At 39.8% G+C, this 126,095-nt stretch overlaps 3 protein-coding genes across 7 annotated transcripts; all 3 read left to right on the top strand.

The window, feature by feature from the left end:
* The first annotated feature begins 23,425 nt into the window (after positions 1–23,425).
* Positions 23,426–75,717, top strand: ndrg2 (NDRG family member 2). The gene is made up of 16 exons (XM_086277799.1): positions 23,426–23,712; positions 55,185–55,270; positions 59,387–59,428; positions 63,917–64,022; positions 64,121–64,241; positions 64,839–64,901; positions 65,197–65,257; positions 70,305–70,391; positions 70,647–70,703; positions 70,805–70,908; positions 71,002–71,040; positions 71,132–71,183; positions 71,306–71,353; positions 71,444–71,479; positions 71,990–72,041; positions 72,747–75,717. Exons 2-16 carry the CDS (start codon positions 55,196–55,198, stop codon positions 72,908–72,910), a joined length of 1,107 nt encoding a protein of 368 aa, XP_086133925.1. The 5' UTR covers positions 23,426–23,712; positions 55,185–55,195; the 3' UTR covers positions 72,911–75,717.
* A 14,323-nt stretch (positions 75,718–90,040) lies between these two features.
* Positions 90,041–102,526, top strand: LOC147335300 (uncharacterized). The gene is made up of 30 exons (XM_086277787.1): positions 90,041–90,213; positions 90,382–90,453; positions 91,094–91,159; positions 91,686–91,727; positions 92,174–92,230; positions 92,336–93,481; positions 93,630–93,749; positions 93,848–93,937; positions 94,076–94,138; positions 94,671–94,730; positions 94,844–94,879; positions 94,978–95,034; positions 95,129–95,179; positions 95,260–95,328; positions 95,673–95,738; positions 95,820–95,927; positions 96,059–96,118; positions 96,221–96,286; positions 96,400–96,453; positions 96,572–96,625; positions 97,816–97,878; positions 98,079–98,189; positions 98,280–98,378; positions 98,480–98,539; positions 98,624–98,692; positions 99,448–99,516; positions 99,640–99,679; positions 99,781–99,835; positions 100,456–100,801; positions 100,974–102,526. Exons 1-30 carry the CDS (start codon positions 90,196–90,198, stop codon positions 101,376–101,378), a joined length of 3,672 nt encoding a protein of 1,223 aa, XP_086133913.1. The 5' UTR covers positions 90,041–90,195; the 3' UTR covers positions 101,379–102,526.
* A 6,490-nt stretch (positions 102,527–109,016) lies between these two features.
* On the top strand, positions 109,017–125,223 carry LOC147335299 (uncharacterized). 5 transcript variants are annotated; one of them, XM_086277753.1, is made up of 21 exons: positions 109,017–109,159; positions 109,664–109,709; positions 109,825–109,884; positions 111,364–111,420; positions 111,507–111,572; positions 113,228–113,287; positions 113,368–113,424; positions 113,737–113,796; positions 114,455–114,517; positions 114,627–114,677; positions 114,763–114,840; positions 115,156–115,215; positions 115,317–115,367; positions 115,521–115,595; positions 116,382–116,459; positions 116,752–116,793; positions 118,551–118,628; positions 118,729–118,768; positions 118,843–118,888; positions 122,053–122,467; positions 124,580–125,223. In XM_086277753.1, exons 2-21 carry the CDS (start codon positions 109,665–109,667, stop codon positions 125,057–125,059), a joined length of 1,962 nt encoding a protein of 653 aa, XP_086133879.1. In that variant the 5' UTR covers positions 109,017–109,159; position 109,664; the 3' UTR covers positions 125,060–125,223. The 5 variants fall into 5 exon arrangements, with proteins under 5 accessions (XP_086133879.1, XP_086133870.1, XP_086133895.1 ...); XM_086277744.1 differs by having other exon boundaries at positions 109,017–109,709; XM_086277769.1 differs by lacking the exon at positions 111,364–111,420 and having other exon boundaries at positions 109,017–109,709.
* The last annotated feature ends 872 nt before the right edge of the window (positions 125,224–126,095 follow it).

The following is a 126,095-nucleotide window of genomic DNA, read 5'->3' as shown; positions in this document are numbered from 1 at the left end:
AAAGTCAAAGTCAACTTTATTTGTCGATTCTGCCACATGTACAGGACATACGGAGAATAGAAATTGCGTTACTCTTCACTCCCTAGATAAATAGCAAATGAACATTTAAATATATTTAAATATAAAAGTGATTAAAAAATGCAAGTAAGATAATTAAAAAGTAAAAATTTAAATAAATACAATTTTACATATAACAAGAAAGCTATATAATATACAATATAATGGGTAAGTGACATTGAGTGTAAACCAGGCAGAGTAGTGCAAATAGGCAAATAGTGCAAATGGAGATTTGGTAATGTACGGTAAGAGAAAGTGTAACAACAAAGTCTTATGAGGTAATGGCAGTCCAATGCTCCACAAAGTGACTGGTAACTGGTGCAGGCCAGTGAGTGAGTCAGAGAGTGTGTGTGTTTGTGTGTGTGTGACAGAGTTCAGTGAGACCGTGGAGGAGAGAGGGGAGAGGGGGCAGAATCGGGAGGGAGTTAAGCTTCCTGACAGCCTGATGGATGAAGCTGTCCTTCAGCCTGCTGGTCCTGGCCTGGAGACTCCGCAGTCTCCTCCCCGACGGCAGCAGCTTGAAGAAGCTTTGCATTGGGTGTGTGGGATCAGCCGCTATGCAAAGGGCTTTTTTAGTGAGACGGGTGCTGTAAATGTCCTGGAGGGAGGGGAGAGAGACACCAATGATCCTCTCTGCAGCTCTCACTATGCGTTGGAGGGTTCTATGACAGGACGCATTGCAGGCTCCAAACCACACAGTGATGCAGCTCGACAGGATGCTCTCGATGGTGCCTCTGTAGAAAGTGTACATGATGGGGGCTGGTGCTCCTGCTCTTCTTAGTTTGCGGAGAAAGAAGAGACGCTGCTGTGATTTCTTGGCCAGTGCTGTGGTGTTGTACGTCCAGGAGAGATCCTCTGTGATGTGCACACCCAAGAACTTGGTGCTGCTCACTCTCTCCACAGACGCTCCGTCAATGGTCAGAGGAGCATGTTGGGTCATCCTCTGACGTACATACTCTGACGGGTAACATTACGTGCCAAACCATGCTACCTTTGAGAATGTGACCTACAAGCATACTTTAACGGGTAAAATGAAGTGGCAAACCGTCCTGGCTTTATGAATGTGGGCTACAAGCATACTCAGATGGGCAAAGTTAAGTGGCAAACCGTCATACCTACTTACATTTGTGCTGGAGTTACTCTGTGACAGCAGAAATGTGTCAGAACACCGGACCCAAGTCCACAAAGGGGGAGGGTCAGAATTGTGACATTGAAAAAAACAATAATTGCTAAAAAAAAAGAAAAAAAAAAAAAAAATATATATATATATATATATATATATATATATATATATATATATGTAGTTCTAAACATATTTTAAATGCTTTTGGGTGTTTTTTACTCACTTCATGTCTCTTCCACAATGTTATTTCTCTCTCCTACGTCTGTTACAATTACCTGCGCATGACCAATTATGCAAATTAGGCGATTACATCATTTAGCGAGTTCCAGCGACTTTTAGGACAGCCAATAGCATTTTTCTTACTGAGGAGTTGGCAACATTACAGCTATCACTTCCAACATAAATGAAGACAGAACTAAACAGCAGTGACATTTGGTTACTTAAGTTGGACTAGCTGGTATATCATGATGTGCTACGTGACCGCTAGTGACACAGCTATGTTAGCATAACAAACAGGTGAAGCTGGAGGATGAATGCTAACTTTTTTTCCACTCAATAAAAATTAACGTGACGGTTCCCGATGGTTAGGGACAAATGCAATCGCAGGTCAGGATGCTGTAAAAAGACCAAACTTCAGTCAGAAGAACAACTGAAATAATCAACTCGAGGTCATTAATATACTGCAACAACATGGGAATAGAGCAGCTGCGAGAGAATTCAACATTAATGAATGAATGGTACAGAAGTGGAGGAAGCAAAAATATTTATTCACTGGATATAAAAGGTGATCTCTTCGAAAAGGAAAGTCACAACGAGCTCTCCTTAGAACACACAGATGTTCTCAAGGTAGGTACGACTTTTTTAACTTTCATCACTGAGCACCCCGACCTAATGAAGCACACAGGAAAAAGCAACAGAAACCGAATCTCATGTCAGACACCAAAATCTGCAGGAAGCTATGGAGCCTGTTTGCCCAGAGCTTAATGAATACGCGTCGATGCTGCTTCCTTGTTAATATATGTCACGCAGCTTGGAGAACTTAAAGCTCTGTGATAAATGGAGGAACGTGAAGCCGGCAGGGATAAAGAGGAGGAACAACTAATCAATAAGCGGCGGGCCTTGGGGTGAAGGGTGAATAATGGGGGGGGGGGGGTATGGCAGACAAGCAGGGTGAGACTGATAATGATAGTATAGATGATGGATGGATGGATGCACAGGTCACAGAAGAGTGGAGACAGATGGAGGAGGCGCTAACAGATGGAGAGATGACAGGAAGAGCGGAAGGAGGGAAGGGGGCGGGAAAATGTGATAGTGGTCTAACAGTTAAACAGTTAAAGTGAGTGATTGCAGAGTGGTTTGAGCTCGGAAGGTCCTGAAACACTGTTGCACAGGATGGAAGATGGAAAACATTACTTTTTTATATCGGAGGCTTAAAGTTTTTCTGAAACTGTACTTCCGGGCCTCCGTTTAGATAATCGACTGAAGAGAATATCAAACAGTCCCATTACACAGCAGGTAACACTGTTGCCCTTGTGTTCCTTGCAACAAATGACAGCATTTTCAAGGAAGCTGCGTCACTCACCGTTGCAGCTGCGACAATGAGTTGATCATCAACACGTTTTTGAATGCCCACTCTCTGTTCGCATGCTTGCACCACACCGTGTCTTCAAATCAGTTAAAAATCGAGGTTAAAGCATGAACTCGCATGACTTGAGCACCGTTAACATGCTGTTATGTTATAGATGCCTTGAAAGCACTTCAAACTGGCGCAGTGAAGGTGAGTATGCCTAATAACACACGAGGTTCCCGACAATACTTGAAATTGTGTTAAATGAAGCAGTTCAGGTGACGATGTCCGTCTGCACGACCTCGCCCGCATACTGTCTGGGCACACGCCACACTGTATGACTGTAACTAAGTGAGCATGAATGAAATTAAAGTGGTGACATTGCAGTGGGTTGTTAACACTCTACAGAGGTGTGAGCTCTATTATCTGGGGAACATTTCCCAGCCCAGCAGACTTGGTGGGCCTGCAGCACAGAAGAGCTTCTTCACAAGCAGCCGCAGTTGTTCTCACTTTCTGGTTTTGTCATTTACGAACATACTCCGCAAAGACTTCACGTGTTTAGATCGTTGTCCTTCACACATTTGGGTGGCACTTTGTGAAAACACACTTACTTCACTTTGAGTTCCTAAAATCTTTCTGCAGTGCCGTTTATGACTGATTTTCTTACATCAGCTCATTTTTATGCGGTTCAAATACAGTGGAACCCCGACTTACGAATACCCCATTTAACGAAAAATTCAAGTTACGAAGGCACTTAACAGCAATATTTCTGCCCGTGTTACGGCAAAATGCCCGCGTAACGAAATCCGCTGGCTCTGATTGGCTGAGCCCACAATGCCCACAATGCCTTCCAAATCATGTGACAACCTCTTGGCATTTGTACTTCGCTGTTCCACTTGAACGACATATTGTTGTTGCAGTTAGCAATTAGCCTATAGCCTATCGTTCACTCAAAAGGCGCGATGGGTGCTTCAACTTACGAAAATTTTTGACTTATGAAAGACCCTTGGGAACAAATTAATTTCGTAAGTCGGGGTTCCACTGTATTTGAATGCGCACATGGTTAATGGTACAGTTGCAGGAAAAACTGGACACCATCACACAGCCATAATTACGGCGTCTGTGGGTGATGAACTTGAGATTCAAAGACAGATCTGCAACCGTTAACTTCAACTGCCGTCTTCAAAGCAACTCTGATGATGATAAAACAGCAGTAATATAAATTCAGCCTGCTATGGGTTTGCAGTGAATTGGATCAAGTTAGTTGCATGCAATCTGTTTGAGCAAATGCGTCAATTAGCCATGAAAAGTCAGCAAAATATTGCAGCTCAATCGCAGATTCAATTTTTTTCTTTTTCCAATATGTACTGCTTCTTGACCTTAGTAAACCATGTGCACTAGGTCGCAGGTTTGATTCCGGCCCATCCAGAAAGAAGTCTCAACACCAAAGCAACAGCTAAATGAGTAGCAGCCTTGTTCTCAATTTGACTCTACTGAAGCATTTAGTGCCTGATAGTTCATTAAAAATGTACCTCTGCTTTAAACCATTAAGTCACTCTATCCTGTGACTGTACTGAGAACAATACTGCAGACAAGTCACCAGAAAAACAGCCATAAATCATTGTTGTAGTGGTCACTGTGTCACGTACAACAGGAAAGGTGTAAACAGTGTTCATGAAAGGCTGTAGTGCTTTCAGGTGTGTCAGCTGAGCCCACCTAGAACAACCTGAACCAGCTTTCACAACTAAACTGTGGCCAATGGGAAAAGAGAATCTGCAACAATTCAAAAGGAAATAAAAGTGACACAGGCATGAAGAAGGAAAAGACTGACGGTGAGCGAGGGAAGGGAGATAAAACCAAAGAAATAATTTGAGCCACCGAGAGGTCGTGGGGAGAGATGGGAAGGATGAGAAGGTTGGGGAAAGAGAAGACAGAGGAGAGAGATGAACACGAGCGGCATTGCAGGACTGCACAGAGGTCGTGAGGCAAGGAGAGGTGGGGAGGGGAGGGGGAGGAAAGGAGGTACAGGGATGGAGCTGTAAGTCTCCAAGGAGATTTCTGTGTCACTGGGAGCTCTTTGTGTGAATGTGTGTGACTGTACGTGTGTGAGCATAAAAGTATCTGAGTCGGTGTGAGTCTCAGAAAATCACACCAGGCTGTTCATAATGTGTGAGCTTTTTTTTTTTTTTTTGAATGTGTGTGTGTGTGTGAGAGAGATAGATAGCGGGGAATAGATAATGTGTCAGGAAAACAGAATGAAATACAAGTTAAACATCAGGAGAGGAAAGTTCACTGCCTGTGGGTGTATTTCACTTTGGTTTCAAGCAAAACAGCTAGCTTTACGTGTGTGTGTGTGTCTGTGTGCGTAAAACAGGCACCGGTAGCACAGTGGAAACTGTTTTAATTGTCTGATTTACACGTATTTCCCCATCCATTAGATGCAGTAATAACTGATGCACTAATGGTCATCAAGGCTGAAAATATTCTCATTCTGCTTTCAGTTTGGGCTTTTCAAACTAAGAAAATGTGTCCATATTTGACCTGCTTCCCCTGAAAAAACACCAAATGTACCCCCCACCCCCGCACTCCGTCCTTCAGAGATACTTAAAGTAAATTAATCTTTTTTTTCTTCTCGTTTTGTTTAAATTCAAGTCAAGGTGTCCCTATTTTAAATACGCTGCTTCTAAAGGGCAGATTTCTCCACCTCCAAGGCTCAGTCTTGTGAGCATAGTGACTGAGCACATCTGGCATAGAAGATGTAGCTATATAAGGCCAGATACGCTGCCACATGTGCCTTAAAATTTATAGATAGTAATAGGTTGCGAAAAGCTCATCATCATTGTGAACAACCAGGATAAAAAGTTCTCATAAATTTATCGTAATGTCCCAGGTCTTTGGCAACAGCCTAAAGACCTGTCTAAAGAAACAGTCCCACCCATAGTGTAGCAGACAAGCTCTGGCCTTCAGTGGGATTAAGGAGAGAAACAACAATTTAACCAGTCCACATTTTGGATGTTCAGATTTCCCGCTGACTCAGTCTGACTTGCTTTGGCCCACATCTATGTGGGGTTAATTGGAATTGGTATGGATGTGAGTGTGACTGGTTGTCTGTTTCTCTGTGTTAGCCTATGATGGATTGGTGACCTGTCCAGGGTGCAGCCTGCCTTTCCGCAAACATTGGCTGGGGAAACCCACAGCCAGCAATCCTGTTTGGTTAATTAATTCATAAAAAAAAACCCTGATAGATGGATGCAATAAATTACATTGAGCTACCTTCCTTGTTTCTGCTTTTGCTCCGGATGGAGAAATAGTAATTCCTGCCTTAGTAAGATGGATTGAAAGTAAATGTATTGTGCTGCGCAAATGTTTAATCTCTTTATATCTTGGTAGGATAATTAGGAAATAGGTGCATTGGCTTATTGAAACATGCATACAAATATTTGGAAATGCAGTGTATAGCCTCCTGAGAACCAGCCTATTCATTTGTGTCCTCTGTGATGGACATTTGTTTTTCGTCTATACCTTTGACTTATTTGAGCTATTCTTATAAGTCATTATGTACTAAATAGAGAACATTATGGGCTTTCCATTGTTATCCCATGTTTGGGTGGCCTCTTTTAACTCCAAAAAAGTTCAGTGGAAAGATAGATTTTTCCTTGGTTCTCATAAGGTTAAGGCAAAAACTGTTTTTATCATTCTAATGAGCTTGAAAGTCGCTATTGGTATGTCCACCTTTATTCTTTAGCACAAGGTTTCTCTTTGACAAGGTTTCTTGTAATTTCTTTAAGTAGTCTTAAGGAATAGTACTCCAGGCTTCTTGAAAGACATGCAAAGCTTCTCTTTGGATGTTGGCTCCCTTTAGATGATCCCGCACTGCCTCAACAGTGTTGAGGTCTGGGCTCTGGGGAGGCCAATCCACGACTGATGGTGTTTCACTGTGTGTTTTTCTATCCAGGTATGATTTTGGGATCATTGTCATGCTGAAAAATGAAACTGCTGCCAATCAGATACTTTACCAATGATATTTTATGGTGGATCAAATCTGATGGTACTTTTCTGTGTTCAGAATACAATCAGTTTTGACAAGATACCAAGTTTTACCATTGGCTGCCGCTGATTTTCAGTTCAGGTCTTGTGATTTTCAGTTCAGGTCTTGTGTTTTTCCCGTTATTCTGGCTTCTTCACCGCCAACCGAGACCATTTCTGACGAGGCCTCGGTGAACAGTAGATGGATCAACTATTGGTCCACATACATTTCTTGGGTTCTGTCTCAGATCTTTGCTGGATTTCTTAAGAGATGGACAGTTTTGTTGTTGTTGTTGTTGTTGTTTTAGGCCTGTCACTACTACTTTTGTGTCATTTGTTGGCAGAGGCAACACATTCTGTCCATTTTTCCTTGAGAAAATGATAGTTTCTCACTACTACCTTCTGGGATAGTTTATATTAGGAAACAGAGCTTTGAGCAGGCAGGTGAGTGCCACATTCAGGCTGATTGAAACTGATTGCTGGCAGTGAAATGTGTTCAAGACTAAATGTGAGTCGGCTCTAGCCTCGTGGTTCTGGAGCCTGCTATGATTTAATCACACCAGAGAAGTGGCACCACCTGAGCCTGCACTATTTATGACTGAGAGGTTTTTTTCTCCAAAGCGACATTATGAAGCCGCACGACCTTGAAATGACATCTCCCGAAGACAGAGAGATTTATTAAAAAATAACTGAAACAAAGATATTGATTCTTACTATTACTGACATTTTGCAAACTTAAATAATTAATCTGTTGTTATTTTCTAATATTTTGAACCAAAAAAAGAAGAATACTACTTTGAGTTTGTTTTTGTTTTTTTCCTTCAGTCTGTTGTGGCTGCACTTGGTTGCCCTAAATTTAGCTTTACAAAGAAGATTCCAACCGTGTATTTGTGCGTATTCATGTGAGTTTGTGTGTGTTTGGAAAAGTAGTATTGTGTGGTGATTGCCCCCTGTGACTAGCCCCCTAGCTCCTGTGAATATAAATGAGAGAGAAAAGGGAGGTTCCCATTGGAGACAAATCGGAGGGAGAGAAGAGGAAGAGGAGGAACTGTTGCTTTGAGCTTATTGGACTCCATTTTAGCAGGAAAACTTGGATTGTTTTCCTCCTCCCATTTCTTTTCTTTCCCAGAGTGTCCCTCTTTGTGTTTTCCTGATGTGTGCAAGCTTCTCTAATTACTACTATCCCCCTGTCTTTATGCTCTTGCCCTACATCTCTCCCTAATCCTTACCCTTTTTATTTCCACCACACTTCATCGCTTTCCTTCCATCCTTCTGTCCAATCTGTAAATCATTAAAGACTCTCCCTCTCTTTTCCCTCTATCCTTCCTTCCCTCTCACCCTCTCACTGTTGACTGATCTGACTGTAGCCTCAGATTAGATACGACCCTGCAGGCATAATCAGCCGCCAGCTTTCCTGCTCCTCGCAGATAATCTGCTTGTGTTCAGGAACACAAAAATCTGCCGATAAATCTGTTTCCCACTGTAATACATTTATACATGTACACCACACTGATGCTTCTGCTAGCGGCAGAGAGCACCGAGTGGAAAATACACCATCCTACTTTGCTGAGGTAAAACTAGCAGCATCGCAGTATTGAAACACTGTAACACACATTCTCCATTTTCAACCTCAGTGAAGGGAATAATTCAGCTTGTTGCGAAACATGCTTCTTTGCTTTCTTGCGGAGTTAAATGAGATAACCGACACCACTCTGATGTCTGGAGCTATGGGATATTTCTTGACTGGGCAAGAAACTTCCTGCAGTAAAACATCAAACATTATTTTACAGCTTCCTATTATTACATTTGAACATAGACAACATACCTGTCCTCTTCTGGTTTTGGGATAGCAGAGTGCTGAAGTGCAAAACACGTAAACGTCTACAACACTGCTGACTAAAAACTTCAAAGCTCCAACCTCCTTTGACATTTACATCAGCAAAGAAAACAAAACAAAAAAACTGCACCCATGGGATCGGTTTCAGTGGCCAAGCAGCTCATGTAGGTGTAATGTGTAAGGACTTCAATATCTTTGTCTCTATACTGTATTCTCTTTACAGGCCTACACGCAGAAGCTGTAACTAATTTGTTTCACTGCTTTTAACATGATGAAGGATTCCTGGTTTAAATTAGGCTAAAGTTGACTGAAAAAGTATCCTTTTTACTTTTAAGAAGCTTTTAAGCAGATTCATTGTTATTTAACTTAGATATTCATATACACAGTAAACAACCTCTAACCTTAAAACCAATAGTATATCGAAGACAACTTTTGAATGCAAGTACCTGCAGCTACTTAGTAGCTTCTTATGTCTGTTTGTTCCAGCAAAAATTGTATGAATAACACACAGAGTTCTTGGAGTAAATTATGTTTACTGTCTGTCATTATATACACACACATATGTGTGTGTGTGTGAGTGTGTGTGTGTTTGATTCTAGAATACTTTGGTATAAAGAGGAGTTCATGGTCAATTCAGTGCCTGCAAGGTGCCCAGGTCCTTAATTGTTTAGTCTTTTTCTAATTATGCTGTCATGAACTTTAAGTTTTCTATGTCCTTAACAATCACGATGAGTCTCTCTCACGTTTTTTGCAGTTTCTGAGAATTGCATGGTCTGACTTTGCTAGGACATCCATCCCCGTGGGAGTCCTGTGAAAACGTTATGATCCTATTGTGTAAAATATAATGGGGTCATAAATGAGCCCATCCTGTCATTCAAACCTGGTCACTTATAGGGTGAGATTAATAGTCTCTCATACTGTGACAGTAATTAACTGTACAGTAGTGAAAACCTTTTGACCTAACCTGGGCTGCTTTTGCCACTTCCAGCCTCGCTTAAGGAACCGGCAACCATGTCATCCAGATGTCAACCAACTGCTAAGACACATCTGACATGCTAAATGTGGCCCATTGGAGAAATGCAGATGTGCAGATGCAACGTTTAGGGCAAACATGCAGTGCATTCTGGTCCCTGGAATATAACTATATATAAATAAATATAAATATTTTGTAAATCTATTGCTTTTACTGTGCTGGATTAGAATATTCAACCTCACTAAAATCGTTGCGCAAGCACAGCATCCCCCCCCCTCCCACGGTTATATAAAACCATCACTCCAAAACAGGGTTTTGAGGTCCCACAGTGCCTTTCCGTCCATATGGTGGAATCTTGCCGCCTCGTTTTGTCACGTCATCGGGGCCAACGCTGCTTTCCAACACATTAAAATTCATCAGTATAGCTTTAATCTCCAGATATTGGGTTATTGGCAACACAGGACTACTCTCATCTCTCCTCTGTGTCTCATTTTGCTGATGAACTCTTCTCCCGTGTGTTTGCCTCTGCATAATTACAGAAAGGCTGGGAAAAAAGTAATAAATAAGGACCAGAAAGATGTGAATGAAGGAGCCAAGATAGTAAGAGGCTGAGAGAAAGGGGTTGTATAACAGACGGGGTATAGGGGACAATGGATAAAAAAAGAGACAGACTGAAAGAGACAGCTGTGACGTCATGGCCACTTTAAGTAGGTCAGGCACGGAGTTGTGATGTCACTCACGCTGGAATCAACCCACTGGGCCAATGGCGTGCGGGGACACACCCCCTTTTTCCACCACCGCTGCCACCAGGATAATAAAATGCACCCCCCTCCTCTTCGCCCCTTCTTTTCTGCAGCTGTCTCAAATCACACATATGCACACACCCAGTAACACACACGCATACATTCCTGCAGCTATAAACACCACTGCTGACTGTAACAGTACACTACTGTAATTCTCAAGATGCAGCAGCTTCTATTTGTCTCATCTTTTCTTAGTCTTTTTTCTTTCTTTTTGCATTTGCCCCCTTTCCAAAAATGAAAAGCCTTTTCACTCAGTCAGACGAGACTGAAGGAGGCATCTGTGCTGCATGTAACAGTGGAGCCGCTTCTGATGTTCTTTTGACTTTTAGCATCAAACAAATCCACTTCCCCTTCATCAAGACTTGATAGCAGATTCTCACATTCTGTTGTATAAGTGTGTGTGTGTGTGTGTGTGTGTGTGTGTTAGATTCATACCAACCCCGAGGCTGAGGCACATTATTTATGAAAGAAGATAAAAACTTGCCAGTGTAAAGGCCTAATTTGACAATAGCTTTATATTCCCCAAGAAATCCATACAACATTTGACAGAACGAAAAAGATTACAAAAAAATAAATAAAATAAATAAAAACAGATAATAACTTGGGAAGGATTCTGGTGTAAGCTCCATTAGCGGAGGTCAGACAGGCAGGAAAGCAGTGTGCGGTATTCTCAAACAACATAATGAGACAGTGACACTAACATGATCCTAATTATCACTAAAAATGCACGGCTGAGCTGATTTGTTTATAAATGTTCTCATTTTCACCTCCTGCGCTCAAGAAAAGGAATCACAAAAAAGTTGCTTGATTGATTGCTTGTGTTTCTTGCTCTTTAAAATTAAAATGTTGTTTACAAGGCCTACCGTCAGAAAGATTTTTCTTTTGTCATTCTAGTGAGGAAGCTACACTTGGCTGAACTGTAAATCAATCGGGAATAATGGAGAATAGAGTAAGCAGAAAGATTCAGATGTCGACGGTACTTAAATGTAGGGCTGGGCCATATCATACCGTTCACGGTAATACCGGTATAATGTTGGGCAATGATAAGAAAATGAAATATCGCAATAGAATATGGGTAAAACGCACAATCGCAGTGCCTTTGCATGACAGAGAATGAGAATGGTGAAAGTGGATTGTTGAATGAATCGGATGAACCAGAACTGGTTTGTAAAAATGCTGCAACTTCGCTGGTGTGGAACTGGTTTAGCTTTTGTCCGTCAGATACACAACAAAGCACTATTTTTGGTAGCGCATGCTAGCGGGCCGTCGTTATTACCGTGGTTTTTTTGGAAAATACGTCACACTTAAAATCAATCCTTGACCTCGAAATGATTTAATGTGGTACACGGCGGTTGAAAATCTGTCAAATGTTTTAGTACGGCTTTACTAAGCTACGAACCCAGACTGCTTGATGGATTGTCGGAGCATTACGGCTATTGTAGTCAGGAGCCTCGCGGAGTGATACGTACTGTGCTTCAACATAATATTATATTGTGTGTGTATAACCTCTTTGTAAGTTTTGTGGATATTATACATGGTTATGCTGAGGATATGTCGGCCAATTTCCTCTGGAAATGCCTTTTGGTTCAACTGTCAGCAAGGAATTTGCACTGATACATTTTTATATAACTTTAATGCACATAAAAAAACAGCTGCTTGTTTAAGTGAAAATACATTGACGTTTGTTTTTGTTTTTTGCACAAATAAAGTTGTAGAGTTGTAAAGTATTTTGTCTAGTGTCATATCGTCAGTTATATCATTATTGCAAATTTTCAAATGTATATCGTGATAAATATTTTTGGTCATATTGCCCTGCTCTACTTAAATGTCTTCGTTAGTACTTCATACTTTATCATTACTGTTCTTTTCTGATTCTGGTGTTGATTTAAAAAAAGAACAAAAAAGAAGAAATTTAACAAACTATGGAAGTTTGTTAGCGCCACTGAAAAGCCCATCCGTAATCATGATTTACTGAAAAGTTTGAGTTAGTATTTTGAAATCTTGAGGTAATAACTCAACATTTCAACTTAGCTCTGCTTGACATGTTTTTACCCAGTCACAGAAACAAGCTTCTATAATAACCTAAAAAAAGAAGTCAACTTTAAACTGCCTTGATTAAAGATCGAAAACCCTGCTAAAGTAGAAACAATTATGTTGAAATGCTAACTGTTTTCTGTGCTTTAACATCCGCAATTTGAGTCGCAACTGGGCATCTCAACAGTGTTTGGGTGTTGTCCCATTTTTAAGCTTTTTAATGCAATTATCTGACAATTGACATTCTTTGCTGTGTGGTTAAGCATACTCACTTTTCTTTTTCTTTTTTTAATTTTAGCACGAAAGCACCTTGCTAACCTAAGCGAGATCAAATGTGTGCTACAACATGGCCCGAACCACTGGACTGGACATATGATATGAAATGTGCAGACACACAGCACTGCGTGGGCGCATATTTCTGTAAGTGAAAACAAGGTGAGCATTTCACAAACAGAAAAACTCAGTTATATTATTAAGGTCACATGAGTAATTCACACAGTTATATAAGGATGCAGTTTCTGCATCTGTGGACATTCGCCTTAACGGCAGGGATCTATTTTTTTTGTTTACAATCCTTATAAAACATTCCAGTTTGTTTTTGCCCTGATAGATTAAAATTTTCTCCCTTTGCACTGTTTTATATCCTTTATCCTGCACTATTTGGAGAAGAAAATCCTCCACCTGAGTTTCAAGCATTCATGCAGACCAGATGGTGTCCTTAACTTTGTAGGGTTATATCACATAGGGAGAAGTGTGTAGCCCTGACCAGTGTACTCAGTGTCCCTGTCTTATTACAGACAGGTCACATGACTCAGTCAGGGAACAGGACAAGGTTTCCATCAGAGGAGTAGTATGTTCCAATTGTCCTTGAGGAAGAAACTGAGTATCTGCATTGTCAGGTCTGGTGTCTGCAACTATTTGCATTTTATTTACAAGGCGAGCACAGTGTAATGCAAAAACAGTGTACTGTACGTTTTTGCAATCACTTTCACAGTGGCTAAGAACGTAATCTTACCAACATGACAAGAGTATGATGTGACAATGGGCGAGGCACACAGGAATGTGTGTTTGTAAAAGAGGGCAATATAAATCATTCTGGATACGTATGCAAGAAAATCAAATGTTATTTTGGAGAAAAGACTCTATTGTGGGTGTTGATGGGAAGAGATGGGATTTAAAATTGTAGTTTAATAAAATTGTTTAACATTTTATTCATTAATGCATCTTTTGTATCTGTCAAGAACCGCACTTGCGGGATCCAAAAGCAGCAATACGCTTAATGCGAGCAAGTACAGATTTTATTGCTTTAACAAAAGGTGACCCGGAACAACCAAGAAAGCAAAATCGCGGAACTGAAAGAACTGGGAAGACAAATTACACGGGGAAGCCGTAATCAGCATCGTGGGAGGCTGCAACAGAAAGGGGAGAAAATTACTAGTGAGCAGGAAAATTGAGGGACACAACTAAACAGGGCTATAGTAATTTGGCTTACAATCTGAGCCGGACCGTGGGGCTCGGAAGGGGGGAAGCGTGTCCGTAGGAAGCGAATCCGAGGAGGCAGGGATGAGGACAGATGGTGCAGTTAGAGATCCGAGCAGGCCATCAGGGTGTACAACCTCACCCCTGGCGTTGTTGCCCAGCTCTCAATTTTAAATAAATGTAGACATTGAGGGCTATCAGGAGGGGCTATGCGCTTACCTGCTGCTCTCTGGCAGGTAGCTCCATGTCCTCCTGGGTTTTAAAAGCATGAGGGTGGGAATGGATGTTTGTATCTGTGTGTGCCTGCATGTCTGTGTCTATATGTCAGGTTGGGTATCAGACGTCACCTCTCTGGGGACATCTCAGGCCCTCCAAGGTCTTCTGCTTGTTTTCTCTTTTTTCTTTCTCAACAGGTGATCCAGGTGATTGATATATGTATCTTTTGTCTGCTTATTTTGTTGGTTTTTGGTTTTTTTGCCCTTTATCCCCGTCCCTCTTCCCCGATGTTTGTCTTTCCCTCTTTCTTTCTCCCCTTTCTTTTCCCCAGTCGAGTCTGTCCTGTATTTAGCAAGTGAAAATAGACCATTATGGCAAGGCTGGGAGTAAATCCGTTGGGCATCTTTCTTCACCTTCAGACAATAATTCTGATGGCAAAAGAGCCAAACGGGACAGGCAAAAAAAAAAAAAAAAAAAAAAAGATCAGAGCAGGCAGGAGGACAGGCAGGTGGCAGACACAGAAACACCGGATAGTAATCTGGGCACACGGAGGCAGAATTAACACAGTTGATGTAACACTTACATATATACAAAGCTTTGCGGGAAGCCTAGTTACCACTGAGGGGTGATTAACGGACTGGTGCGGAGCGTTCGTCAGCGCCGGGTTAAACAGTCCTCCTGGCAATTGCCTGGAATGGGATGCAGGTGTGATGGTGATGGCCCAGCCCGGGGGTGTGGCCACCAGGGCATCCCACAGACTCCTCAGATACAGAGCCATGGACCATGACAGTATCACTTTTTTGATTATGTACACAATAGATGGATGCCTCTTTGGGGTCGGAGAGTGAACCTACTGTGAAGGTGTGTTAAACCTGCATTCTTTCTAATGGCCAGCAGTGGGCGACTCCACTGGTTGTGAAACAAGTCAGTATGAATGGAAATCTATGAGAAAATGACCCTACTTCTGACATGTCTGCCCAATGTGATGTTTGTGTAAAGTTGGTCAGAAGGTTCCTTTGTGAGTGTGCATGCGCCATTAGCGTGCTGCCTGCTGTAACCCCTAATTTCCCTCGGGATGAATAAAGTATTCTGATTCTGATTCTGATTCTGATACTTCTCACTTGTAATATATATATACGTAAGTGAGGACTTTCCTTTAGCAATTGTGGTCTCAGCTGCTAGCATAATGCAGCCCCATTTCCAGCATAATAGAAAATAGAGCAACTTCTGGTCATAACACAACTTCAGATCCTAATGGGAAATGTTGCATTAGCTGTGTCCATCTTACATGTACCGTCTATAACTGGGCAACAAATAACAGGAACAAGTGTTAAGACTAAGTGCAAAAACATGAAAACTAAAAAGAATTTTTAAAAAACTGCTCTCTGTCTAATGCAAAAGTGTTTTTTCTGTGGAAAACGTTGCATTGTTCAAGGCATGTGCAAGGCATAATAAAAAAAAGCCTGGCTGTTCCAGGGTCATTAATAATGACAATTTTTTGTCCATTGTTATTTTCTTCTCCTTCCATCAGCATTAACCAGGGAGACTACAGTCAGCAGGAGGCTGACCTTGGAGGGTAAAATAGGGGAGGATGTATTTATGAGGCTATATGGGAGAATGTGTGTGAGTGTGCAGAGGGAGAAGACAGGGTCACAAGGTCAATTGCAGTGATTAAAAGGAGCCGATGAGGACCACCAACTGAAGCTGCAGCACATTTTGTAGTTGTACTTGAAATCTCAGAGTGGAAGAGACAACTGATCAAAGTAACTTTATTCACAAAGAATCATTTTTTCCCCACAAAACAAGGGTAGAGGAAGAACAAAAGGAAAACGAAGCTGCTGTAGAGTATTTGAAATGGAGGAGATGAAAGTTTAAATCTCCAATTCTGGGTTAGCATCCCCCACAGGAGAGCCAAAAGGCCCATAGCCAGTTAAAATGTGGGACTAACAAGGAACGATGCAGATGTTTGATCAGCTGTTTTTTTGTAAGTCAATTCAAAGGGATCAAAGGCCTCAATATTGCTGATACATTTTTAAAAAGTAAATGCAATGAGACCAATCTGTCAGTTAATCTTCTTTGAGTTTGTAATTGTTAACCTGGAAGGACACGGAGCAGTGGACGAGAGTATGCAGAAAAAGTGATGATGGTAATGAAGGCGAGCGTCAGGCTGATCGTGGCGCAGAACATGAGCTCATTCATTTTAAACTGGCAGCGATTATGTGAAGAAATGTTACATTTCAGGAATAATGACACATACCTTGATGTGAATACAGCAGTAATTTCAACACGAGCCACTACATTAACGAAGAGTATTCTTATTCAAATACACATCAAGTAGTACAGCGCCATATTTGAAAATGCTTCAGTGCCTGGTATATTTTCTCTTCGATGATCACTTGGAAGCACCTACAGCACATCCATCTATAATTTAACATCCATCTCAGGAGGAGAAGAGAAACATTGCAATCATAATTATCATCATTGCAACAGCTGTAGTTCAAAGAAGGCAGTATACCCACACATGCATATACCCACATATCTTTATTAGTCACTGTGAAAAAAAGGCTCTGAAAGCAGGGATGCCACAGTCAATAGATTAGATGTTAGAGGGGAAAAAAAGAATCCGATAAAATTCCATAATTCTGTTTCTGGAGGAGGCTAAACTCCAGCTAAAAGGACAATGGATGTTGGAATTGATTAGGTGAGAGGCCACATCAGCTTCCTGGAGGTTGCTGGCTCTGCTAACTACTAGCCCAACTGTAGTAAAACTTCAAAAAGTCTTGACAGTGCAGCAGCCAGCATTTTTCAAAAGGCACAGTTTTAGCTTTGAAGACAAAAATAGTCCATAATTTTAATTCAAACACTTATCCTAACAATTGCATGTAGGTTTTTGCCAACCAGTTGGAGTTATAAATGTTTTCCTTAGCAACAGGTGGTTGCCAGGGGTCTCTAAACCTGTGAGGCTGGGGCTATTGTAACGAATTTCCCAACAACCTCCAGCAACCATGGTCAGAGAATACTTTATTCTCCGCTCATCACCAGTGCTTAAAATATGGTTGCAGACTGGTCTCTAGGTCTGTGTCTCTAGGATCTTATTCACCTGATCATATATTGTCACCATTATTGTCACGCATCCAAACAGTAGGCATGTTGATGTCATATAGTTATTGGTCACATCTGCAAAACCTAAACAGGGTTCTCCTTCTGCTTTAGCAGACAGCTTTAGCAGACATGTCTCTGCAAGCTGCTTTGCAACCCTACACCTCATTTCATGGTATTTCTGACTTCATCACATCTGTCTTCCCTGAAGTCTTTATTATTCTGTGCAGGAGTGCATGCAAGGACAGTGACGTCTGATTTCTAGACCTTTTGTATTCTTTGTATGTGCCCTTGATGGTTTGCTGTACCCAGAACTGCCAAATATAAATTACTGCAGATGGAAACATCAATCTTCTTTTGACTATAATGGTCCTGATTGAATTAAAGTTGCTGTGGCACTCTATTTACTATACACTACACCAGGCTGTTATGCAGTTCACATGCCTTTGTATGTACATCAGGAATTAAAATGCATTCTCAGTATCTTAAATTTCATCTGGCTTTAATTTGGAAAGTAGTTCGCCCCATGACTTTTAAAAAACAGGCCCAACTGCACTGACGCAGCTACACGGGCTGTGTTTTTTTCCACTGGTAAGCTAATAGTACTTGGCCTTGTGCTTCAGTTAACACCAATAGTCACTGACCTTTCTTGAATTCCAGGACTTTTTTTTTTTCTCTTCAGTGTTTGGTCACACTGGACAGATTACATTTACACCTGGCTGTAAACTCCAAGTGTAGTCTGGCTGGTGTGACATGAACCAGAATACTTCTAAAAACAGAATTTGGGAACACGACTGAACCGACTGAGTGGCAAACGAGTTGCTAGAAGTGTACAGCTTGAAGTCTTGTACAGCTGCTGTTATTGTGTATATATTTATTTATATTTAGATTTCTTCATACATTCTTATATAGTTCTATATTGTGTATTTTCTTGTACAGTTATTTTATTTTCAAACTTTAATTTATATATTTTATCTTATTCTTTCCCAGTTAAATTTACCCTTCATTCTAATTTGTGTTGTACAGTTATTTCATTTTTAACCTTAATTTATATTTTATTCCTTCCTAGTTAAATTTACCCTTTTTAATTTTTCATATTTATTTCCTATCTTATTCATAGCCTTTTCCTTTTTTTGTTTTCTTTAGGTCACGAGCAGTTGTCCAAGCATTTCACTACATATCGTACTGTGTATGACTGTGTACGTGACAAATAAAAAATTTGAATTTGAATTTGAAGTGTAAAAAATCTCGGACCCAACCAAAGCTAGATTTGTGTTGATGCTCAAACATGTGACAAATACTTTCCTCCCCATGACCGGCTACCCAGACCTACTGTGGCTGCAGTTCAATCATGATAAAGCTCAAATCTCATTATTTTAAAAGCACTAGAGTGAATAAGACCACACAGGCAAATATTTAATTGGAGCTGTGGGTGAACATGATTTTAATGGAAGCCTGTGCCTTCTGCTTCATCAACAGTCCAAATGAGAAATAACCTATTTTTCAAATTGCCTGAAATCCACTCACAATTCAGAATTAATTGTTAAATTAAATGATCCTTAATTTTAAATGTTTTTGAATGCAATACTGCATGCAGTGGCAGATTGTGCTCAACATGTAGCTGCTGGCGTGTCCTTGTAGCTCAGCAGTCAGTGTTTTATCAGAAAACAAACAAAACTAGTTCCAGGCTGATTGTTCTCTCTGTGTCGTGTAACACGCTGTGCGTCAAACTTTTTTTAATGTAGAGAGTTGCTGTACACTGGAATAATTCAGTCCTCTCACTAGCCTTTTTACTGGCAGTAGTACAAAAACAAAGTTCCCCGCAATGACATGTTTACACCAGAAGGTATCTGTTTGTTACAGTGTTGACTGGCTCTAAGGGTGCCAGAAATCCCCACAGACCACACACATACACACACACGTATTTTATCCTCAGGACCGGTAAATGTAATAGATGCCAAGAAGGAGAAAATTTTTCATGGGCCAATCAACCTGCCATGACCTCAGTGACTCACTATTGTTTGGTGGAGCGACGCTGCTCAATCACTGGCTCCTGCTGTGCTTTAGTGATTGCAGACACAGTAGATTTGGCCTGATTTAAAGTTCGAGTTCATTTCAGGTCACACAGAGGTCGGGACAAGATGGAGAGAACGTCTCACATGCTGTTTCAGCCCGTGGTGCAAATAAGCTGACCTGGGACAGCTTTGAAAAACACATCTGGAAATGACTGCTGACTCCTATACATTTAGTTGGAAGACAGAAAACATGCACCAGTTTAATACTGGCTGTCCAATTAACTCCAACACCAGCCGAGTAGTTGGCTGAGATAGGCAAACAAATTCAATATCCATCCAGCCAGCCAGCCAAGTTTTACATAGCTATGCACATGTATGATGTAATCTGAATCTGCATGCAGGTATAAATCATCCATCTGCCTCCCACTCAAACTAATCTGCTTCTCTAATCTATAGACCTGGAACTATTACTATTAGTTTTCAGTGGAATGTGCTGTATGTAAGCATAGTGACATGATAAGAGTACCATAAATACTGTAGTAAGTTTAGAATAAATCAAAAAATTTGTTCTTTTATCATTTGTTGCATGACGATCTGAACTTGTCGGACTCTTACAAATAAATCTTTTCTGTCAGCATAATAAGTTCAGGAATTCTGTTATATCTATACAAGGTTAATTAACACCTTGTGATAAGCTGTGAACTCCAACGCATGAGCTCATGAGTTTGAGCCACTGGAGCGTTTATTATTCTTCTACTGAGAAACTTTTTTAATTGGAAAAAAATTCTAGAAATGTAGAATAGAGTTGTTAAAGAAACACTTTTTTTTGTTAAAAGTCTAACATGAACATCCATTAATTTAAATTCATTAATTTAAGTTCACTTTTAGTTGTTGTCATCTTTTGTACCAGATTGTAACAATAGTCGGCCTCCTCAATAGTTGCCTCAAGGCCTCAATAATCACTTTCAGCAGCAAAGACCTGCAAGCACTTGGCAACAAGAGAAAGACAGAACTCTATTTAACATAAAGAGTACAGCAGCAGAATCAGGCAGAGCAAGGGGCAGCCCTCTACTCTGAAAGTTTGGAAGGGGCACAAAAAAGACACACACGCAGACAATAACGATTTACGCTGCATAGACTCTTAGTTTACTGTTTGTATGCAGAGAAAATCATTTTATCCAAAACTGAGGACATTGATTCGTGTTATGTTTGCAGCAACAAATATTATCAGACGTCATTGGGCCTCTAGTGAGTCCACCACAGGGTGTGTTATGTCACCTGAAAGCCCTTTAATCCAGCCTGTCTGCACAGCTGGTGGGTCAAGATAAGCAGTGGCCACGGATATATAAGTGAGGCAATTGTAGCAGTTGCGACAGTGCGTGTCTTGAGTTCTTTCCATCTGTGTCAGCTCACTAGAGTGAGCCTATCTGTCTTCTGTAACGGAGAGTTTGAACATATGATAGAATGAGTCAGATTTTCTTTACACAGTGAAGTATGAGGGCATTCGTATTGTATTTGCCGACTTGGACTGAATTCACAGCGACACTGTAACTTATTTAAATGGGCGTCAGTGTGTTCTGGTGGAACAAATATCTGGCAGTCATTCACTTTGACTGTCGCTGTGAGGAAACACATGAGGAAATAATGTAATTGAGTGGCAATATAAGTCTTTATATGTGTCCCACTTGGGGAAACTCTAACCTGACTTACACAACCACAGAGCCGATGAGCGACGCTCTGGTTCTCAGTAGTTGGGTGTAGCTTACAGTACAGTTTTAGCTGGAACTGCATGTGTCATATTTATTTTTCCTTCCGTGAGTGAAAGAGCCCACTATGAGTTCTAGCGCAGAACATAGAACTATGCAACTGGACTAAATTGTAGCTAAATGCCATTAAAATATGTGTATATATACAGAAACATTTACATATCAACAAGACACCGCTATACAACTTTAGTTTGCCGAAAGGATATAAAGACTGCATCACATAGCTACATAACCAAATCAGTTAATCTGCCTTTAAGTTAACAAACAGGGTCTAAGTACAAAGTTAACGTTCAGTGCAGTCATGCAAAATTTATTTAAGCTTTTGCCAAAGTGGGACTGCTAACTGCTTTGATAACCTATGCTAACCTTTTCAACCTATCCACACCTCAGTTGCAATTTGTTGGACGTATATAGGCTAGATGTCGATTATCAAAGACATGAGATCCAACAGGATAGAAGGTAGGAGGAGAGGCCCGGACTACCTCAATGTCAGGAGGGCTCTTCCACATTAAACAAATATTAAAATGTGTTATGGTAAAGTGGGCCGACGGTATGAGTTCCACTAATATGTTTACGTCATAATTCTACCTTGTGAAACCAGAGCCTAACTTTTTATTTATAAAGCATACGTTATACAATTTCCTCAAGAACTGAATTCCAGCTATGCAAATATTTACTCTGTCATTTTACACTCCACGGATCATAATCGGCACCTTTTCTGAAAATCTTTGATGGTGCAGAAGCAAGTTGTACTTCCTGACCATGCTCTCTCTCATTTGTGGATGATGACCAAAACGCAATTGAAACTGATTCTGTTCATCTGGACGTCGCGTTTCCAGTGGGAGAAATGTTTCATCACTTGTCCAGTCTCGGCTAACTGATGGAGATGTTTCTCACACTGACAACGCAACATCCACAGGAACAGAATCAGCTTTCTAGGATTTATTTTTTTACCTGGAAAATCGAGCAAGCATCAATTAGTTTTTCACAAAGTGTTTTATAGATTAGTTCATGGGCACAGTGGCATGTGTTTAAAAGTCTCAAGTGCTTAAAAATGGATGAAGAGAAGAGAGTATTGTGAGTATATTGCCAGGAGTTTGGATTTGAGCAGTGCTGTCAATGACTTTGCTGAGTGCAAGATGAAGTTCTGATATGCCCGTAGTTTGTGTTTGTTGAAAATATGCATTCATACCGAACAGTGTGCGCGTGATATATGTACCTGGTCCACTGGAGATGATTGTTGAATGAGGATTTGTAGAAATAAGTGGTTTGTTTGTGAGGATCTGTGGTTAATAAGCTTGTCTCATTTGTTCTGTGCTTTTAGACATTACAGCTTTCTTCGTTACTTCAGCATGACAATTAAATCTGTTTTGGGTTTGTGGTAATATGTCTGAAGATGTTCACATGAATTCATACACCTATATAAATTTGTACATTCGCCAACCTCTCACTGTGGTTGTTGTTCATGGAGCTGATAAAAAGACGGAATTATGCTTGATATTATTGGATTATTTAGATATGCAGAATAAAAAAAGAAAAAGAAAATGTGCCCAGGGGCCTGTCACAGAGTTGTTTTTACTCTACGCTTCACTCTCTTACTATCACTACTGGGATGTTGTTGGCAAATAAATGGAGCAAGGTATCTAATTTTTCTACTTGAATTTTTTAAATTATTAATAAATTTTATTATTGTTATTATTATGAATCAGTACAGAATTCACAAAAATTACTGTCAATAATTTGTGCAAAGTGGGTGATTTAAAGATCTTACACTTTGGTAATTTCTCATCCATGCACTGGCACTTACATGTAAAATCTGCATTTTTAAAATTACTGTAAGTAATTTGTTATTACTGAGCTGTTTTTGGTGGTTAGTTTTGTTTTGACCAAAGGAAACTCGTGAAAAGTCAAAGCCCTGCTTCGTGGATGTTTTTAAATGGCCCAGTCTTTGAGGGTGGCATACTCCGGGGCACAAATACACAGAGTGACCAGAACCTCCTTCCCTGACCCCATCCCTAAATGCCACCAGACCGTCTTTGGTTGGGGAGTGGGGCTCATTATTGGTCTTCGTTAAGTTTATCTTTCTTTTCTCTGCGTGGGCAGGTGTGTTTATTTACCTGCTGGCTCGAGCCCAGGCGGGAATGCTCGGCTCCATTCCACAAGCCCGGTGAGGGTGGGCCGTACCACTGTGGCGTCAAAGCAGAGGGGTGAGCCAGAAAATAGAAGCCCGCTGTTTTTTCTCTCGGCGTCTCGTCAGGTTTTATCACATCCACACCGTAGCTGTCACCATCTTTCTATACATTACCCTTTGTCTGAATGAAAACAACCCACTTCACCGAGACCCGCTGTTGACTTACCGGCATATGACTTTAAAAACACCCCTAAAACCTCAATGGCTCCATCTTGCCTTTTGAGTGACCGCTGAGTATTTTTTCTCTCCCCGTGTGCTGAATGTTCCTCCTGCTGGAGAAAAGGAGAAAAAAAAACCCAACGCCGGTGGACACACAGAGAAGGAAGGCGCAGCGGAAAAATAAAGGAGGTGGAGGAAAAGTGAAGTAACAGGAGATTAGCGGGAAGCTTGGAGGGACAGGCTGGGAAGAGAGCGAGGAGAAAATAACGGAGAACGAGACTTGTCGTACAGACACAAATATATTTTCTACAAGTCCCACAATTTTTCTCGAAGATTTTTTTTGTATTCCCCACTTGCTGAATAAACGGTGAGTTTATTTATATGCATTATTTTCTTCTATATTAATAAATGAGTTATTGCCGCAATTAATTATTTAAAAAAAATCTCTTTGTGTCGTCCTGGAGAAAGTCTGGGAGTAGCCTTTGTGGTTAGTCAGTGTTCATTAAACAGCAGTGCAACAACAACAACAAAAACAATCAAAAAAAAAAAACGAAGAAAAAGAAGAAGAGAAAAAGGGTGGTGGGATTCAGAGGGTATTGTTTTGTGTTGGTGGACTCGGTGCCAAAAATGCACAGAGATGCAAGGATGTAGTCCGCACCGTTCAACAACAATACGGCAACCGAACAAAAACTCAACAAACGTTACGCCTCTGGGCCAGGTATGTGCTCACTTAATAAGACGAGTGCTAATAAACGCCAACAGTATGCCTTAAGTTGTAGTTTGGTGAGAGTGAGCCCGTGACAGAGGGAGTGCAGTGCGCGTTATTGACACGCACATGTGGCATAGCCAGCGGGTCTTTGTTGCCCCCTCCCTCTCCCAGCCTCCTCTGTCGGTCATGACTGAACCAGACATGACTGCTCAGTGGCACGGCTCAAATCTCCCGTACACAGAATTAAGGCCACTATTGACATGTTCATATACAAACCCCCACCCCGCCCCCCACCTTATTATTTTTGTCTACGCCTTTCAGTAGAGAGAAGCATCAACGCTCTTTCTTTGTGGTGTTTTCCAGTTAGGTGTCCTTACTGGGCAGCAGCAGTGGGAATTTCGGGGCTCATACTTTTTTTTCTTAGATGGAAAGCTTTGGGCTTGTCTGTGTGAACAGGGGGACTTGGGCTTTGGTGGAGTAGTAATCTGCTGATAAGAGGGGCGCGAGGAGGGTGTTGTGGTTCTTTGGAGAGGGTGTGTAATATGTGTCAATGTCAAATGGAGGTGTGTCTTTTGTGAGTGTGTGTGTTCACGGGCCGTGTTATTGCGCGAGTAAAACATCAGGAAAAAAGGAGTAAAATTGAGAAATTGAGTGAAAATGTGCGTTTCGCATTCCTTTTACGGAATATCTTCGAGCGCGAGTGGAAATGTTTTGCTTTAGTGTGTCGTGCCCAAACCAAGGACACACACACACACACACTGTTCTGTCTACACACTGCTCCAGAGACAGTTCTTTTCTGTCTTTACTCTGCCGCGAGCTACACGAACGCACGCACGCCCAAACAGGCTCGCGCGCAGATTCTGTGAGTCATACCGCATTTGGAGACTCGCGGCCTCGCTTCTCTTTGAGTGAAGTGGAGCCCCCTGCTGATAACGCGCGCGCGCACAGACAGCCTCATCTTCTGGGGGAAGAAAAAGTGAACGTTCGTTCCAGAACTGTTCAGGCTCTGAGACGTGGACATGCTGCGTTACGCAAGCGCACCCCGACTCTGCACGTACGGGGTGCGCGGAGATGCACATAGCCCAGAAACACGGCAGGAGTGTATTGTTTCTCTTTTGCTGGTGGGTGTGGTGTTACCAGGAGCCAAGTCCAAATTTGTGTCGGTGTATTCAAATAAAACTAAAAGAGAAATGATGGTAATGATGGCAATAACGATAATCAGCGTTGCAAAAAAGTTACTTCCTCCTTTTTTCTGTTTTAGAGTATTTTAAACGGTTAGTTCACCCAAATGTCAGAGTTTTGGTCTTATCTGCTGATGCTTTGTGTTTGTGTATATATATGTGTGTGTGTATATGCCTCTTGGGGGTTGGGTGGTATATGTGTGTTTGTCTTTTTAAAAACGAGGCCTTTAATGCATTTCATCTGTTATTTTTTGTGGGTCTTTTATTATTTTGTGGAAGAGTTTTATCATTATTAATGAAAAGCGTTATGACGCCACATGTCAGCACTCTGAGTGGCCTCATCCACAACAACAGCACTCCACACCAGTTGTGCTGGTGTGGAGGAGGGCAGACACAAAATGATATATCAGAAGTGTAGCAGATGAAAGCTGAACAGTGTGCGTGCCCAGATAACACTCTGCCTCAGCAGCTCCAAACTGTACTTTGATGGAATTTCATACTGTTTGCATTTCCCATATTGACCATTCACCTACAGTCAGAACTGACACATTTGTGAGAGCAGCAGAAAACAAAATTCTGACGCGTCCTTTCAGGGCTTTGAGCATGAAATAGTTGTATTTGAAGGAGGAGAGTTCAAAACACAGAACAATTGTGATATCTAAACATCTGTAACATGCTAAAAAAGCAAGTCAGTGTTTGTATTTTGATAATATTCTAGAAGTTCAGTGTGCTAAGAATAAAACAAGCATTTCCTGCATTTTTACTGCACTAAAGATAGCAGCTGTGCACTTGTCATTCATGTTTAGGCTTAAAATTTAAATTGCAAATCATACACTGTAAGCTCATGAAACAGGCGCGGGTCCAAGCTGCATGTGAATATACATATATACACACACACACACACACACACACACACACACACACACACACACATATATATATATATTTAGAGAGAGAGAGATAGGGAGAGAGAGAGTGGTGAGCTGACTGGAGCATTAAACATTGACCTACCCGGTAATAAATCAACACTAAAACATCACTAATGAAGTGCTGTTTTGATTCTGCAGCTTACTTACTTCAAATGATTTCATTATGTTTCTTTATGTGTCTGACGTTGAATAGACTTATAGATCCGTGCTGGTGTGTCTGAGAGCAGAGTGCTGTGTTGGAAGACTTGCTTATTGACTTCAAAGTGTTTCTGGTGCTCTAATCTGTTCAGCGTCAGAACATTATAAAACACTGGTTATTTATAGAGGACATGAGAACAAATTGTTCCGCTGTACATCTTTTTATATTGATATAGGTTCCACAGCTGATGAGCTGCAGACACTGTGACTGTGAGACACCAGTAACATCTATTCTCATTATATATTCTATATATATTTGGTAACATTTCTCGCAGACTATGTTAAATGCCTCGTGATCAGCTCAGTTAAGCAGCAGGATGGTGTTACTATGAATGAGCGGGGCTGTTGACTTTTCACAGCGGACATTTAGTATTTTTTTTTTTTTTGGAAGCTGTGTCAAACACATCTGTCAGGGCCAAAAATAAACCCTTCAGCTGGAACGGCTGCCCTTTGATCTGATGGTACAAGAGTATTTGTGTTCTGGACACACAAGTAATCCAAGGAGATAAACTTGTTGACATCATTAAACTGTGGTGAACAGTGACAGTCTGTGTTGCACACACTTTATTTTGCTCAGTGTTGCTCTTCTGTAGCTTGCAAGATGCTCGCCACTGTAAAAACTACACATGGTGACTATTGTTCCTGCACCAGCAAACCTGTTGGCTACTGAACAACTTGACATCATTATAGATTAGTTATTCTGTGGGGTTTACATGGATTGTCAATAACAATTTGACTTTTTGCCCTTCTGGGAAGTCAGCTTAAACATGCTCAATGTTTTATTAGTTTACTGTTTTTAGTTTATTATTATTTAAGTTTATTGTAGATGGAAGGCATTAGACAGGGATCAGCAGTTGGACAAATAGAGTTTTTGAGGGTGAGTTTTTTCTGAATTTTGTGTATTTTGAAATTTTAGCAGTGTTGTGCAGTAGGGCTGGGCCATATCATACCGTTCAAGGTAATACCGGTATAATGTAGTTCAACAATAAGAAAATGAAATATCGCTATAGAACATGAGTAAAACGCGCATGCGCAGTGCCTTTGTTTTCATACGCACATGGCGGAAAAAGCATGGAGAATGAGAAGGGCGGAAGCAGATCGTTGAATGAAATAGATGAACCAGAATTGGTTTGTAAGAATGCTGCAACTTCAGTGGTGTGGAACTGGTTTGGTTTTCGTCCATCAGATACACAACAAAGCACAATTTTTGGTAGAACATTTAAACGGGCCGAATAACCTGCACGGCGTCAATGCGTTAGTGCCGTCCAGCCCCACATCTCTGTTAACTCGCTAACGGAGATTTGCCGCGTTACCGCCATGACCGCGTTAACGTCATTTTAACGAAGTTAACGCTGTCAGCACTAGTTTTAATAGGACTTTGGGAAGCTATGAACCCAGACTGCTTGATGGATTGTCGGAGCATTACGGCTATCGTAGGCAGGAGCCTCGCGGAGTGATACGTACTGTGCTTCAACATAATATTATATTGTGTGTGTATAACCTCTTTTTAACTTTTGTGGATATTGTACATGGTTATGCTGAGGATATGTCGGCCAATTTCCTCTAGAAATGCCTTTTTAGTTAAACTGTCAGCAAGGAATTTGCATTTGCACTGTTAAATATTTATATAGCTTTAATGCACATAAAAACAGCTGCTTCTTCAAGTGAAAATACATTGATGTGTTTTTTGCACTAATAAAGTTGTGGAGTTGTAAAGTGTTTTGTCTTGTGTCAATTATATCATCAGTTAAATTGTTATTGCAAATTTTCAAACATATATTGTGATAAATATTTTTGGCCATATTGCCCTGCCCTGTTGCACAGTGACTTTTACAAAATGACAAACACAAACGGTGACCACCCCTTTTAGAAAAGGAAAATAAATCTGACACACGTCAACAATACAAACTGCCAGTTGACAGCATGCCATTTTATGATTTTGTTCTGCCTTTCATTATTTTATGATTGTTTTTCATGATTTCATCTTTGTGCCTCTTGCTGTACTGTTCGTGGGCATCTCTCTCTGCAGTACTTCCTAGCCGAAGAATTGTAAAATATTATTACATTTATCATTAGTATCAATACAGCATTATAAAATACATACTTACACATAAAACTTTGAATTATTCTCAAATTGTATATAAAGTATTAAAAATAAAAGTAATTACTCTGCTAAGAAAATGTTTCCCATCACTATTAAATGAATCAATAATACTGCTGCACATGTTGAGCTCAAATGATTGGCATTCTGCTTAATCTACAGTAATGCATCATACTGTATAAAGTCAAAAGGACAAGTACAAGAAATATTTTAAAAGAACAATGTATAACAATATAAGCCAAACTAACTAGTATGTGAGATATATTTGACAGTTTAACTGCCAAAATCTAGCAGTAAAAAAAAAGAAAAGACAAATTAAGGTGGTGTATTAGCAAAAAAAAAGTTTAGTTCATATTCTTAACTAGGGCTGCCACGATTTGTCGACTAGTCACGATTACGTCGACTATCAAAATCGTCGACGACTGATTTAATAGTCGACGCGTCGTTTGAAGCTTTGTAAGATCCCAAAAGACGCAGGAATAAGTAGTAGGATTTAAGAGTGTAATAACGGACTGAAACAGAAGATGGCAGCACTGCATGTACAAGGATGCCAGCTGCCGTTAAACCCCGAAGAAGAAGAAGAAGAAGCAGCTGTGTCCCAGAATTCATAGCGCGGCCCAGCTTAGTTTCCAACAATGGCGGCAGCTAGTTAGTTTTAATATTACTCTTATTATTCTTTCTGGGTCACAAAATAAACGTTTAACATATTTTCAGGTGAGAATGTAGCTGTGTAAACCTCAAATATCGGCTCAGTTTATCAGGACACCACATATTTTCAAAAGCGCTCCGACGTTTTCGGAGACGTCTGTTACCCACTAGCTCGATAGCTAGCCGGGGGCTAGGTCACTAGCGCGGTGAGAACACCGGACTCCCGGCAAATTGTTTTCAAACCCACCGCCGTCTTTCGCTACTCAGGTTAAATATATATGAGTCACTTAGATAAATTAAAAATGTTGTTGTTTGGCTTTTTTTTTTTTTTTTAGTATTTTATTTGTTCCTGAGTAAATCAGTTTGTCTGAGATTAAAGTTATAGTTTTTACACAGCTGAATAAACGTCAAGCAGACAGCTGATTATCAGAAGTGTGAGATGCTGGAGAATATACTCCGTTGTCCTGTTATATTTTAGATAGCAAGGAGTTTATTAAACTTTACCGAAACAATCTGCAAATTTCATTAAAATTGAATAAACTATCACCTTGTCTTTATTTTTAGTTAGCACCTTAAAAGCTTAAAGCTGTAAGCTAATGATAGTTATATAAGAGCAGATGCTGCTGGTGCAATAAGCTGTAGTTTTACATCCAGTGGATGATGATCTGATTAGTCGACTAATCGCATAAATAATCGGTGACTAGTCGACTATCAAAATAATCGTTTGTGGCAGCCCTATTCTTAACCAACTGATCTATTTTACATGCTAATGGGAAAATGCTGGTGCATCTTGCACCTGTTTACCTTTTCTGTTTTATTAAACCAGACACGGCAGGAGTCGTGTCTACCATCAAAGCTTCCTTACTAACGTGCCAAAGGAGTTTTTAAAAAGTTATTCACACTACAGTGAAAGCACACAGAGCATGTTTTTATTGGATACAGACACACCCTTGAAAATGACAGAAACTACAGATCCCAGTGGCTCCTAATCAAGCAGCGAAAATCCTGCTTTTAGAGACAATACCCAACTGATAGCAGTAATTTACTGGATAAAAGCAAAGGAGATGGAAGGAGAACCTTCGGTACATGTTAACAACAATGGAATTCTGTTTTTAGATTTCACAGGGCAAGCACTGCTTGATACCTGCCTGCCCTGAAGGAATAGCACTGCAATTTAGTAGTTTGCCTCCACTCAGGAGGTATCACCAGGTGCTGGAGTGATGGTAACCAGTTAGAACGTTTTACCCAACATTTTGAAATTCAACACTAGTGTTGTGCAAATTTTTATTATTAATAGCTACAAGAAGAAATGCGAAGTTGTAGATAATAGAACTAGAAATAGAACACTCGAAGTTTTGTAATACACAACATTGAATATTGCATAAATTAAATTTGCTTTATAACAAATAGTCTTCCTGAGCTATCGGTGAAAACTCGGTCAAGCATATTTAGACTGTCACCTTACCTGTTTACTCTACCAATATTAACATTTACTCTTGCGGTGTTTGAGAGTCTATCAGTGCTGACCGCTGGGAATGATGATATGCCTGAACTGTCAGAGTTGGAAGAGAGACCATTGTTTATTTCTTACCTTGAATACTGGAGAAAATTGATTCATATCTGGAAATTTCAGAGCTTATTTTCAAACTTGACACCACTTCATTAAAACAAATATAAAATGATTTGTTTTTCATCAATTTGATTTAAAAAGAAAGGTATTGAAGATACTCGAAGTCATGTTATGATTTAAACTGAGGGACACTGAAATCGTCACCAAATACCCTACATGTTTCATCATCTTAAATTGTCCCTGAGGACTCATGCGTGTTTCCAAATAACTAGCACTGATAATGCTGGAAGGGAGATGAATGTGTGTATGTGCAGCAATGTGGGGCAGTAAACAGCTGTAATTGGACTCTGAGTATTGCTTCAGAGGTGCATTCATGTCCCAGAATATCAGGAAAGTAAATGCTCTTGTCATCTCCACTGCTCAGAAATAGCCTTTATCCTTATGTTGAGTCGTTGACAACACTGAAATGATCTCCGCTAAAGTACATGCCAGCTGTTGGGTGAATACAGTCTTTCTGTAAGAGTGTAGCTGTGTTACTAATGCTTAAAATTTAGGTGTCATTGCAGCAATGGACTGTGTTCTTGTGTTTGATGATGTTTCAATGCTGATATGGAGCTGATGTTTACATCTGTGGGTGTAACTGCCTGTTAAGTCTAAGAGTTTTATTTTACTGTGGAGTTTGTGAATCACTCTTTGTTTATAGCAGAGTTGCCAAAAAGTGTTGGATGGCTTATAGCGAGTTTAATCTCTTTGCCACTCGAACAAAAACATAAACATTGTAGGTCATTTTTAAATAAGTGAGAAGGAAATCAATATCCATAACAGAAAAGCCACAAAGGCAGTTCTCACTTTACACTGCAAATGTCAAAAGTTCTACAATTGCTAAGAAGGAAAAAGCTGCTCAGCTTTTAAGAAAATGCTAACAATTGTATTGGCTAGTCGGTGAATATATTGTAGATATTTCATCCACGAGTGGAGATAAGGAGTAAATTATAAAAGCAGTCTAAATATAGGACTGGCACATGGGTTAGCAGATAGCTGGCAAATACCAGTATTTTGAGCAATGTGTGATGTGTTTCTCAAGCGTTTCGAGTTGTTTTTAAAGGGAAAATTGGCAATCTGATGAACAACACAGTGCAGCATCTGCATGGGAAAAAATCTGGGGATAACATACTGAATTAAATTATACAGGTGCACTTTCAGTGTGTAGGGAGCTAGTGAACGGTTAGCAGAACTGGGATAGCTTGTTAGAGAATTAAATTTTACAACTGCCATCCATTCGCTACCGCTTATCCTTTTCAGGGTCGCGGGGGGCGCTGGAGTCTATCCCAGCTGTCATAGGGCGAGAGGCGGGGTACACCCTAAACAGGTCGCCAGTCTGTCGCAGGGCCAACACATAAGGACAGACAACCATTCACTCGCACATTCACACCTATGGGCAATTTGGATTATCCAATTAACCTATCCCCACAAGCTGCATGTCTTTGGACGGTGGGAGGAAGCCGGAGTACCTGGAGGGAACCCACGGGGAGAACATGCAAACTCCACACAGAAAGACCTGATGGTGGAATTGAACTCAAGACCTTCTTGCCGTGCGACAACAGTGCTAACCACCGTGCCACTGTGCTGCCCCAAATGGTATAATTAATGTAAAATCTTCAATCACAAAATAATTCTTAATGACCGCATTAACATGAAGCAATATTTTGAGTCAAATTCAACCGAAGTAGCTTCAAATAGATTCAAAGGATTATTCATGAAAATTATTAAGGAAAATACAAATGAACTAAATTTCATTTCATGAGATTCCATTAAAGGTAATGTTTTACATTGTACTTATATAAGAAATTTACATGAAAAATGTAATGTAAGTAATGTAATCAAATTACATAAAGTAATAAAGTAGAATTTAATGTCAAAAATTGTTGTGTTTTTAGCTTGGGATGCATCCATGTGATCAAAAATATCATGAAGAGAAGTCTTAGTGGAACTACTGTATGTTGATCACTTAGTAAAATACTTAATAGATACGACATCACACCTTTAGAGACCAGTTGTATAATTACAGAAAAGATTGGATTGTTATTTAACAACAATGATTACTTTCAGATTGAGATTTGAGATTATGTTGAACATAGTGAAGAAAATACAGTTTGTAATAACAAGACAGAGCTACTTTTTTAAAAGGGAGAAATTAATGTGTTACAAGAAGAAAACCCTTCCTAGCCTTTATATACAGAGTATGGCCCAGCTGAGTGCAGCTTCTGCCTTTTGGCACCAGCAGAAACATTGATTCTTCTGTGTTGACAGATTCATCTGTGTGTTAAAACCCAGCTAGCCTTACATGAAAGACAAAAATACAAAATAAATATTGAAGTTTTTGCTCACAGGCTGCTAAAAAAGTTTTTTTATTTTTTTAATTAATCAATTTATTTATTTTGGATGGTAACCAAAGTGCGCTGAGCGCAGCTGAAATGATTTCCTTACTCAGACCTGTATTTTTGGCTGCGTACTGGGATTATTTTTATTTTTATGATAATTATCTGTTTATAGCTCTTAAAGAAGAAGGAAGACCAACAGCAGAGCATTTCATAGTTTCCTGAACAGCATAATGACAGCCAAAAGCACATAAAAAAGAACAGAGATTTTTTTTATTGAATCTTTTTAAATGTGTTTTTACAGAAAGCCGAAATCTTCATCTACCACCATTTCAGATTAATTTCTACAAACTGTGAGATTCATTGTCTGCTTAAATTTTAAAATCACACGGGGCTATCAAAGCAGTTCTGTTTTTAACATCGCCTGTGCAACTGCAGATGGGCCAGTTACTGCGATATGACACCTGCTATAGCTGTTTGGCAGTAGTGCACACTAGTACAGGCATTAGTAATATGAGCTTAGTTGTATTTTTACCGAACTGCCTGAAACGACACAAAGCGACGCTTAACTTCTGGGAATTTAACATCAGGCAAGTGAGATTAAATTGGGACAATGCGAGTGGCACTGTGTTTATAATATCAATTGTTATTGGCCGATGTTGGCGTCTAGGGCAGATGAGTATGTGTAGAAATATGGATTTGTATTTTTTATATCCTGTGTAGGTGTAAACGAACGTAACAGTCTCGGCATCTGGGTCAGCGTGTATGGATTTTATATGTGTAGGTGGGTGAGATTACAGCAGCCTGCATATAGAAGCATCTAGGCCAGAGTATGTGTGTTTGTTTGTATCAGGGCAGCTCAGTCCTTAGCCTGATGGTTAGAGTCCTGATACAGATAGGCCAGGCAGCACAATGCCCTGTCTGTTCCCACAAGTCCAAACAGGCCTTCACAACACCCTATTTATAGACAAGCGCCCTGCCTGAGCTCATTCATATTTCTTCAGTTGGATGTTGGGAGTAGAGCGTGCTCAGATGTATGTTTTTTTTCCCCCTCAGCTGAACTCTGTGGTGAAAATTTTAAGCCTCAACCTAAATATGTCAAAAAGTGCGCCCAGTCTGGTGCTGTCAGAGGCGTGTTACATAATCTGGGATGTTTGTCAATAGCTCCTCAGGCAGAGGAAGAGCTGAGCTGGGCAGAAAATGAACGGCACAAACAGGCATCAGGGGTAACGCTCTACCCTCTTGGTATGCACAGTTTCCATGTGAGGGAACGAGCACTACAACATAAATCGTATTTAGAAGGGAATCATTTAGCATGGTAGCAGCATTTACTGATTTGTACTTATTCCAGTGTAACCGTTTACAGGAGATGCTAATCAATGAAAATTTGACACCTGCTGTAATAATAGCTCCAAATCAGTCATTCCTCATCATGTCAATTTTCTCCAATATGCTCTGTGATAAACAGACACGGTAACGGGGATGAGAAGCTTTTTGGCATACATTTGGCTTCTCAGGCGCACATCCAATCTATTATTAACTTAGTCATATTTCATTTAACTTCATAGTCAACCACAAACATGGTAATGCCCTCATTAAATGTTCATATCTGAGATGATAATGCTGACTGGCTGATGTCATTTCATAATCTTTCTGTGCAGCCATTACGGTTCAATAATCTCGATTATTTGACGCTATTTATTTAACAATAACAATGTATTGAATAATGACTTTAAAGATTGTCAAAAATAATATAAAATAGTGTGCAAATACTGATAACAGTGCAAATGTTTGCAATATAAAAAATAAATGAGAAATGTAAACATCTAAGTTTAGTGAACTTTGCAGTGTTGCTCTGTGGTGCAGCTACGACACCGTAGCAAAGTTTACACACTGTGTCTACTTGATCCACGTCTGACTCCGCGAACCCATAATGTTTCCACACCACTGAAGTTTTTTTTACCTCTTTTCAACCAACGGCAGTCACTCCCCTCTCCAAATAACTTCTGCTTAGCTTTCCGAGCTTCCCTCGGGTCCTCTTAATTGTTGTGACGCGTGTTCGAAACGCAGAGAGGTGCGCTCGATTTGTTACACGGAGCAGCGTGAGAGTAAAGCACGAGGGAGGTGCTAATAATCGGCTCAGTCATTTTTAATGATTGTTGAAAGCCCAGATCGTAATTTAGATCAAAATTCGATTAATTGAGCAGCCCTAGTTCTACTCTTGGTTAAAGGTTGTGTAGTCCATATCTGAGATGATAAGGATGATAAGACGACAGGATTTTAATGAATAAATCCAAAAACGTTCAGAGTCTTTGAGCGAAATTATGTTGAATGTACTGGAGTAGTGTTTTAATGACATTTTTGGCTGTTCATTGTTTTGAACAAAGCCGACTGATGTAAGTCACGTTTGATGTCCACATTCCTTTTTTAAAAATTATATATTAGAGACTGGTGATCTGACATGCTTCCATAGTAGGCAGATTGTCAGATTTTCAAATGAATAATACAGATTACCTTTTACTTTGAAGGCTCAGCTGCTGCTAATCAACAAACTCTGTCCCATCATGTTTTCTTACCTGCAGGCTAGCTGTGCCACTGTTGTTGTGCTCTATGATGTCATTCAGATCTAGTCATTGTCACATCCTGTAGATGGGTTTCATTGTCTTGGACGGCAGTTGGCGATGGTAGTCCCTGTTCTGCTATCCAAGCTCTGTGGGCGTAGCAACACATGAAGAAGTCCTCCACTTGGTGGTGGTTGTAGCTGGAGTGGCCCACCATTTTGCCAGATATCTCTCAGAGAGGATTAACCCAGGGGATAAGTGATTTACTGGAGAGGTAGCTGAATGATTCCAAGGACATAATACAAGATGGCTACGAGTTTGCTTTTCAGCAGCTTTTAAATGAATACAACATCTCATAAACAAGTATCGAGGCTGTTCAAACCTTGGCTGCAAAATGATTTGTAAACAGAAGAAAGAAATTAAAGATTCGTATCAGTTTAAAGCATGATTAGAGATGTGTGCTCGACATTTATTCTTGAGATAAGGTGATGCATTCTTTTTTAAATTGAGGCAAATGTGGTTTAAATTTTGCAGGGAGAACTGTAGTTAGATGATTATTCTACCAAAAGAAAAACAATTGTGATGTGATCGTTTGGTAAGATTATCTTCCCCTGTTTAAAAAAAGAAGCATGAATCCAGAGTTTAAAAAGTGTGTAGAGTAAATATCCTTCAGTCAGCGTTTGAGCAAGGCACTGAATGGCTCCTTGAACAGACGTCAGAGGCCACTTTAGGGGTCTGAGCTTACGAAACGCTCCTCTGTGTGTATCTGCTACAGAAATCAGCTAACCATCACCAGGCTATGTATCTCCATCAGCTCTCAGCCAATTGGTCCAACATATCAATTTACCCTAGCTTGAAGGTCAATTATTTTGAGTGTGTGCCTGATTGCATGGTTCTCTGTGTGTCACGGGCTTGTCTGCTTCCTGGATCAAAACAATTGATTCTGCCCAGTCTTTTTTTTTTTTAATGCTGCTGAAATACACTCACAGACCGGACCTTCAGAAGATGAAATGCTGTCTGTTCTATAGTCACATCATTATTCAAGCTAATTACTGGTTTGCTTCATTTTTCACTTTCATACTTTCTCACAACTTTTGAGTGAGCAAACTAAAAGCCTTTCAGTGGACTTCGAGTGCTCTCTGAGGGGTGAACAAAAAGATAAGCAATTCTGAATTTCACAGAAGAGAAAGAAAAGATGAAATGCGTAGTCTCCACTCACATCAATAAAGCCATTATTGCTTATGTTCAGTGCATTAGACGCCTTTGAAGTTGTTCTTCATTTTGGCCATAAATTAGCCAAAAACATTTTTGCAGTTGCTGATAAATGGTATTGACAATATTACTGATATTTGAAAGGTGACATTTTCAAATTTTAGCCACTGTACATAAATGAACACCTTTTTTATTTTCAGCCCAAATAGCAGTGCTGATGTGATGGACCATTTAGAGTTGCGTGACTGGGTTTGCAGGAGTCAGTTTTTGAGGGCCTCTAGAGTAATACAGTGATTTGTCTTGGTTGATAACTACATGCACCGTTTGACCAGCCAGGGACCAGAATCAGATGACTTACAGTGTTCTTGGCCTTGACCGGTGACCCACCAGTCAGCCTCCCATATGACCAGTTATTAGCTGGTCCAAACAGTGGAGCAGGCACACACAGTTAACATGGAAGTCAGTGAAACACAAGGTTTGCTAGAGTAAACTGCAGAGGAACCGAAACGTTTGTAGCAATAAAACTAGTCAGATGTTTAAACGTGAACATTTTAAAGAAACTAACAAAGGAAAAGTGGCTAAAGCTAAAGCTGTCCACAGCTACAAGCCAGTGGGAGCCTCGGTATGAGCAAAGGAACAAAACAGTTCTGAATTATCTAATCAAAAGACAAAGCTTTTATAAAGTTATAAACATATTGGAAAATGCTATAATCACCTGACATTTATTATGTTGCACCTGCTTTTGTTTGTTAAGGTGAAATATTTTAGGTAAAGGTGGGAATAAAATTGGCAGAGCACTTTGTTTACAGACATTTAACTTACTGCAGTTTATGGGAAAAGTTCTTTATTATAAAAATAATATTTTTCTTTCAAGTAAAGTTTATTTTTCTTTGTATATGCTGTTAGTTATAGTTGCAGTTTGTAGAAAGACATCAGAATCCACATAAACAGTGTGAGCAGATCACACTTAAGAGAAAAATGAAAAACTGGAATGAGGCAAGCTCTCTATTAGAGCTGAACAACAGTTTAGAAGGAATGTCAGAGGTCAGGGAAAAGTATTAAACAGTTATAAATGTTAGCTGTTTAATTGTTAGCAATTACCTGAAAGCTACATTAGCTACCTGTAGGGCTGAACGATATATCGCATTTGCGATAATATCGCGACATGATCAAGTGCAATTTTCTAACCGCAAAGGCTGCGATTATACTCTGGACATGTCCAAATTCATGGGCTGCATCCTCCTGAGGCCGCATTTGTAGACCGATTACGTCACAGCGACGCGCCGAAGGCTGTCCAAATTACTACCATATCCCAGAATTCATAGCGCGGCCCAGCCAAACTCCAGTTTCCAACAATGGCGGCCGCTACTAAGTTTTAAAATTACTCATACTAATCTTTCTGGGTCACAAAATAAACTTTTAACATATTTTCAGGCGAGAAAGTAGTTGTGTAAACATCAAATATCTGCTCGGTTTATCAAGATATCCCATATTTGCAAAAGTGCTTCGACGTTTTCAGAGGCGTCTGCTACCCACCAGCTCGACAGCTAGCCGGGAGCTCGAGGGTTACTGATGCGGCCGAGAACGGCACAACTCCCGGCACATCATTTTCAGATCACCGCGGAGTTTCGCTGCTCGGGTTAAACGTAATATATAAGTCACTTAGACAACCTAAAAATGTTATTGTTGGGCTTTTTTCAGTGTTTTGTTTGTTCGTGAGTAAATCGGTTTGGCTGAGATTAAAGTTATTAGATTAGATAAAATAAAACTTTATTAATCCCCCGGGTGGGTTCCTCCTTGGTTTTCACACAGCTGACTAAACGTCAAACAGAAAACTTATTAAACAGAAGTATGAGACAGTCGAGAATTTACACCAGTGTCTGGTTATATTTTAGATAGCAAGAAGCAGACGGCCGAGTTTATTAAACTCCACCGAGACAGCGGTGACGCTAATCAGAACTAGACCGTCCAATTTCACGCCTTTAAATTTTAAAGGCGTGTTTGTGTGTGTGTTTATACAATTGCTATTATGTTTGCACTTTATGTGTAATGTTACTGACTGCAGAGATCAGTAAGATGTGTGTATTTTTTATTTATTAGTTTTATTTATTTAATATTATTTTTTAATTGAATGACTGTCTAGTAGTTCACAGATGTCGAAAAACTGAGTGTGGTAAAGCCACTGATTTTTTTTATGTATATTTCTGCAATCTGCACATTGTACTGACTTTCATTTTAATGTTTACACCAGGGTTCCTTGTCAGCACTTTATGCTCAGATGTTTGTAAGCTAAAAATAAACTATTGTGTATGTTCAAATATACTGTTGTGATTGAAGAAGTTAAATAAAAATGTCAGTCATCAATTCATGCATCACCTCATGTCATCATAACAGAGGTCTGTCTTCCAGGAAAGAACAGTTTAAAATTAATGTAATATAGTATTGGCCATACTATATGATGTATTGCTTGTCTTTGTTTAATAATACAGAAGACAAAGACCTTAAAAAATAATCGCATATCGCATCGCAATCGCAATATTGGGGCAAAAAATCGCAATTAGATTATTTTCCATAATCGTTCAGCCCTAGATACCTGTTATCATTAACCTAGCAAATACAGGATTGCCGTTGGATAAAAGATTATTGCAGGCTGCATGCGTACATAAGGAGGCTTAGGTAACTGCTGCAGTGGCTGTCTGGCCTAGATTTTGTCCCAAAACATTTTCTTCCTATGAATTTGATAACAATACAACAAATCAGTGATTATTTGTTATGTTTTCTATTCATCCAGTTATTAATAATAATGACCGAAATTCAAAGAAACATATACGACTTTAACAATGATCTCTCTGAGGATGTGATCTGTGGTGAATATCCTTTTGTCAGAGCGTTTAATTACCTCCCAGGACAGATATACAGAGACTGGATGTCTGCGTGGAGGTGAGATCATGATGAAGCGAATAATAGGTGTCCTGAAAATGAAAAGAAGAAACTGAGCTGAGCTGCTGAGTGATGGACGAACGAGAATTTGAAGAGACAAGGGCCCAAAGTGGTCTGCTGAGAGACAGCGAGAGAAAACAGGCTTTTCACATGGGATGAGAACGAGCAAAGGCTTGGCTCAGCAAGGAGACGAGGGGAGCTTTGGCTCCTCTCCGAGTCTCCATGGTGGCTGCTGTTGGGCTTCCTTTCTCAGCAGACAGTCGTCGCTCATTTTTTCCTCTTTTTTTCTGCTGTTGAACTGCTTCTGGTCCAGCAGACTTAGCAACAGACCCCCTACAAAACATCTAAATAGTTTAACTGACTGCATGAAAGTGGCCCTGCTTTAAATGAGCAGAAGTCACAGAATGTCTACAATCTAATTCTCCCTCATTGATAAAGTGAACTTTGATTCTTGTGGTTTCAAAGCACAAATTGAATTATTTCCCAATCAGTTACTCAGACCTCTCTTAGAAGCCCCTCAGGTTCACATATAACATCATGCTGAAATGTCTGCAGTGTGTAGTAAAAGGATGATCTAATGGATCCTCATGCATTTTTTCCATGTAGGTATTAGGTTAATGCAGCTTTAAAACTAACTGAATAAGAAATTGTTCTTTTTTTGTACTTGCATGCATGTTTGAGGATAGAAAGAAAGTTTCAGAGTGAAAAAAAAGTCCCTAAAATAGCCCTCGCCTCCCATCATTTCCACACGTCAGGTTTTCTAGGCTATCACTAAGAAAACAAAACTCGATCTCCGGATCTAAGTGTCATTATAAATCAGGAACTTCACCTCCCTGGAGCACGTTTCTGTTTTTCATTTCTGCGTCATTTCAAAATTCTTAAATCGACTGATTAAAAACGACAGTTTAAGATTACTTCAACTCATTTGTTATTTTGTGTTGCATAATAAAGACAATAAAGCCAAGAAAAGTAAAAACTTTCCAAAGCAAACCTTCCCAGTTATGTCAGCGTTAGCTAAAATTCTTTGCTGTAAGGCTGTCAGATTTGGGGCATTGACATGTGTATTCATGTTATAAGCAAAAATTTACATAAAAATATTTCATAGTGGCTCCCAAAACTTGATCTTTATATTTTAAATGGAGGGTAAAAAAACTGCTAAAGCGGGTCCCTCCATGTGTTTACCTTTGATAGACGAGTGTGCAGAATTACATAAGAAAAAAGGGATCCAGGCACACCCGAGGTAGAGCAGTGTGTCACTCTGCATACATAAAACTGGAAAAGTGGTACCCAGGTGTGACAGCAGTGAAGTACTGCACACTAACGTGATTTGTTTCAGGACAGAGGACAGATTTGGTCCTGAGAGTGTTTATGTCCTCGGCACCTGGGTCTCTTCGCTGTGCAGATTTGTGTTAGCAGGGTGATAAATGTGTGGGATTGCATTTTTTGTGCATGTCACATGAAAACTGCAAATCTCCAGTGACTTTAGTTTGGAATTGCAAAAAAAATGGGGCAAAATGTGCTTTACTGCATTCAACTTTTTATCTCTTGTGAGATAGTTTACTTTTACTCCCTTTGACTTTTTTCTGTGTAAGGAAGAGTCTGCCATTGTACATGTTTTATATCGAAAATGCATCACAGACTGTATATAAAAGATTGATGTAGCTTTTTGACCTGAAAAATTAAACCAAGGATGAGTTCCCTTCTTCCCAGGAGACCTACTGCTTACTGCCTGAGTCGGTTACTTCAGGGAACCGACTGAGTTGACTGTGGAAGGTTTTTGAGTACAGTGAACTCATTGCTATGTTCAAGAAACCATTTTGAGACAATCTGAGCTTTGTGACATGGCTTGTATCCTGTAGCCATCAGATGATGGGTACACTGTGGTCTTAAAGAGAGATACATGGATGGGTGATATAGCTTTATTTAGCCTTGCAACTTGCAGGCAGCATCACTTATTAGTGCAAGTAAATGAAGGGCATTTTCATCCTTCTTTTCCAATGAGCTGTTCTTATTAGTGACACACTTGTTAATTTGAAGAGAGACTATTGAAAAGAGGCTTCAGCAGCAGCAGTATTACAGCGCGACAGCCGTGACTAAGGCTGCCACAAACTAGTCACCAATTATTTATGCGATTAGTCGACTAATCGAATCATGCATCTATTTGAGGTAAAACGTACAGCTTATTGCACCAGCATGCATCTGCTCTTATATAACTATCATTACCTTACAGCAGGGGTCCCAATCCCAGTCCACGAGGGCCGGTGTCCCTGAAGGTTTTAGATCTCACCCTGGGTCAACACACCTGAATCACATGATTAGTTCATTACTAGGCCTCTGGTGAACTTCAAGACACATTGAGAAGGTAATTTATCCATTTAAATCAGCTGTGATGGATCAAGGACACATCTAAAACCTGCAGGGACACCGGCCCTTGTGGACTGGGATTGGGGACCCCTGCCTTACAGCTTTAAGTGTTTCAAGTATGTGCTAACTAAAAATAAAGACAAGATGATAGTTTTTTAAACTTTTAATGAAATTTGCAGATTGTCTCAGTAAAGTCTAATAAACTCGTCCATCTGTTCCTTGCTATCTAGAATATAACAGGATATTGGCGTAAATTCTCGACCATCTCACACTTCTGTTTAATCAGTTTTCTGTGTGGCGTTTATTAGCTGTTTGAAAACTATAACTCAGCCAAATTGATTTACTCAGGAACAAATAAAACTAATTTAAAAAAAAATAAGAGTAATATTAAAACTAAGTAGCTGTCACCATTGTTGGAATCTGGAATTGACTTGGCCGCGCTATGAATTCTGGGATAGGTTGGGCCACGAAGGATACACCCGACCCGTCCTTCAAATCAGGGGAAATGAAGAACGCATTTGTCGGCTGCAGTCTTCAAATTTGGACAATCTTCGTCGCATCGCTATAACGTAATCGGCCTACAAACGCGGCCTCCGGAGGATGAGGCCCCTGAATTTGAACACAGCTACGATACCAGAGACTGCTTCTTCTTCTTCTGTGGTGTTTAATGGCAGCTGGCATCCTTGTACATGCAGTGCTGCCACCTTCTGTTTCAGCCCGTTATTACACCCTTAAATCCTACTACTTATTCCTGTGTCTTTTGGGATCTCACAAAGCTTCAAACGTGCGTCGACTATTAAATTAGTCGTTGCACTTCCTGTTGTATGAAGTACAACCAGTGACTGACAGAGTGGTTTGATTATATTTGTGTTGCAAACCGCCAGCTTCCTTTTTACTATAGGTGCTAAAACGTCACCCGTAGCTCAGCGGTCTCCAACTTTTTTTGCGCCACGGACCGGTTTATGCCCGACAATATTTTCATGGACCGGCCTTTAAGGTGTCGCGAAAAAATACAACAAAATAAAACTAGTACCGCTACTGAAAAATAGAAGATTTATTCATAACACACGTGAAAAGACCCAGGAAAACCGAGTTAACAATAAAAACGATAACAAAATAACGCTGAAAACCGATAAAAACCCTGAAAACCACACATTTCACACCTGAGCCTCAACCCTCGCGGCCCGGTACCAAACGACTCACGGACCGGTACTGGTCCGAGGCCCGGGGGTTGGGGACCGCTGCCGTAGCTGACATACAGCTCTCGCTATATGCCCAGGCTTATCTTGTTGTTGTATGCATCAGGGAACATTAATGCATGGTGTTGCTATACCAACAATAGAAAGAGATGATAATTTTGTGTCATATAAAAATTGATTATTGTGGAAGATGTGATATGGCATAGCAGTGTCTGGGTTTTTACTCAAGGAAAGCAATGTATTACACCTTATGTGTGTGGTTTTTTTTTTTTAAATAAAGCAGTATGTTACTTGATTACTCACCGGAGAAAGTAATCTGTTACAAAACTTGTTACATTACTTACTCGTTTCTCTGTGAAATGACCTGAAATGCATGGTCACGTGATTACCATTGAACAATATAAACCTGAGGCTACATCCCCACACACCAACACAACCCCTTGCTTCTGTCACTATCACTGCTCCTCAAGATCCATATCGCTCTACCAATTTCCTTCTGCTGCACACAAACTGAAATCAGCTGGTTGTAGTTGAAGTGCGTAGGAAGATATTGAATTTTTTTCTTTCTATCTGCATTTGGTAACACAAGTAACAACATTTTGTATCTTTTATGTAATTACTGAGTTTAGTCTCCAAAAGTTGATTCTGTTCATCTGGATGTAGCGTTTTTTGGGAGAAACGTTTTGTCACTCATCCAAGTGACTTCTTCAGTCTCAGCTGACTGCAGGTTTCCCCAACCTTATAAACAGTACATTTGCATAATGACTGAAACCAGCCCACTGAAGGAACAATGGGCTGGGAGGTCAGTTCCTTAATCTTAATTATGCAAATTCTCATGACCAATGATCAACAACCACTGATCAATGGCCATAAGTACCATTCACAGAGAGTTGGGGAATGGCCAAACGCTACGTTCAGATGAACAGAATCAACTTTTGGAATTTCAATCATCCATATTTACCTGGATGATTGGGCATCAAGATACTGAGTTAAGTACAGTAAAAAACTTACTGAACAGGTCTAATGTGATTACAGTAACGAGTTACTTTGTAACTTTGCAACACATTACACCCAATACTGCTGGTCAGAAACAACACTCAAGTCAGCTGTGACATTTAATCACTGCTCATTTGGTACTAAGGGGCCAAGGAAATAATCCCCATGTACCATTACACCACCACAAACCTACACTGTTATAGCAAAGCAGGGTGGATCTATGCTTTCATGTCATTCCACATACTGACCCTACAGTAAAACAGGGTAAAACAAACTCCCAGTGACTGAATTATAATTTTATTTGAGTTATTCATTTGACTGGTAGATTATTTTTGCCAGTTAAAAAAAATGGTTTTAAAATCCTACATGAGTTTGAGCACATGAAGAATGCTGTTCCTGAGTCATATTTCCCCAAACAGCTGTCTTTTTAAAAAATGTCACGAACTGTGAAGAGACAAATATTAATCCCTCAACCTCCTGCCACTCATCACCCTCTCATGTTTTCATCTCCTCGATAGCGACGTCTTCACACGTTGAAGCGGCCGCGCCAGATGCCACTGGTTTAACCTTTCAGAATTTCAACCTTCAGCCTACATTCCTGATATAGGCCACTTTAATGCTCAGCGCCCTACTTTCAGTGTTTATGTGTCTGGGTGCGTGTGCGAATTTGAGTGTCTGGTCGCCCCTTTTTGTTCAGAACTGCAAACACTGGTGGAGAGTGAGAGCAAATGAAAGAAAAGAGTGTGCCAGTGGAAACGTTTGCCTTTTTTTAAAACTTTCCCACTTGCTGTTGGGCGGTGAAAGAGACAGAAAGAGGATGGGAGAAATGAGACAAAGACCTGCAGTGACACAGAACGGGGAGCGATGATTGGCAGGAATCGAGAGGAAGGTGAATGTCAGCAACGTGGACAAAGATGGATGGAGAGTGATGGAGAAGAGTATAGAGCTGTGAGAAAGAGAGAAAGAGAGTTTAAATTAAGAGAAGAAAGAAAGAGGGCAGCTGGAGCGAGGGAAACTTTCCCTGTTGGTCAGCAACTTGGTTTGCCAGCTCAGCAAACAAAATTTGACGGCTGATGATTGATCAAAGCAAAAAAAATCTGCTTTTTTATTTGTCTTTTTTCATGTGGATGCTTTTACTCTATAGGATTCTCTTTTGTGTTTATGATATAAGAAAAATCCACCAAATTGCTTGTTCTGATGGCATGAGTACAAGCTTCTGTGTCTCTAACTTTGCTGGCAGCTGAGTCTGTTGGCAAAAGCTTTTTACTCTTGCAGTGCCGCAAACTCCATTTATAAATATGCATCGCTGTTGGCTGACCTTGTTCACATGATATTTTAATGTTTTCTTTAAGTCAAAACATTGAGAAGACGTGATTTACTTCTAACTAGCTGTGTGTAAAGGTGTCAGTATAACCCAGACTACACCTTGTAGTCTTCTAAAGGAAATAAGAAAAGCAGTAGGGATTGAAAATGATTCTGACAGAAAACAGTTCAGTGGATATATAGACAGTGTACTGTAAACTTAGCAGTATTTCTTGAACATCATTGTCAGAAGGGGTGTTTTTATTTGCCTCGCTATCAGCAGGCTTGGGAGGTTTTATGTATTGTGGAGGTGTTTCACAAGTTTTTTGCAGGCCAGCCTTTGTAGACACTAAAGTGTGCATACAAGCTAGTAGCACATGCAGCTGCACTGGAGTAGGAATATGATGAAGTTTCATAGTGCCTAACAATGTCAGCATCAGGTGCATACAGCTAGAGGACGCTTGAAGTACTCTGGTTTGTACTTTGCATGATTATGTTGTTTTTTGTTCAAGTGCTGGCAGTTTGTTTGGTACTAATGCAAAAGTTGAGTAGGTGGAAAAAGATGAGGACGGGCTGTAGATATTAGAGTTGGTGCATGCCAAACTTAAAAAATGTAAGTTTGCCAGCATTTTCTCTGATAATGTTTGTTCCAGAAAACTTTTACCATGCCAGGATATTTATCACCATTATCTCCGGGGAAGAAGGTTATTGTTATTCCTTTAGCCCACATTCAAGTCCATTTAAAGCTTTTATTTGGCTGCTGGCTCCCTTTAGATGATCCCACTTTGCTTTAGTGATGTTGAGGTCCGAGCTCTGGGAAGGCCAATCCATGACTGATTGTGTTCCATTGGATGTGTTTCTAACCAGGTATGCTTTCTAGTACTGTGGCAAGGTGTTTGGGATCATTGTCATGTTGAAGCCAATCAGATGCTTTGCAAATGGTATTCCATTAAAATCTGATGGTACTTTTCTGTGTTCATAATTCCATCCAGTTTGACGAGATCTCAACACCATTGACTGAAATGCAGCCCGGAGCAATGACAAAGCCTCCACCGTGTTTTACAGAAGGCTGTAGACATTTGCTGTTGTACCTCTCTCCAATTTAGAAACCAGTACTGATCCATTACAAACCCACTGATCTCTGATCTCTGCTTGCAAAATTCAGAAACTCAAATTTTTTACTTCAGGTCTCTTTTTTTGGTCGTTTATGTAACCTTCTTCCAAAGTGGTCACAAAGGCTTTTCAGTAAAACCTCACCGGTATTATGTAGCTGCAATAAACCTTTGCTGGCAGCCTCAATCTGAAGTCACCGCGTGGTGACATTGCATTGTGCTGAAGGACGAAGAGATGGAGTCGGTGTGACAGAGCAGGATGAGGAAAAGAAGGGGGGAAGGGAGCAGGAATGACAGCAAGGATTGACAGAAACCCAACGTGACACACTGGACTGAGTGGGCCCGCTAACGGTAAACAAGTGAGCTGCCATCGCGCTGCATGATTAGGAATGTGTATAAAACAAGGTTGGATTCATTTAGTTGAAGCAATTATGTGACACAACCTGATTAGACAATGAACCTGTTCGGAGCAACAACCAAACAGCTGTTCTCTGATAGCTGCTGGGTGGAAGCAGAGTAGAGGCAAATGAAAGGCAAGCTTACCACCTTCCCTCACTTCTTACTCTTCATGCAAATCTGTCTGTTTCTCTCCATCTTTCTCTTTCTATGGTGACAGATGCTGCCTCCTGTGCAGTTTAGCAGTTATCACACGCTCTAAAACACAATGAACACACTGACTCGGAGAGGCACAGATAAAGAAAGATGGATGATAGTAGAGCGTCGGGAAGCTGTATATAAAAAGTGTGTGCGTGTAAGTGAGATCAGATTAAATGTAAAAGTGAGTTACATGAGACGTAATGTCCATTTTTACTGATGCACAAGGTCGTCATGTGACTGCTGTTTTTGGCAGCTTGTATTCCTGAAGATCATTTAGATTCGTTTACTACTGGCTGCTGAGCACTATGTGATGTTTCAGCAGTATTCAGCCACAGCGGTCTTTATGCCTACAGTGATAAATATATTAACTTTAATTGCTCCCACAGTGCGTAATTAAAGGCTCCAAATACCAGGTTTTTGATCATTTTGGACAAATATAGTAGCAGACAACTACTTGCTGATATAGAGCAGAGCAGCGGCGTGCTTAATGGAGAATGAAGGGCTCTCTAAGTGTGTTGTAATCAGAGTGTCTCTGTTATATGCTGTGGTAGCTGTTGTTGCTGCGTGAACAGTCAGGCCTTTGCATATTTATAAAATGACAGCTTGCACTCCAAAGTGTTAAGATGAGATTTTGCTCCAGTGAAGAAGAAAAAAACTCAGTCTTTGATTACAAAGACCTCCAACTAAGTGAACAGCCATTGGTTTGGGAATCTTCCCCAAAAATAAAAAAAAATAAAAAACCCAAAGCAAAACAAAAAACAGTACTTACCTGCTTTTGAATTTACTCTTTTGTCATAGCAAGCATGGAAGACCTGTCACCACACTGATGTCCTAAATGTGTTCTGTGCTTATTTGATTCATTATTCAACTGATTAACGTTTGACATTGAGCTTGATGACTCTTTTACAGCTGTACTAATCTACATATTTGCATCAACAATGGAAAAACGACTGCATGAAATATGAAAGACATTTCCAGAAATGACAAGCCAACAGAGAATTAATTATCAGCCCAATGCAGTGAGCAGTGGAGAGCAAAAGAAAAAAGAGCCAAAGGCTTCCACATATAAAGAAATCTGAGACACATTTTTTAGCTAATCAACATTTCAGACTTGTATTAATAGACAGCAATATTCTTTGCCATGTCTTTGCATGACGCTGCTGTAAATCACAGACTTACATGGGGTCATTTTCTGTGTGTGTGCAGATCATTAATCGGGTGTTTTAGTGCTGGGAACTCTGTGTTAGAGCTCGTCTGATTTATCATGCCAGTATCAGTTGATATTAGCCATTTTCTGATCGATCAATATCAAGATTTATAACAAAGGCAAATATAAAAGGTAAAAAAGAAATTTCGGAAACACCCTTCAGCCAAGTCTGGAAAAAAATATATCAGTATCTATATCGGAATATGGAATTTAAAAGTACCAAGTGTTGTATCGGTCTAATCCGATAATGCCCTATAGTATAATATAGGGCTCTAATCAATCAGTCAGCAGAACTATCAGTGGGAAAAATGACTTGGTCTTATACAGTTTTTGAGAACTGGGCCAGGTTCATTTCAGGCAAAATAAAAAGCTATGATTATAATCAGAATTTTAATTTTTTTGATGCACTGAGAAATGTATTTGCTGTCATGCAGACACACTTTTTCCAACAATTGTGCATTTCATGAAAAGCTTTTTGGGCCAGTGAAAATCATATGAACGTGGTGGTTAACAAACCCGACTCTACTGTCGATATTATAAGTTTTACATTCTTGACGTACATCAAGGCTTTAACGTCATTCCTATTTTTCAGTTATGGATTATTGGTTTAACAAAACAGCTAAAGCAGCTTGATTCACTAAATGATTATTGATCCAGGAGGGCAATAAAAGTAAAGCAATCGTTGCATACAGAAGTCATCTTTGTGCTAAATATGGTATCTGTCTTTGTGTCATGGAAAATAACGACTCTGCATAGCTACTAGTCATCTCTTTTATGGAGAAACTCAATACTTTCCCTTAAAAATACAAGAGACCTATTAACACAATTAAAGACTCACAAAAACAAATATACTTTGCAGGCATATCCGGACATGTCAGACCAATGATAATAACATGGGACAAGCTGTGGCACAGTAATCTACATATCAAGCAGGACAGGATTAAGGCTAAGGTCATAATGTACAAAATTACAAAACAGAGACTTTGGGCTTGTGTGTATGTGTTTATATTGTCATTTTAAATTCCTAAATCTGCCCTTTTTTAGGTAACACACTTCACTAACTTGAGTCCTATCGTGTAGTTGCATTTGGGATCAGGTTGTTTCTACATAGAATATTCCAGTTCTGTTTATAAGCCTCTCAAAATAGCCTCATGGTGCCTCTTTTATAAATACCATAGTACGCTTAAGACTCACAAACACCATTTCCTCTGTCATTTCAGTCAGTGTGGATTTGATAGCAGTGAAGTGAAAATACCCCAGATGAAGTAGCATCTAGTCCAAGTGCTCACATCCTGTATTTGCATCAGTGCATGTGTTATTGTGCCAGATGCTAAAGGCATTAAATCCCCAGTGAAGCAGTCAAAGTCTTTGGCAAAGCCACAGTCCAGAAACAGGCTTGATATACCCGCTGGACATCTAAGAGATGGGGGTGGGTTGGGGAGCTTAGTCTTTACTACTTCTCTATTATTTTTTGCTTTTGTAAGATAGCAGCAAAATTAGCATTCTTCTGATGTTCATAAAAATTCCTGGACCTGCATTAAAGTTGACTAAAGTGTGTTCACATCGATCTATGAAGACCTAATCATTTTCACGATTCACGCAAAAATACATTCTTTTTAAAAATGTGAACATCACCTGTGTGTTGGTTGTCTTTTTCTCCCTTATTGTCTGTATTTTTTACAATACTTTTGGAACTATCTGCAGCATCCTGAACTTCTGGTCGAGCAGAGCCAGCAGTGTCTCACTGTTTTCTTGTTTTTAAATACGTTGCTAGAAACTTAATGATCAACGATCCCGTTATTTTCTTTCTAAAATTACTCCTCACATGCTGAATGTGTATATTAAAGATATTTTCCTATATATTGATAACAAGAATAATCGACCTTACTGATTAATGCCAGTGTTATTATTTCCCGATCAATTGGAATCTGTATTTTTAACAGCTGATAAATTCAAAATAAAGACCTTTCAGATTTTCAAATGAACAATTATCGGCACCGATATTGGTCTTAAAATTCTGTATTGATCAAACTCCAGTACTTACCGGGAAATTATCCCAGTATCAGTTGAGCTCTAATTAAAACTAACCCACTTTCTTTGTCTCAAAGTGTAATTCACTGAACATATGTGGCTGATTAATCCACTCACTGCAGTCTGTTGGTGTTCTTGTCTTTAAATGTTTTAATTGCTCTGTCTTAATAATCTGCCTGCTGAATTGTATGTTTGCTTCAGTACTGCCTTAATTGTAAATTGATCGATTCTTCTGTGATAAATTATGTTCTTATTGATTAATCAGCCATTTGTGTTCTTCATTAACTGACACTTATCTTGTCAGACAAAATTTCCATGTTAATAAAAGGAAAGCAGCAGATAATTAGGAAGCTGGAGCCATAAAATTCTGGGCATCTGTCTTAGTTGTTAATAATTTTTCAGTCAATAAATGATGATTTAATGAATTAGTTGAGAAAAAACAAATTTATTTATTTAGGTAATTGTGGGCTAGTTTGGTGCCAAAATGACCAAATATTAAAAGACTCCAGCTTTTATGAGCAGTTTATGCAGTTGTCTGCTAAGCATAGGAAGTATGTAAGACATTGTACATTGCATGATTTTACAGAATTGCATTTCAGGAGCAGCGAAGAATGGCTTGGTTTTTTTATCTACAGACTGATTGAGTGCCAAATACAAGCTGCCTGTATAGTGTCACATATAGCACGAGGACACACATGGCAGGACGGTATATGGAGCAACGAGGCGAAGCAGACATGTGTGCCTGCCCAAACCACAGACAGCCTCCGTTCAGTGAATAATTGATAATGACAACAACACTGTAGGTAGTTACGGCACCAAAATGGATTTGTATACAATTTTGTAGACTGACATCTGTTGGCTCACAGATCAGTTGACTCTAATCTGTCTACAGGATTTTCTCGCCATTAGATGATTAACATTTTTTGTTCATTTTTTTTTTCCTTTTCCTCTTCAGCCAAAACTACACTGAACAAAAATATAAACGCAACACCTTTGTTACTGCTCCCATTCCCCATGGGATGGACGTAGAGACCTAAAATTCATTCCAGATACACAATATAACCATCCCTCCCAAACAGTGGTCACAAATCAGTCCAAATGTGTGGTAGTGGGCACATCTGCTATATTGAGATAATCCATCCCACCTCAGAGGTGTGCCACATCAGGATGCTGATCTGACATCATGAGTAGTGCACAGGTGTACCTCAGACTGCCCACAACAAAAGGCCACCCTGGAATGTGCAGTTTTGTCTCACAGCAAAATGCCACAGATGCCACAAGCAATGAGGGAGCGTGCAATTGGCATGCTGACAGCAGGAATGTCAACCAGATCTGTCGCCCGTGCATTGAATGTTCATTTCTCAACCATAAGCCGTCTCCACAGGCGTTTCAGAGAATATGGCAGCACATCCAACCGGCCTCACAACCGCAGACCTCGTGTAACCACACCAGCCCAGGACCTCCACATCCAGCAGGTTCACCTCCAAGATCGTCTGAGACCAGCCACCCAGACAGCTGCTGGAACAATTGGTTTGCACAACCAAACAATTTCTGCACAAACTGTCAGAAACCGTCTCAGGGACGCTCAACTGCATGCCCGTCGTCCTCATCGGGGTCTTGACCTGACTCCAGCTCGTCGCCGTAACAGACTTGTGTGGGCAAATGCTCACATTCGATGGCGTCTGGCACGTTGGAGAGGTGTGCGCTTCACGGATGAATCATGGTTCACATTGTTCAGGGCAGATGGCAGCTGAGAATGTCCCAGTTCTTGCATGGCCAGCATACTCACCGGACATGTCACCCATTGAGCATGTTCGGGATGTGCTTGACCGGCGTATACGACAGCGTGTACCAGTTCCCACGAATATCCAACAACCTCACACAGCCATTGAAGTGGAGTGGACCAACATTCCACAGGCCACAATTGACAATCTGATAGACTCCATGCGACGATGTGTTGCACTGCATGAGGCAAATGGTGGTCACACCAGATACTGACCGGTTCTGGGTCCCCAGACCCCTAATAGCGCAAAAAACTGCACATTCCAGGGTGGCCTTTTGTTGTGGGCAGTCTGAGGTACACCTGTGCACTACTCATGATGTCAGATCAGCATCCTGATGTGGCACACCTGTGAGGTGGGATGGATTATCTCAATATAGCAGATGTGCCCACTACCACACATTTGGACTGATTTGTGACCACTGTTTGGGAGGGATGGTTATATTGTGTATCTGGAATGAATTTTAGGTCTCTACGTCCATCCCATGGGGAATGGGAGCAAAAACAAAAGTGTTGCGTTTATATTTTTGTTCAGTGTATTATATCCCAGTCCAGCATCCAGGAGGCTGGTAAACAGATGCTGCTTTCTCCGAAACACAAATGCTGAGGAGGACAAATCTGAGTGCTTCCAGAGGCTGAAGTGATGCAATAAAATCATAAAATAAATGAGTGGATGCCTCCACTGAGTGGCTGTCATTGCGAAACTGATACTGAGTGAAGGAAAGGCAGAGAGAGACACAGGCACAGTGGCAGGGGTGATAAAAAATAAGATGCTGATAAATGCAATAAACTGATACACAGATGAATGTAAAGGGAGTGGAGGAGAGATGGATGGTCAACAATGGAGGAACTGAGGGTTTGTGTGTGTGTGTGTGTGTGTGTGTGTGTGTTGGGGCTCTTTGGTGACTAATCATTTCCGTGCGCGACACAGAGAGAGACACACAGCTCCCTCGGGGCCAGCAGTTCATTTTCTGATGAGTGCACACATGCGAGCGAACACGCACACAAGGACACACACATGAACTTGCAATCTCCCCCACCCCCACCCACCCGCTTCCTTTAATAATCTGCAGACAGAATACAGTCATCGGTTTATGGGAGCATGAATTGCGCACGGGCACGCTCACTCGCACAAAAAGTGATGTCACAAGGTCCCCTATTCCACGTTTAAATGTCAGATTGAGCACAATGCTTTCAGATAGGCACAATAACAACCTGAGCGCGCTCACTTCCTTTCAGCCTCGGTAAATGCTGCAAGCCAAACCACAAAAAAATCGCTGCTCTGTGGCACTTGAGATTCTCAGTGTGGGTAATTTTCCAAAATAACAGAAAATAGTGTAAGATGACAGCATGGATGGTAGTAATACAAAGCAGTTCTTGCTGACAGACCTGCTGTCCACTCTGAAAAATGTCCCGCTGTGTGTATGTGCAGCTGTCATCTCCACATGATCCAACATCAAATGTCTTAACTTGGTTTCTGAGCGACAGTTTGTCAGTTTACTTTGTCCCAGTGAGGAAGAAAACCCCAAACAGTTCAAGGCTGCAGACCTTCAGTGTGTATTCCAGCTGCTGCTGGTTTTGTGCCATAAATCAGGGCAAGCTGTGATTAAAAAGTCAGATTCTCACAATAATGTAAGGAAGTAAAATAGAACATGGCTGCAAGCGGCAAGTCAATGTGTGGAATTTCTCCCACTGCACCGATCTGAGCGTCGTTTGATGTTATTTGCATGTCAAAGGTCCCTATGTATGTGCTGCTGCAAAATGCAGTCTATTAACAGGTCTTGCAGATAACTAAAGTGTATGAGAATAAATGCAAAAGCCCTTCAGTTGCTCCAGATCAATCTCAGGTGACATACTAACATCTGAATGAATGAATCGTGCAGGTGAACCGTTATTTTGCCATTTCTTTAACCATGAAAGTAGCACCTTAAAAATCCTGTGGCAGTGGGATGTCTGGAGTCGTGACTGGGAGGGCCTCTGATTGAATTCCCAGACCAGTGCAAAGATCAATGCGGGGAAATTAAATAAGCTTAGCTTCTCCTTCCACCTTTGCGATGCCCGCGGGAGCAGCTTTTAGCTCCTAGTTGCTGCGGTGGAGCTACAGTAACGTGCAGTAACAAACACTGTCGCTGTAAAGGTGTGAAGGTGCCTGAAATTAAGCGACACGCTTGACCAAGTTTCATTTTCCCCTTTGAAAACATTGTTATCAGCCGCTGGTTTGTTGGCTGTCGTTTCTCACAATCGCACAATGGTGCATTAACTTATGTAAAGTGCTTAGGAAGAAATGTTGATGCACTTTCTCATTTTATTGTTACTTTATACAAATATCAACACAACAAAGTGTTTTAATATAATAATATAATTTTGATATAATGGATATAATATATATCATCAGTGGTACGCATTAACACTGGTAAAAAAACCAAAACTTGGCTGATATATCTTATTGTTTTTGTTGTTTTCTGTACTAATAAACAAATGAATAAAGAATATTTACAAAATATCCTGAACACTTGTGTTTTTTTTAAGTGTACCTCGACTTATCCATCTGTCCTTTTGTCTTTTAGCTCCTTCTCCCTCTGTCCCACAATCCATTTCTGCTCTACTGGGACTAATTACTAATTAACTTTCAGTCCCACAGCGCAAACAGAGTCGCAGAGGGCAACAGCGACATACAGTATTTAATCACTTGTTGTGCGTGTGCATAAATGCCTGCATCGGCCCTTTTATGTGTGCTCCATGCCCCTATAACAGTATCCAGTATTTCTGGAGGATTGACTTTAAAAATAAGAAGTACTCATTGTGCCTTTTTTTCTCCGTGCAGGAGGCAACACCATGACAACAGAAATGCAGGAGATCGCCATCACGGAGGATAAGCCTTTACTCACGGGTCAGGCTGACACCACCAAGGTCTGAGATGGAGCTCTTACAGATACATGCATGTTATACAAGACTAAATCTCCAATATACTATGATTTAATGTAATCTGATCAATAAAGAACATCCGCACACACACACACACACACACACACACACACACACACACACACAGTGAGCATGACATGAAAGCACAAGCAAACCAAGAGAAAGAAAAAGAGGGCTGGTGTATGTGCAAGTGTGTCACTATGTGTCCTTGCTGTGCATGTGTGCATGAATGAAAGTGTTTTTGAGTCTGAACAAAGCCTACATGTGACAACATGTGTTCCAAGCACATTTGTGCATGACTTTGTGCGTCAGTGTGTACTTATATAGATGTGTGTGTGCGCACAGCTGCAGCACTGGCTCATATCTGCCAGGTTGACGTCAAAGCCCCAAAGGATCGGGAGCAGATCCTCTGCTCTGCTGGGCTGATGTTGCTGTGCAGATGCAGCGCTGCAGAGCAGAGCCCCCTTGTGGACAAAGAGCAAAACACAGTAGTGAAACAAAAACAACAGAGATTTTTCTGCAGTGGTTCTCCTGGTGTGAACCCCAGCTTTGGCCTTTCTCAGTCGAGTTTACACGTTCTCTAGTTGACAATGTGGGCACTCCACAGTGTGGCTTCCTCCCATGGTCCAAAGACGTGCATGTTAAGATAACTGGTAATTAACTCTAAACTAGCCATTAATGTGAGGGACTCTGCAGTTTCTAACTCGATCCAGTGATTTTTTTAATCTATTTTCCAAGCTGTGACTAGCATTGATCTCTTTTAGTAACTAATTTCCTGATTTTTAATTGTTTTTAATAATTAATTAATACTTCTTCTATCTTGATATATGCTTCAGGTAAAATGGTAAACAGCAGTTTTATCGGAACATGACCAAAAACACAAGAAATTCACAGAGAATTAGAAGTGAACAGACAAACCAGTAATGGACAAGCAAGATCCGGGACTTTATATACACCACACATGGTGACCTATGACCAGCCGTCATAGGGAGAGAGGCGGGGCATACCCTGGAGAGGTTGCCAGGCTGTCACAGGGCTAAAAGATGACAAATCAGTCTCACCGATTAATCGTGGGAGTGTGGAAGGAAGCTGGATTAACCCGGGAGAGAACCCAGGCAAGCACAAAGAGGACATGACTTCACACAGTATTCAGACCCAGGACCTTCCTGCTGTGAGGCAACAGTGCTAAACTCTTTATATACACACAAGGAGCTCGTGGGGAACAGTTAGAAACAATCAAGAAGTCAGGGTTTACAGGAGGATAGTACAAAAAGCTCCTGTGTCTTCTACATACAAGTCTTTGACCTCAGTGGGAAAATAAATGAGGTCAAAGAATTAAATCAAAATTTGTAAAAGAGGACAAAATCAGCCCAGAGAGTGTGACCGCACTTATGAAACAGTAGCTGTTGTTGACGTGGTTCTGCTGTGGACTACCGGACACACTTGGCCCTGTCGGTTCTTCATGCACCCACAGCGTCCTACCAGTCACAAAGTTAAATGAAGTGCTCACCCTCAACTTATGTTTTCTCTTCCCGCTGAGATGATTTAACTCTTAGGCAAGACCCACAGCATCCGCGACTGAAGCCAGATTAATTAATGATAATCATAAAGTCTGGCAGTACAGCCTTCATACTTACTAAAGCTGGGCTGCCAGACAGACGGAATGGGTCTTTAACCAATGCAAAGAGAACTACACCATCATGACTTTGATCATTTTAATATAGCAGTCTGTTTGTGCATAGAGTATTTGACTTTCACAGGGCAACAACTTCAAAACATCTTGATAACAAGTAGCTTTTACTGCCGTAGTCTGCCTGTGGGCTTATTGCTTATTCTTTATAACTCTAAATATATGACATATGAGAACTGGAGTGCTTCTCAGCTTGATGATCTGCATCATGGTGTTCATTTGTGCTTGTGATTGGTCTAATTTGAGTTTCCTCTTTCCTTTTGGATTTCAGCAGCAAAAAAATGTATTGTCCATGTAACTCAGAGACCTCTGAGCAAAAATGACAGAATAAAGAGGGGTGATGCAGACAGAAGCTCTAAAGATATGGAACATATAAACTAAACTGGAAATAAAAAGCAGCAACCTGTAACAGCCTGTAATAATGTGTTTTTCACCCTACAACAACAACAACAACAACAATCTTTATTTATAGAGCACATTTAAAAGCCTTGGGCATACCAAAGTGCTTTACATAAAACAATAAAAAATAAAACAGTTCTCACACCCTTACCCTACAGGGTAAGGGTGTGAGATGTGGATCAACTTTTTTGTGGAAAAGGTCACATAATGGTTCAATTTGTTGACCATTATGTATCACTCACTGGTATCTACTCCACCCAGGTCACAACCTCCACAGTAATTGATCGACAGTCAAGGTTTTCAATAATCAGGCCCCATCTCATCCTAACGACCTCATAGTACCGTATCACCCCATTAGAGCACTTTGCTCTCAGACTGCAGGCCTACTTGTTGTTCCTACAGAATTTAAAAGGAGAATGGGAGGGAGAGCCTTCAGATCTCAGGTCTCTCTTCTGTGGAATCAGATCACAATTTAGATTCAGGAGACAGACACTGTTTCTACTTTTAAGATTAGGCTTAAAACTCTCCTTTTTGCTAAAGCATATAGCTGTGGCTGGATCAGGTGACCCTGAATCCTCCCTTACTTATGCTGCTGGGGACTTCCCATGATGCAATTCTTCACTCTCTGTGTGTTTATACACCTCTCTGCATGTAATCATTAGATTAAAATTTTCTCCGGCTCTCTTCCACATCATGTCTTTGTCCTGTTTTCCTCCCCTCACCCCCAAACAGTTGCGGCAGATGGATATAATTATTATAGTTTCGTATTTTCCAATTCATTTGTATTTTTATATCATTTTAACTTTGTTTTTAATTCAGTTTACTTTCAGTTAGTTTCTAGAGTGGATTTTCTAATTTCAGTTTAGTTTTAAATGTATGAAAATGTTTAGTTTTAAGATTTAAGAAAAATCAGTTTTGAAAGTAAGATCACTCACAATATCCTTTTAGACACCAGTCACAATAAACATGTCTCTCGTTTTTACTAAACTAACAGGTACTAAAACTAATGACATTTCTACCTATTTGACTTATTTTATTATCAAAGTTCAGTTATTTCGGTTTGTTTTATTTATTTCAAGTCATTTATTTCAGTTAACTATAAAGTGTTTTTTTCAAATCTAGTATTAGTATTTAGTTTCATTTTGTAAAGTATAATAACCCCGCTCCCTGAGCCTGGTTCTGCCAGACCTTTATTCCTGTTAAAAGGGAGCTTTTCCTTCCCACCGACACCAAGTGTTACAGAGAGGATTGTCCTGATCATTGGGTTTTTCTCTTTATTATTTTAGGTCTTTACCTTACAATATAGAGTGCCTTGAGTTGACTGTTGTTGTTATTTGATGCTATCTAAATAAAACTGAATTGAATTAATCGAGCCAGCAGCCTCACCAACCCTCTAGGACTTCCTCTTTTCTCCTCAGCGATGACTTCCATCTGTGCCCACGCCCATCTCCACTTCAACTTCCCACACTGTTAATTTTCTAAGAGCTTGTGATGCTAGTAATTCATTAGTGGGGGTATACGGATCCAAAGCTGCAAGTGAGCCACCCGTTTGAAACCCGCTGTCAGCACTTCCTCTGTTTAATGCCAGGCATGTCACAACCACCTGCTCCTCTGAAGGGGCTCTCTGCTGGGGTATCAGCCGCGTAATGCTATCCATCCTGCCTTTGTGGGTGTCAATTAGGAAGCAAAGCCTCTCTAGACATGAAAGAACAAAGAAATGAAAGAACAGCAGGCTGAGATGTCACTCCTTTGGACTCAATTTTCAGTAATGCACACTAAAAAGATAAATTTAAGGAGTCCTAATTAAGATTTTTTTAAGAAGCAAAGTGAGAATTTATTCTGATTTGTTCAGCTGGTGGGTAATGAGTCCTTCTTAGTTTTTAGCTTGATTTACTTTTAAATAAATCTTGTCCCCGTAGTACCCAAACAGGCAGGACATCACTTACTTCCAAATGTAAAAAGAAATCTTTGTGCACATTTTGCTAATGAGACTGTCGCTCTTTTTCTAACAGGATGCTGAACTGGCTGCTAGGATACTCCTGGACCAAGGACAGGTGAGACTGTCTGTGAAATGCATGCTAATGTGTTTGAATAAGCATTGCATTATTACTATTATTGAGTTATAAATGAAATACACAGTTATTTTATTCAACTTTATTCAAGTATATTTAGTAACTCTGCAGAGGCTTCTTTTCCAGTCAGTAGTCGATAGGAAAAATATAGAAGCGGAATGAAAATCGCTGCACAGAAGAGTTGTTAGTAGGGTTTGGAAACTATTAATAATGGATTTAGCTGTATTTTACAGATTTTTGCAACAAGACAGGTTTCTGTGAGTGTTTTATTTCTTCATTGTGCCCCTTTCCCATGAATATGGTGCCCATCCTGTTGTGTCCCACTGACGTTTGAAAATCAGCCCATTTTTTTGAGCAGTTGAGAACTAACTTTGCATCGTACAGTCATGTAACAAGAACATTTTCACTGCACTCTCTGCAATTATGTAAAAAAATTAAGTGCACTCTTACTGCTTCCATAGGAATTACGAGGTGCACTTGATTAACTCATCATCAGCAAGCGTGAGCAGAAGGTTTGGGGATTTGCTGCTCTGGAGCATTCATACGTGTGTTAACACACAATGCCACTGTCTTTCTAGGAGTGGACATTGGAGCAAATTCCCCCCAGTTTCTGTATGTGCAACACTCAGAGCTACCCTAAAAAATACAAGAGCTACATCTCAGACTCTAAATGTTAGGATATTAAATGTTAAAGTTCATGACAGCACAATTAGAAAAAGACTGAACAAGCTTGGCTAGCTTGGACGGACTGCCAGGAGAAAGCCCCTTGTCTCTACAAAGAACATGCCAGCATGGTTTAAGTTTGCAAAGTTGCATCTGAACAAACCGCAAGACTTAGACAGATGACACCAAAGTGGAGAGACCACGGCTGGAGAAAACCAAACAAAGCATAACAGCACGAACAGCTCATACCAACTGACAGGTGGTGGAGGGGTGACGGTTTGGGCTTGTTTTGCAGCCACAGCAGTTGGGCACCTTGCAGTCACGGAGTTGAACCCCTCTGTAGACCAAAGTATTCTAGAGTCACATGTGAGGCTGTCTGTCTGACACCTAAAGCTTGGCCTTAACAGGGACGCCAAACACACCAGCAAGTCTACAATCAAGTGGCCCAGTTAGAGTCCAGACTGATTGAAATGCTGTGACCTTCAGAGAGCTGTGCATAAATGAATGCCTGCAGACCTCAATAAAGTGAAGCAATGCTGTGAAGAAAATTGAGCTAAAATGTGTCCACAATGATGCGACAGACTGATAAAGTCGCACACAAAAAAAGTGATTGAGTTATTGCTGCTAAAGATGGTTCTACAAGCTGCTGAATCAGGTAGTATGCTTAGGTTGTCAGAGGACGGTAGTTGAAATGAAATTGCGTTGAATTCCCATGGACAGAAAGTCATGAATAAATCTATGAGCTGCATCTTGTGAATCATCACAGATCACAGTGTCCCAAAACTCAGGGCTATTTGTTCCCTTTTCTTTTTTTATGGATTTATTTCTGCTACATTAAACCTTAGTACAGTGATGGTTGAAAATGTGAAAACGCATCTGTATCCACTTTGTATATAATTTGCAAAGGCTGTCAAGCACTCAAGCTCCAGTCTTTATGATGCTCTTTAAAACTTAAAGGCAGGGTTGAAGAAAAACAGTCGTTTTAACATTAGCATGTTAGGGTCAAACCAACTTTCTGGACAGAAATAGAAAAAAGGCAACACAAGCTCAGGTTGGCAATGATTTTAGAAGAATACTCCAGTAATCGAGATGGGTCGATAGAAATGAAGCACAAGGCTGTGGAGTCTGCTGGTAAACCAGAGTGAGGCTGCAGAAAGACTGAAAGCTGGCATCCATGTGAATGGACTGAAAACAAGCTGTTGAGTGAAAGCACAGGAGAAATCAGATCCAAACACAGGAGAGGGGAATGAGTGGTGAGCTGCAGTAAACAGACCCTGCAGGGGGAGGAGCTGAGGAGCCACAGGTGTGGCTGATCTCACAAACTTATGAATACAAAAAGAAACACAAGAGATATTGGCTGTATCCCAATTCAGGGTCTGCAGCCTTAAAGTACGCAGCCTCAACAGTGCTCAAGGGCCGCGTACTCAAAGACCGCTAAGGCCGGAAGTGCGAGGCTTGTGAAATGGGACGGTCTAGCCTCCGTCGCGCTGCCCAGGTTGTCTAGCAACCATGATACTAACAGCTGGAAACGTTTCATGCAGCTTTGTTTGACAGAAATGAAGTAGAATATATTTTGTTCATTTGTTTCTACGTGAGCTTTGTGTGATTTAAAAAGTATCTGAGGCTGAGACCACAGGACTGTAAAACATGATAGTTGGGCTTCATTTCTGTACTGAACAGTCATTTCAAGATTAGCTAGTAAATAACAATTAGCTAATGTTGTTCATGTGGTAATGTAAATATAATATGGCCAATATTATATTAATCATTATTAGTTATTACAGCAGTGAACATGAACTCTGTGTCAAATACTGAGCCTCAGTAAAGATTCAAGTTGCATTTATTTATATGTCCTATCACCTTAAATCTTCACTCAAAGACAAGTATCTGTGACAGTGCATATATAGATGTATTATAAATAAGAGACAAATATTGTTCATTTAATATGTTGGCATTACTAAATTTGGCTCATTGCTTACATATATTTATAAAAAGAAAATGTACGAGCTGTGATAACTGTTTCTGATAAAATGAAGAGTAGACTGATATATGAAATATTCCTTTATTGGGTGAGAAAATCAGACCATGTCATAACTGCTTTAAGTCATACAGAATAGATATCAGAGCCTTAAACAGGCTGACTTCTGCTAAATGGGTCAAACTGGGCAGAAAGTATACAAACACATAACATCCTTATAGAATATGATGTAACACTATAGATCAACTTAGCTCAGAATATATAAAGCATATAAACAATTACAGCAATATGATGCAACAAACACAGCAGTGCTACTGATCCAAAATACTCAAAGCTTCATAGAACTGAAACAAACATTTATTTTTAGCTCCATTCTGCTGCTGATACATACTTCAGGTTTCTGAACATTAAACTTGTTGCTGCCTTTCATAGTGTGTAACTTGAAGGCCCTGAGTACTTTCTCCCACACTGAAAACACTGGAATGATCAAATTATTTGAACATTACCTAATAAGACTGACTCAGGACAGACAATTAGTTATTTTAAACTTTTCTAGCAGTCCTTCACAAACAGGGAACAGTCTGTCTATTCTCTCCATCTGTCAGCTGCTGCTGGCTCTTCCTCCTCCTCTTCCTCACACACTGTTGAGTTTGTCCTGGTGGATCATCAGGGGTGCAAAGCCTCACAGATGATGTGCAGCAGTGGGTCCCTCAGTCTGTCCTCACTCTGGACACTTGCAGTTGTCACACATGGAAATCAAATGTGTGATAAGCTGCAGGATTCAAACACAAGTGTAACTTATAAACACATGTTCATACTTTTATTCCACAATCAGAGAGAAAGAAAAAGAGAGAGAGTGCAGGACAGACAGACAGGTGACAGTCTCAGGTGTATACACTGCTACAAACAGGAGGATTTAGTGTTTGTGTTATTACGAGTGCTAAACAAGAAGAGTTCCCAGATGGTACAGTGAACACATGTGTGACTCCTGCGATTAAAGCATCTTTCTTTCAGCTTAACGAGTGAACTGTCAGCTCGTTCAAACACACGTTAAAGTCCGTTTGGCTCGACACCACCGAACAGAGGCAGCAATATAACATAGCTAACATTAACAGTGCAGTGGATCCTGCTTGTGCCGTGATATTCAGGACTGCAAACCGAGCAGCATCACTGACTTTCAGCTTGTTGTGTTTGTGGATATATGACTGACTTTAATTATCCACAAAATCATCACATTCTGCCGTCTCAGTGTGGACGGGAGGCCAAAACGGAGAGAAAACGATGTTTTTGTACGAAAACGCATTAGTGTGGACGTAGCCATAGATAGAATAGGGGGATAGAAACATCCCCCTGTGACACTCTTATCTGTCAGCCTGTCTCAAGTATCGCAGTCTAGAAAAATTGGATGACCTGAAGTGGAGGAATGGATATAGAACTTGCAATTTATTAACTTGAGTGTATACAAGGTCCACATTCATACAGAATTTGCAAAGAGCTAGAGAGGAATACTCAGTTTTTGGAGACAAAATAAGAGGCAAGACATGGTTTGGACATGTGCAGTGTAGCAGTGGTGGATGTCTTTGACAAAGGTTGTTGAATATGAAGAGAAAGAGAAAGAACTTGTTGAAGATGAGTTGGTGCAGGGTTGGTGAGACAGGGGAGGATGCTAGGGACAGGGCGAGAGGGAGGCAGACGATTGGCTGTGGCAAGCAGCCAAAAATAAAAGAAAGTTCATGCACCGAAAAGGTTATTATTTTTGTTTTCCATGCCAGATGTTACCATCAGGTTGACGTTGTTAAGTCTGTGTTTGTTCGTGTTGCTTTCTCTAGGAGCACAGTGTTGAGACTCCGCATGGCGTCCTGCACGTGACCCTCCACGGCACGCGAACCACCCGTAGGCCCGCCATCCTCACCTTCCACGATGTGGGTCTGGACAGTGAGTAGCTCTCTCTCCAAGTCAAACAGTCTCTTGCTTGTTACCGATTGCGTTTTTTCCTCATTATCTTTGTTTACTCTGTTTTTGTTACCTGGCAGGTAAGAGCTGCTTCTCGCCTCTGTTCAAATTCGAAGAGATGCAGGAGATTGTCAAGAATTTCACCCTGATTCACATCGACGCCCCAGGACAAGAGGAGGGGGCCGCCGCCTACCCTGCAGGGTGAGACAGTCATCGTGTTTGATAAGGTGTCCTGCAGTAACCTTGCAATTTTTTTTTTAAAGTAAACTTCTGAGAAATGGAAACAATCTTCCGTACAGGCCTGAACCTAATCTCTTCTAAAAATCCTTACCATTCTCCTCTCTCACATCTCCCCCTGCACCATCTCTGTTCTCTAATGCGCTCTTGTCAGAGGTTTAAACAAAATCCCTTCTTTTCTCTCCCCGTACTTCTTATTCCTTCCCCCACGAGTACTTCTCTATCACTCCCTTTCCTTGTGAGATTATTTTAGTGGCTCAGCAGGATTTTGTTTCATGTATTGTGACAGATTCTCAGCTCTGACCCTTCGCTTCTGCCGCTGCTTCTCGAAATTGAAGCTCATTCTCTTTGTGGTCTTAAATCCTTGTGGATAGAGGTGTTAGCCGTCGTATTTACTTATGAAATTTATCTAATGGATCAGCGCTGCCCAGCTACCATGAATAGGTTGAGGAGATCTTAGATAAGAATGAGTATTTCCTGGGTAACATAACATTCTTCACATATTTGTTTTCATATTAAGCCGCTTAATTGCATTAAGCTCATTTGTGTGTGCTGTTGTAGTTACCAGTATCCCTCCATGGAGACCATATCAGAGATGATCCCAGCTGTCCTGCAGTTTTTCAAGTGAGTTAACCGTATTTATTGTGATGTGACCGCAAGCAATTTTTTTGGATTTGTGTAACAGAGCTAAGTGGCCTTGAGACACACAGCGCTACCTGCTGTGGTGACCTTGTTGAAACTGTTTTGCCTCATATCTTTGCAACTATTTCCATTTTCTTGTCAAAATATAAAGAAAAGGGTGGTTCAAGAATTTTGCACAATGCTGTAGATATATAAATAACCAGAGTGTTCAGCAACAATTAACACTGTGTGCACATGTGTATGCTGTAGGTGTTAATAACCTTTATCGTTCTGTCAGCTTCCGTACTGTAATCGGAGTGGGTGTGGGAGCAGGAGCATACATCCTGGCCAGGTTCGCGGTAAGCATCTTTTTCTTTTGTAGAGCTGTCCTGATGAGTCATTTCAGATCCTGCTTTAGCACTCGACAGAGGTCTTATTTTGCATTAACACAGGATGGTGTCAGTTCTTGTTTACAGTTTTGCGTGGGGCTGACTGTAAGAGAGAAGAGTTAAGCAGGAACACTTTGTAAAATAAATGTTAAACTGTGATGCTTGTGGATATTTATGTGCAAACCTCTTAAAATAAGAAAAAGCTGAATGCTCATTAGCTTTGGTTTAAATGTGAAAATCAACATCATCTCCAGACAAAATGCGTCCACAAAATTAGTTTTCTTCTGGGTCACTTCCTGATGTCGAATAAAGAGTTCCCAAATAATTGAAATGGTTTTTAATTGATGTTAAAACTTCAACTTCAAAGGGCTTTTTATTAACGAACATTAAGTGCAGAGAAGATGTCACGGTCTGGCTGGCAGACCGTGGGGAGATGGGGAAATAGGACCCAAACGCCGGACTCTTCAGTGCAACAGTGTTTATTTACAAGGTGGTGAAGTAAACAACAATAAATCCCCAGTTTCCCAGACCCCCGTGGAGTGTCTTCTTCCCAAAAGTCCCCGTGTAGTGCTCTCTGCCCCAGTGTCCCTGCACTCCCCGTGCTCACTGCTCCATCTCGTCCCACACTCCTCCTGAGGGGAAAACAATAGAGGCAGCCGTTAACACTTATCCCAGCAGGCATACATTCACACTTGACTTGTTTGAAGACTGACGTGTAGTCAAACGCAATAATCCCGCGTCGGTGGAAGCTCCATCGCTCATCTAAATAGCTCCCCCGACGAGCCCAGATGAGGAGCAGGTGTGCGGCCAGGACTTCGGGTGTGGCCAGCCCTCAAGTTAGACCACGCCCCCAGGGCTGAAGGTGCCTGTAACTTGGCCACAGCAGAAAGGCAAAACACACACATACCTGCCTACATACAGATGTGCATAGGGGCAGTGCAGACAACACACCAAATAATAATAATAATAATAATAATAATAATAACAATAACAGTCACAGTCCCCACTGCCCACGGACCCCGAGTCCCCAGAGCCGGGTCCGTGACAGAAGAGGTCACTCGACTTTCTTATAGAGAGTTCTACGGTGGCCCTGAGAGGCCAACCAGACTGCAACTTAAGAAAACACCAGCAATAAGAAAAATGCTGCAAAAGCACACAAAACACAATGGAAATAGGAAAAACAGATTTCCAAAAGCACAATGTTTCTGGGGAGACAATAACCCGACGGACCAGTTGCAGGAACCCAAAACATGGTAGATGTGTTTTATCATGATTCATATAATACTGATGACGGATTTTTAGGCTAATAGTTAGGCTAACACACTTACCTCTAGAGCTGGGCGATAGAACGATAACGATATGTATCGCGATATAACTTTTACTCGATAGAGAAATTAAGCTATCGCGATAGACCTCGCCGCTCTTGTCCTCTTAAAAAAAAAAAAAAAAAAAAAGGTCAGCCAATCCAAATTAAGCAGCGCAGAGCCGAACCAATCACAGCCGCAGCGTCACGTCGCGTGACTTGTTACGTACAGCACAAGTGCCAAGCCGCACGTGTGTTTGTTTGGGAAGCAGCCAGCGGGTAATGGAGCCAGCGCGTAATGGAGGAAATGAGTGTGCCGACTAGAAAAATCAACCGAGCGTGACCGAAGAGAAAACAGATGATGGTTCCAATGCCGGAGAGATTGTCGAACGGAAGAGCCAAAGAAGGTCCGTAGTGTGAAGGTATTTCGGCTATTTCAAGTCTGACAAAAACAGAGTAGCGTGCACTGTAAATGTGCCGAAAGCAAGTCTGGAAATACAATGAACTGGTGCATGCGTCACACTGTGTGCCACGTTATTGTTTCGGTGAAATGAATTTCTACAATACTGTTACTGTTAATTCTACTCTCTGCAGTGTTTAAATGCTTACACACACAGTTACTGTCCCTCCACACATACGACTCGGTTCTGCTTCTATGCCCCAGCTTTGTTTACTTTTTCCCACCGAGGCTTCTAGACTTCTGATTGGCCAACATTTCTGCACGGTTAGGAATCTAGCGCCACCTGCTGCTTTGGCATGTTCATAGCAGCGTTTTCCTTCATTTCTGCCTTTATGTGTGGACGGGATTATTTTTTAAAACGAAAACGGAAAATCTCCGTTTTCAAAAATACCCGTGTACGTGTGGACGTAGCCTCAGTCTCTGACTGGAAGCGCTAATTCGTCATTCGGCTTTTGTCAGACTAAAGTAACTGTTAAAACTGTTTGAAAAGCTAAGCTATACAACAAGGAGAGATTGAGAATTTCCTTTTAGTTCTCAGTTTATTTGATATTGACAAAAGTTAGTCAGTTTTGTCTGTTCTTCTGTAAAACAAACTAAGATTTATTTTTAGAATTAATATTTTGTTTCTAAGTGGAATTGACAATTTAGTCTGTTTCGTTTGTTCTATTTTGAAACTTAAACGCTTTAGCGGCTGCCTTTTGTGTAGTTTGCAATATTTGCCTTTATTTATCTGAAAAAGTCTCATGTTCCTTAAGTACATCTACCCTGTTGAACTTATTATGGGAAATAAATATTTAAATAAAAACAAGCTGCTGATTATTTCACATTTTACTTGTGAGCAACGGCACATTTAAATCTTACAAATATAGTTATTTGGCTTATATCGTGATAGATATCGTTATCGCCTGAAATGAAAAAAACATATCGTGATATGAAAAAATCTCATATCGCCCAGCTCTACTTACCTCTCATCTTTTCTTTCCTCACAAAACCGATAGATACTCCACTTCTTTTAAGTGTCTCCAGCACAATTCTTAGCATATTTTGGTTCCTGCAACTGGTCCGTCAGGTTATTGTCTGCCCAGAAACACTTCCCTTGTGCTTTTGGAAATCTGTTTTATTTCTGTTTTAGTTTTTCCTATTTCCGTTGTGTTTTTGCAGCATTCTTCTTATTGCTGGTGTTTTCTTAAGTTGCAGTCCGTTTGGCTTCTCAGGGCCACTGTAGAGTTCTGTGCCGTTCTCCAGAAAACAGCAGATCTGGCAGAGCTGCCACCGGTGAGGAGCTTCTTACTGAGCATGTGTGACAGATATAAAAGAGTCTGGACATCATGCTGCCTGAAACTGCCTGGTTTATTATACCCTGTTGTTCTTGCCCTAGCTAATGTAGTGATCGAAAACTGCTTCCAGTTTCGACTTTTCCTCCTGTACCAACCCTGATGTGGAGGTTTTGTGTGAATTGTAGCACCTATCGCTCAGGAGAACACTATTTGTGTCTTCAGCGGTGGTATAACCAGTACAGAGCTGTGGCCACGTCACTGTTTGCTTGCAGCTCGACTGATGTGACTAGTTAAACTGGCTCATGACAGGTCTGGCAGTGGGTCAGTGATGATCTGAGGAAGCAAATCCTTTGAGGGTCACACAGGCCTCCACCTGTTAACTAACAGCACTCCTGTTGGGTACCAGGGTGAAATCTTTAGACCTTAACCTTATCTTTGTGCAGTGGATCCTGATGTAAGACATTGTCTGGCCTCGTAGTCACTGTACGTAGGCAGTTCCTAGAAAACAACAGCAATCATGTCACTGACTAGCCCGTGATCTGAATCCGACTGAGAACTTCTGGGAGTATCAGATTCAGTCAAATAAAGCCACTTACGGTCCAGGAGATCACTGAATCCCTGAACTTGGACGAGATCCCAGAGGACACCATCCTGCTTCTCATCAGGATCATGCACACACATTAGAGAGTGCATACATCCACATGGGAAGCACACATTCATATTACCGAACCACATTATGCCTCTGATTTTAATTTTTAACTGACTTTTGGTGGGATTTTTGAATCCAGCCTTCAAAGAGTTGATGGCTTTGGTTTCTGCAAATTAAATAATGTCAGCAAAGATCTTCATCCTGAATATTTCACTCATTAAGATCCGATATGCGGTAGAGCTGGGCGATATATCGAGTTTTTAAAAAATATCGATATATTTTTATACGAGATATAAGATGTGACAATATCCTTTATATCGATATAGTCTATGTTACGTTATAATTATACCTGTGGAGCCGCAAGTTTGCCTCTCTTTCGTCCACTTTTGTCTCTACGCAACGTTACTCCGCCTCGCCTCTCCTTCACTGAACACAACTCCCCCTCCTCCCCCATCGCTTCACCTGCAGGAAGCAACAAGATGGACACGGCAAATCTCCGCTAACGAGCTAACCACGCTAACGCCATGCAGCCCAGAGGTGCTGCACGGACTAAAATCCTTTCATTTTCTCAAAAGTTGACAGCGCGCCTTATGTATGAATTCTGGTTGTGCTTGATGACTGCGAACCGATTTTATGTGGAACACGGCGCTCAGCAATCTGTCAAAAAATGTTTTAGTACGACTTTGGTAAGCTACGGTGCTGCACCGCTTGATGGATTGTCGGAGCATTACGGCTGAGCCTCGCGGAGTGATACGTACAGTGCTTCAACGTAATATTACCCTACTGTGTATAAGGTCCATAAATGGCAGCTGTTAAGAGACGTGGTTGCGAAGCGGACTTCAAACTCCAGGCTGTCAGTCACGCAGTACAAGTTGGGAACAGAGCAGCTGTGAAATCTGTCTTTGTTATTGTGCTCAGCGTCTTTTAGTTTACATTTTGACTGCACAATTGTGAGCTTTTTGTTATGCACAAAAACAACATTGTTTTCTTTTATTTATGGAGCATTATTATTTAATAAATGCTCATCATTTATTTTTGAGTAAATTTCATGTACATCTGCTCTATGTTAATAAAAGTGCCTGTGTGACATCTGGGACACAGCTTTGACTAAGAACTCTCTTTTTGTTCTTACTTTATGGCTTTAAAAAAATATCAAGATATATATCTCATATCGCCATCCAGCTAAAAAATATCGAGATATGAATTTTGTGTCATATCGCCCAGCCCTAATGTGCGGTTTGTTTTCCCTTCACCACGTGAGCCGTAAATATAGATGTATGTGAGATAGTGTCACACTGTCAGTGAACACTTCTGCTTTCTCTCCTCAGCTCACAAACCCAGATGCAGTGGAAGGTCTGGTTCTGATCAACATCGACACTAACGCCCGAGGATGGATAGACTGGGCTGCTCAAAAGGTTTCTTTCTCTCTCTCTTCCTTCCTTCCACGTCAGGGCTGCAGTGGCCGTGTACACAGAAACATCATTTAATCTTTTTAGTCCTAATGGGAGTTACTCATCAATGTAAAAATAGCTCTGGATATGAAATTACGTGACTTCACGCACGGTCTGTGTGTTCTGTGCTATTGATCATGTAATTGTTTATCGTATATTTCATCGCGCTTGATTAAAATAAATAAACTGCCTGAATGATCCCCCCTCTTTCCTCTACAGCTCAGCTCCGTGACGTCCTCCCTCACAGAGCAGATTCTGTGCCACCTTTTCAGTCAGGTACATTATTAGATCCATAAGTGTTTAAATGACAGATTTTTTTTTTGTGAGTTAAATAAAAAATTGAGAAAAAAGGATCAAATGTTAAACCGTTTTTCTAGGAGGAGCTGTCGTCAAGCACAGATCTAGTGCAGTCTTACAGAGAGCGCATCTCCAAAGCTCCCAACCTGTCCAACATGGAGCTCCTGTGGAAATCTTACAACAGGTAAACATAACATGCTGTCGTGCATCATGACTTAAATACAAATAATCGACCTTACATCAAACTACCACTGACACCATTTCTTTCTCCTTGCAGTCGTAGAGACCTGATCTTTGACCGCAACAGCGCTTTCAAGTAAATACCCACTCTCTGATTTTTTTTACTAAACGTTAATCTCTCAAATCTTCAAACTTCTAATCAGCACCTGTTTCTGTTTGACCCTCAGATGTCCTGTGATGCTGGTGGTGGGCGATCATGCTCCCTATGAGGATGCTGCTGTAAGTTTCTTTTATTATTTGACACTTACCTGAACGGCTGTTTGCACCGATTGTACGTTTCTGTGCAAAAAAAGGATCTGATGGGTTGTAACAAAGACTGTGTTTCTTTCTGTAACCACCAGGTGGAGTGCAACAGCAAAATGGACCCGACAACAACCTCGTTCTTAAAGGTGGTTTTCATACGTGTGTCCTCAGTGTCTGCATCGTCTGTCTGTCTTTGTTTTTTTTCACCTTTACTTACATCTTCTGTTCTTCTGCAGATGGCTGATGCTGGTGGTCTGCCTCAGCTGACTCAGGTAAAAACACCTTAGGATCTCTATAATAACACACATGTGACATAGGTGTGGATGTTAAATCCACCCTGGGCAATACTTCAGTGTGAAAAGAACATCTTGATACTTTTCCATTGTGTCACACTCACAGGTGCCTAATTAAAAAACTTAGAACAAGCCAAATTTTGGCTTCTGTTCCCACTTAGCTGTCATGAAAGGAAGATTTAACTACAGAGATCAAGATCCATTTAAAACAAAGCAGTAAATATATTGATGTCTTGTTGGTTTGTGGGGATTGACTCGTGTTAGGAGTCTGCTACAGGTAGCCACAAGGCGAATTGTAGTTTTTCACACATACGCGGTAGCTTCATTGTCTTTTAGCCCCAGAGGTTGGCAAATGTTTTTAGGTGTCAAAACTAAAACGGATACCCTTGGCTTCCACATGGGGTCCTCAGTGAGCACCATTATTCAGTGCAGCAAACGAGTTAAACATGTTTTTGGCCTGATATGTAATGTCCTGTGTTTTTTTTGCAGCCTGCTAAACTTACTGAGGCTTTCAAGTATTTCATCCAGGGCATGGGCTACAGTAAGTTCACTTTATCAAGCAGTTATCTTCCTTATTTCTACAGAGACATGGCTTTAGTATTGTTTCCTATTTGCTTCATACTTTTATTTCGATACTCTGTTTAGTTACATACCCTCATCGTGAGCATGAATGTTGTGGTCATTTGGGCTTTTAATGATTTCTTTGAACTGTTCTTTTTTCCACGGTGTAATGATTGTACAGCATACATCTGACTTTAAAAGCTTTGACTTCTGGAGTGGACTTTGGGAAGGCCATTCCAGAAGCTTAATGTTAGCCAGTTTTATACATTCCAAAACCAGGTTTGATGTGTGTTCGGGATCCTGTTGGAACACCCAGCCGTGTTTCAACTGTCCAGCTATTGATCTAAGAGGAAGTTGAAGAATTTGGAGGTAGTCTAGTGAGATGTTAATAGGTCTTGGCCTCATCTGACCCTGTGCAGATTAGAGAAAATTCAAAATGAATTGAAAATTGCCCCCCTAATCCTTGTTTTTTTAACGCTATTAAAGATGTATGCTGTATAGTCTTTCCATGCTGGAAAAATAACAATTCAAGTAAATGATTAAAGGCCACAAATTGTCAATCATGTCCATTATGAGTGTGGATGACCACAACTATGTGTTGTCAGCAACATTTCCTTACCTTTTGATACCTGACTGTTTCCATGACTTGTACTCTTACTGACCGTTTCTCTGTGTTTCTCCACAGTGGCTTCATCTTGCATGACTCGCCTGTCCCGCTCTCGTACCACCTCCCTCTCCTCCTCCTACTCCATGGATGGCTCCCGCTCTCGCTCCCGCACCCTGTCCCAGGGCTCGCAGGGCGGCCAGATGCCGCCCAGCCCCTCCCAAACGATGGAGGTGTCTTGCTGAAGAAAAACAAAACGATAGAAAGAAAGAGCGAGAGTGGGATGAGAGGAGGGTGGAAGCAAAAGGAAGGGAAAGATGAAGCATGACAATAATGCAGAGACAAGATGAATGGGTTACTTATTTGCCACTAAACAACTCCTTTCATTCCCCACAAAGAGCATAGGAATATGGATGGTTAGAGAGAGGGAGGGAAGGAGGAAGAGGAATAGAGTGACTTGAGTGGAAAATAGAAACCCTTCTCTTTACAACCTCAGCCCAAAGCAAAGTACAACCGGCTGTTCTGCCATAAACATGAGTCTTTAAAAGGCATGAAGAGATTATTAAAGCAAAGGAGGGGGTGACGAACAGCAACTAGTCCTCTCTCCCTCTATTGTCAGCCAATAGAGCCCTTTAATTTAGATTTACAGTGCAGCGTACAAAACCAATAGTAATAATCCTGAAAACGGTATTGTGGATGTTGATGCTGATGATTCTGATGTTCTCGATGATGATGATGATATTGAAGCTAATGACAGAAAAAAAACAGTAACTTTTCTCTTTATTACATAATGACTTAAAAACGACATAGACAAAAAAAAACGTACTATAGCAGAGATACTTATAACAATGTGTGTCTACTACTTTTAAAGCTAGTTTTTATTGTGTTCTTTTTTTTTTAAATCATTTCTTTTATGGGATTTTTTTTCTTCTTATATGTAACCTGTCTCAGCAAGGGGCTGAAGATACTGATTGGCTGACCCCATCATATGGAGACAGCCAATGAGATCCATTGTAGTGACTACTTCCTCCTTGATGTTGCCAGATTTTTTATGTCTTCCATTTGGCCCACGTCTATAAGTGACTGTAATCTTTCCCCCCCTCCATTGGATTTTGATGTGATGGACAAGAAGCTTTTATTTTATTTTATTTTTTCTTCTGGACTGTTTGGAAGTTGCATGCCTGCTATCAACTCATGTTAATATTGAATGGATAATTTTGTTTTGTTTTTTTTCTTTTATATTCTGCTAAGTTGTGTGAATCTGTGTTCGTGTGTGTGCTGTTTCGAGTTATGGCCTGGAGGTAAACATAGGTGAGACTGAGGGTGTTTTGCGCGCTTTAATTATCACCCTATTGATAGTAGTCGCCGCACATTCAGAAGTGCTTCCAATACTGCTGGCAGTCTTGCACTGCGTGTCTTAATATCCACACTTGTGTTCTACCACTCACCAGGGAGCATCCCATCATCGGTAGCATGCTCGTATGGATATTGCATTTCAGTGCTCGGTGTGGCCAGAAAGGGATCACTGTGTTCATCATCTATCTGGGTTGTAATCTCTTAGCCTTGCCCATGCACGGATACCTCCAAACAAACCCAGCTAGCATACTTGACTTCATGTGTGCTGCGGTGGTGGGGGGGTGCGGGTAAAACCAATGCGTACTCCTCTCCACCCACTTTATTCACCAACGGGGACAACAGAGTCATGTTTGCATATGTTTATACTGATATGTGTGAGTGTGAGAGGGAGTGTGTGGGGAGAGAGAGAGAGCAAATGTCAGTGCTCGTGTCTTGTAAGCACAGTTAACCAATGAAGATGGAGAAAGGCCCAGGTTACCTACAAAAGTTTTAAGACCAATAAAACCCCTTGTGACTTATCAGTGACAATGAACCAGCCCCTTCACTGCCACCATGCTCAGATAATATATAAGAATAGAAAACAAGAGTTTCTTCAGCCACTCTCTGAACTCTGAGCCAACCGGTTGGAGCCAATAAGCTTAAGCGTCCTGCCAAAACTAAAAGCCCCTCAAGAATCGAGGTGTTTATTGACCAAATTCTGCCATCAGAAGTGCTCTGAGCTAAACGTGCACCTTTAAGCATCAGTTATCATAAATAAATTCATCCAGATTCTCACTGAATTGCTAATACTTAATAATTGCAAATAAAGTCAAAGCTTACCACTGCCCTGTGCCAAGTAGCCATTACACGGACTGTGCTTTTAAAGGACCATGTTTAAGCCCAGTCCATTGCATGCGTTTATATTCTAATGCATGAAAGCACGACCACTGAGTTGGAAGATGCCTGTTTCATTTAAATGCTATTTAATTCTCCTTTTTCCAAACCTGACTCATGAAGCGGACATGGTTGTGATGCGATGGAAGGCCTTAGATGTGAGCTTGGAATTATAATTGATGGTCGGAATGATGACGGCAACCTGTTTTTGAGTCACTCCCCTCCGATCCATAATAGGCTGCTTATGCAGTGCATAAACGGCCTATTGTACCATCAACATCTTTTGCAGAAGATGTGGAAAACACAAATACTGATGATATCATGCCGCATGCTTGTGCATGATAGATTGTGGCATTAAAGCATGTGGGTTGCAGACCATTGTGCTGGAGTGTACAATGTAATTGCTGGGCTCATTTCAGGATTAAAGCCTAGAAATTTTAAAAAGGCCAAATAAGGAAATCAGAGTGGTTGAACAGGGCTGTGTGATTGTAAATGCTTGTCCATTTTGTCTTTTTTTTTGTCTCTTAGTTTTTACAATTCAATTACATTTTTCTTTCCCCTTTGATTTGTTTTAATGATCTTTCTTTGTTTTATGTATGTGAAGTGTTAGTTTACTGTCCCGATGTGCTCACAAGTTAGTTAACCGTGTGATAGTTCTGGAGTAACTTTTTTAGCATTAGCGCTTATAAGGGAGAATAATATAATTAACAATTAAAAAAAAAATTAAAGAGAATCAAACTTGTGTGGCTAATTGCTCTGTGTAACACAATGAACATCCTAAAAAAAAAGCAAAGAAAATAAAATTAATAGAAGCTTAAGAGAACTGTCTTGTCTCCTGACTTCTTTTTTCTGTGTTGTGTTCAGCATTGTACAATGTATAGGCTAGCTTGTACCCATTAGTGACACCGATGAGCTCAGTGCTGCTGAGCAGCAGTCCAGTGAGGGCACAAGAAATTTAAAAAAAAAAAACTTTTTTTTAAAGATGTTTCGTATTTGTTCTGTGCTAACCAAAGATTTTTTTATGTTTTTATTTTTGTATTATTCTGGAATGTTAGGGATGCAATGATACCAATTTTTTCAAACCGATACGATACCGATACTTGGATCTGAGTACTTGCCGATACAGAGTACGAAAACCGATACTTCTACCACACACACACACACACAAATGCAATGAATTGGAAGACAGGTTTTATTTTATTCTCTGCCGATAATAAATAATATCTTAATAAAAATTACCACAAAAAAATTTCAAGTGAAAAATAAGCACTTCTGTTAAATTATTGCAGAGTCTCCACATTGTAATTTAACAAAATATCACTGAACTATTGGCACTGTCTCGAGCTTTTGGAATAATAAATAAACACTTCTGTTTGGAATAAAATAAATACAAATTAGGTTTGAGAATAAAATAAACGTTTAAATTGTTGCAGAGTGTCCATATTGTAAACAAACAAACAAAGTAACTAAAGTATTTGGCATTGACGAACGAACTCCCCATCTGCCCGTGGATCATCAGTCCACTGTGCCGTTAAACCAAGGACTGACATCGCGCACACACTGCTTGTCTTTACCTCTTTAGAAAGTTTTGGCACCATTATCTCCCTGATGTGTGAGCGGCTGGGAATTTCATATCGCAGCTCGAGTATGCTGAGAAGAATCCTGTTTTCCACGACTGGCATTGGCTGGTCATCCAGAGCGATAAAATGAGTCAGAGCCTCTGTTATTTTAACATCCCGTGGATTTTCTCTTGACATTTTTCATCCCTTTTTCAAAACCTGAGTTAAAGTTGGCTGTTCCGGTCCACACTGCTGACATTTTGTTTAGCCTAGCTACAGCAGCCTCCAGTTTCTCTTTTTTTATCTGGAGCTGCCAGTCTCACTCGTCTAACCCTGTGCCTGTTTAGCACGGGATGTCCCCCTAGTGGCCAATCTAAAAAACTACAACAAAAATGACAAGCCACCCTCTGATTAATTAAATAAGTTAGTATCGGTTCATGGTATCGGTTAACTTTTACGAGTATGAGTACACACACATTTTACAGTATCGGCCCCGATACCAGTATTGGTATCGGTGCATCCCTATGGAACGTCAATAGTTGTTCACCTGGAACTGGTGGGTTCACATGGTAAGCAGAGTAGTGCCATCAAAGGACCAACTTGCTAGCATATAGTAGTAGTCTATAGTACATTTTAAGCTAGCTGTCTTTTCACTTTTCTTATTGTTACTGCCTACTAACAATTGGAAAGATAATTGAATATTAGGTTTTGTTCCACACAATTTCTCTACAAACACATTGCAATTTTCACATAAATGGATAAATAGGCTGGTACATGCTAAAATTTATTTTGAGCTCAAAGCTTTAGCATAATAGAATATTAGCATTTAAACATGTACATTTTAATAGATCTCATTTCTGAGGTTTATTTTCCCTTCATGAAAAGTTTTGAAGTAGATTGTACATTCTTTTACTTTTGAGTCCAAAAACTACACATTAGAATTTTTAACCAGTATCAGCTCTTTTACTTACCTGCAAATAAAAATCTATGATACTGCTTTACTGACTCAGTAAAGCAGTATCAGTGCAGGTAAGCTTCACTACTACATTTCACCAGACAGTGGCAGCAATGAAGTGTCTCGTGCTTCTGGATGTAGCGCTGCAATTAAAATCTGATTAACAGATAAAACTACTAAGCTCTAAACAGCCACAGATAAAAGAAGAAATATAAAATCTTTGCTGTTGAACAATTTCATAGTGTTGTTTCTAAACGGATGTGAATACAGTGGAATTTTAAGTATATCAGATAAGTAGTCATTGACTATCATGTGGGCTGATATTTGTTTTGTTACACTAAATCAAAGTATCTCTAAGTAATAAATAAAAAGAGTGCATGTCTTTACAGTGCCTCAAAAATGTGTCCAAAAATTACTTCTGCAATCCTGCAATTTACATTTCCATTGTTTCCTACATTTAGAAGCGTTTTACACCTGTTCTTACAAAAAAGCATAAAGATGTTGAAAGTACCCAAACACCTGCATAGATGAGAGGGGAAGGTAAAGAATTTCACATTTTGTAGCTGATAATTCTAATTAATACTAGCTTTTTTCTCATCTGTCAATAACACTAATTTCTAAACTAATACACTCTGAAATCTTTAAATGATAAATGGCCTGTATTTGTATAGCGCTTTACTTAGTCCCTAAGGGCCCCAAAGCACTTTACACGTTCAGTCATTCACACACCGGTGATGGCAAGCTACATTGTAGCCACAGCCATCCTGGGGGCGCACTGACAGAGGCGAGGCTGCCGGACACTGGCGCCACCGGGCCCTCTGACCACCAGTAGGCAAACATGGGGTTAGTATCTTGCCCAAGGATATTTGGCATGTAGACTGGAGGAGCCTGGGATCGAACCACCAACCTTCCGGTGAGTAGGTGACCCGCTCTACCACCTGAGCCATAGCCACCCCCAAATAGATATAAAATATATATATTTTTTAAAATGATCATAACATTGCTTGATTATAATGTCCAGTGTCTGCAAGCTTCAGTATGACTCAAATCAAATCAAATCACTTTTATTGTCACATCACATGTGCAGGTACATTGGTACAGCACATGTGAGTGAAATTCTTGTGTGCGAGCTTCACAAGCAACAGAGTTGTGCAAAATACAATAATGTAAACAAGCAAAATACAAGAATGGCTACATCTGAAACTAATAAATATATGTACAATATATAATAGTATATGCATTTCTGGATGTGTATACTAAATATTTTTCTACGTGTGTGTGTGTGTGTGTGTGTGTACACATATTTTACAAATTAAATAGAGTAAACAATAAGTAGAATATTTAAAATAAATAAAATAAAATATACAGAGTGAGACATGTGCATGACGTTACACCAGAAAGTAGCAGCAATGAAATGATTATCAATGTCATGATTATCCCTGTTCATCCTTTATGCTTTTGCCTCTAATGCTGAAATGATCTCCTGAACAGGGAGATCATTACTCTGGCTCTAAACAGGAGGACACAAAAGAAAAAGTGTAAGTATACACTACCAGGACAAGAGAATTGTGATGCAAAATTTTATAGTAATATTTCTAGAAAGTTGTGAATACAGTGTACTGTTAGATAATTTGAAGTATAGTAAATAGTCACTGAGCACCACACTCTGCGTGGTTATATAAGTGTTTTGTTGAACAAATTCAGATTGTAATAGTAAGTAAGTAATAGAGAAAAAGTGCATTATTTTATAGTGCTTCAAACTTGTGCATAAATTACTACTTGTAAGATAAAAACACATTTAAAAGTGTTATACATTCAAAAAACAAAAGACACATACATTTGAATGCCTTGGTGCCTTGGATGAAGCTAAATGCATGAAAATAATAAATGCAACTCCACAAACTGTCTCACTTACTGCTGAACTTTATTTACATATTTCTATGGTTATAATTGAATTCATCAGGTAGGATCTCAACACTTAAAGGAACTAAATGTGTTAATGTCACTATGATCTCTTTAAACTTGGTCAAAACATATGTCTCAGCAGTCAACAAATGCTGGTAACTGGATGCCAAATAACTCAATTTAACAACAGCATAAAGTATTAAGTAACATAACCTTATGGTCCATAAAGCAAAAAACCCCCGAAACAAAACCAAATCTTAGAACGTTATAAACCATATGACATCTTTTCTTTAGTAATAAAAAAAAGGTTAAATTAAGATAAACATTTCATCCATCCATCCAGTTTCTTTCTATTTCCTTGAGTTCAAGTCATGGGAGTAAGCCGCCTAAGCAAAGAAGCAAAGACCTCCCTGTTTCCAGCCACCTTTTTCAGCTTCCTTGAGATATAAGGGGAGTGTTTGGGTAGCAGTCAAGGACAAAGGTCCTAGAGGACTAATAACTAGCTATCAAAGATAAATGTTTCAATTATACAAATTTACAGTCATTATATTTTAAACATATCCATCCTCCATACTGATTCAGATACCAATACATCAGTAATTTTATACAACACGTTACAGGCTCAGTCTCAAATAATGCAAACAAAGCAATGCATGCCATATATTACATATGATATTCATAGTCATAAAAACTGCTAAATAGAATTCATGACATTAGTGTTTTAATCAGTACTTTAAAAATATAAATAAATGCAAGTAAAAGAAAATCTTAGGTAACTTTTTGCTCGTGTAAACTGAAAACAAATAATGGAAGGGACACCTGCTTTTACTAGTTAAGAGATTTAAATTTGTATTTTTCTTAGTCTTGAAAGGATGTGGCTTTCAGTTTCTTTAAAATAGCTCTTGTTTGCTCATATTCATATTGTTTTGCTCATGCGTTGGAATACCTGTCTTCTAATCAGAACTTTTCTTTGTTTTTAGTGTCCTTCCAATTTTTGAGAAAAAGCCTCCCAGCGAGAAAATTGTGTCTAAAGTATAGATACAATTCAGGCCCAAAGATTCAAGACACCTAAGTTCATTTAGAATATCAAAGGAGGGGTCACTGATGAGTTGCTGGCGCTTTAGAGGGTTTCTAGAGTGGGTTACACGGAGTGTTTCCAGTGAAAGGTTAAATGAGGGCAGGAGATACCCCAGTGGAACCATAAAGTAGATTAGACTCTCTTCCACTTTTACATTCCCACCCATGTCTCTGCTCCTCTCCACCTTCTTTATGGCGTCTGTAATGTTTTCTTTAAAAAAACTTAACACACTGTATCTGGCTACGAAGTGTTTGTGAATTCTGCTGGGTGAATCACTGCTGTGGTTCTCAGTGTGCTGTTTGGAGACTCTATAAGTGACCTGAATTTGGTCACAGTAAAGCTGAACAGACTTGAGTGCATTTTTCAAATCATCCAAAGCTTGACTGATGCAGTCTCGACTCTGAGCCCTGTTTTGCTGCTTCAGAGTTGTAAAAGCTCGGTTGTAATATGCAATAGCCCCCCAGCAGGGGTCTTGCTCTGTGGCTTTAGTGTACATGTCGATGCTCTCTGCAAAGTTCCCCTTTTCGCGTAAGTCATTACCAAAGCCAATGTAGTGGTAAAGATTAGAAGAGGGTGATTCTCTTTGCCTGAGTTTTAGCCTGGCTGCGTCCAGGTCTCGCTTTAGTCTGCCTTTCAATTCCTCAGTAGAGTCTTTGGCATTGAAGCTTGTGAGTAGCCACATACCCCAAAACTCATTCAGAGCAGACAAATCTGAAGCTGCTGGCTTGTTGTTGCTGCTTTTGTACAAATCATCAAGTTCATCCAGATACTGATTGAAGAGCTCCTCCTTCTTCTTTATGTTTGGGATGTCAGACTCCAAGTAGCTTGATAGTTTGTGAGCCACTGAGCTCTCTCGGCCATCTTTAGCCAAGTTTATTTCTGGCTCTGACTTTAGAGTCAAAATTTGTTCCAGTATTGAAGACATGTCTTCAAATCGTTTATTATTGGGGCTTTTTTGATACATCTTAATCTGTTTCACAAAAAGATGTTGGTTAAGTTTAGTTAAATTCAGTGAATCATCCATTAAAGAGAAAAGGTTCCTTGTTAAAAGCAGCATTTGAACTGGATCTGACAGATGACTAGAAGAGATGATGAGCTGAGCAGATCCTGGAGCTCCTTGTCTGGCACTGCGACCAAAAGCCTGCGCCTCCACACGAGCGTTCTCAGGGAGGAACGTCTGCACAACAAACAAACCTCCAGCTCTCTTTACTTCTTCAGTAATCTGAAGGTCAGTCCCACGACCTGCGAGGTTTGTTGCAATTATAACTTCTCCTGCTTTAAGCTCCTTGGAAAAGATTGAACTATTGTCCATGTTGTTGTTTATATAAAGACTTTTCTCTTTGACTTTATCACCTAGAGCTTGGTGGATAATGTTTGCGCGATTGATGGTCTCACAGATGACCAGCGCAGCTCTTGGATCCCTGTATGATGTGCGCGTTGTTTGTGCAATGACAGCATGACAGATTTTTTCAACCCATTCTTCTTCACTGCTCACGACCACGCCTTCAACCTCAAACAGCTTCCTGCGTTTGAATGAAGGGATCTGACAGGTTTTGATACCATCATAGATTTTCTGCAGAGTCTTAGTTTCCACTTGTTTGCCAAGAGTCCCAGACATCCCATAGATCTGATTGCCATACTTCTGAAGCAAGCCAACATTGGACATGTAGTTTGTTATGGCTGTCATGTCACTCAGCTTTGACTCGTGCTTCATTTCAAGAAACTGTTGTAGTCCATCACTCCATTTCATGCAGTTTTCAACAACACCTGTGCAGCTGTAGTCTACAGGCACTATCCCATGTTTCTCTATGACATATTCATGATCCTTTGTCATGGTTTGTGCATAGAATGCATTTTTAATCCAAACATTTAATTTCGATTTGACCAGATCTGAAAAGAATCCTGGGACATAGCAGATGATTTCAGCTAGGCTCAGTTCACATGGAGTAAAGCGCAGTGCACTTCTTACTTCTTCTTCTGCAGCTCTCAGTGCAGTGCTTTCATCAGAGTACATGTACTGACAGAGGCCGCCACTGGATAAAAGCAGTGACACTCTTTGTGCTTCCCCATCTTCACCTTCTGCCTCTTTGTTAAGTTCCTCTATTGTGCCACTGCTGTTTATGCAGTACAGAGCAAAGTGGCAGGATGGGAATCTCTGTTCTACTCTGTTAAAGAACTCAGCCAGCTCCTTAACAGTAACACTACTGTTGACACTTAGTAGAGTTAAGGAGCCTTGACTCTTTCTTAAGTTCTCGACTGAGCCGTTCGTCAGTATGCCTGTGTCTTCAGCTATCTGAAAAGTAATAAAACCATCATCTTCACCCTTTATGCTTTCAAGCGCAACCTGACAACACAGGTGTTTTGGCCCTACAACTGTTTTTGTATCAATCTTACCGTACTGGTTAACAGTGTTCCATATGAAAGCCAGGAGTGGGTTGAGATGCTGCAAAGCAGGCATGTCGCTGCTTAAATAGACCATATGATGCCACTTGTCCAACATCAGTGAATCCACTTCATCCACTATTGCACACTGAAATGTTCTCTGCCCAAGTATGTCCTCCCTGTGAAAGTGGTGTCTAAGCCAGTCACCAGCAAACTGTTCAGCAGTGCCATAAACAACTTTACACTCATAGCACTTTTTTAATTCTTCATTTAATTTGTTTGTGTTGCAGTCTACGCTGATCTTCAGAAGTTTATAAAATCTTTGCCATTCCCCAAAATCTCTTTCTGCAAGAACTGATGAACTTGACATGATGTCTACTTTTTCACCTCTCAGAGCTCTGAAAGCAGCAAACATGGCCACTATACAGGACTTGCCCTCCCCAGTCCCAACCTGAATTAACCGCCCTGTTTTTGAAAGAGCCATGAGACACCAGCTCACCATCTGTGTCAGTCGTGGCTTATATTTAAACGTTTTTTCCACTGCCCAACAGAGCTTCTGCAAGGTGTTTTTCAATTCCCCCCTCTCAGAATCATCATTGCGATCCTTTTTATCAAATGTTGATACAATGTCTTTGACGTCTTCTAGAAGTCCATCAACCTGGTTCAAATGTTCTTGGCGGATTTCATCAAGTATTTCATCCAGGGTCTTCTCTTTGTCTTCAGCCAAAAACTTCTTTAAGGTTTCATCTGTTATACTTTCATCTTGGACAAGATCCAGAAGTGTCTTTTTACCATTATGTCCGTCTTTCTTTTCAAGTTCCTTTGACTTTTCACCATTGTATTTCCAACGTGGAGAAATATAATGAATCTCTATGCAATGCAACATTTTTATCATCCATGACACTAGATTTTTTAATTTGTCATTTGTTGATTTTTCATATCGTTTCAGAAGAGCTTTGAACAAGTCACTGACTTCCTTTGGGCCCCACTTAATGTTTGTAACCAGACTGTCCAGCTTCTTGAGGAGAAGCTCCTCATCATTATCCATTTTCGGAAAAGAAGTAGAAAAATCTGGTCAGAAAAGAACTTAAAAGGTTGAGGTTATCTCTCTGAAATGAAAAGAGCTGCAGTCATTCTCAACATTGCATATTGTGAAGTGACAATCAAAAACTAAAACCTGCAACAAATTTAGCAGTTTTTTGTATTTTACGTAATATAGTTTGTCTGATACTCGCCTGTTAACGAGATGTGAACACAGTCGACTTGTGTGTGTCAACTCCTCAGATCAACTGATCAACTCTTTATTTAGTTTGTTTTACTTTCTCTTTCACCTGCCTACAAGGGAATTTCCTGCAATTCCCACCTTTATGATGCATTTAGTGTAATTTATTTACCTTCAAACTGTGTCCTTCAAATACAAAGAAGCAGATCTTGAGGAACCAAAAAATGTATTTTATTTGCTACTTAAAAACTCATCTACAAAAAAGTCTATATGTAAAGTCTATATTTTTGCCACAGCAAAACTTTTATCTGCATTTGAAAACAATACTTTCAAATCACATCTCTCTCTCTCTCTCTCTCTCTCTCTCTCTCATATGGTGGTTTTAAAAAGGGAATAAAGCTTTCATAATCATTTTATTTATTCGCTTTATTTATCTGCTTCATCCTTTCTAGACTTGGTACCCTTCAGGTCAGGGCATTGTAACTTTAACTAGACACCGCAGGCGTTGCCTGTTTGGAAAGAGTCATGCCACATCTTTGGCAAACTTGTTTGTCTGCAGCAGAGGCGGAGCCAGACATTTGAAACACCCGGGGCTTAGCCTTAAAGGGTAGTATGCATGTGGGATTTTTTTTTTTTTTTTTTTTTGGGGGGGGGGGTTAGAAATGACTGAAAGATTAATTGGCTCTGTTTTGAGTTTTGTTCAAAAAAGAATGACTTCATATAGGGAAAAATATATATCAAATATGCAGGACACCTTGAACTAGTTTTTTAATTAAGCAGCAAGGCAGAACAAAATCGGGGCTGTATCAAGACACAGGGACTAAACCCCAATTCAACCAGACCCAGAACTGATCCAGAATTAAAACAGGACTACAACAGTTCAAAATCAGGACTACTGAGGACTTAACCAAGACAGAACCAGAATCAGAACTAGATGATAGGAGCACTAAAAATCATCATAGACCTGCACTACACTTATTTTTTAATTCTACCAAAGAACACTATTTAGATTGAGAAAAGTTTATATAATTATTCAGCCTTGTTGTGCAAACAAGCCTGCATAACTTAGTAAATATAGAATTTGAAAAATAACAAACCTAAAAAGAAACACTAGGTACGAGATACATGAGGACCTATGATACGGTGATACTTTTGGTAAACAACCATTTGACTAACATGTGTGTCTCACCTGCTCTTGTTCATCTCTGTTCTGTCCTCATTCTCCATCTCCCTCTCTCTCCCTCTTTGTTCCTCTCTCTCCCTCTCTGCTCCTCTCTCTCCCTCTTTGTGCTGACAATCATCAAATATACAGTTGAAACCAGATATTTACTCTTCAGATAAAAACACTTTTTTAATTGTAACATCAAATCAGACTAAATGTTTATTTTTTTTTAGATTGATAAATATAAAAACATAGAAACTGTCTGTATTTCTTAATTGCAAATGGCACCAAATTGTATTCAAACTTGAGCCACACTTATGGAGCTCCACAGTTCTTTTCCTGGTGTTTTGGTTGACATCTCTTGATTTTCCCATGTCACAGAAACAGGCTCTGTGTTTTGCCTTATATGCATCCACAGGTGTGCCACCAATTTACTCACATGGACTCTACGAACCTATCAGAAGCTTCTTCAGCTCAGAATGGAATCGTCTGGAGTTTTCTTATAAATTAACAATAAACTTAGTGTATATGTGCTCCTAAATTTGATGAAAGTGATAAAAAATAGACAGCTCTGTCTCTCTTTATTCTGACATTTAACTAATTCAAAAGATGTTTCAATATTTATCTAAAACAAAAGTTTACTCTAAATTGATGTTGTACAGAAAAAATGTTTTATGTTTTCTCCCTAAAGTGTAAATATCTGGTTACAAATGTGAATATCCTGCTGTGTCCTGAAATCCCTCTTGTTTTGCATAGAAATATACTGAACAACATACAAAGCATAATATATAAAATAACATTTACCTGAGTTTTTTCTTTGAAAGAAGCCTCTAATGTCCATTCTTATATTTCAGTACATAACTGAAACCGATTTAGTCGGGGAGGGTAAGAACTGAAAATATGAAATAAAGACACGTAAGCTAAGACTCTCTAAAAAAATAGCATTTGTTCGGCTTTTCATTTCGCCATTTGTTGATTCACTCGAAGAGCAAGTAACGTAATATTGGTCAAGTGATCAGTTTGATATCAATCTTTGGTGATGCACCGTCATATTTACATTATTTGGACGGTACGAATGATTTTCTTTGGTACCTGGTCAAACTTAAGCTCTCCTTAGTATGGCTGGCTCCGTCTCTCCAACAGCGCACTCACAGGCAGCAGCTGCCCCGCCCTCTCGCTCAGTCGCTTAGTGCCTGAGCTCGGATCATACCAATATCAGGGGGGGATTCACGCACAGTCGTAAATTCCCACAGTGTGCACTATGTGCTTCGAATATTGTGTGTACTTTTTGTTTTATACAGTTGTCAGCCAGGCATCTAACTATGAAAAAATTACACTCCAAAAGACCCCGGGCTTCTGACAAAACAACCCGGGCTTAAGCCCAGTAAGCCACCCCCACGCTCCGCCCCTGGTCTGCAGTAAGTAAAGTTGGGCGATTGGAGGAATATATAAACTATCGATTTATTTATTAAGAGCGATTTATTTTCCCATGAGTAAGCTAATAATGTTGGTTGAAGCTAAGAGAAGCAGTCAACATAAAAAGTAATAGCGCTGTTTTGACAGCACCCTCTTCCTCGTCAGAGTGCGCAAAATGTAGCGATTGATATAAAATTGATTACGATTACAATTGAGTTATAATCCAAAAAGTAGCTTTAATAATACTGAAAGAAACAAGAGAAGAAGGTAAAATATTCCCTCCAAACCAAACTTATAAATTCTAAACGAGCAAATCAGTCGTGCATGATTACATTGCTCCGCCCATCAAAAGTCACCTGAGTGAATATATCACCTATCGTAATTTAATGGGCTGACGATTGTCGGTTGGAAAACTGTTACATATCACCCAACCTTCGTCTGCAGAATGAATTTCATCATATGTGTTACACATGTGTGTAAAATACATGTTATTTTAACATGTGTAGGTTTTTTCCATCCCTTTGACAATCATGGATTTTCTTGATAGCAAACTATCAAGTCTAAAACACTTTATGCTCTGATTAACTGATGCAAGCATTTTTAATTTAATATGATTAAACATTGAATCAGATCTAAATCCCTATAACTATTACAATCAATCAATTATAACTATGAACATGCTCCTATAGCATAACAGAAACATGGGTTCCCTTAGGGGTCAAACACTCATGGGCAATGATTTTTTTCTGCACATACTATTTTGGGCTTTTCCCTGTACGTGTATCTGATATGCCTCTCGCTTGTGAAATATTTAATCTTCAGAACCTCTTTAACTGTCCCGAAAGTGGACTGTGAAGAATGTTCACAGCAAAAATGCATAATTAACATCGTCAGAGTTGAACCCTTCAGATGCATTTTTAATATGTCCATGATATTTTAGATATGGTTGGACATATAAGAGTTCTATAATAATAAATAAGAGTTAGATATTCAGCCTCAGACTTTTCTACTTAACACTTCTAGAACTTATTGCTCTGTAGGGCAGGACATGGTGACTATAAACAGCCTGCCTGTTTGGCTAAAGTCATGTCACTTCTTGGAAGGCTTGATTGTTTGTAGAACGAATGGCACGATACAAATCATTGGTTTTATGGTTTTTCTTTCATTTCTTTGACACTGTAACAGTTTCTCTGTAGCAAGTATTAAGCCTAAATCAATTTGTCTGTCGTAGACTGGCAGAGCACAGTAGAAATTATTATTAGCAGACTAAACAGAGGGGAAAAGGCAGTAACCACAGAGTGAGCATTTGACATTTGAGCAATTTCAATAGTGGCATTCATGACACATGAATAGAGTTCATACCTGGCCTCAGGTATGCTTTTATCTCCTCAATGTGTTGAGCTGGTGCTAATTGGCCACACCTAGTCAGGTGTGGATGAAAGCATACCTGAGGCAGGCTTTTCAGGGAGCTCACTAGTCTTTGCCTTGGTGGCACCAGCCAGTTCAGACAGCAGGCTATGGCATAGCAGGCTGGCTGAAATGACTGGTGCAGAGGAGTGTAACAGCTGGTGAAAATATGCTTTTCTAGCATGCTTAAACATATCATTTTTAGATGTAAATAACAACAGTATGACTACCTTTTGAACAGTATTTACTTTAGATGGTCTATCAAAGTTGGAGAAATCAGTTCTCAGACTTTCAGTTTAACACTTCTTGGACTTACTGCTCTGCAGGGCAGGACATGATAGCCATAAAATACAGGTAATTCCAGCTTGGATAAAGTCATGCCATGTTTTGCCAAGTTTCTTTGTTTGTCTGTGGAAAGAATTGCATGATGTGTTTCAATGGTTTTCCTTTCATTCTTTAAAAGTATTTAATTTATTGGTATTGGGCCAAAAATAGTTGATCCTATGGTTAACTGATACAAGCATTTCTTTGTAGCTTTTGATTAAACATTATAAGCCACGTGTTAATTATTATGAATAATTGTGTTGTTTAGCTAGATTTTTGAAAGAAATCCATTTATAAAGTCTCTGTATTATTTTAGGAAGTTTACTCATGTATAGAGAAACTTCTGGTGGCATTTTACTGTTTGTTTACAATGAACTGAATAAATGATACAGGCATACAAACAAAAAAGGACAGTAGCACGAGCCAACCAGAACCATCACTGCTCATGTTGTGTCTTTTAATGAATGTGCTGGACAACACTACACAGCATTGTCTTTGGGATGGAGGAAGAGTAACACCTGTGTGAGAAAGAGCACACAAAACTTAAAAGATCCTATAAAGATTATGTATTAGAAAATAAAGAGTTACATTTGAATATGCTGTGTGTTGACATGCATGTGTGTCGGTGAAGCTGTTAGTTTCCAGTCCGTATTTAGAGTGGGCGTGGGAGAAGATTGAAAAGCTGATGAGCTTTTGAGCTGTCTGCGAGCTTGGTCTAATGAGTCATTTCAGTTGAACTTCCTGTTTGAAGGTTTTGCAGAGGCAAGCAGGTGTCAGCACATTTTACAGTCGCACATACACTTTGTTATGCTGTATTTTACAGTTTTCCCATACAAATAAGACCATTTCTCACAATCAGATTATACAGATCTTCTATAGAGCTTCTGGCATTGTTAAACTAAGAATCCAGTGTCTTCAGTCAGCAAAGGAGGCAAATCTTAATATTCTCCCTGAGTGGCCACATACTGCTATTCTTTGACATGACCAAAGCCCTGGAGTAACAAGGGGCTCTGGACATGAGGATTGCTTTTGTTCATATGGGTTCACTACTTATATAACAGTTCAACTGAAGAAGAAGATATGATGTATTTCCTGTTATGCATTTCCAAATCTGAACAATAAATTGTTATTCAGTCAGTCTGCGTCTGCTTTCATGCCATTTGTTACACATTAGAGAGCTTTGTTGTTTTCAAAGTAGGTGTCATAAATAACAATACACCGTCACGTCCGCCTGGTTAAGCTGGGAGAGGATAACCGGTCGGTTCGCACTGCAGCTAAAAAAACATCAAGAAGAAAAGCAGCTACGACAAGCCGGCCGAACAGGTAAGAGACCGGAAATTTACCTTCAAAGTAATTGTGAAAAAACGGCTCTTAATTTAAACAAATTCAGAAGCATAATTTTTAGCTGTGGTTGCTCAACCTTGACATGAAAGAGCGATCAAAGGACAATAACAACGGGAAATTAAACAGGTGCTATCAAGTTGTTATTATCGTTATTATTATTATTATTATTATTATTATTATTATTATTATTATTATTGCATTCTTGACTTTTTAAATGGCCGTGACAAAATTAAAGCATTAAAATATAATGTGTAGAGGTCTAAGGCACTCTTAAGCCGTGAATTTTGGTGTTATTTGGGCTTCAAGTGGACGGAACAAGAATCGCATGTGCAGAAAATCCTCTTATTTTGAAAATCCTCAGACCGGCCGACCTGTCACGGGTGAGTGAGACTCAGAGCTAATTATAAACGCCACTCCAGTAGGTCCAGAGGAGCTGCTGCGTTTAAATGTAACAGAAAGTTGATTGTGTAAAGGATAACTCACACAGGTGGGGAAACACATACCGGTTCACCTTCAACATCAAAAAAATTAACCAGTTTTGCTCATCATGAGGGAAGATGCGGCTGTGAGTATTAAAGAATTTCAAGTAAATAGCGAGTAATCAGTGTGAGACTGTTGCAAGCTAATTAGAATGTGCAGGCTGACGCTTTGCGGAGGTTTAACACTTTCCATTGTCAGAAACTGCAGCTTCATTGTTGGTAATCAGTTACTTTGATTTGTTTGAATATTGTAGGAAAATATCGAGGGAGGGGACGAACACGGAGAGGCGACAACATCAGAAGCTGCATCTGGAGAGAGACGACGTGTGAGTACTTAAAAGTGCACTACTCAATGAACCACTCAAAATATACTACAGTTTTCACATTATGTCCTCAGACTGGTAAGCACTCTCTCTTCATGGTTTCATGTGTCATCGCCAGTTTCCCTGTACTGCTGCTGGCATGTTGTGCTGTTTTTGTTCAGGCAAACGAACTAGATTGACATACCCAGAATATCAAGATGCCTCCTGTCATGCGTGCCTTTTGCACAGCAAAGCTAATTTTGTGCGATCACTGCTGTTGGACTCTTCTCAATCACAAACATACATTGATTCATTTAATTTCTAAACACGAGATTCTACAGGAGGAGTAGGCTTACCGGATTTCATTTTAAAGTAGATGTTGCGTAACTTCTTTATGTCATGCAACAGTCTAGTCTAAATGTAAAGCTGCTTTTAAGCCTCTACATACTGTATGTACTGTGAATTAAAAGTAAAAGAAGAACCTTCTGCAGGAATACATCCTTAAGTCTCAGAAAGTTACATGTAGCTATTTTGTTTAGATAATCATTATCATTTTAACTGCAATCTGAAAATATTCCATTGATACCAAACTATCACTGGTATTGTACTCGCTGGCTCACAACAAAGAAAAGTGGACCATAATCCATGCATGTTATCTTTACAGAGTATTGCGGAACTGCAGAATATGCTGAAAAGAGTTCCCCAGAGTCCTTTCCATAATCGGTACAAGGTGAGCAGACACACAAATGCACGCTCTTGCTTTCTATCTACAATCCATACTTTCTTTGGAGGAAGAAGCGAGGGGGGTGTCAGAATTTCAGGTTGTCTAAAAATTTTGACATAACAACTAAAGTTCGGTGTGTGGTTGTTTTTTTTTTTTTTTTGTTTTTTTTTTGTTATATTCTCCAAAGTTTAAATGAGAAAGTTACAATTTGTGACAACCTGAAATTCTGACTAATGAATGGAAAAAAAACCCCCAAAAAACACAGAGGGTAGAAAGCAGTTTTTCACTTACACAGAACTGCAGGTTGTGTAAAATTTGCCTCTGTCATACTTGTGAGTTATGGTTTAAACGGCACCAAAATACGAGTTAGTGTTTAATGGACAGGTGTGGAAGTGCATGTCACATGCCTGGAAAAGTGTATTTACTGATTAGCATTTCAGGCAACAAACACATGATACGTCCTGATAATGTCATTATGTAAACACTTCACTCCAGAAATCTCTTTTTAGTGTCAGTGACTTTTTGCCCACAGGGTGGTGAGTGGTCAGATGTGACTGACAACGTTGAACCACAGGTGAGTTTGTGAGATTGTGTTAATTCAAACTCATCTTTGTGTTTTTAGAAGACCTCCTCTTCTGTCTGTGTCACAGGTTAAAGCTGCACCCTTTGTCTAATCACGCTGTTGTCAAGAGATCTTGTCTGACTGGACTTTTCTATTAATAAAGTGCCTTGTCAGCATGTTGTAGCGTTTAATCTTAGACTGTCATTAAAAGAAGCATTTCTTAGCGATGCTTTCCAAATGACTTTGCGAGAGGAACGATTCTGGTGTGTGGCCATTGAAATATTAAGAAAAGATCAATTGTGGGCGATACTGAAGCAACTAAAGTTAAACTTGGCATAAATACTACCCTGCCACCATGAAACAATCTGTGTAATTGTTTGAGGAACATTTCCTGTTAAGCCCTGAGATGTTTTTGCATGACATGACTAAAATCACTTCCTTTTCTCTCCTTTTAAAAGACGAATGGAGTCAATGGGAGTTCTTCCAGGATGAACCCTTTCTATGCATATTACTTGGTATGTACATTACACTGATTTCATGCTTTTAAACCCAGATGACAACATCACGTTTTTGTTTTAGTTTTTTGTTTTTTAAAGAATAATCTTGTGCCCCACTATCAGGAAAACAAAGGTGACATAACAGAGGACAAAAGAAAGAAAACTTCGGAGAGCGTCGACTGTGATTCCCTTTTTGTGTCTCCACCTGACTTTCAGAGCGATCTTCCCTCTGAAAATAGGACTGAGGAAAATGGAGGCATGTTTCCTGAACCCAAGAACAACCTGTTCAAAAGCCAAAATGACAACAATGACCAAGACCTCTTCCACAGATCAGCACCAAGTCATAATGCAACTGTTAATGGTTTTCATGATGTGACCCTGAACTCTCCAAACTTATTTAAAGCAACTCCGGCTCAGGGGCAGAACCTCTCTAAGAGTTTTCCAACCAGAAGCTCTGACCTCTTTAAAGGCGAAGAGGACTATCTTTTCCAGGCTGATAAAAAGGAAGATTTGTTCGAAACTGCATGGGCTAAGAAGGCGGACCCTTTTGATAAAGCTGCCAGTACATTTGTAGACCCATTCACATCTCCTTTAAATAAGGAGGATGATTTGTTCCAGACTCCAAAATCTACTGTGGCAAATCCATTTTATACTGCCACTGAGAAGGCGGATGATCTGTTTCAGTCACCACAGCCATTTTACACAGCCCCAACCAAAGAAACTGATTTATTTCAGGCAGATTCAACAAAGAAAGACAAACAAGATACTAAAGAGAAGGAACTTGTTGGCTTGTCTTTTAAAGAAGACTTGAGTGCGTTTTCCACTTCATCGACGAATTCAGTTGATCCATTCGCAAGCCCGATCACAAAGGATTTATTCCAAGATGTCTCCAGTTTGGGTGACCCATTTGGTTCCACTCCCTTTACAAAATATGACCCTTTCCAGGATGTTTCTAGTGGGACCCCAGACATTTTTCAGCGACTTCCATCACAGAGAAGGGCCTCCAAAAATATTGCCTCAGATTCCTCATACTCTTCTCTTAACAGTCCTTCAGAATTGAAATTGGATGTGCCAGACGCATCATCTTCACATGTATTTAAAAAATCAAAAGCTCCGCCACCAGTTCCACCAAAGCCTTTCCAAAAGCCACAAGAGATTACCTTGACAACTCCTCGGGGAACCAAGCATGACATTCTTCAGCCGACCCCCATCATTCAGGCCGGGGATCTGTCTGACTCGCCCAGCCAATCTCCAAGTAGAATGAGCAACGTATGTAACAACCATCATTCATTATCTGTACATTCAAGTGTGCTGTGATGAAGTTCCCTTTGTGCAGTAGGTTGTATATCAGCAGCAAAGTTTAACTCTGATTTGTACGACATGCGCCTGATAGCTTCTTTTATAATCAATTTCGCAGATGCAGTCTTTTAAACGTCCGCCGAAGCCGCTTCCTCGAACTCGACATCGAAGGCCAGAACGGCCACCACAGCCAGAAAAGCCACTAAAACCAGAAATGGCACCACAGTTGGAATCCCCTGTAGGCTAAAAACTAAGTTTCCTCTTGTTGAGCTGACAAATATGCTGGATTTGCTTTGCTTTTAACTGCCTTCTTTGTCTCCTCGCTGCTGTGTTTAGAGTGAACCTGAACCAAGCGTACCGAAGGTCTCTCCCAAACCATCCTTCAAAAATCTAAAACCGATTACTCGCCGTAAACAAAAAACTCCGGTACGCCATGGGGTTCAAATTTCAAATTTATGTGGCTAATTGGTTTGCACAGAAGAGATTAAAACAGTAGTTTGTTTTTATGATGCTCTGAATAGGATATATTATTTTTATAAATATTTATTTATTATAATTGTGCAGGAAATGAAACCAGTGGAGCCTGAGAACTATGTTGTCTTTGAAGACATCCTGTTTATTGGGCAGGTAAGTTTCATTAATCAAATATGAGACTTTGATCACAAATTTTCCAGAGATAGCGATAAAGATGAGGACTTTCTACAGAAAGACCGAGGCGACACCGTTTATGAGATCCTATGGAAATGTTGGATGGAATGAACATTAAGACACTTTTACTACTGGATAATGTCAGTTGGCTTAATATGCATTCCATATAAAGCTACAAGACCAGTGAAGCCAAATTTTACCTTTATGACTACCAATCAATCCCATTCAAGGCAGTTTGTCTATTGGAAAATGTTATTATCGAATGATGAACTGATGCTGTATATTGACCTGATGGTAAAGAGAGACCATCTGAAATGGAAGCCAAACCTCACTGGGTGCAGGAATGTACTCTGTTTAGGGTGGATATGCATACTAAAACTAAATGGCACCACCACTGCGTCACATAAGCTCTTATGCTGTTGTTGCACAAACACATATTGTAACATGAATTATTACAAGAGGGTGGGCAGCTGGCAATATAAAGATCTGTTTTATTAACATCTTAAAACAGGAAAGGTGTGTGGAAGACTGGCCTGATGACAGTCCTCAGCTAGACCCAAACTTCAAACCTGTAAGAACACATTTCTTAAAATTGACCTTGGAGAACATCATGAACTCATGTCTAATCAAAATTATGCTAAAAACATTCAAGCTACTAAACCTGTGATATTTTTTTTCCCCTAGTCAGGAACACTGAGACTGCGAAGGGAGTCGCTGAAGGTCAGCCACCGTTCGTTATTTGACTAGCTTTTATTTATTTTTTTTTTTAATCGTTATTTTAAACCAAAAAGTAGCTAAAAGTCAAATATTTTCTTTAGGCAATGGCCGATTCTGATGGAGGAAGTAGTGAAGATGGGAGTCACAGCAAGAGCAAGGTATCATCGATCTCATTTTATTCATTGTTACACATTCCCGGCTGTTTTACATCCTATGTCTTGCATGTAGCTTCACCTCCAGTATTTCTTATAGAAAAAGAACAAGGCATTCAGAATGTCCCACTTGTCCAGGAGAGGGTCAAAGGTACGCTACGAAAAACCGTTTCCCTGCTTCTTTCTGTGTGACTGTTTGTCATTTTAATGCCAAGGATTCTCACTTTTTAGAGCAAATCTCCCGATGTCATAAATAATGGGAAGAGCAACACGCTGCCCCTCACGACTAAAGCGTCCAAGGTAACACTAGATTGTCCAAATTCTCTGTGGTTGTGCAATATTAAAGGATAAAACTGGGGAAAAAATGGGAAAACATTATTCTTGGAAGAACAAATAAAATGATCAATGCTTTGAGAAATGGTTCAAGTGGGAAACATTCCTGTGTCTCGGGTGATCTGTGCCTTTCAAATGCTAGGCGAATCTGTAAACCACTACACTCCCAATAGTTTAACTATAAAACTTTAAGGAAATTCTAAAGTAATAAATATTAATAAAACCTGGGCATGACATTTCGCTTCACCATAAAGTTGGTCATAATTAGATTCCTAGCGAGCACACTAATATAAGTGTCGTTCTTTTTTTAGGAACAGTTTTCAGAGCTGCAAATGTCTGCAGGAGAGTTTGAAGATAACAAGGAGATGGACTACAAAGTATAGATTATGCTCCTCCCTCTTCTAACATTTCAGTAGAATTCATAACTTTGTTCATTAACAATATGTTTTTATTACCAGAAGAAAAGTGTGAAGCCAAAGGTTGGTCACCTGTTTAGGAGACCATCTGCCAATTCCCCTGTGCTGGAGGAAAAGGACTTGAATGGACATTCACCTTATGCATCAAAGGTAGGTTGTGTGAATGAGTAGTTGGTATGGATACATTAATTTCCCCCAATCTTTGTGTAAATGCTTTGAGTTGCTGCCATGTGATTGGGGCCTGATATTTGCATTAACAATGGATAATGTGCATTTTACAGGGGGCAGCTTTGGAGCAAAGTAGTGGTGAAGAGGAGGAAGAAGGGGAAACTCATGGAGAGGTTGATGCTCTGAAATTTGTTTGCTTTTGTTATGCTTATGATAAATAACAGAGTCTGCAGACTGCCGTGCATTTTAAGAAATATGGTCTTTTCTCTCTCCAGAAAACCAAAAAGTTATTGAAAGTAAAGTTTGTGCCACGCAGAGGATTCGTCATTGCTCCAGTTAAGGTATTACACACACAGAGCACTATTTAAATTTCAGCTTTTACTGCTTTGTAAGTAAAAATCATGTAATTTGCAAAAAAACAGTTTAAAAATGTTTTAAACCATTTTCTCTTCAGACAAATGATGATTCAAAGGGAGCTCATGGTTATACACCTCATAAAGGCTCAAAGGTAGGAGTGTGTAAACTAGGACTCCTGTAGTTTGGACGTTGCATGTGAAGTTGCTCAAATGTGGTATTTGTGGTATGAAGGCATATCACATTCTTGAAACTGTTGTTTTTCCATGTAGGAGAAATCACATGACGGAGCTTTTGGTGCACATGGCTACACACCTGATAAGAAGGTAACAGTCAGATTTGGCTTGCATAAACCTGTCTTCTATAACTCGGTGTCCTGTTTATAACCAGTTTGCTCACCCTTTAAAAAGGGCGAAGCAACAGAGTTAGCATGGTTTTGTTTTTAAGCACTTTTTATAGTCGAATGAAAATAAGTAAATGGGTACATCAAAAAGATGTATTCTTGACTAACCTAATTGTCATTATTTATAATATGTTTAGTTTTTGTAATGAATTACTATTATTGATTACATTCCATATTAATTGCTATTTAGAAACCTTGTAGTTTGAAATGGCATTTGATGTAATGAAGCCTTGTAATCACTCTGCCCACCAATATTGTCATATTGTGACATTAACATCAGAACTGATAAATGAAATTATCACATGGATGGGAAATTCAAACTGCAAGCTTACCAGGAGTTGTACCAATGAAAGGGAAATATTTTCTTCTATCTTACGATAATACATAGATTCTGTTTGCCTGCAATTAAGAGTTGCGCAATAAAATTTGACACATATTTTGGCTCCTTGAAAATTATCTATAATGTGACAATTATCTTATCACATTATGTCTTCATGTTGCCAAGCAACCACCTACCTACCAACGGGCTTAACCCGTATTCTTTATAGCATTGTATGATATTATTTCACAATGCTAAGATGTTGTTTATAGCCACAAAATTAGGACGATGCCTCCTATGACACGTGTTGTTGCCTAGCAACCACCTGACAATGGACTAAAATCACAGACCAAATAATACTGCGCCATGAGCATGTACTAGTGTTATTGAATGCATGAGTTAAATGTGACTCAATGAACCCACCTTAAATCTTAATAGGACAAGTTTGCTTTGTTTTGATTGGCCGTCGTTCATTTCATACTTTACAGATGAGTGTGTCCTCGAAAGTTTAAAAAGATTATTGGATTATGCAAACTCAAGTTATTGGTTTCCTCTGAAGGGGAAAAATACGGCTTCTGTATCGCCTTTAGTAGCTTTTTGTATGCTTTGTGAATGATTTGTCCTCAGCAGGATTTAGTTACAGCTTTAAGGGTGAATTCATAACAGATTGAATATTCAGGAATTTTATTATAATATTTTTGCTCTGAGTAATACTATCTGGATTCAGGATGGGGAGTAATGAGTTTTTGATTTCTGATTTTCATAAAGTTTCTTCTTTTCTTAATCTGATAAAGACCAGCTGGTGTGCAGAGGAGCTAGAAAATGAAGAGCTAAATGAAATGGAGGACTGCAAACCGGTATTTTAGATTTTTTTTTAATTTTTTTTAAATTTAAAATTTCTCAAATTTGTGTTTTGTAACATTACCATTAAAATCTTTGAAACAAGGTATTTATTTTTTTTGCCGAGTGACTTGTAAATTGATTCTGATCTATTCGTGCTGTTAAATACATCTTTGTGCCGTCACCATGACAAATAAAATAGTTTTTTCCCTGCTAGAAAAAAGCAAAACCTAAACCTCCCCTTCCTGTGCCACGAAAAGCTAAGACAGCCAATGGACAGAGTGAACTAATCGGATTCAGCTACCACACACCCCGGCATGCATCAAGTGTATGTTTATCTTACAATCATTAGCATAACACACTATTGCTAACACTTATTGAGCTTTGGGTTTCATTTATTTACTTCCTGCTTCTGCAGAATGTGTTTGCTGAGGACTACACGACAGACAGAGATTTCACGAGTCCCGGAGAGATGTATGATGAAGATAAACAGGATGAAGTGGACTTCTACAAACCGGTACTCATTTCACTTTGATTTACTTCTACTGCTTTCTTTTGCCATCATGTAATATATGACTGAAAAATACTTGTTGTTTTTTTTTTCTCCCCTGCCAACAGAAAAAGGCCTCAAAACTTCAAAAGTCGCCCAAAAAAGTCCCCAAAAAACTGAAACATAAGGTTTGCTAAACTTTGCAGGAGTTTTTCTTATTGCTGTCTGGTCTTCAGGTACAAGACCGCATCATTACTCTGTCTGTTTCATAGAACAAAGCCACACATGCAGAGAGTGAAGATCCACCAGGAGCTGGTGACTACCTATCAGAGGCTGCTAGGGTGAGTTCACAACTTTTAACATGAAAAAAACCTAAATGTTACAAAAGTACTTTGACTTATACAGCAATGAATAGTCTGTCCATAATCCTTATCTAATCACACCAGTATTGATGTCCTAATAAGAAGCATTTACTTCCTCTCAGGTTATTCTGGAATGTGATACACATTCTTGACTTGGCTTTGAGTTTGATAACAACTTCAGGCTCAGTTAAAACATTTTCCATCGAATCATCTTCATGGAGAATTTTACCTTTAAATAATCTTTAAATTAACAATGCTGTCATGATAAACTTGGAACACATATCAGTGCTGGGTACAGCATTGTTACCAGTTTTACTATTTTACACTAATAACTCTGTTCTAAACCTGATTTAGTAAATGAAGAGTGTGTTGCTGTGACAGAACCAAAGCCTAAAACAGGATCAAACAAACTGTTCTGAGTGATTTCCTTTCCTTAAGAACATTTTGTCGTTATTTATACATGGCAAACTTTCGTTTCTCAGTCGTCGGCTGCTTTTTGACAATGAAATGTTTTGTTCCCCACTGCTGCCTTCGTTCTGTTTCTCTCTGAACCACATTCCTTTGACATGCGGCCAGACTGGTTTAGTTGCATAGTCTGACACACCAACTACAACTTGATATGTGCAAGGGCTCAGCTTGTTTTGATAAGTCATGTATGAATGTGTGCTGCAGAGACTTGTTGACTCAATCACTGGTTTGTTTTTGGTCACGTCCACCCCTCCTTTCCAATTTAGGCAGAGTGGCGGGCTGCTCAGATGGATGAGCAGGCTTTGGCAGATAATGAGAATGAAGATGAGGATGGGGTCAGTCTTTGGGGTTTTTTTCTGTTCTTTTTTTTTTTTTTTTTTTAAACACTGCAGATACTCTATTTTAAACAGGCTTGTTTACTGATCTTTCAAGTAAACTGTCACACTTCATTTTCACAGGACACTGATAGTTTGATGGAGTGGTGGAACACAGTGGAGCGTGAGTCACAATCAGACTTGTTCACATTGAAATAAAGGAAGCTAACACTTTGACATATCTTCAAAGCTTAAATAACACCTCTTGCTTGTTTTGCATTACAGAATGGGACGAGGTGGCATCAGACGATGAGGAGATAGTCATGAAAGATGAATCAAAGTACGTGCAGTAATTTGCAGCTTGATACCAGAAGTTAATGTTGTGGTAATCTGTCATTCAGTAAATAAGTACGAACCCCTCCTTTTTAAAAAAAATTTTTTTCCAGGCAAATGGGAAATGGGTGCAGTGCTTATTTTGTTTTTTTTTGTTTTTTTTAAATGTTCAAAAACGTGTGGAAATACAGTAGATAAGGTGAACTAGTTTGTAATGTGATTGAAAGTTAATTATCAGGTATTGGCCACCTTTATTCTTTATAATAGACTGAACTCTCTTAATGAAGCTTTCTTATAAAAGTGCTTCTTTGCCCCGTTGGCTGCCTTCTGCTCTGTTCCCTGACATTTTGATCCCATTGATGTCATTTTGATTTTAAGGCCACATTACATGCCATGTGTTGTGAATCATTTTGGTGGTGCAAAATTATGCCTGGAAAAAATAGCATTGCCTGTCAAATCTATGATATTGGTTCACTTACATTCTGGCTAAACTGGAAGCCAGGAAAATTGGCCTCTTCAGGCCAGGTCAGCAGACAAGCTGATGGGATCCCAGATGTTATTTTATCAAGAACCCGATTTTAACTCGCTGCTTCCAATTCTCTGCTTTGGCTCTCGATTACTTCCCAGGTCGTTCACCATATTGGCAGACAAGGTTCATCGAGGCCTGCGTGTATTCAACAAGGTCTTCACAGAGCGAGCCGAGGTCCTTTGGCAGGACATCATCAAGCTCCACGCCATTGCTGACGACATCAACGAGTTCCACCAGAAAGCCAAGATTGCTGGGATCACTGGTGGCACCACCACAGCTGTGGGCGGTGTGACAGCTATTGCTGGTTTAGCTCTGGCACCCTTCACTTTTGGCGCCTCTCTGGTAATTACAGCTATAGGTGTGGGTGTGGCGACAGCTGGAGGAATAACTTCGGCCTCTGCAGCCATCTCGGACAATGTTAACAACATGCAGGACCAGAAGAAGGTAAGCTGTAGTTTTATAAAGCGCAGTGCTGTAGATTACTTGGAAACTTCTCAGAGCAGTGTTTTTACTTTTCATTTGAGGATTTAATGCAACTTTTTTGTAAAAGTTAAAACTGAATATCACGTCTCATCTCATGCTTGAACCTGCCTTTTTCTTTTCTGACTCTCTTTAGGTTGAGATAGTGCTGCAAGAGTATGAGACTCACCTGCTGGACATCAACAAAATCCTCCACTTTGTCAATGAGGGCTTGTACAAACTGCGAGGCCATCCGTTTCTCAGGTCTGGAACCCAGCATTACTCAGAGGACTGGGAGATCCGCAGGGCCGTCCAAATAATAAGCTTGGTCGACTCCCCCGTGATGCGAGCGACGGAAATGACTGACGGAGCGGTGGCCGCAGTGCAAGGACTCTTTGAAGGCATGGATGAGTTCTTCACCAAGGACTCCAGGGAGCTGAAGAAAAGCTGCAAGAAGGAGATGGTAGCTAGACTAAAAGAAGTTGCAGCCGTGCTCAATGACACAATAGTGGAACTTAACACCTTCAGAGAGGAGCTTCAGGAGGCCACTGGAAGTATTTGAGCAACTCCAGCACATTGCTACTCATTTATAAAAGATTACCAACACCCTCTCCTGGCTCACTGATCGAACTGTTGATTCATTTTGCACCTGCCTTTAAATATGAAGTTTCAGATTGGTTTATTCTATTCGAGGTACTTTGAGTAAATTACAACTGTGCTGCAAGGAGTGCAACACATGTGACGCTTGTAATGGTCACTTTGGCTGCAGACAGTACAATGCAGTTTCATGATTGACATTCCTGTCACACGTATTAAAATGTTTGCAGTGGAAGTATTAGTAGTATTGTGTTTGGTAAATTTTACTCTCGCAACTATTTTTTTTTTTTAAATTATCTGTAAGAAAAACTTTAGAAGAGCTGAACTCATTTTAGATGTTTAAAGAGAAAATGTGACAGTGCTTCATATTCACAATCAAATGTTTGGGTAATTGTAATTTATTGAATATGTTAATTTATTTTTAATATATCATTGTACTGTTCTCCTACAAACAAGCCTAAAGTTTATGAAGAGAAATAACCCATTTGCATGCGCATTATGTTTTTTGTTTTTGTTTTTGTTTTTTTTGTTTTTTTTTAAATACTGGTGATGTCACTATAATGCAGCTTTTTACTGGTGTTTTTTTTTTTTTTTTTTTTTTTTTTTTTTTTTTTGAATTATATTACATGGCATGGATTTGAGATGTTCTGTGCTGCTAGATATATTACAGATTACTATAGATTTTACTTTGTTACTTTAACATTTTCCTTTTCTGATGAGAACCCTTCTTTTATTTTTGGTAATCTGAATGAGTCTCTATATTAACTGCTATATTGAACCTAACTATGAATCAAGGAAGGCTTTAGTTTGTGAATCTTCCTGCATTAGTTTTAACCTGAGTAAGATGTGTTTGTCAAGACAGTGAAATAAAGAAATATGCTCCTGTAACACTGAAGCTTTGTCCTGTTTGGCAGATTCCTGCACTTCTGGTTGCATAAACTGAAAAGGGGTGATTGTATTGTACTGTAGACTACGCACAAATAAACTGTTATTTGTGTACTAGTTCAACAGCTAAATAATCATAAAATGTAATTATATGTAATGTAACTAGGTCTTTAAAGTAAATATTTACTTCTATAATTTGACTTGGCAAACCTAACATAAATAGACATGAAATTAGCATTAGAGCTCAGTAAGTGTATATATTATGGTAGAATTAAAGACTGGGCCCACAGTTTGACGCTAGTTTCTTCATTTTGTGTTTTGGCTGTCAAAAGCAAGTTGTTGTAAATCTATGGAAAATGTGCTTTAATTGCGTTAAAAATGAAGTCGTGAATAGAAAAAAAATACCAAAACAAATTAAAAATCAAAGAAATGAACAGGCTGTTATGTTAGTAAATAGGTTTGTAGGGTAGAGATGTGTATTAGTGAGAAGCTAGAATAAAAGGTTTGTTTGTAACATTGTAACTGAGTATTTACTGTCATAATTAAAATGCTAGAATCAATAGTTTGGGTTACAGAACTGTGATTCAAAAAAAAAAAAAGACAGTGGAGGCACTCATTTTTCACCTCATATAATCTATCCAATATCCTAAGACTCTCCTTCACAGGACAGCTAGTTTATTCCATCTTGTCTAGGTGACTGCTAATGCACACACTGAGTCATGTCTTTGTCCAAAAAATGAAAAATCAAAAAAGCATTAAAAGATTCTGCTGTTAAGAAATATCATTTAAAAGAAAGGTGAGAAGAGCACACCTTACAGGTTAAGAATGTTTTAGCCATTAGCAGCTAACAATAAGGCAACTTTAAGCTGTGAAAATCATGATTCTTAATATTTCTTAATTTCTTTAAAAAAACAACAACCACAGAGAGTAAAATATCAGAAAGTCCCTATCCAACTGATGTGAAACAAAGGTGAGTTCATATCCTGGAAACTAAAAGCAATCATTTGTATTGACAATTTCAGCTGAAAGCTTCGCAACACTGACATCAAGTGGCATTAGACACACTAAACCAGTGTGCCATTGGGTAGGTAAGGTATTTTAGAATAGAATAGAATAGAATTCAACTTTATTGTCATTGCACATGTCACAAGTACAAGGCAACAAGGAATCCAAACAGTCAGAGGCTGATGAAAGAGCATTTTAAAGTACCACGGTGACACTGCTTAATAATTGAAAAATAAAAATAAATCTCTAATGCACTTTGGGTCAAATTTCTTGTTTAAATGTTCTATAAAAAAGGAGACGTCCACACAAAAAGGTTCAAACAGTTTTCATAGTGCATGTTTGAGCTGTGTTTGATAGAAACAAATTACTTTCAATTCAATTCCATGCTATTCTGTTCAATTCATATAGCTCCAAATCACAACACTGTCGCCTAAACCTTCTTTATATTGTAAGAAAACACAGAAAAAATCAGGACAGACCCCCTGTGAGCAAGCACGTTTGGTGACAGTGGGAAGGAGAAAAAAAAATTTTAACAGGAAGAAACCTGCAGCAAAACAAGGCTCAAGTAGGAGCAGCCATCTGCCGCGACCGGTTATTAGACAATCGCACTACCATTGATTCTGTACCAACATCAGTGTTGGCAGTGATACTGTAGATATCGGATACTTCCCCCACATCTATTTGAAGATGGTGGGAAGGATAGTAGAAAGGAGAATTAGAGGCACATAAAGAAAAACAAATTATTGAGCAGTTTGAGAAAAAAAAGTCAAAATGTGGACATTACAGTTGTATCTACTGCCACAGTTGCTATGACCTCTGAGTTAGTAAAATTGTACTTCAGAATCAGTTTAAGTGACAACAAAAGACATTATTTTCCTTTTGTCCCATAAACATAAACTTGGAAAAATGCATTTGTACAAAATGAAACGTTATCAATGATTAGACATTAGAAGAGGATGTACCATTGTCACAAAATATGCGTCGCTGGCCTAGCAGTTTATCTTGAAACAAGAAATGTAATCTACTCAGTTTGATTTTTTTTCTCTCAAAGTAAAATTCTGAAGATAAAATTCAAAACAGGATTTTTTTCTACAATTAAAATTAGGACTTTAATCTCAAAATTTTGAATTTATTCTCAAAACTATCAATATTCTTCTTAATGTGGTGCTAATACTTGTTTAACAGAGAATGTTAAAAAAAGTCTTAGAAAACTAAGACTACCTTTGTAAAAAACAAACAAACAAAAACTTTAATCTAATCCTTTTTAATCCTGTGGCAATTGAAATGAAGAAAACTGCACAGTCTTAAGTTTGATGCTCCAGGCAAAACGTTAAAAAAGTTAACCATGAGTAGGCTACAGTATGTTGAGAAATAAGGGCTGAAGATTGTTGTGTAATCCTGTGGGATTAATTATGTGTTAATTAAAAAATAGGTATGACAAATGAAGAAAGGCCCACAAAGGGTGTTTATATCCAGGCCAAACAGTTTAGTGTTGCCTCTGTGGATGTTTAATGCTCAGTCAGCTCCACATTTCTGGGCACACATTCAAAACAAGCCCCAGGGAATGGGTAAACGCAAAGCCACGCCCCTTATAGGTAACACGGTGCCGCAGGTAAAAACTGGTAGAATTAATGAAAGCATGGCGTGTCACGTTCTGCCTTCTCACAGCTGTCAGGGTGTCGAGCAGTGACGCCAAGTAGCTGTTGTTGGCCAATGTGCAGCAACACTGTGCTGAAATCAGAGCACGGTGTGACTGCCATGTCGCCCCTCCCTTAATTCTGAAGAGGAAGCCCACTACTCTGCGGTGTACACGTCTGAAAACTCGTTTGTGTTGTTAGGTTAAACACAGGCCCATTTACTGGGGTCAAGCTAGCGTCCAGTTTGACAAGTACAGACGAGCGAGTCCCCACTTTGTTGTGTGTTTTGTGTGTATACTGAGTATTATGGTAAGTGACGTCGAGACCTGATTTCAAAATAAAAGCCACATTCGATTGATTAACCTTCAACATTAACAAATACATCTGCCCATAATAACAATAATCAATCCACTCTCTAACGTTAGATCCACAGGACACACCCTGGTACTCTAGTAGTACCTCGTCAATATCAAAGCTGTCTTCTTTGGGATTTCAAAGTCCTCTGAATTGAACTTTTTGAGGTATTCTTTTAATAACTTTAGTTAAAAAGAAAACTCCAGTTTCTGCATACTAATTGCAGTCTATATTAACAGTACCCTTACACTGGTACCATGTTAATATCAAATCAATCTGATTTTACATTTCAAGTAAAAGCCATTTGAATTTGCCTGTATATGAGCTACTCTTTGAGTAACTTCAGGATGCTGTTAAAAGTAAAATTCCTGTTTCCACAGACTAATTGCAGTCCATATCATCAGTAGATGATTCTCATGCTGGTATAACGTCGATCTCAAGTCAGCCTGATTTTAAAAGTAAAAGCTCTTTGAAATAACCTGTATCTGAGATACGTTTTATAATTAATGGAGGACGCTATCAAAAGGAAAATTCCTGTTTCCATTGACTAATTGCAGTCCATATCATCAATACATGCCCTTACAGTGTATCATGTCAACATCAAGTTCATCTGATTTTGGATTTCAGAGTAAAAGCCCTCAGAATTGACCTATTCTTTTAGTAACTTCAGAATGCTGTTAAAAGGAAAATTTCTGTTTCCATGGACAACAGTTCATGTCAACATATATCACATATAATCCAACAGTGGAGTCTGTAAAGGTTTTTATAACCAAAGATGGTCCACTGTGGAGCAGTTTGCCAGACAACTGCTTAGGAACAATAATAAGAATAAGAAAAAAATGTATTGATCCTAGAGGGTAATTCATATTTAATCTGATATTTGTATGAGAATTGAAAAGCCTGATGCTGTGAGTGCAAATAAGGTCTTTAGTGTCCATCTTTCCACTACCATTTCCATCGTGGTTCCAGTTACAGAGCCAGTTTTTCCCACTAGCTTTCGACGTCTCTTACCATAATACTCAGTATACACACAAAACACACAAACAAGTATGCTTCCCCAGCAGAGTGCAGCAAAGAACAGCAGACTTTCCACCACAGACTGGTAGAATACTTTCCGTGTGTTACTGCAGAGAGAGCTTAGCATTCTGAAATAAAGAGGCAGTGTTGCACCTTTTTGTAAAGTTTGTCTGTATTCAGGGACCAGTCTAGTTTGTTATCTAAGTGTAAAATTATATATTTATATATTGTCACCACCTCTATGACCACCCCAACAAACTTTGACAGGCTGGAGGGGGGCATGAATCGTCAGAAATCTATTTATTTCCTTTGTCTTAGAGGTGTTCACTATGAGGTAATTTTTGTGACTCCAATTTGTGAAGGCTTTTACAAGACCCCTGTATTCAGATTCAGACACCCACTGCAATAGCAGTGTCATCTGAGTATTTCTGGATTTGGCTAGAAAAAGAATGTGAAAAAGAATGAGGCCAGGACGGTCCCCTGTTGAGTCCCCGTGCTGCTCAATAATGTCCCAGTAACGAATTTCCTGGATCTGACAAAGAGTGGCCTTTCTGTCAAGTCGTCTATCATCCAGGAAACAAAAGAGGAATCTACTCCAATCTCTGTGAGCTTGGTTGGATGGTACTGAAAGCAAATCAACACAAATCAATTAGCCAAACTACAAGCGTAATGCCAGGTTGACCTGTAACAGTTGTTTTCTAAATTCAAAAATAATACAATTACCAAAGACCTTAGAAACAATGTGTCTAACCAGATACTTTCTGAAGATGACCTTACCTAGGCCACGGTATTACTGTCAGGAACGTGGTTATTTTTGGTCAGTATATGTATATGGACTCCCCATGATGTACTGATAACTTGTTCTCCTCTACTCTCTCTTTCATTTACATGTACAGGTCACTATTAACTTTCATTACAGTATAAATGAGTATATAGTATAAATCTGAGGAAGTGTACGAAGTGTATCAATGTTTTCACATTTCGGCACGGACAACACAATAATTCTAAAACAACATATTATAGCGCTGAAGATCAACATCCTGTTTTTATATATTTTTACTATGTTGGTCTTCCAGTTCATCCAGTTGTAATCGAGGACACCCGGGCAGTACTACTGTTTCAAAATGTCAACATCCTGTCCCAGGAAATTTGTCTTGTAGCGATAACTCTCTTTAAGAAATCAAAGAAGAAATCCAAGAGGCTAATTGGAGCTCTTTACTGTGACTGTTTCAACAAAATCCATTCTGAAAACCATTGTGTTTGCATCAGTAAAATCAGAATCTGATAAAGAGACAAGAAGAGAGAGCAAGAGACACCGGAACAGGATCGATGACATGGACAACAGAAAATATCTGAGCCCTACTCGCCCTCTCCCCTCACATGCCACGTGAGGAGTAACCAGATCAGTAAGGTGAAACCACACCCATTGTGACAATTTCCTGAAGGTGTACTGAAGGTCTGAGACGTAGAAGGTGAAAGGGGTGGAGAGATCACTGTCTCCAGTGGAGCTCCTGTACTACACACCATCAAATCAAACTGAGCTCTGCCCAGTCTCACATACTGTGGCCTGTCTGACAGCTGGCCAGCAGTCCATGAGATGGTGGATGTGCTTGCTGGCATTTCGTGTACTGTCTCCCTCAGTAGAAGTAGAATGATTGTGTTACATTCACTTTAGAAATCAAACAAGGTGATGTTGACTTCCGAAGTTCTCACTGTGTGGCCACTGTTATCAGGCTAGGAGGACACTCTTAAACTGTGACGGTGTTGATTCATCAGGAACTGGGCAAAATATGTACAACATAAAATGTGTGTAACATCAGTATCTTCTCCTGCTTCAGAAACATTTTGTAAATGTTGCTCAAGATCATAGACAGCTGGGAGAGTGCTCAGAACCCTGGGGCTAATACCAACCATAACCTGTCCTTCCTTACCCTAGTGTAGTTTCTCCAACAGTCTGCAACATAACCAGGACCGAAGTCATAGTCAAGCAAAGGATGTTTGTCAGGTTTATAGCAACAAAGTTTACTCGGGGATAAGAACAGGAGGAGCAGTAAAGAATCATAGGCATTAGAGATGTTTGGAGGCCAGAGTGTGCAGTGCAAGAGGCAGTAGAGACCTGTAAACAGAACCCCATGAAAAAATTGTTCACCTCATTTGCTCTCTACAGTCTGCTGACTGGTTGCCTGTCATCAAAACAAGAATATTCCTTTTAACAGTGTCCTTAACGTTCAAAAACTAGTTCATACATAGGTAAATTCAAATGGCTCCTACTAGCATCATGAAGTTCTTGAAAGTGTACCTCATATACAAGGAATTTCAAAGGACCTTTACTTTGAAATGCAAAATCAGATTGATTTGATATTGACATGGTACCTGTGTGAGGGTGTGTACTGTTGATATAGGCTGCATTTAGTATGTGGAAACTGGAATTTTCCTTTTAACGGGATTCTAAAGTCATTGAAAGATAGCTCAAAAAGGTAAAAATCTGGGCTTTTACTTTGAAATCCAGAAGAAGAGTGCCTTGATACTGACAGGGTACGACTAGAGTACTAATCTATCGTTAGAGTGTGGAAAGGAGACTAATTAACTATTGTTATAATGGACAGATAAGTTAGTTAATGTTGAACCTAAATTCACTTGAAGGGGCTTTTATTTTGAAATCAGGTCTCGACGTCTCTTACCATAATACTCAGTATACACACAAAACACACAAAAAAGTGGGGACTCGCTCGTCTGTACTTCTCGAACTGGACGCTGGCTTGACAACAGTACCTCACTTTTCCCACTTAGTGTCGTGTGTTTGTGTGTGTGAGTGTTGGCTGCCTTGTTTTCCAGACTCGACACCGAGGTAGGATCCGTGCTCTTTTCGCCGTGCTGTTTGTGGCTCTGCTGCTGTCAAACATTCCTCCGGACAAAACAGCCACAGTGCACAGAGCTTTGAACGTGGCTTTGCTTTGTGCATCTCACGCGGGGCTGTGTTTAAACCCTGACACTTTCGGGCTGTGCCGCCTTTCTTGTTTATGTCGTCTAAAGTGACTCAATAAGCAGAAAGTTTTTTCCGCCAAGTTGCGCAGAGTTGCGCAAGTTGACGCAATAATAACAGTCGAGAGCACGACTGCAACTGTTATTATTAATGTCGCTTTAACTAACATTTTTAGTATTGGTGTTTGGCTTATAACGCAGGCATAGCGCTATAATTTGTTAAGTATGTTGTTGTTTAGCTTTGCCGTGAAAACAGTGAAAGTGCTTTAACGCACTAAAACAGCTCCTTAACAGAATACAATAGAGCAGAATTGCCCTTTATTGTCATTGTATATGTACAACGAAATTATGAAAACTTAATGTGTTTCAGAATGAATATATTCAAACGAGACAAAGGCTCAGCGGCTGCTACTCAGGTAGTCCCACCTATATCCAGGAGAGAAGTACAGGAAGTGTGATAACGTCCTGATTTTTTTTTTTTTAATACTACATATCTCCCTGCCATTCAAACAAGCTTTCCTTTATCATCAGGAGCTCGGCAGTGCCGTCAGACACAGCCAGAACAAGCAGGATGATGGGGATGGCTCACAGGTGAATGTTCACACTGGGACATTAAAACACAGTTTTTCATATAGGAAGACACCACTGAGGACGCTATTGAACTTAAACCAAAGACAAAGCTGAGAGTTTGTTTTTAGTTGGCACGATTCAATTTGAATTTTGCATTTATTTCCCTTTTTGTAATAAACGTGTTGCTTTGCATAGACACGAGAGGGTGGGGGTGATGGGGGCATGCAGAAAGTTAATCACTTCACATTGACCTATCAGGTAAAAATGCACCATCAAGATGCTGGTGCCTTTCCTGACATAGTTGTGCAAGCAAATCTTCTTTTGAGACAGAAAAAAAAGGTATACCTGAATGTGATCACAGGGAAAATTATTATGTTTGATAATAGTGAAAAACTCTTCTGTGGAAAAGCTGAGTACACACTAGGCAACTATTATGCAAATTGTACAGTATGCAAAGTGACTTCTGCATCAGTTGCTACAAACATCTGTCACTCTTCCAAAATAATTTCAATTTAAATCAGTGTTTTTATTTAAATATTTATTTTTCAATTTGAGTTAATTGTCTTATGAATTTAGTTTCAGCTACTTCCTTCAGTGTGTTTGTTCATTTCAGTCTGATCCCGATGGTTTGCCTGTTTGTTTGTAGCAGTCCAGCGTTGAGCTCATTTAATTTAGGTGAAAATCAGGTCAAGGTCACAACAAATTTGTAAATCAGTTGAAACTTAAGACTTAACTGACTCCGTTAGTACACAATGTGAGCTGGAAAAAAATTCAAGAAACCATATTGAGTAATATATCATATGAAAGGGCATAGAGAGAGCTGTACAAACACTTTTTAATTTTTTTATACAACACCACAAGACATCACAATGATCCCATAACAGGCTGAAGTCACAATATTGTAATAAAAACACCATAAAACAAACTTTTACTACAGCCCTGGCCCTTTCCACTCTGAGTGTATCATAGTTTTTTTTTGAAAATGTTACAACTATGACTTTTAATTGTTCCTCTTAAGATTCTGTGTTAGTTTCATGTTTTAAAATTTCAGTGTTCTTTGTCAGGGACTGATTTAAGAAACTCAGAATGGCTATTGCAGAACAAACACTTGATTCACAAGCTTTTACAGTTGTGTGCGGAAGCTTACATACACTCCTCGTGGGCATGAATGTCACGGGAAGTTTGGGCTTATAATGAGTTCTTTGAACTGTTCTTTTTCCAGGGCGGAATGATTGCACATGACTTAAAAAACAAAAGCAAAACAAACAATAATTGAGTGGAACAGGTTTGAATTTATTTTGGAGTTTAATTAATCCACACAGGGTCAAATGCAAACGTATATTTCAATCTTTTATTAAGTGATGATGACCCCTCTAGGATGTTTTTTTTAATTTGACAAGGCCAAGGCCCATCCATTTCTTGTTGGTGAATAAGATCGACTTTAACTGGATGCAGAAAGAATTTTTTTTATAATAAATGTGTTGTTATCATAAACATCAGAGGACGGGGGTGATGGGTGTCATGCAGATGGTCAATCCCTTCAAATCCACTGCTCAGGTAAAAATGCATGGACAGTCTGACACACAAGAGCTTCTTTGTTCGGTACCTCATTGAAAATGACAGGACGTTAACTCTCTATGCAGGCCTCCTTCACGGTTAATACAACTCCCTCCTCAGATTCACTGGAACAACCCGCAGACACAGCTCAGGTGAGGTGCAAAGTACTGCTAATATGTGATATTCTTCTGTGTAAAAAGTACGCCATGGACGATAATTTTGCCAGTTGTACAGTTATGCAAAGTCACTTTTGAACAACAACTACCACTCCTCCAAAGCCATCCATCCATCCATCCTCTTTTGCTTATCAAGGTTGCAGTGGGGCTGGAGCATGTCCCCACTACTATAGGGCACGAGTACTCCCTGGGCAGGTCTCCAGTCTGTCACAGGGCTGACACAGAGAGTCAGACAACCACTCACAATTAACCTATCCCCACTAACTGCATGTCTTTAAACTGTGTGGAGCAGCCAGAGTACCTGGAGAGAACCCACGCAAACTCCACACAGAAAGGCCCGGTTTAGATGGTGGCGTCAAAATTTAGAACCTTGTTGCTGTGAGGCACCAGTGCTGATCACTGCACCACCCTGCTGCCTATCTTCCCAAAATATTTCACTTGAAACCTGCTTTCTATGCTAAGAATTTATTTTCTTATCAGTGTAGTTCCAAATACATAGATAGCGACAGTAAACAAGACATTGTGATACCACAACAGTGTAAAATTAGCGAGTGCTGTATGGTTTTATCTTAAAACTGGATGCAGAAAGACGCAGCTTATTTGAGCAATTCAAAACTCTTGAATAAAGCCTTGTATTGGATGAAATCTACTGCGTTTTACTGCGCTGTATTCATCTGTTGATTTAAAAATTATAGACATTTTATATCAAAGAGTCTATGGTACAACTTGTAGATGGAGAGATGGAAGGGATGCATGGCTGCTCTAAAAGTATGAACAACCCCCCCAAGAATGACCAGTTTCAATGAAAAGAGGAAAGCTCTAGTTCCAGCACCCTAAAAGGTTGATTCTGTTCATCTGGACGTAGCGTTTTCAGTGGGAGAAATGTTTCATCACTCATCCAAGTGACTTCTTCAGTCCCAGCTGACTGCAGGCTTCTGCAACCTTATAAACAGTACATTGCACAAAAACTAGTTCCAGTAATTTATTTATAAAGTTATTCCCATGTTTAAACAAATAAAGAAGACTTATAAAACAAAAAAGACATGACCTCTAAATCGTACAGCTGGTGCTTGTAAATGGTGGATGCAGATGGAGTAAAGCCAGATTTACCAAACACAGAGTTAAAAAAAAAACAAAACAGTTAGTCATCACTGCTCCCCCATGTGATCCTCAGCTGCCAACATAGAGGGAAACAAAGAACCCAAAATGGAGCAAACAGCACCACCATCAGTCAAGGAAGGAAGGAAGGAAGGAAGGGAAAACTAATTAACTAACTCAAGGTCACAAAAAATAGCTTCTTTTTATTCCTAGAAACTCACAGCTGCTTTAAGAAGCTAAGAGAAAGCGAAGAAAAAAACTAAACACAAAAAACTACAAAATTTAAAAGTTCTGTCCTGATTATGAGAATATTCTTAATGTCGTGTCGCTAATTTCATTTAAGTAACGGGGTCTCAGCAGGGATTTCCTACAAGAAATGTGTGTTTTGAAGACTTAACCTCAGTACTGCTGTTTCTTGTTTTCTCTCAGCGAGGTCGAGTCAAGGTGATTAGTTGCCTTCAGTTAGCATATTAAATGTGCATTCCTCTAGTCATGGTTTGGTGCACAGTGACTCAGTGTTTGCTCACTTTCAGAACCCTGGTATGCTGAAAGGGGTCATGCAGAAGGTCAACCCATTCAAGCCTACCTCACAGGTAATAGGATTGTTTCAATGTTACCAAGAAAATAGTGGCAGTAATAATAGGTCGTCCACTCAGCTGGGTTTCTCACACAGGTCTCCAAAGCACCATATTCAGAGTTGCCGGAGCGGGGAAAGGAAAACTCTACTCAGGTAGGAAAAAGTTGAGAATCTGCATGAATTTGATGTCAGAAATCTGATGGTAGAAAAAAAATCACTTGATCATAGGTTCCTTCAAGTCACTAGTGACGACCTGTACATCCGCACGCATTTCTTGAAACTGGATTTCCTAACATTTGAGATGACATTGCAGAAAAGCCCCTACAGATTTTCACAAGACAAAAAAGGTCAAAATGGGGACAAAATACCATATGACCTTTAACATCTGATCATCATGTTACACAAAAATTCACACAGATGTGGAAGGAAAAACCCCAAAGTCTGATAGTTATGCTGTTGTTTCAGAACTCTGGAATGTTGAAAGGAATGATGCAGAAAGTCAACCCCTTCAAGTCTTCTGCACAGGTACGCAACTCTACCTTTGATGTCTGTTCTCAGCATGCGGCCTCGGAGGTCAAATCATCTTTATATGAACTATGTTTAAAGACACCGCAGTTTCAAAATTGTAAAGCTTTGTATCTTTGTCAGACGCCAATATCTAGTCTATGGATGACTGAATGAAATTTTCTAATTCTGCCTGTTGAATTCTTATTTTAATACAAAGTTTGGGAGTTGTGCCAATTGGCGTGTTCAGACTGATTACAAAGTTAGATACAAAGTCAATGCAAAGACACAGCAGGTGACGCAAGTAGAAGCAAATACTATGATGGGTCCTAAAGCCACTGGCAATGGGAAAACAAGGTCAAGCCTGTTGTCACTATTTGCATTCATCTGGAGCTCCTGTGGCGACACGCAAAGCAAAAAACATTAACCTGAAAATGTTTTCATAATAACTTTGTAAGGAAGTGGTTGTCTTGTTCATTGGCTCAGACATTTGTGGGCTGGCAACATTTCACTTCCTGTTTGGTCCGACTCCAATCTATCAGTTAAAGTACAAACTGAATCTGTAACATCTACATTTTAGTTGCTCACTTTGAGACCTTTTTCTGCAAAAAAACAAAAACAAATAAAGAAAAAAACAGATTTTGAACCTGAAACTTCCTCTCATCTCCTTTGACTTTAGAGTGATCCTCCAGATGATTCTGCAAATCATCAAGAGACTGGGAAAGAACTTCAAGACAAACAAGTACTGCTCCAAGTTCTGCATAATCTACTACCCTCTGTGTTAATTTGTGGCTTGTTCTTGCAGTGCTGGGCCTCCTTATTTATTGACTTATTTTTAAATAATAATTTAGAATCCAGGAATGATTCAGAAAGTCAACCCATTCAGATCCTCACAGCCAAAGGTTTCATTTTTAATAATAATTACTGATAATTTAATTGTTGAACGCGAACAGAAAACTGTCCTCTTCTTGCATTTTATATTTTCAGGATGTCGAGCCTCAACACAATGACCTCACATGCAGCGCTGGAAGCCTGACAGGCAAAATCAACTTGCCAGAGAAGCAGGTCGATCTCTGTCTGTTTCATACCATTACATACACGTTTATTTTTCCTACCCACATTTAGTTTAAGAAAGTCAGCTGTGTAATTTGGAGTAGAGTACGCTCTCAGTGTTGTTCTTTCCACGACCACAAGATGTTGCCAAAGCAAAAACAATAGAATCTCCACAGACCAAATACTTCCTGACCATTTTGTTTCCTTTCAATTTTAATTTTGAATCCACTTCATGAATAGTGCTTACATTGATTGTTTACAGCTTTTAATAGACACATAGATTTAAAGGAGTAATGTCTGTTGCTCTTTTCTACTTTGTGTTTTTAGAACCCTGGAAGGTTCAAAGAGACGATGCAGAAAGTAAATCCCTTTAAGTCGTACACACAGGTATGATGTCGACGATCAATTCAGTTTTAGAGTTTCCCACTGACCTAGCTGGAGTTTCTACTTAATGTGAGTATGTTTGCCACTGTTTGTTTGCAATTTAGATTCAGGATCAATGTCAGAGAGATTTGACGGTTACCTCTGTCAAGACACTGGTAAGGCCTAAGATGGAAATAAAAAGATGCACATGTCTGGTATTTCTTATGGTTAAGGACTTTTAACATAACACATTTGACAGATTTTATTATAACAGAAGTGTACTTGGCTCTGTCTGTGATTTCCTGCGTTTTCCTCTCAACAATTATCAGGAAAACCAAGCAGATATTCACAGTGACAACTCCACCAGCTCTGAAAGCCTGGATGACAGCACAATAGAGAGACATGTAAGGCAATAACCACATCTCCTTGTCTTTAAAATGAACCCAGCCCTCCAAGCTCAAAGTTATTTCTTATTCACCTGCTACACACAGAAATGTATGACTTCATTTAGTACATCACCTTTTGTTAACCTAATTGCATTTCTTGTAATGGTTGTTTTATCTTACCATCTTCTCGCACTTGGTGATTTCCAGAACCTATTGTTCAGTGAAAAATACTAGCATGTTGTCAGTCTGCAAAAATGCAAAGCATGTGACCAGGTTGAAGCAGTGCTTACTTAACGATCAGCATTTTCGTCATGATGTTTGTCGATGTCTTAACTGCAGCCATAACAAGGAAAATGGCACTCATATTTCCCGGACTGGTGAAGTTTGATAAGAACAGTGTACGGGAATGTGTCTAGAGCAGGGATGGGCAATCTCAGTCCACGAGGGCCCTGCAGGTTTTAGATCGCACCTTGGGTCAACACACCTGAATCACATGATTAGTTCGTTACCAGGCCTCTGGAGAACTACAGGACATGTTGAGGAGCTAATTTAGCCATTTAAATCAGCTGTGTTGGTTCAAGGACACATCTAAAACCTGCAGGGACACCGGCCCTCGTGGACTGAGATTGCCCACCCCTGATTTAGAGACTATGCTAATAAAGCCAAATGCACTGGAGAAAAAGTGAAGAAAACCAGACAAACAAACAAGAAACTTTGTACCTTCTGAAAATCTTTGTCAGGTGCATAAGTGTAACATTTACACAGTATTAAGTCCTAAGCACTCAGTTCACTCCCTTTCCAAAGTCTGTTTGGTATATAGATGCTGACACCAGCTGTGATGTAAAAACCCAGCCAACACAGGCCCAAAGGAGAAGAACCAGGGTATGTTATGCAGAGTATTGGGTCCTTATGAATTCAGAATAAACTAATTTAATATTCACCATTGTTTTACATGTTGCCTGGTTCTTTTCATGTTGATACTGATGGTTTGATGTCACTGTTTTCATGTGGGTGGCTGAAAAAAATCAAGAAAAACATATTTGTAATGACTTTTTTTCCTCTTTCCTGAAGACTTTTAAACTATTTTCCAGATTTCACAGGAATACTGAAATACCACCGGCAGTTTCTTCTCAAACATATCGAGTTCTTATTTGCTTTGTTTTTGACCCCACAGGACTCTGCAAATGCATTTTCTGACACTCAAGCCACGCCCCAGGTTAGTAATGAAGTAAATGTATATAGCACCTTTCTAACTTACATGCTATCTTTACATTAAGCAATAAAGATAAATGTAATCAAATGCCTAAGGAGCTTGAAAGAAAAACATCTGGACTTCTTAGGTGTCTTGAAGATGTTTCACCTCTCATCCGAGAAGCTTCTTCAGTTCTAAGAGGTCAAATGGCCCAGGATGTGAGTGGGCGTTAAGGCAGGGATTTAAAATCTGGGACTTGTCACCACTTGCTCTTAGAACTCGTGAAGCTTCTCCAATGAGAGGTGAAATGTCTTCAAGAAAATTATAGAAGTCCAGACGCTTTTCTTCCCAAGCTCCCTAGACTACGGTGACCTGGATGGCTGAGAACCTTGACACACAATTTAATCAAATGTTTATCGGTGGTTTTTTTTTTCAAGATACAATTGGGAGGTGAGCATGCTAATATGTTTGCACAGTGCTATTATGTCATTGTGTAAATAAAACTACACACAGACATTTCAGAATTCGGTCTTTATTTACTCATGTAATCTCTAATGCAGTATAGGTAGAATATACTGTGATCAAACTGTCAGAATTCCTCTTAAGAATAATTGTTTCATAAACTGGCTAATATAAATGCGACTAATACTGAAATCAGTGAGTTAAACGTGCTTACATCTATTGGAACAGTGCCTCATATGACAGCCACGTATACATAAGAAGATACAGCCTGCTCTACATTTGACCCATTGAGTAACGACAAACAAAGGAAAGAGAAAAAGGGTGGTTTAAACTGCTATGTTTAAATACTAAACATATAAAGATGTTGAGGTAGGAATATTATACTAGGGTGACGTGGCATTTCACAACTTACCAGAAACAGTTGGTGATTTAAAAGAGAGATGTTAATTGCTTTTCCATGTTTGGTTAGCTTGTGACTTTGAAGTTGTCATTCCAGTTTTTGGTCCCCATGCTTGACATATTTTACTTTAAACACCTGGTAAACAACGCTGCAGTAACCTTTCAATTTGGGACTATTTCTTTTCACCAAAACTAGATCATCTATCATCTCATGAAGTTAAATGAACTAAAAATGCATTATTAGTCTAATGCATGGGTTCTTTGGCTCACTTGATCTTGTCCTCTCTTTATCGAGTCCTCTTGAGTACAACATGATTTCATTTTTTGCAGTTCACGGGTTTCTGCCTTTCATATAACAAAACATTAAGAATTAATCTATTGCTGTCAACGTCATTAAATTTATATAAACACAAACAACATCAAAAACTCTTTTTTTCTTGTTCGCTAACAGAAATTTCTAAGAAGTAATTATAGTGTTTATATAGTTTATAGATTTACATTTTTGCTGTTCCTGATATGATTACGTGACAGTTTAAATGAAAAAATAGAAAGGTGAAACTAGGTGGTTAGTCAGGTCTGTCGAGGTTGCCATAAAATTTTGGAGAGTAATAAAATTGAAGCATGTAAATACAGTTATAGTAAAGCTAAGGCGGCAGTGTACAGATGTTTTAAAGAGAAAAAAAAACTTACACAGTAACATTTTTTTGTTTGTTAATGCCTAGTTGTAGGCAGTTTTGTGAAGCTGTTATTTACAGCTTACATTAATATTTCACAACAGGAAGCGTCACTGTGTTAAACCTCAGATGATTTATAAGCTTTGCTGAAATCGCAACACAAGCGCAGGTTCAATCTTTTTAGACGAGATTTTAGGCTCATTTAGAAATTCTGTCTAGTGTTCCATGTGTCACCTCTTGTTCCAGGAGGTAGTTAAAGTTCAGACATTGCAGTGTGCTGAAGTACCAGTGCGCAGGGAAGGAACGGACCTGGATCCTCTAGACGTATGTTTATCTTATTTTTTCTGGTGTATGTTCTGTGGATTTTAAATTTCTTTCTCCATACAGTCACAAAGCAGTAAGTTAAAAGACTGTTTATTTCCAGGATGACGAAGGCCTTTTGTCCTGGTGGAGAACAGTCGAAGGTATCACTGATTTACTGTTAACCTTATTTATTGTTGTTGAAAGTTGCACCTCATAACGTCTTTCTGTGCCTTAGGTTGGGATGAGTGGAATGAGGCAAACCAGAATGATGAAACTGAAGAGTAAGTAGAACAATCAGTTTATTACACTCACTGACCACTTCACCTCTTAAACTGCACATTAGTGCAAATAGTTGGCCAATCATATGGCGGCAACTGAGGCATTTAGACATGTTCAAGCCAAGCAAATGTGATTTCACTGAAATTGATACTGATTTTAAACATAACCTGGTTGTTGGTCCAAGTGTTTCAGAAACTGCTGATCTGCTGGGATCTTCCCACACAACCATCTACAGTTTACAGAGAATGATCCAAGAAAGAGAAAATCTCCAGTCAGCAGCATTTTTTTGGGCAAGAATCCCTTTTTGATGACCGGGTAGAATGGTCAGACTACAGTAACTCAATTAATTCTTTGAACCTTGAAACAGATCGGATACGGTTCATATGGATGCTCCAAAATTGGACAGTAGAAGACTGGAAAATTGTTACTTGGTATGGATGAGTTTTGGCTGCAAAATGAAAGTATGGATCCATCCATTCTTGTGTCAGTGGTTCAGGCTGGTTGTGGTGGTGTGGGGGATATTTTCTTGGCACACTTTGGCTCCTTAATGCCAACGTAACATCATGAAATGCCACAGCCTACCAGAGTCATCCCTTTTTGAACACAGTGGTGCTATTTTCTGACGGTTGCTTCCAGCAGGATAACGCACCATGTCACAAAGCTAAATCATCTCAAACTGGTTTATTGATCATGACAATGAGTTCACTCTACTTAGATGCCCTCAGCAGTCAGCAGATCTCAGTCCAATAGAGCACCATTTTGGATGTCGTAAAACAGGAGATTCTTATCAAGCAGCCAACAAATCTGCAGCAACTGTGTGATGCTGTCATGTCAATATGGACCATAATCCCTGAGGGATGTTTCTAGCACCTTGTTGCATCCATGTTATGGAGAATTAAAATAGTAGCTGGTGAGTGTATAGCACAATTAACACAACTAACTTTAACCAAAGTGTTTCCCACCAATAACTGACTCACACATAGCCACAGAAACAACTTCTCTATTAAAGACTATTGCGTTATTTAGGATTTAGCAGATTCACAAACACAGGACTACAAAACCTTCAGGGAAGTCTAAAGCAGAAACAAACAACAGGCAGAACTATTCACCAACACAAACTCTGAAGAACCTGCCTGGAAGTTACAAACCGTAAAAAAACAAGGGTTTACTTCCCTAGACTAACAAAACAGGCAAAATAGTTACCGTATTTCCCGGACTACAAAGCGCACCTGAATATTAGCCGCACAAGCTAAAATCAGGGGAAAATCCTGTTTTGTACATACATTAGCCGCACCTGACTAAAAGCCGCAGGTGTTTCAATGTTGACTTATCATATGTAAGAGAATATGCACAAAGCGAATTGTCAGGAAAGAGATGGCTGTTTGGAGACACATCCCTTTTATTAATATTTTGAAAAACAAGTTATAGGTACATATTTGCACATGTAGTACATAACAGTAACCTATAGCACACCAGAAAAATAGATTCGGACTACCTTTTAGGCTCAGGTGCAGTGACACAGCTTTAACAAGAAGAAAAGTCAGTCATTCACCATCATCTTTCTCTTCTTCCTGCGCACTAAAACCACCAAAGTCCTCTCCTCCAGTGTCGGATACAAACAGGCTCAGGATGGCTTCGTCATCCACTCTCCGCTTCTCTCCTTCGTTGTCACTTTCAAAACCAAAGAAATCCTCGTTGTCAGTGTCAGAGTCGAACACCCTCAGAAGGGCCGTGGCGGTGTCCTCCTCTCCATCATGCAGCAGTCCAGCCCTTCAAAATCCGTTGGTGATCGTGGATGTTTTCACACTTTTCCACGCTGTCAGAATCCACCGGTGGAGTTGGGCATAACTTGCTTTTCGCAAGTTTATCGCCGCTCATCATCCACGCCTCCCGCTGAATGCGTAGCGCTACTTTGAAGTTTGTTTTTCGAGCTACTTCGTACGGCACTACGTTGCCTGGCGGACGGACATGTGACTAACATACCACTCTTGAACCCCGATCCTTCCGCCAGGCAACGTAGTGCCGTACAACAGCGGAACAAACAAAACAAATCGTCTTACGATATGACAAAAATCATGGACAATCCATAGAAAAGCCGCACCTGACTAAAAGCCGCAGGGTTCAAAGCTTGTGCAAAAAGTAGCGGCTTATAGCCCGACAATTACGGTATAAAATGAACAAACGCCAGCTCACACCTGAAAAAGCTGCAACTTACAAAAAATTACTGCTGTAGCTGGTTGGATGAAAGGGAAATCAAATTATTCTCTGCAGATTGTTGACATCTTCACTCCTTACAGAGGGTGTGGTCCTCAGCCTGCAGCCAGTCACCTGTAAGCTGTAGCATTGCTAAACCAACTGCAGGTTCCTGACTCAGGATGTGTAATCCTGGTTTCTGGAATACTGGAACAACAACATTGATGTCTCCCTATCTCCATTCTCAGCATTCACCTACCCACACATCTTGTCTTTTCTTGGTAGCCAGAACAAGACGGTCTCTTGTTTTGCATGTCTATCAGGTTTTTGTGAGACACCCTTAGCTTTAAGCCCATAATGGAGAGACCTGAGGCACTGATGGGTGGATCAGATTACTGTACTAACACACGGGATATATTGCTGTCCACCACCCTTCTTGTAAACACACGAATAACTGGTCGTTGTGCTTTCCTTTCTTTCTCTTAAAGACAGTTTCCATTCCTTTATCCCATCATATAGTCCACCAGCCATAAAGAGTTGTCCAGGAAGTAGTTAGGAAGTGCTGAAACACACCCTCTCCATGTTAACCAGCTGCTTTGCTGCTGGAATCTCACAGCCACCTTCTTACACAAACTGAGAGATCTCAAATATCACATTTCTTTGATGCACTTTGAGCCACATCTGAGATGCTGATCCCATTTAAAATCACACATTTGTGTTGAGAAAATAAGTCTTAAGCTCTGTTACAGTACACTGCCTAAAACCTCAGACTATTTTGCCATGACAGTAAAGTATTTATCATTCCGTCATTTCTTGCTGCAAGGTAGACGTGTTCTTTATTGTTCACAGAATATGTTTTCCCATAGGAAGCTTTGCAATGTTGAGCTACAGTTTTAATATAAAAACATGTTTCTTGGTTGAAGTTCACTCATTGCTTTCCCTGTGAAACCCTTCCCCTGTGCCTTTTTCTCAGAGTGGTGGAACAAGCAGCTGATCGCGTCTTCATGGCCGCTCGACTTTTTGTTCGTTTTTTTAACCAACGTGGCGCCTCACTGCAGCAGCGCATCCTTGAGCTCCTTGCTTTGGCTGATGCAGCAGACAATTTTCACAAAAAAACCGTCACGGCCAGTGTCGGCGGTGGATTGGCCAGTGTCGCCGGGTCTATCACCACCATCACCGGCCTCATTCTGGCTCCCTTCACAGCTGGAACATCGCTGATTGTCACAGCTGTAGGCATTGGCATAGCTACAGCTGGTGGCGTGACATCTGCTTCGGCCAATATCACTGACACTGTCCATTCAAAGACGGACCGCAAGAAGGTGGAGAAGATGATTCAAGATTACCAGGGGGAGATCAAGGACATCAAAGAGTGCCTGGAGTTTTTACAGGTAAGAACGTACCAAGAAGGGAACACACACGATGGCTGGCTTACAAGTAGGGCTGGGTATCGTCACGTATTTCTACAACTGATTCAATCCCTCTAAACCTTTTAAATTGAAAATATTTAATTCTAAATTATTTGCCTATTTCTTTGCTATTAAAAACTCAGTGTAAACTATCTCAGTATAAAAACAAAGCCGACACTTGTGAGACTTCATCAGAGGTGCAAACATCACAGCAGACGCCTTTGTGTCAAAGTGACTGAAATAAAAATATTCAGCGGTAGATGAAAAACTAAAGAAAACCGTGAATCAACCTATGCACATTACATGATACTGCTGATACCGTATAAACAAGACGAAACAGCAGGCAGCCAAACGATTTTTGATGGGAAACTGGTTTTACAGCATACTGTAAAAGAGAGCTGTGCAGGAAGTGCAATTTTATCATGGTGGAAGCAAGAACACGAAAGTAAGAGGAAATTCATGACAATGTTTTTCAAAGGCGAAACGTAAGTTTGCTCTTTTGTTGTTGGATCAGTGATTTTAGGTTGGAGAGTAATAAAACCTGCAGTTTTAGAATCTCTGAGATGTCGACTTTCAGCACCCGACAGCGTATGAATTGGGAAATCTATTCTTTAAACCCACCCTACTTGCAAACTCTGCTCACATTGCTGAAAAGCGTTGGGTGATATGTTTACAATTAAACAGCTGTCGGTTCCTGATGAATTCACTGACTGGGTGTCAGGGTTTCTGGGTCGTTGACCCAGTATTTTCAGTTCATGTTCACTGTTTATCCCCTGTACGTTCCACTTCCTGTTTTGTGTTCTAGTTCTTATTCCATGCATCGTTAGTTCAATTGTGTTCAGCTGCTCACTCACCTGTCACCTATCAGTCATTGTTCAGCCAGTGTATTTAAGTCCTCAGTTCCCTCCTGGTCGGCGTCGCGTCATTAATGTTGTCACTGCTGTCTATGCCCCATGTTTGCCTTCCAAGTTCAGATCAGTCAGCCGTTCATTCAGTTATTCAGTCAGTCAGCCATCTCCTGTTTTCGTCATTCGTCCCTCACAATAAACACCCTGCATCTTCACCATGAGTCCTGCGTTTGAGTCCTTTTCTCCACATCCACTCAGCAACCCCTGACACTGGGTTTGTTAGTCCTTTATGTAAAACCTGTAAGATGTTGGTGAAGAGCTGGCAACATAATTTATTTCTTAGCTCAAGAATTTGTCATGGGGCATAGGAGTGCATTGAATACTTTCAGTATGCCACGTTTGAAAGGCTTCCATTTACTCAACATATAAAGAAAAATCTGTTAATCTGAATGTTTGGCTCAAGGTCAGTGAAGCATCATTTAGCACTGTGGTTAAACCACATCAACTACAGTGTTTACAGAAGCATTGACAGATCAGCTGCCTTGTTCCTGTTGATGCATAGTTTGAATTGAACTTTCATGATAACCATTTACCGGAGTGAATTCTCGAGAAAGAAACAAGAAACACATAAACAATCATTCTGTCAATGAGATGCTGTCATGCAGCATTATTTTCATTTTTCCATCGTACCTGACTGTCAGGTACGACTGTTGTTTTTTAACCAACTGACTGCAATAATAATGCAAGGAAATATAGTAAGTATACATAAAGAGCCAAGTAAGCTTTAACTTTAGATGAGTCTAAGTTTTATGGTGGCCCTTAAAGGTAAAATACACTCCAACTTGAGAAAACAGCAAATGGAAAAATGCAGCAAAAGCATACAAAACAATACTGATGTTGAAAAAAAAAAACCACAGTAGAAGTTAAATAAAACACAATGAAACTGAAAAAAAAATGCTGACAAAACAATGAGGAAGTGTTTTTAGGGAGACAAGAATGTGAAAGAAGAGTTGTGGAAGGCCTTTAGAAAAAACATACCTACAGTACTATATTAATCATGTGACTTAACCTTGCATCTTTTTCTCTCTCAGAAATCAGAAAATCGTTTTTTTAAAAGTGTATCTCAGTACAATCAGTTTCAAGGACAAAAAAAGTCACTCAGCTAATCTACATTTAGAAATAAATTCTAGTGTTGGTATGGCCACAGCTGCTAATGTAAAATTTTCATCTCACATATACCTGACAGGAAGGGATGGAGACACTCCAGCAGTGGGACTTTGAGAAGTATGCAGAGAGCATCGCAAAAAACCACTTAAACCAGGACGTCAAGCATGTAATCAAAGAGGGTGGTCGAGCTGGCAAAGCTCTGGTGGTCAACACAGACAGTCTGATCAATACTGTTCAAGTCCTGAATGTTGCTGGTGGTGCTGCCAAAGCTGCCCAGGTGATGAGTGTCACTACCGGAGTAATGTCAGGCCTCTTCCTGGCTCTTGATGTGTTTTTCCTGGCAAAGGACTCCATGGAACTGAAAAAGGGGGCAAAAACAGAGTTCGCTGTCAAGATCCGAGAAGTTTGCAAGGACCTACAGAATGGCCTGCTGGAGCTGAACAGAATCAAGGAACAGCTTCAGAAAACTATGGATGGGATAGAAGTGGAGGTAGAGGAGGTGGAGGATGAAGAGCAGTTGAAATCTGATCTGAAGAAACTCACTGACCTTGAAGACTGAAGGGCAGTGTTTAGAAAACAAAACAAGGTCCTCATTGTCTTGTGTTGATACCAAAAATAAAGTTTAAGCAGAAATTGCTGATAAATAGTTCTCAGTAGTTTCTTATATTAATATATTGTCATTGTTTGTTTTAAAGTCAATTTTAATTAAATGTATTACATTTATTGCTGGTTTGCTGCATTGGTGAGTTGATCTGACTTACGCTCCGCAATACTTTTATCAGTGGACAAGGTGAGGTGACCTTTTACTCAAACGGGTGGGGTCAAAGGCCAGAAATAAAAGAATGTTAAAGGTCGAGTCTGCCTATCTCATTCCTAAAGTTATAATCATGAATTCCTAGTCTATCTCAGTTTTTCATCTGTCCAGGAGTTAGGGTGCTCCTAGCCATCAATCTTATGCTGACATGTGGCACATGCATGCTGAAGGAACACAGTTTAAATGACAGCCTTTGAGTCCGTACAGTGAGGGTTTCATATTACTTGGTTTTACTTTGGGGATCTTTGCAGGGTACTGTTCCACCTTCAGATGGGTTTTGAGTGATCAGCTTTTATCTTACATGATGAAATGATGATAATAACTTTATTTGTGTAGCACTTTTTAAAGTGCTTCACAGTTTAAATAAAATCCACACATAAGTCGATAAGTACACATGTGAAAACAGAAACACATAGACACATAAGGAACCACATGGTCAGACATTCATTCTAACACACACATATACACCCAAGTATTTTCACTATGGCCAAAAATGATGGATATATGAAAGATTAAGGGAAACGTAACCTATGAAAATGAGTTTTCAGTAGTTGTCTAAAGCAAATAACAGAATCAGCTGACCTGGAAATACATGATCATTTCTGGCTTTAAACATCAGAGTAAGGGACAGTCAGGGGAACCTGGCTGGATGACTGGAGAGGTCAGCTGTAGTAATAAGGTTTTAGAAGCTCAGCTACATAAGCAAAGGTGCAGGAATAGGTGTCATATGTGACCACCGGCTAGTTGTTTTTTTTTTAGCAGCCTTGCTACTGCAATCTGC

The sequence above is a fragment of the Aulonocara sp. 'chitande type north' Nkhata Bay genome, linkage group LG3 (assembly GCF_057382095.1).
Source record: "Aulonocara sp. 'chitande type north' Nkhata Bay isolate Kocher_YH1m ecotype deep benthic linkage group LG3, A_spYH_male_GT1.1, whole genome shotgun sequence".
NCBI classification, from domain to species: Eukaryota; Metazoa; Chordata; class Actinopteri; order Cichliformes; family Cichlidae; genus Aulonocara; species Aulonocara sp. 'chitande type north' Nkhata Bay.
The sequence above is the reverse complement of the archived record's forward strand: the minus strand, read 5'-3'. Positions and strand labels throughout refer to the sequence as shown.

Excerpts from the sequence above, each read along its gene's own strand:
- ndrg2 (XM_086277799.1), top strand. The coding sequence starts at position 55,196 with ATGACAACAGAAATGCAGGAGATCGCCATCACGGAGGATAAGCCTTTA. Across the intron at positions 70,909-71,001 it reads CTGTGGAAATCTTACAACAG|TCGTAGAGACCTGATCTTTG; the intron begins GTAAACATAACA and ends TTCTCCTTGCAG. Across the intron at positions 71,041-71,131 it reads GACCGCAACAGCGCTTTCAA|ATGTCCTGTGATGCTGGTGG; the intron begins GTAAATACCCAC and ends TTTGACCCTCAG.
- LOC147335300 (XM_086277787.1), top strand. Across the intron at positions 90,454-91,093 it reads CATCTGGAGAGAGACGACGT|AGTATTGCGGAACTGCAGAA; the intron begins GTGAGTACTTAA and ends TTATCTTTACAG. Across the intron at positions 92,231-92,335 it reads CTTTCTATGCATATTACTTG|GAAAACAAAGGTGACATAAC; the intron begins GTATGTACATTA and ends CCCCACTATCAG.
- LOC147335299 (XM_086277744.1), top strand. The coding sequence starts at position 109,653 with ATGTGTTTCAGAATGAATATATTCAAACGAGACAAAGGCTCAGCGGCT. Across the intron at positions 114,518-114,626 it reads AAGAACTTCAAGACAAACAA|AATCCAGGAATGATTCAGAA; the intron begins GTACTGCTCCAA and ends ATAATAATTTAG. Across the intron at positions 116,794-118,550 it reads ACACTCAAGCCACGCCCCAG|GAGGTAGTTAAAGTTCAGAC; the intron begins GTTAGTAATGAA and ends CTCTTGTTCCAG.